The sequence below is a fragment of the Marmota monax genome, unplaced genomic scaffold, assembly GCF_021218885.2.
Source record: "Marmota monax isolate L192 unplaced genomic scaffold, Marmota_monax_Labrador192_F-V1.1 WCK01_AAM20220418_F8-fsc00008, whole genome shotgun sequence".
Taxonomy (NCBI): Eukaryota; Metazoa; Chordata; class Mammalia; order Rodentia; family Sciuridae; genus Marmota; species Marmota monax.
Genome location: NW_026694432.1, coordinates 3,715,989 through 3,846,073, shown reverse-complemented (window position 1 = coordinate 3,846,073; position 130,085 = coordinate 3,715,989). Strand labels below are relative to the sequence as shown.

General features: G+C 40.3%; 3 protein-coding genes and 2 pseudogenes across 6 annotated transcripts; 2 read left to right on the top strand and 3 right to left on the bottom strand.

The window, feature by feature from the left end:
* Positions 1-11,391: 11,391 nt before the first annotated feature.
* On the bottom strand, positions 11,392-25,442 carry LOC124109791 (cytochrome P450 4A11). The gene is made up of 13 exons (XM_046468574.1): positions 25,192-25,442; positions 20,503-20,644; positions 19,802-19,846; positions 19,149-19,276; positions 18,041-18,162; positions 17,547-17,701; positions 16,999-17,105; positions 16,724-16,914; positions 16,489-16,622; positions 14,668-14,732; positions 14,459-14,535; positions 12,024-12,197; positions 11,392-11,724 (listed from the first exon to the last, which is right to left on the bottom strand). The coding sequence occupies exons 1-12, from the start codon at positions 25,378-25,380 to the stop codon at positions 12,029-12,031; spliced, it is 1,524 nt and encodes a 507-aa protein (XP_046324530.1). The 5' UTR covers positions 25,381-25,442; the 3' UTR covers positions 11,392-11,724; positions 12,024-12,028.
* A 501-nt stretch (positions 25,443-25,943) lies between these two features.
* On the top strand, positions 25,944-38,703 carry LOC124075342 (CD2-associated protein-like). The gene is made up of 2 exons (XM_046418868.2): positions 25,944-26,014; positions 36,658-38,703. Exons 1-2 carry the CDS (start codon positions 25,944-25,946, stop codon positions 38,576-38,578), a joined length of 1,992 nt encoding a protein of 663 aa, XP_046274824.1. The 3' UTR covers positions 38,579-38,703.
* Positions 38,704-56,889: 18,186 nt separating this feature from the next.
* LOC124075330 (cytochrome P450 4A11-like) lies at positions 56,890-73,476 on the bottom strand (annotated as a pseudogene).
* Positions 73,477-83,693: 10,217 nt separating this feature from the next.
* Positions 83,694-84,343, top strand: LOC124109787 (mitotic spindle assembly checkpoint protein MAD2A-like; annotated as a pseudogene).
* Positions 84,344-102,535: 18,192 nt separating this feature from the next.
* LOC124109786 (cytochrome P450 4A11) lies at positions 102,536-127,007 on the bottom strand. Of its 4 annotated transcripts, XM_046468566.2 has the most exons (12): positions 126,769-127,007; positions 118,492-118,633; positions 111,234-111,278; positions 109,815-109,942; positions 108,807-108,928; positions 107,944-108,098; positions 107,428-107,534; positions 107,151-107,341; positions 106,916-107,049; positions 105,951-106,015; positions 105,726-105,802; positions 102,536-103,493 (listed from the first exon to the last, which is right to left on the bottom strand). In XM_046468566.2, the coding sequence occupies exons 1-12, from the start codon at positions 126,955-126,957 to the stop codon at positions 103,325-103,327; spliced, it is 1,524 nt and encodes a 507-aa protein (XP_046324522.1). In that variant the 5' UTR covers positions 126,958-127,007; the 3' UTR covers positions 102,536-103,324. The 4 variants fall into 4 exon arrangements, 3 of the variants coding, with proteins under 3 accessions (XP_046324522.1, XP_046324524.1, XP_046324523.1); XM_046468568.2 differs by lacking the exon at positions 118,492-118,633 and having other exon boundaries at positions 126,769-126,969; XR_009224286.1 differs by lacking the exon at positions 105,951-106,015 and having other exon boundaries at positions 103,422-103,493; positions 126,769-127,005.
* Positions 127,008-130,085: the final 3,078 nt, after the last annotated feature.

Sequence of the window (130,085 nt, the reverse complement as noted above, 5' to 3'; positions counted from 1 at the left end):
GGTTATCTACTGTCACTGCACTTATTCAATATAGTACTAGAAGTTTTAGCTAGAACAATTAGGCAAGAGAAAGAGAGAAAAGACATAATTGAAAGGGAAGAAGTTAAACTATCCCTGTTTGCAGATAATATGATTCTCTATATAAAAAAATCTAAAGACTCTACCCAAAGACTATTACAACTGTTAATAAAAATTCAGTAAGGTAGCAGCAAAACCAATGTATAAAAACCAGTAGTCTTTCTACATACCAATTTTTCTGAGAAAGAAATCACGAAAGCAATGCCATTCACAATAAAATAATTAAAATACTAGGAATAAACTTAACAAAGGACGTGAAAGGATTCTACAACCAAAAATTATTAAATACTGAATAAAGAAATCGAAGAAGACAAAAGATTCAAAGACCTTCCATGTTCACGGATGGGAAGAATGAATATTGTTAAAATGTTCATACTTTCCAAAGTGATATATAGATTCAATGAACCCCCATGAAAATACTAATATATTCTTCACATAACTAGAAAAAACAATCCTAAAATTCATATGGAGGAGGAAAATGGTGGATTAGAGGAATGAACAGTATCATAGTAGCTCCCAGAGACTAAATAAAAACAAGAGTTCTTCAGCAGCATGTTGAGGTAGGAAGGCTGTGAGAAAATGCTGGTAGGCAACCAGCCCGAAACTGTGAAAACCAAAAATACTGGTTTCTAGAAGAGGAAGATAATAAGAGGAATAGACTGTGGCAGTGCAGGGTGCCCATTTGCTCAGTGGCAGGAAGTCCCCCTCCAACAAGCTAAAAGACATTCTCCCCCCCAAATTTAAGAATAACAGGTGCAGCCATCCAATCAATCTGCAATCTGAGCAGAAAATAGGCTCAGATATGCTGAGCTATGGTGGTTCAGGAAAAATCCCATCCCTTTAGTGAAGTTAGTGAAAGTTAGTGAAGTTAGTTCTTTAGTGAAAGTGGGGAAGCAACAATAGCTTACCAAGACTCTTGGATTTCCTGAGTGGGAGACTAGAATTTCCTTTTATTTTTCATTTTTTTCCTATCAAAACAATTTTTTTCTTGTTCTTGGTAGGATTGCTTTTTGAATACCCAAGACCAAACAGCCACTTACATTTTACTTTTCAACTGGGTAGGTAGGTGACCAAGATGTGAGTCAGTCTGGGAACAGGGGTGAAACTGTAAAACAGACTTGTGGGGAGGTCTGAGTGATGGGGACCACGGTTGCCAGTCTAGGAGCCTGCAGAGTGGAGAAGAACAAAGGGCACTTTCATTTGAATTGACAGCCTGAGATGTGGGCTAAGGAATGGGGCTGACAGGGGTGGATCTGGGACAGATCAGGGTTTGGTGAAAGTCAGTGACCCTGAAATATCCTAATGCAGACCCAACACAACCATCCCCATGCCCAGAGAGGTCTGGAAGATAGACAGACAGTGTCCCACATACTCCTGCTGCACACGGATGGAGGTTCAGAACAAGGGTAGTCATGTAATCTGGATCAATTAACAGGTTGTGATGGTGAGAAGGGTGACTAATAATGCTGCCCAGATTGACACTCTACCCCAGGTCAAAATAACATAACAATTTTGAAGATAAAGTCTGCTCTGGAATGGATAATGCTCCACCAATAGATGCTGTGAGGCAAGGAGGTGGAAGAGCTCAGCATACAAACCCCGCTAACTAGTTTGTCTGATTTGGGTCTAAGATGAGAAAAAACAAAGAGCAAATCTGTGTCACACAAATTTCCTCATAGCTAGGAGATTCTAGAACTGAAATCCTGGAAAGAAATGTCAACATTTTAAAAAATCTCATCAAGAAAATGGAATCTCTTTATGACTGGCACTGTATTAGCAGCTTGATGTAAACTGATTTCCAGCAACATCCCATACTCTGAGTTTTTCCAGAATTCTACCTAGTTTTATCAATTAATTGGATTTTTTCTTCTTTCTCTTTCATTCTTCTTTTTTCTCTTTTTCTCTTCTCTCTTCCCTTCCCCAGCCTTTTCTTTTTCCTTTCTCCTTTCCTCATTTTAATCCTTTCTTCCAATTCAACTTAGTGTATTATCATTAGTGCTTAATATTCTCAACCTATTCTATCTTATTTCTCACACATTTTTCTCTTTTTGTTAATAGAGTCATAGAGATCATTGGTAATAATTTTTAAGCAAATACTGATATACAATTTGCTCTTTAATTACTATTTTTTTCTGGCTGTTATTCTTTCCTCTCAATGTGGTACTATTGGTTGAACTTAATAATTTTTATTACTCAGATGTGGTGAGGCTAGGCTATGTCTCTAGCCCAGAGATAACTATTTACTAAACAACCCTCACATAAAACAGATAGAAGAATCCATCTCAACAGATGTACAAATACAGGACCTCAGAAAACATGATGAAACATGCCAACTAGATGTCTCCAAAAATTTATAACCCTCCAATAACTGACTCCATAGACAATGAAGTAGATGAAATCCTGGAAAAAGAGTTTTAAAAATTTATTGCTAAAATGATTAATAACAACACGCATAAATCAAAGGCATTCCTGTTTATCAGCGACAAATCCTCTGAAATGGAAATGAGGACAACCACTCCATTCACAATATCTTCAAAAAAAAAATAAAATACTTGGGAATCAACCTAACAAAAGAGGTGAAAGACTTATACAATGAAAACTACAGAACCCTAAAGAGAGAAATAGAAGAAGATCTTAGAAGATGGAAAAATATACCCTGTTCATGGATAGGCAGAACTAACATCATCAAAATGGCGATATTACCAAAAGTTCTCTATAGGTTTAATGCAATGCCAATCAAAATCCCAACGGCATTTCTTGTAGAAATAGAGAAAGCAATCATGAAATTCATATGGAAAAATAAAAGACCCAGAATAGCAAAAACAATGCTAAGCAGGAAGTGTGAATCAGGCGGTATAGCGATACCAGACTTCAAACTATACTACAGAGCAATAGTAACAAAAACAGCATGGTACTGGTACCAAAACAGGCGGGTGGACCAATGGTACAGAATAGAGGACACAGAAACCAATCCACAAAACTACAACTATCTTATATTTGATAAAGGGGCTAAAAGCATGCAATGGAGGAAGGATAGCATCTTCAACAAATGGTGCTGGGAAAACTGGAAATCCATATGCAACATAATGAAACTGAATCCCTTTCTCTCGCCATGCACAAAAGTGAATTCAAAATGGATCAAGGAGCTTGATATCAAATCAGAGACACGCCGTCTGATAGAAGAAAAAGTTGGCTACGATCTACAGTCGGTGGGGTCGGGCTCCAAATTCCTCAATAGGACACCCATAGCACAAAAGTTAATAACTAGAATCAACAAATGGGACTTACTCATACTAAAAAGTTTTTTCTCAGCAAAAGAAACAATAAGAGAGGTAAATAGGGAGCCTACATCCTGGGAACAAATCTTTACTCCTCACACTTCAGATAGAGCCCTAATATCCAGAGTATACAAAGAACTCCAAAAATTAGACAATAAAATAACAAACAACCCAATCAACAAATGGGCCAAGGACCTGAACAGACACTTCTCAGAGGAGGACATACAATCAATCAACAAGTACATGAAAAAATGCTCACCATCTCTAGCTGTCAGAGAAATGCAAATCAAAACCACCCTAAGATACCATCTCACTCCAGTAAGATTGGCAGCCATTATGAAGTCAAACAACAACAAGTGCTGGCGAGGATGTGGGGAAAAGGGTACACTTGTACATTGCTGGTGGGACTGCAAATTGGTGCAGCCAATTTGGAAAGCAGTATGGAGATTTCTTGGAAAGCTGGGAATGGAGCCACCATTTGACCCAGCTATTCCCCTTCTCGGTCTATTCCCTAAAGACCTAAAAAGAGCATGCTACAGGGACACTGCTACATCGATGTTCATAGCAGCACAATTCACAATAGCAAGACTGTGGAACCAACCTAGATGCCCTTCAATAGACGAATGGATTAAAAAAATGTGGCATTTATACACAATGGAGTATTACTCTGCATTAAAAAATGACAAAATCATAGAATTTGCAGGGAAATGGATGGCATTAGAGCAGATTATGCTAAGTGAAGCTAGCCAATCCCTAAAAAACAAATGCCAAATGTCTTCTTTGATATAAGGAGAGTAACTAAGAACAGAGTAGGGTTGAAGAGCATGAGAAGAAGATTAACATTAAACAGGGATGAGAGGTGGGAGGGAAAGGGAGAGAGAAGGGAAATTGCATGGAAATGGAAGGAGACCCTCAGGGTTATACAAAAGTACATACAAGAGGAAATGAGGGGAAAGGGAAAAATAATACAAGGGGGACAAATGAATGACAGTAGAGGGGGCAGAGAGAGAAGAGGGGAGGGGAGGGGAGGGGAGGGGGGAGAGTAGAGGATAGGAAAGGCAGCAGAGCACAACAGACACTAGTATGGCAATATGTAAATCAATGGATGTGTAACTGATGTAATTCTGCAATCTGTATATGGGGTAAAAATGGGAGCTCATAACCCACTTGAATCAAAGGGTGAAATATGATATATCAAGAACTATGTAATGTTTTGAATAACCAACAATAAAAAATTAAAAAAAAATTAAAAAAATAAAATGATTAATAAATTAAAAGATATAAGAAATGAATAAAAGGAGAAAATACAAGATGAGGTAAAGCATTTCAATAAAGAGAGATTCTGAGAAAGAAACAAACAGAAGTCCTGGAAATAAAAGACTCTGTAAATCAAATAAAAATTCGAATTAAAGTCTCACCAATCGATTAAAGTAGAATTCAGAATCTCAGACCCTGAAGAAAAGGTGGCCAGTTTTGAATATTCAGGCAGTGTTATGGTTTAGATATTAGGCATCCCTCAAAAGGTCATGTGTGAGACAATGCAGGAAGTTTAAAGGTAAAATTATTGAGTCATTGGGGCATTAACTCAATTAGTGATTTAATCCCCTGATAGGGATCAACTCAATAGTGACTGTGGGTGGGTGGGGTGAGATTGGAGGAGGTGGGTCAGTGGGAGCATGTCCTTAGGGTTTATATTTTATCTGTGATTTTATCTGTGAGGGGATCTCTCTCTCTCTCTCTCTCTCTCTCTCTCTCTCTCTCTCCTTCCTGGTGCCATGTCCCAAGCTGCTTTCCTCTGCCACACACTTCTACCATGTTTGCCTGTTTTGGGCCCTGAAGAATGGAGTCAACCATCTATGTATGGACTGAGACGTCTGAAACCATGACCCTTAGAGAAACTTTTCGTCCTCTAAAATTGTTTTTGACAGGTCCTTTGGTCACAACAGTGGAAAAGCTGACTTAAAACAGACAGTATTGAAGAAAAAAAATGAGAAACTATTATCAGAATATGGAAGAACTCAGACAATGTTGAGAGGAAAAACCTTAAGAATCATTGATGAAATGGAAGGAACAGAAATACAGGCATTGCTAATCTTTTAGTAGTTTCCAAACCTTGGGAATGAGATGAACATCCTAATATAGGAAGCATTTGGAGAAAATACAAGATGAGGTAAAGCATTTCAATAAAGAGAGAGTCTGAGAAAGAAACAAACTGAAGTCCTGGAAATAAAAGACTCTGTAAATCAAATAAAAATTCAAATTAAAGTCTCACCAATCTTTTAAAGTAGAATTCAGAATCTCAGACCCTGAAGAAAAGGTGGCCAAAGAGACGACATCAAAAAAAGAATTACTCCATAACACATTGTAATTAAATTGCTAAATATAAAGAATGAGGATAGGATTTTAAAAGCTTCAAGAGATAAAGGTCAGGTCACATTTAAAAGGTAATCAGAGTAACATATTACTTCTTAACAGAAACCCTAAAGTCCAGAAGGACTTGGAATAATGAGTTTAATTAGCAGAGTAGTTAAGCAAATGATAATTAGGATCACATTTAACATTATAAATAAATAAAAGTGACAGTAAATAATAAACATCTATCTGAAATAACAGTGTAAACGGTCTCAACTCTGCAATTACATACAGAGAGGTGCAATCAGGCTGGAGAGCAACAGGTGATCAGGGGTTAGGTGGACAGTCAGAGATAAGAAGTAGGAGACAGGTAGTTAAAAAAGCAGGTAGGGAGCCTGGAGGAAGGTGAAAGACAGAAGAACAGATAGACAGGAGGAAGGAGGAAGGATAGCCTGAAGGGGGGAAGAAGGGCAGGTGAGCAGAGAGAAGGCAAGATGTGGGCAGACAGGTTGGTAATGGAAGCAGGTGACAAGATAGAGTTGCTGGCAGCAGGCCCAAAGAGCTGTCTTTGTACTCAAAAGGATTATTGGAGCTTCCTCAGATGCAGGTGGATCCCATTCTTGGACCTCAATGCAACTCAAAAGATGGGGAAGGTGACTCTGGTAGGATCTGGCAGCAACTCAAAAGTGGAGCAAGGTCAGGGCCACAACCATCTTAAGCTCATTAATGTCAAGTTGTTTCCCAATGCAGTTCCTAGGCCAGGAAGGGACAATGACATGGTAAGTGACCTCAGACCTTATTCTGAGATATTACCTTATTCAGACCTTATTCAGACAGGCACTGACTGGCTCCTGAGCCCCCCAGCCCAGAGCTGGACATTCAGGGCCCTCCTTGTTGGGGCCTGTCTTACTCTTCCTTATAGGTCACACATATATCTAACCCAAACCTTAGCTCACACTCTCCTGACCTTTGACAAAAACTATCATTGTTTCAGGACAAGCCCTGGCCCTAATTCTGCTCTTGGAGGAATGAAATTGTCAGGATAGTATCAGAATTCTAAAGGACAGAATCCAATGACATGAACCTTTAGAGTTAGTCCTTGGTTCATTCACTCCCTTCACTCACAGTTTCTGGTTCCTCGATGTGGAGGCCATTGATTAGAGCCCTGAAGAGGGTGGCCCACACTCCCAGATCACCATTAGAAGGACACAGAAGGACTCAGATTATCAGAAATAGGATAAGGTGGGTAAGAAAGGGACATTAGAAGGGCAGGGGGAAACTTTGTGGATGGAAGGGTAGTGTTATGTTTTGGATGTGAGGTGTCTCCCAAGAGCTCACATGTAAGACAATGTGAGAGGGTTCAGTGGGGGAATGATTCGGTTGTGAGAACCTTAGCCCAGTCAGTGAATTAATCACCTGAAGGGATTAACTGGGTGGTAACTGATGGCAGGTGGGACATTGGACCACATGACTTTGGGGTATATATTTGTATATGGCAAGTGAAGATATCTCTCTCTTTGCTTTCTGATCATCATGTGAGCTGCTTCCCTGTCACACTCCTCTTCTACCGTGATGTTCTGCCTCATCTTGAGGGCCAAGGAATGGAGCCAGCCTTCTATGGATTAAGACTCTGAAACTGGGAGGGATCCTAGAAGCCACCTTCTCTCACCTTTCAGTTGCTCCTTTGGCCTACTCAGTTCATTAGCATCTGTAATCTTCTAATTCTACTCCAGAAATGTCCATCCTTGCCAACTTCAGTCCCCTCGCCTGGACTTCTTTGGTATCCCTGACTCCCCACCTCCACACTAAACCTGCCCTGCCCTTCATCAGGTAGGACAGTGTCTAAATGCCTTAGCTCCCTGCATACCCTCTGTGGGCTGCTGCCTTGACTACCTCTTACCTGAAATCCACTTCCAAGCTCAGCTCAAGCTGTTGAGGTCACTGAGGATGTCTTCCCTTCACTTCTGCCTTTGTATTTTCAAGGATCAGGCCAATATCAGTGGCCTGCTGGCTCTATCTTCCAGGCCTCAAAGTCCCCATGGGTGTTTTATTCAAGACATACTGTAGTCCAGGGCCTTGAACAGTGCCAGAGACATAGAATATTCCACAAACTGGTTATCAAAACTATTGAGCCAGTGAAAGAATGAAGGAATGATGTCTGTCTAAAGGTAGGTATCTGATTCTGCACACCCTACTTTGTGATTCTAAGCTCTTGGAGGCAGGGACAGTATCTTTTATCTATTTACACACTTAGCATAGGATTTCATATGCAATAATGTTTTGTCTCACTAAAGGCCTAAAGTATGGGATCAAGTGATTATGGACTGAAATCTCTGAAACCATATGTCCAAATAAATATTTTCCCCTTTAAGCTGATTTTCTCAGTTATTTTGTCACAGCAACAAAAACCTGACTACTACAGATATTTAGAATTATAAAAGATTTGCTTGTTCTACTCTTGAAGCCACACATGTGAAAGCTGAGGGAGCTAGGGATGCTCAGCAAAACAGCAGACTCAGGAAAGACCAACCATAGTCTCCCAGCACAAGGCTGCCTGGGAAGGTAACAGTAATAAAGCTGAATAACAGCAGGATAGGATTCTTGTGAGGGAATGAGCTTCCTTTCACAGGGATGAGCCTAGCCTGAGAGGATATCTGGGTGTTTCTCAGAAGCTTTACGCTGTGTTCCACAGAGGCTTTGTCCTGTGGACTTGCTGGCCAGTCTCTGTGGGCTGAACCTGCCTGCCCTTCTACTCCACTTCCTCCTGCTTCCTACCTTGTGCCCAAAGAGGGCAGGAATGGGAACTGCTTGAGGGTTATGAGCAGCCACTGCCTGCAACATGTACTGCTGGGCTGCCTTGTACAGCAGAAGAAGTAGGCCCAGCATAAAGGCCACTTGGAGGAATCCAGAGATACATCTTGAGAGTTTGGTGAGGCTCAGTGCAGAGATGCTTGTGAAGCAACAGCTTTTAGACAACTGACGATCCCTCAGTATCACTGAACCCTCTAAGTAACCCCACCTAAGTCCTGGGAGGATTACCTTTACCACCAGTAGGAGAGAGAAGGGTCAGGACAGAGCTTGATCTGAATCCAGAGTTGATTCCTCTGAAAGATTTACCTTGGGAAAACAGTGAAGTCAAAGTCTTATCAGCTGACAGAAGCAATGACCGTGAACACTCACTTACCCGTCTCCATATTACTTACAAATATTTGTTAGGCACCGATTATGTGCTAGGCAATATCCTAGTGGTGGAGCAGGGATACTAAGAGAAGAAACATGAACCCAGACTTCAAGAAATTCATAGTGTAATTCATCAACTGTTCAGTCCATGATTGCTTGTACTACTGACATGATTTTAGTGATGAAAAAATTATTCTAAAGAGATACATTGAAGTGTTCAGAGGAAAATATCTGAACAGTGGGTGGTAAGATTAGAATTATTTCCTACTGGACTCCCAAACTGCCTGCCCCTGCTGGGGGTTGCCCTATCCACTACACACTGTGACCCAGGCTGACTGTGGAGCACTGGGCTTTGATTCAGGAGGCTCCAGGCCCACATCAACCTCATTTTATATGTAGCCAGCCACTTACCTTCTCTGAGTACTGTGATTTCTTTTGCAGAGTTGGATAATAATCCCTTTTGACTTACCCCATAGAACATCTCATTCTTTCTCTCAACAAATTCAACAAACATTTCCTGACCTCTCAGTCTAGTGGGCAAAGGCAGGGAATGACATTAGTACAGTAAAATATGATGAGGCTATGCTGGAGGAATGAGATGGCCACCAGGGAAGAAGAAAATGAAAATACAAAGGGATGGTAAAGGAGGAATAGTTTATCTGGGAGGAAGTGCGTTAGGGAAGGTCAGTCACCAGCAAAGCAAGAACAACAGATGGGGACATGCTCATCTTCAAGAATCTCACTCTCATAATTTCATGATTCTTTAAGGTCAAATCCATCAGGCAGAATTCAGAAAGTAAAACACAAAAGATATTTCAGGCAATAAACAGGGGCTGCAAGTTTTTTCCTGGACTGACCCCTTACCCACCCAAATGCTTTTTCCAACACCCTCCTTCATTGTCCTTTATTGTGACAGGTGATACATTAGTCAACCCCTGAGGCCAGAGCTCTTTTATTTCTTATCTGAATCCTGAACTCTGTCAGAAACCAAGGGCAGAGGAGCATGTAACTATTTATATTCCAATCCACTCAGTTTTGCCCTAATTTTGAGATTATTTTTTCATCCCACCGTTCTTAGAGTAGTGAGCATTCTATGTTTAGGGCAATGATCAGATCTTTATCAGATATCTTTCACAGCAATCATAAGAATAGAAAAACAAAACAAAACAACAACAACAAAACAAACAAACAAACAAACAAACCTCAAACCATCTCATATCATAGACAGGAAATCTAAGGAAGAAAGGGGTTAGCTGCTTGTCCAGAATCAACCATCTGGTCAGAGGTGCAGCCAGGATTCTAACCCAGGCAGTCTGAATCCAGAGATTTTGCTGTTGACCTTAATGTGAACGAGGCAATGATTAGCTACAGGATGCCCCAACTTTGCAGGGAGCATTTCTGGCCTATCCTGTTTCATCCAGTGTTTCCAAGTAGCGGGAAGACACAACAGATCATCTTCTCCACATATTGGCACAAAGGCAAGACTCTGTACCCAGGGAAGCTCCTGTGAGGGCCAGCCATGTGGCTAGATGAACATAGTCATTTAAAATAATCCTTATGGAGAACATAGCATTATATGACCAATGCTTACAAGATAGTGAAAAAAGCAGAAGATAGAATTACATGTGAAGTGTGAGCTGATGTCTTAGAAACATTCAGGGTCAAATCACCAGCAAAATCATGGAGAGCAAGGGATGGAGCCATTTTCATCTTAACATCCTCACTCTCATTTCTTTATGATGCCCAAAGGTCAAATCCAAAGTACAGAATTCAGAGTAAAACACCAAAAATATTTCAGAAAGAAAGGTATGGAGGAAAGACAGTGGAATGAATTTGACACAGCTTTCCTATGTTCATATATGAATACACCACAGTGAAACTCCACATCACCTACAACCACAAGAATGGGATCCTAATTAGAATAAGTTATACTCTATGTATAGATAATATGTCAAAATATACTCTACTCTCATATATATCAAAAAAGAACAAATAAAAAAAATAAAAATAAAGGTACAGAGTCAACAGTCCCATTCAGAAAAATAGGGGTATAGAAAGAAGGATGGGACCAAAGCAAGACTAAAATCCAGCTGGATAAACAAGTCCTGTAGTTTCACATCCGGCATCTGGAGCACATGGCATTGTGATGTTCTCTCTAAAAGGCTTGTGTAGCTCTGCCCCGGTGTCTTTGCTGGTTGCAACCCACATGGCTTCTCTGTTGGCTTGACTCTGCTGGATTCTTGCAACTTTGGTGGGACAATGTCTCACATTTCTGGCATTTCTTAATCCCTGGGGTCTCCACTGCAGCTTTACTTCCTTCTCACATTTCTACACTTCCCCGTTGCAGGGGCTGCCCTCAGGGATTCCAGCCCTGGGACAATTCTGACTTTTTATTATTGTACTTGGAGTGGGGAATGATAGTGTATTTTTAATACTATGCTGGGTAGTTGGCAGAAGTATGACTTTCTTATATCCCTGAGGGCTATAAACACTCTTAGAGGGATTTGGTTACATAGCAAATCTTTATTTTCCGATTAAATAAGTTTATGGGGATGTATTTCAATGACAACTTGCCAGAATAAAATGTGATGCCTATGATTCAACTTGACAAGGCTGAATTACTCACTTATTCAATTAAATGCTAGTCCAGATGTAACTGTGAAAAAATGTTTTAGTTAGGGTTAACATGTACAATTAGTCAATTTTAAGTACAGGAGATGATCTCTGGGAGATGGACCTATTCATCCATTAGGAGAACAGGAGTTGTCCCTGAGAAATCCTGCAACAGCTTGGTTTTTGTCCAGGGAAATCCATTTCAGACATTTGATTTCCAGAGCTGTAAGATTATAAACATGGGTTGTTTTAAGTCATTATAGTGGTGATAGTTCATTATAACAAAATAGGAAGATAGCACAGGTACAGACAGGCAGCACAAAGGGAAGAGATAAAAGAGGGCCAGCAGGTGGCCAGAGGTTAGGTGCACAGAGATGAGATAGGAGACAGGTAGACAAAGAAGCAGATAGAGAGACTGCAGGCAGGTGCGATACAGAAAGGTAGACATATGGGAGGGCAAAATCAGTTAACAAGAAGATAGAATGGCAGGCAGTAGGTGCAAAGATCGGGCCTTGTCCCTACCAGCATTAGTGGAGCTTCCTGAGATGCAGGTGGAACCCATTCTTGGACTTTAACACAATACGTTGCACGGGGAAGGGGACTTTGGTAGAATCCGGCAGCAGCTCAAAGCGAAGCAGAGTAAGAGCCACGGCCACCTTCATTTCATTCATGGCAAATTGCTTCCCGATGCAGTTCCTGGGCCAGGCAGGGACAAGGCATAAAAAGTGGCCTCAGGTTCCATCCTGAGCTGGCAAGGCATTGGCCCTTGAGCCCCAGCCCAAAGCAGGGCCTTCTCTCATGGGCCCATACCAGTGGTTTTCCTTATAGGCCCCTAATGCATCTTCCCCCAGCCTGGCTTACACTCTCTTGACCTTGACATAGCCTACCACTGTTTCGGAACCAGCCCTGACCCTACTTCTGCTCTCACTGACATGAAATCTGTTAGGTGCCAGAACTCTAAGGCAGAGTGTCATCACATATGATTCTTTAAAACAGTTAGTCATCGGTTAGTTCACTCCCTTCACTAAGAATTTCTGGTTCCCCAGTTGTGGATACCACTAGTCAGGGCTGCATGGGGAGCAGTGGGCCACACTCTCAGGGTTCACCATCTATGGGGAAAAGAGTACCTATTCCTGAAAGGGGAGACACATATCAATGGAGAAAATCCTGGAAGATTCATCAGGTTTAGGATCCTTAAGCTGCAGCCATATCCGTGTCCATCTCAGTGGTCAGGATCCTACCTCTCTCATACCCCTCATTCTACCAGTGTTGGTTGCCTTTTAATTCTATTCTGGAAATGTTGGGTTGTTGCTTCACTATAGAGGGAGAGGAGCCAGGGCACAACACAGGCCCAGGAAAGCAGATACAGATATGACTACTAGTCTTGTCTGCTTCTTGTCTGTCCAGCCCCATTCCAAGCTCAGCTCATGTTCTTCAGGATGTCCTCCCTCCAACTCTGCCTACACATCTTCTAGGCTTAGGCCAATGACTAGTTGGCCTTCACCCCTCTCTCTCTGCAAGTCACCCTAGTGTTTTATTCAAGGACACACCACACTCCAGGGCCTTTGACAGTTTCAAGGACATTCCACAGTTGTTCAATGAGTGGTGAGTGAGTGAAAAAATGGAAGGAGGGAAAGATGTCCATCTTGGGTATAGGTATCTGATTCTGTACCACTGGTTTCTGCTTTTGTCCTGAACCAGCAGTGGTATTCTATATCTCTGTTTCCATCTCTAAGCATAGGACTTGGTGCAGGGAAATATATCTTTTCAATCTTTATGTGTGAATTAAGTTAAAGAAATTGAAAAGCACTCAGTAGATGACACTGAAAATAAATGTTAGTTCTACCTAGAAAATGATATATCTAGACTTTCCTATCCCTTTGTGTCAGCAACATTATTTGTAGCCAACGTCTAGGAAGAAAGAAGTAGCCCCAAAAAATCAAAATTTGGAAAAACCAATGTGAATTATCAATTTGCTGAAAGCATGTTCTAAAGCTGATAAGCATTTGAAGAACTCACATAATCATGAATCAGAAAAAATCTTTGTTTCTAGTAATATTTACAAGGTGTATGGCAAAGTATATTGCAGAAGACAATTCCTGAGTGTTTGTGGATGGCCACAGCAGCCCTTTGGAGTTTGCTTACCCAGCTTCATGGTTCCTTCAAGGTTCTATATTGTACATATCAGGTGACTTTCAAGCAATATGCCATATACAAAATGGTGGATTTTTCCTCCAAGGCAATTTATTGTCCTCATTTTTATCCTTTTTGTCTGAAGTTGGACTATATGTGCTTTAAGTATAATTTTAAGGTAAGTTCTTACTTGGTTTTTCAGGTTTTTACAACTTGGAAAGCTACTAGAGGAACATGAACATTCACATGCAGTCAAAAATCACGTTGGGAGAGACTGCAAATGTGGAGAGAATGCCCATCGCTGTAAACTGTCTTCAAAGGGCAACAGTAACCTTTAAGGTATCTGCACAGTTGGCATATGCCAAGCTTACAGAAAACAAACCCAAATCCACTCATCATTTGCTTCAGTGATCCAAGGATTAGTGACTTGAACAAAAAGGGTGGTGGTCAGAGTTGAGACTGTGTGGGGAGAGAGGACTCTATATAATAAGGACCAAAACTAAGGGGCATAAAATTTAATTTAAATTTACATGAGCTTTCCTAATTCATAATCATACCCCTAATGTGTGGAAAACACCAAAACACACTGATGCTGAAATTTGTCTGGCCCTTAGGAAGGACAGTGGGCCAATGTCTCTGTGGCATAACTTGAAATGCAACCTGCTTTTGGGCACAGATATACCCACCCAAGTCTTCTTTGTTTCATCCACCATCTAAAAGGGCATATCTAGAGCTGCTACATGGCAGTGAAGGGATCACAAACATCAGGTTTGTGCCTAGAGACTTCTCTTTCCTTATCCCACCACCAAGACAGGACAGCTCACCTAGATCCTCCTGAAAAAGGCAGGAATGAATGGCTGTGTCGAGTAGAACCGGGTGCAAATCGGAAAGGATCAAACTCCTGTGGAGAGACCAGAATAGGTGAGGGTCAAGCCCTGCTTCCCACCCATGAGGGGACAGAGTGCCCAGAAATGGGAGCAGGAGGAGATATCTTCAGAGATTATACCCTTTCCTTCCCTCAGAACCTCCATACCTCTGGGTTTGGCCACACCTTCGGGTTGTGATGAAGGCCATAAATGGATAGTGAGACAAGGATACCTGTAGGCAGGTAGGAGATAAAGAGAAGACTTACTGTATCCATGAAGTAGGGCTATGGTCCCTTGGCCAGCAGGGGACCTGCAGACCCAAAAGGCCTGGTGCCATAAATCATGTCTTTGAGTAGTATGACTCAAGTACAAGGAGTTGGGGGAGGGCTTGGCAAAGTCCCTGAGCACAGGTGAGGAGCAGAAAACTACAATTCAGGAAAGAGAAGCAAGAAAACATTGGAGGCTCACAGTTTGTAGTAACTCAAGTGACCACTCACTTCATCAAATGCCTTCCATCAGTCTTTGGAGAATATAAACTAATTCATTTGATATTCACAAACACCTACCAGTTGGAGGCAATTTCACAGTCTCTGAGCAGCAGTGAAATGCAAATGACAGGGAGATTTTATCTTCATTTTTCAGATGAGGCACAAGAGGCTGAGAGAGGCTAAGTGACATTTCTATGATCACTCAGCTAAAGTGGGTCAGAGAAGAGGTCAGACCCAATGGTAGTTGAGATAATGGTGTCCTTCTGCCATGAGAGGGGACTCAGATGTAGCCATCAGCTGGTCTCTGCCATCTACCTAAGGGCTCCTCAAAGACGAAACTATATCTGACTCCTGACATGAGATTCCTGATTTTACTCATTTGCCTTGCCCCAAGGAAAGATCCATGTGTCCCTCTGTCCCTGTCATATTCTTCCGGCCCCCGCCCCCCCACTTCTCATGAAATGAGAATTTTAGGGCTGAAGTCCCGAAACCACACCCAGAGGCTGTGAATATCCACGTGGAGAAGGTTCAGAGGGTTGAGTTATCATTGTGTTAACTGATACGTGCGCCCTTTTGCATGTATCACAGTAGAGTTATCTATACATTCTATCAAATATAAAGGATATTTAAAAAAAAATGTGAAAGTGAAGAAAGAAATTGTACATGTGCACTGTAATTGTTGAATCAAGAATCAAAACCTGTATAGGCAGAGGAATGAAAAGTTGTGCTCCATTTGTGTGCAATGTGTCAAGATGCATTCTACTGTCATGTACAACTAATTAGAGCAAAAATTAAAAAAAAAAGAACCAAAACCTGGAGTGTTGGAATAAAAAATATTAGTGTAATCCAAATGGAGTTAACTATAGTCATGAGACCATAGACTCTAAAGGTGATTGAGTGATAGATAGCCCTGGAGAATAAAAGAAGCTCATGATTCTATTCCAGTGAAAATAAAAGGAAATTGAAAGGGATCTTAGGGATGGTTTAAGCCAATGTCCTAGATATAAAAAGTTCTTTTGGTGTTGAAGGGGAATTAATTTTTATTAAATTTTCTTGTGGCCCAGGTAGGTGCCACCACTTTATATGCATCATTCTAACTAAAAAATGAGAAATGATTACTATAAGGAAAGGAAGACACAAATAGGTTCAGAACTGCTGAAGCACACAGGGATTTAGATTCTCCCTTGTCCCTGGGGAGAGCTTAGGTAAATTTGTTAAGGTCTGTAAACAAGTCAGGATGGCGCCTGGCATTTTGCCAGAGGGAGTGGTTTGAGAAGTAAGCCAGCGAGCCATTAAGTGTGGAGATTCCTTATTGGTTGACTGCTGTATCTAGTTTATGTTAATTAAGATAAGCTGTGTGGAATGTATATATACCCCTCCTGTCCTACAATAAATGGCTCCCACTCCTGCTGTATCATTCTACGCAAGTTGCTTGTCACTCCCCGGTTAGTTTGCCCAGCTAGCCGGGCTGCGGCAGAATTGAGTCTGAGATGCTCATACCTTTGGGTAAGGAACGTCCATCAGGAAAGGTGATAGGTTTGCTGAGTTTTCTGCCCATAACTGGTACTGGTGGATAGATCCTCAGGGCCTCCTTGATGCACATGGTGGTGTAGGGCATCTGGTCCAGGTGGTCCCTGAGGTGAAGGCCATCCTGAGGGGAAGGCAGGGCCCAGGAAGACCAGCACCTTGTCCCTACCAGAGGCAGGGCTCTCCCACCTCTTGAGCTCTCACTCACCAGGTGATGGAGGCTCCGTCCCCCAGGAGGCTCTGGACCTCCTCCCTGCACTTCTTCTGATGCTCAGGGTGTGTGGCCAGAGCATAGAAGATCCAGCAGATACCACTGGCTGTGGTGTCATGGCCCTCAAACATGAAGGTGTCCACCTCGGCACGCAGGTCCTCATCAGACAGGCTGCTCCCATTCTCCATCTGGGGAGGCCATGGATGAGAAGGCAGGGTTTGTCCCTCCCTCTGCTCCTGGGCAAACCCTCAGCCTTCTTCCCACACATTTACTTTGGCAAACAGGAGGATGTCCAGGAAATCCAAGTGCCTCTTCTTCTTGATCTTCTCCAGCTCTCCCTCATCCTTCAATTGAGCTTTCCTCTGCCTGATCACTTGGTCTGTCTCAGGTTAATAATTGCCAGACAAAATCAAGGGCTATAGCAACTACCAGGAGCCATGTGTGCCACCTTCCCCAATCTGGGTGCCCTATAGAGCACAGGATGCATTTGGGAGCAGGTGTGTAGGCCAGTAGTGGGAGTTTAGCACCATTTGATGCAGGTCAGCACTGCTTTCAGGAGCACAGCACGTGGAGACTCTGCATGAGCTCCTGGAATGGGTCTCATTTCACATTACCAATGTGAGGGCATCGGCAACCACTTCCACGCTGCCTTACCCCCTAACATTTTGGCTCCCAACACTTGCACTAGGGAAGTACCCAACATGAATGTGTTCCAAGTCCTTCAGGGGCACCAGGAGACCTGGCTGTGCCTGAGGGGTTATTCCCAGCTCCTTTGGGCTAAGCCTGGTAAAGGAGGAGAAACAGTAGGAGAAAACAAAACCTGTGTGCTTATGGGCAATCTGGCAGGCATGGTTGGTCCAGCGACCAGCTGAGGTCAGTCTATAGATGATGTCATTCTGATGAAAGGCATTCCGCACACGAGAAGGTATCAAGTAGCTCAGGTCACTAATAGCCTTGATGTAGGACTGGGAATTCCTGAGGGAGAGCATGCACAACAGACTGATGATAGGGAGGTCTGACCTAGAGGTAGAAAGGACTCTGAGATGAGATTTACTATGTGGTGGAGACAGGCAACACCGAGACACGGGACTTTAGAAGGTGGCATGAGCAGTCAGACTTCCACCTGTGTTGGGATCAGGGTTCTGTGACTGGTTCAGGGTTGAGTTTGCTCAGGAATTAGAATTTGGCCTGGGGCTGGGGTCAGAATCTGTCTTTTTGTGAAGGTAAGCTTCCAAGTCTTTCTACCTGCCTCTCAGGTGAGTCCCCACCACTTGGTAAGAACAAGGACCCTATAGCTGAAAGCTTGTCACTGACCTGTCCAGCTGAACACTGTCTTGATAAGTGAAGGCGCACTTCATGATGGAGTCCAGAGTCATCAAAGAGATGTCTTGAGAGATCTCAAATGAGTCCTGGTTGGTAAGCTTCTCCCACTTGTTCTGAGGTGGCAAAGGTACACTGATCTCAGTCCTCTCAGAATGCATGTGCTGTAAGTCTCAGCCCTCTGGGTGTCTAAGTATTCTGATGGAATTTCTTCATGTCATGAAGCAGATGTATGAAAGCAAGTTCAGGCTCTAAAGCAAGTATTTGTATTTTATCACAAACTTTTATTATAAAGTTAAATATATATTCTCATAATGGTATTGCTTTGGTTTGAATTTAAGGAAGAAATTATTATGAAATTGTCTTTTGCTAAGTCAGAAAACATTTTTTTTTGGAGAATAAAGGGGAGGAGTACCCTGCTTTTCTGAGACTTGAGCTAGTCCAGAGGGCCAAGTAAGAAGATCCCATTTGAAGGTATAAAAGTTTGCAGCATTATGAATCCTAAAGAGCCAGGATGTGACTTCAGGAACTTTAATTCCTTTTCCTTTGAGAAACTTCTGCTGAGCATATATAGGTAATAAAAACATCAGCTTTGGTGAAAGGTGATGACATAATAGGGTGGTTGTGAGATGTGGGAGCTGGTGTCCATTTCAGTGCATGCATTATGCAAGTCCATGCAAAGGCCAAACAGAAGCCCTAGGCACTCAGGCCAGAGCATGACTGAATCGTATCCTGGGAAGTGCACCTGCCACTGAAGATGCCATTGCCCAGGCCAGCCAGGGATAGGTAGTCCTGCTGTCTGATACAACTGACTACTCCTCTAACCTACTGTGCTGAAGGCTTAGAAATGGGAGGTGGAGTCTATATCCGCCATGATGCTCTCTGCCTTGCACCATAAGCAAAGTGTGACTCTATACTGATACATGGGTCCTCTGTGAACTACTTTTGAGGAACTCTTCTCACAATAATGGTCTCAGAGAATTTCTCCATGTTACTGATGGCTGTGGAATTTGAATATGTACTGTGAGTGGATGAATGGAAATGAAAGAGAGAGAGAGAGAGAGAGAGAGAGAGAGAGAGAGAGAGAGAGAGAGAGACTCACCAGCATCACTCTGACAGAGTCAGCCATGAGTCCCAGGTAGGGCTTCAGGATGTCATAGTGGAAGGCTGGGGTCAACATCCGGCGGTGCTGGAACCATGTCTCCCCATTCAACAGGAGCAAGCCATACCCTGGGCCATACATGGTTGTGTGCATGAGTGAGTGGTCAATAGGATCAGAGGGATACTGGGACAATTTGAGAGAAACAGATGGTGGGAGAAGAAGATCCAGATTGCAGAACTTCTTTGAACAAAGACAGTAATGACTGGCACTTTTCAGAAATTTGAATTTCCCAATTGGGCTGGTGTATCTGATGTGATTATGACAGCTGTGAGGTAATTGTTAAAGGAGTTGAGAACAGGGTGAGGAGGGGCATAGATAAATATCAGACTGAAAACATTTGGAGATAATTAGAAGGCAATGTAAAAAGAGCTGAGCCTCAGGAGGGCTTTCAGCTGCATGAGGAAGTGGTGAGGTTCTAGTTGGAAGAAAAGAAATGAGGCTTGATTTAGGGAGGGGTCATCATATTATATCAACTCTTATTCTCTGTGAATCAGAGAGAGAGAGAGAGAGAGAGAGAGAGAGAGAGAGAGAGAGAGAGAGAGAGATATCTTGCTGAGAGTGACTGGGGAGGAACTAGATTTAGATATACATACCAATCCAGGGAGACAGGAATCTGTAAGTAGTTTTAGCTTTGGGGTCTGAAAGCAAAGGAAAGACTTTTCAGAAAAGTATCAGTGACCAAATAAGGTAGCCTATAGGCAAGTGTGATTGAGGCATGGTCTGCCATGAGTTCTTGGTGACTTTCAGTTAGCAGTGTGTTGATCACTTCCCACTGGGTCCAAAGCCTTCAGTCTCTGCCCTGATAGTCAGTTGGGCTCAGGAAGGTAGGCTCTGGAGACTAGTCACTGAACACGCCCTGCCCTGTAATGAAGATTTGAAGTGTAGAACATGACCTTAATGACAAGGAGGAAGACAGCAGAGCCTTGTGGTTTTTCTACAATGGGTAGTCAGTCTTTCTATGGCACAGGACAGGGAGGGATATAGTCAGTGTGGATATAAGGCTCATTTTTAACATCTGGGGCAATTTGTGTTATAGATCAGGTCAATTTGGTTTACAAAATTGAAAAGGAATAAAAGAAAAAACAATTTGGTGCTGCATAGCTGTTTTATTAAACATTCAGCAGTCAGAATAATATATAATTGCTGCCTTTGGTCTGGGTTGTGGCATGGGTAAAGGGCTGGAAGAGGGTTCACACATTTAAATTGCCACTTTTTTTTTCTGGAACTTTATAGACACAGTGTATGTACCCAGGAGAAAAGAGCTGCTGCTGCTGGGATGGGATTTCATTCTCACCTGATCTCCCCAGAATCATCTTCATGTAGTCAGGATCGTAAACCATGAAGAAGATCCTACTTCCCCATACCCAGCGAGGACAGGCACTTGGGAATTTCTCTACCCATTTCAGCAGCAGTTGCAGTTCCTGGTCCATTTGGATCTGTCATCAAGTGAAATAAAATCAATATGTTTTCCTTAAAATTCAGTTTTTGGAGTAGGAATGAAAGGTTTAACAGCTATGGGAAGGTTGGGCTGGATAGATCAGAGTCAGACTATTTGTGAGGACCTGTGTTCTAGTCCAGACCCTTGCTGTTTCCCTATCTATAGGCCCTCATTCAGGGGACTTCTCTTAGAACCTTACATACAGTAAATACTTGATAAATAATATTCAGGGATGGACTCCAAGGTGCACAAAACTCCTTCACACATTCTCATTATAGTTTGATTGTGTTCTTCACAATTTCATACATTAAAGTGCTAACCCTTAATACCTCAAAAAGTGATGCTAGTTGAATGTAGGATTTTTATAGAGGTAATCAAAGTGAAGTGAGTTTATTGGGGTGGGCCCTCATTCAGCATGTCTGTGGTCCTTATAAAAAGAGGAATTTGGGATACAGCAGTATGTGCAGAGAGAAGACAATGTGAAGGGAAATAGGGAGAAGATGGCCAAAGACTCAGGTCAGCAACAAGTACCTCCTTCAGAGCCCATGAAGGAAACAGCCTTGTCAACACCGTGAACTGGGGATAATACATTTCTGTTGTATGTGTTCTCAGTCTGTGGTTCTTTGTAATAGAGCCCTACCAATCTGGGACAATTATATAACATTTAAGGCATTCCTGAGGTCAGGGAAGGAATATTAGGTTTATTCTCAAGAATGAGGAAACCAAAATTAGATGATATGCCCACGTGATTGCATTAAAACCAAACCTGCTGACCCCAGAGTGTCCTTTCCCTCTGTTCCCACAGTTCTTGGGTGTCGATTTATTATCATATTTCAATTCAATCTTTTAATCCGAGGCCCTGTGCTGACAAATTTGGCTTCAATATCTGTCATCTCCATGTTTTCAGAGACCATCATACAGCATGGCTCGTGGTAATTATGTCTTATTTTTGAAGAAATGAATAAGTGCATGAAGGAATCAGTGAGTTCATATGGAAGAATGAATGGGTGAGTCTTCATTAGAATTCTTGTTACCAGGGACAGGTATAATCTTGGGCTAATGTAAGAAAAAGAAAAAGGAAAAAAAAAGAAGGTTGGCTGCTAGAGATGGTGAGCATTTTTTCATGTACTTGTTGATTGATTGTATGTCCTCCTCTGAGAAGTGTCTGTTCAGGTCCTTGGCCCATTTGTTGATTGGGTTATTTGTTATCTTATTGTCTAATTTTTTGAGTTCTTTGTATACTCTGGATATTAGGGCTCTATCTGAAGTGTGAGGAGTAAAAATTTGTTCCCAGGGTGTAGGCTCCCTATTTACCTCTCTTATTGTTTCTCTTGCTGAGAAAAAAACTTTTCAGTTTAAGTAAGTCCCATTTGTTGATTCTTGTTATTAACTCTTAGATACCATCTCATTCCAGTAAGATTGGCAGCCATTATGAAGTCAAACAACAACAAGTGCTGGTGAGGATGTGGGGAAAAGGGTACTCTTGCACATTGCTGGTGGGACTGCAAACTGGTGCGGCCAATTTGGAAAGCAGTATGGAGATTCCTGGGAAAGCTGGGAATGGAACCACCATTTGACCCAGTTATTGCCCTTCTCGGACTATTCCCTGAAGACCTTAAAAGAGCTACTACAGGGATACTGCCACATCGATGTTCATAGCAGCACAATTCACAATTGCTAGACTGTGGAACCAACTCAGATGCCCTTCAATAGATGAATGGATTAAAAAATGTGGCATTTATATACCATGGAGTATTACACAGCACTAAAAAATGACAAAATCATGGAATTTGCAGGGAAATGGATGGCACTAGAGCAGATTATGCTTAGTGAAGCTAGCCAATCCCTAAAAAACAAATACCAAATGTCTTCTTTGATATAATGAGAGCAACTAATAACAGAGCAGGGAGGAAGAGCAGGAAGAAAAGATTAACATTAAACAGAGACATGAGGTGGGAGGGAAAGGGAGAGAAAACGGAAATTGCATGGTAATGGAGGGAGACCCTCATTGTTATACAAAATTACATATAAGAGGTTGTGAGGGGAATGGGAAAATAATCAAGGAGAGAAATGAATTACAGTAGATGGGGTAGAGAGAGAAGATGGGAGGGGAGGGAGGGGGGATAGTAGAGGATAGGAAAGGTAGCAGAATACAACAGTTACTAATAGGGCATTATGTAAAAATGTGGATGTGTAACCGATGTGATTCTGCAATCTGTATTTGGGGTAAAATTGGGAGTTCATAACCAACTTGAATCTAATGCATGAAATATGATATGTCAAGAGCTTTGTAATGTTTTAAACAACCAATAAAAAAATGCTCACGTGAAAAAAAAAAGAAGGTTGGGCATTGAGGTACTGAGTGAAGTCCAAGTACCAGGACAACCAGCACGGAGAAGGGATGGAACTAGGGACTGTAGCTGCCAGTCCTCTGAGTCTCTTGCATTCATTCATCTGGCAAATATTTGTTGAGGCCCTGCTGTGTTCCATGACTTTTCTAGAAGCTCGTGATAAAGCCATGAACCAACAGAAATATTCCTTGCTTTTGTGCATCTGAGGTTCACATGGTTACCAGGGCTACCCTTCCTGTGCTGACAAATCTCCATGTTACCACAGGTCACGTCTGTGTGGTGTGCTGAGTCCTCTTCTGAAAATCTGATTGTGATGATATAGCCACAGGGTCCACCTAGTCCTCTCAAGTGTGGCTAGCATTGCAGAAAGCTCTTAGGATTCACCTACTGGGGGAATAGAAGGGGGAGATAGGTAGAAGATAGGTAGAGGTGTGCAAATGTTTTTTCTACAGTCAATAAGTGAGTATATGAACAAGTAGAAGGAAGAATGGATTCACTCATTTTTTTATTGGATAACTACTTGATGAGAACTTACTTTGCATGAATTGCCTTCTTGGAGCTAGGGATAATCAGTGAACAAATACAGTTTCTGCTATCATGTAGCTTATGTTCTAGTGGAGTAAGTCTGGGACAGTCAATCCTGACTTGAACTGAGAATTGTCCTGCTTAAATTCCTGAAGAAGGCTACTCTATATTCTCCTGTCATTTCCTTATAGAAGCTTCTTTTGTCCTTTAATCTAGTTCAGAGCCTGGTTAGTGAGAGCCCTTACCCTCCAGCTATATGGCTGTGTCCCCTGCAGGGACCTGGGGGACTCTGTTCAGCACTGTTATGCATTCATTTGGATTGCTTGGTACCCAAGGTAGTCTGTGCATGCTAATGCTGCTCTGGGTACTGTCATTGGTTAAACCTAACTACACATAGCATTCAAGTTCCTAACTTAGGTAGCAGAGCTAGTTAATAAATGACAATCTCTATAAGACTAGAAATATTTTTCTATAACTGTTATTAGCTAACGCAAGTTGAAAGGTAACTCAGTACTGTAATATTATTTATGTAAATGATGTTATCTATTTGTCAAGTCTACAAATAATCTAACGTATATCAGTGTAATGGAAATTTCCCTGGAGAAGTCGTTAATGGGTCATCATATCAGCAGCTAGTTCTGAAAAAAAAAAAAACATCATTCAGTTGATGACACCTACATCAAACTAAAGTTCACAATGTTTCAAAATTAACAAATAATCTAGAAGTTATTAGTATAGCAATTTGCATAATCAAACTGAGTATTTCTCTATGGCCAATTCTAATAGTTCCTATATTTGGTTCTCCATATGCTGATAATTATTTGGCATCCTCATAGAAAGTGGCTAGTTCTGTGTACCTCACCTCCAAGGTTGCCAGTAGTTGCTCCTTTCTCTCCTCCTAGTGACTCCATACCTATACTAGGCTATGAAGGGCTTTGTAGTACAGGGAGGGGATGATTGACTTGGTTCTAAGGATATCACAGTCAGGGTGTGTGGGAGGAGACTGGAGAGGTTAACAGGTCATGTTTAATGAATAAGTAAAAAATTAGTACCACTCAATTGCCGGTCATCCTGTCTCCCTCATTCATGCATACCACTGTTAGGGTTTCAGTTCTAAATCACCCATTCTGGAAAATTCCTTAGTTTTAGGCAAACCAAATCAGTTTGTCCCTCCTCTGGATATCACTCACCCATCACAGAAGAATGACTACTTTCTTGTGGACAGACACATTCTGAGATTCATGTCCATTGTCACCATACACCAAGAACTCCACAGGGCAGGGATTCCATAACGCTAATGTCTGTGATCCCGGGCAACCTCAGGCCAGGTACAGAGGACAGCATTGAGTGGCCGGGGCAGGGAAGCCTTATTCTTTGAGAATAGTTGAGAGAACTAAGGGTGCTCAATCTGAAGAGGAGACTCAGAAAGGAACCACAGAGTTTCTAGGATAGATGGCAGATCTGCATAGGGAAGGAGCATGTGACAGAGCTGAGTTAACAGCATTACAAGATTCTTGTGAGGGATGAGCTCACCTGAGAGGTGAGCTAGGTGTTCCCTGGAGGCCATGTCTGCTGGTCACACAAGAGGCTTTGCTCTGTGGACTTGTTGACTAGGCTCTGAGAGCTCTGGCCTCCCTGCCCTCCTACTCCCCTTCCTCCTTGTTCCTACCTTGTGCCCAAAGAGCCAGTGGGAGGGTGGGGATGGGAACTGCTGGATGGCTTTGAGCAGCCATTGCCTGCGCAGGTAGAACTGGGCTGCCTTGAACAGCAGCAGAAGCAGGCAGAGCAGGGAGGCCAGCTGGAGGAACCCAAAGATGCCGCCCTGGAGTCTGAGGAAGCTCAGTGCAGAGACGCTCATGGTGCAGCAGCTTCTAGATTATTTGCTGTTTCTTAGTGTCACTGAACACCCACCTGACCTACTTGCCTCTGCCTGGAAATATATCCCTCCTACCTGTGGGAGGGAGAAAATAGAGGGCAGAGCTTGACCTCAGAGTCCAGAGTTGGTTAATATGAAAGATCCACCGTGGAGGATAGGAATTTTGGTCAGCTGATAGTGATAAGGGTCATACGTATACTATTTTCCTCCTCTTCCTTTCACTCATAAATATTTATTTACTCATTTATCTGTTGACCACTTTCCCTGTTTTTTTCTTTTTTTTAATTTGAAAGCGAGTTTATTTTTTATTTGTACACAGTAACAGTACAGTGTGATATTTCAGCACACGGATACAGCGTGTACTGATTCTATAAGGGTATACTTATCATTCCCATCTCCTTTAACATTGATTTTTTCTTTCTCTTTTCCGTTGACTAAGTTTTATTTTTTAAATATCAAACAAGATTATCATTCAAAAATAGCTATTCTGCTAAAGCACTGTCTAAAGTGGGGGTCTCCGTGCCCTGGGCCTCTTCCCAAACGTCATGGCTTTGAATGCTGCTCTACTGCCCCGGCAGAGAGTTCCTGGAGTTCACTCAAGAAATTCGGCACCTGCGTATGTGCTTTAGAATCACCAATGACAAGTTCTCTTAGTAGATGGTGAGTGACCCTCAATGAGACTGCAGAGCACCTAAAGTATCTATCTCGTGGGTAGCTAGTGCTGCCTGGTGTCCAGGGCTGTGGTGAATGAGTGTCTTGCATTGCTCCGTGAAGCATTCGGCCACTTCCCGAGGGGGCTGAGCATGCCCATGTGGGCTTTGGGCACATTTGCCAGCTCCTACTGCCTCTGATGGGAGAAGTCTTAGCTTCAGCTCACAAGCCTTTTCCTGTAGCTTCTCCCTTCCTTGGCACATTATCAATGAATTCTTAGGTGCCCCTCCTTTGAACTGAGCGTGACTGTTCTCCATCCCATGCTATCTTTACTTTTCTGGAGCAGGTAGGGTTTCCTTCCGCTTTTACACACCTCCCACTGGTTTTTAACCCCTCTGTTGCAGGAGCCTTTTTGGTCATGTTCTTCATGTACTGTAAGCGAGGACGCTTGACCACTCTCTGACCTCACACTCCTTTCCTTTTGTCTTGGTGCCAAGGCGGGGTGTTGGAACAGATCACAGAAGCCTTCTCAGCTGTGACCTGGGGACATCCTCAGTTTCCCTCGTCCCCCTATCCTTCCTAGCCTGTAGTGACTACTGTTTTACACTCTACTTCTATGAAACCAACATCTTAGCTGTAATCAATAAATGGACTAAAGAACTGATCAGACACTGCACAGAAGAAGAAATTCTGTCGATCAACAAATATATGAAAAAATGTTCAACATCACTAGCAACTAGAGAAATGCAAATCAAAACTACACTGAGATTTCATCTCACTCTAGTCAGAAGGGCAACAATGTAACACAAGTAACACAATAACAATAAATGTTGGCAAGGGTGTGGGAGAAAAGGCACACTCATACATTGCTGGTGGGACTGCAAATAGGTGCAGCTACTCTGGAAATCAATATGGAGATCCCTCAAAAAACTTGGAATGAAACCACCATTTGGCCCAGTTATCCCACTCCTGGGTATATAACTAAAGGACTTAAAATCAGCATACTACAGTGATGTAGCCACATCAATATTTATAGTGGTTCAATTCACAATTGAGCTAAGCTTTGGAATCAACCTAGGTGCCCTTCAACAGGTGAATGGATAAAGAAAATGTGGTCTATATACACAATGGAATATCACTCAGTCATAAAAAGAATGACTTCATGACATTTTCAGGTAAATGGATGGATCTGGAAACTATTATGCTAAGTGAAATATTCCAATTCCCAAAAACCACAGGTCGAATGTTCTTTCTGATATGTAGATTCGAACACACAAAAAACGGGGGATGAAGAAGCATAGAATTTCAATAGATTAGACAAAGGGGAATGAAGAGAAAGGGGGGAACAGGATTAGGAAAGACAATGGAAAGTATCTGACTTAAATTTCCTATATACATATATAAATACACAACAGTGAATCTCAGGTATAATCACAAGACTGGGATCCTAATTAGAATAAGAGTGTACTCCATATTGGCCTAAATATGTTAAAATATACCCTATTGTCACGAATAACTAAAAAGAACAAAAATTTTAAAAAGAGAAAACATGGAATTCGTATTTCTGTGACTGATTGATTTCACTTAATTCAGTGCCCTCCAGTTCCATGCCAGTTGCTGCAAATGCCAGGATTTTATTCTTCTTGTGGCTGAATAACATTCCATTGTGTAGATATCATATTTCCTTTATCCATTCTTCTGTTGAGAGACACCTTGCTTGAGTCCATATCTTGGCTATTGTTCATAGCACAGCAATAAACTTGGGAGTGCAAGTATCTCTTTGTTATGCTGATTTCATTTCTTTTGGATAAATGTTTAGTAGTAGGAAAGAGGGATCACATGGTAGTTCAATTTTTATCTTTTTGAGAAATCTCCCACTGTTTTCTGTAATGGCTGCACTAATTTACACTCCCACGACCATGTATCAGAGTTCCATTTTTCCAGCTTCCTTGTCACCATTTGTCATTCTTTGTCTTTTTGATTATAGCCATTCTAATTGGGGTGAAATGATATCATTGTGATTTTGATTTGCATCTCTGTGGTGGCTAATGTTATTTGGCATACAAGTTCCCTCCTCTCCCCTCTCCTCCCAACACTTCCCTCTACCTAATCTAAGGTAATGCTATTCTTCCCTAGTACCCCCTGCCTTATTGTGAATTAGCATCCGCATATTAGAGAAAACATTCAGCTTTTGGTTTTGTGGGGATTGGCTTATTTCCCTTAGTATGATATTCTCCAACTCCAACCATTTACTGGCAAATGCCATAATTTCACTCTTAAAAGCTGAATAATATTCCACTGGGTAGATATACCACATTTTCTTTACCCATTCATCTATTGAGGAACACCTAGGTTAAAAAGCAATCATGAAATTTATTTGGAAAAATAAGAAATAGATAAAGCAATCCTTAGCAAGAAAAGTGAAGCAGGAGGCATCATCACAATATCAGACCTTAAACTATACAACAGAGCTATAGTAACAAAAATATCATGGTATTGGCACCAAAATACACTTGTAGACCAATCGTAGCTATTGTGAATTGATCTACTATGAACATTGATGTGGCTGTGTCACTATAATATGCTGATTTTAAATCCTTTGGGTGTAAACCACAGAGTGGGATAGCTGGGTCAAATGGTGGTTCCATTCCCAGTTTTCTGAGGAATCTACATACTTCTTTCTAGATTGGTTGCACCAATTTGCAGTCCCACCAGCAATGTATGAGTGTGCCTTTTTCACCACATCCTCGTCAACATTTATTGTTGCCTGTATTCTTGATGATTGCCATTCTCACAGGAGTGAGATGAAATCTTAAGAGTAGTTTTGATTTGAATTTCTCTAATTGCTAGAGATGTTGAACACTGTTTCATATATTTGTTGATCAACTGTATTTCTTCCCTGTGAAATGTTTGTTCAGTTCTTTAGCTCATTTATTGATTGGGTTATTATATTATTTTGGGGGGTGTTAAGTTTTTTGAGTTCTTAATATATCCTAGATATTAATGATTTATCGGAGGTGCATGTGGAAGGAATTTTCTCCCAATCTGTAGGCTCTCCCTTCAAGTTATTAATTGCTTTCTTTGCTGAGAAGGAGCTTTTTAATTTGAATACATCCCATTTATTGATACTTGATTTTACCTCTTGTGCTTTAGGAGTCTTGTTGAGGAAGTCAGATCCTAGGCTGATGTGGTGAAGACCTGGGCCTATTTTTTCTTCTATTAGGTGCAGGGTCTATGTTTTAGTGCCTAAGTCTTTGATCCACTTTGAGTTGATTTTTGTTCGGGATGAGAGATAGAGGTTTAATTTCATTTTGCTACATATGGACTTCCAGTTTTGCCAGCACCATTTGTTGAATAGGCTAACTTTTCTCCAGTGAATGTTTTTGGCACCCTTGTCAAGTATGAGATAACATTATTTATGTGGGTTTGTCTCTGTGTCTTCTATTCTATACCATTGGTCTATAAGTCTATTTTGGTGCCAATACCATGTTATTTTTGTTATTATAGCTCTGTTGTATAGTTTAAGGTCTGGTATTGTGATGCCTCCTGATTCACTTTTCTTGCTAAGGATTGCTTTATCTATTCTGGGTCTCTTATTTTTCCAAATAAATTTCATGATTGCTTTATCTTTATTTCATTTTTATGTGGTGCTGAGAATCAAACCCAGTGCCTCACACATGGTAGGCGAGCATGCTACCGCTTGAGCCACATCCCCAGCCCTCATGATTGCTTTTTTTAAAAAAAGTTTTATAGTTGTAGATGGACAGTTTGCCTTTATTTTATTTGTTTATTTTTATGTGTTGCTGAGGATCGAACCCAGTGCCTCATGCATGCTAGGCAAGTGCTCTGCCACTGAGCTACAGTCCCAGCCCTCAAGATTGCTTTTTCTATTTCTAAGAAGAATGTCATTGGTATTTTAATAGGAATTGCATTAAATCTGTATAATGCTTTTGGTAGTATGGCCATTTTGACAATATTAATTTCACCTATCCAAAAGCATAAGACATCTTTCCATCTTCTGAGATTTTCTTCAATTTCTTTCTTTAGTGTTCTGTAGTTTTCACTATAGAGGTCTTTCACCCCTTTTGTTAGATTGATTTCCAAGTTTTTTTTAAGGCTATTATGAATGGAGTAGTTTTCCTAATTTTTCTTTCAGTGGATTCATCACTGATGTATAGGCATACGTTTGATTTATGGGTGTTGATTTTCTATCTTGCTACTTTGCTGAATTCATTTATTAGTTATAGAAGTTTTCTGGTGGAATTTTTTGGATCTTCTAGATATAGAATCATATTATAAGCAAACGTTGCCGGTTTGAGTTCTCCTTTACCTATGTGTATCCCTTTAATTTCTTTTGTTTAATTACTCTGGGTAGAGTTTCAAGAATGATGTTGAATAAAAATGGTGAAAGAGAACATCCTTGTCTTGTTCCAGTTTTTAGCAGGAATGCTTTCAATTTTTCTCCATTTAGAATTATGCTGGTCTTGGGTTTAGCACATACAGCTTTTATAATGTTTAGGTATGTTCCTACCATCCCTAGTTTTTCTAGTGTTTTGAACATGAACGTGTGCTGTATTTTGTCAAATGCTTTTTCTGCATCTATTGAGATGATCAGATGATTCTTGTTTTTAAGTCTATTAATATGATGAATTACATTTATTGATTTCCATATGTTGAACCAACCCTGCATCCCTGGAACGAATCCCTCTTGATTGTGGTGCACTATCTTTTAAATATGTTTTTGTATTCAATTTGCCAGAATTTTATTGAGAATTTTTACATCTATGTTCATCGGGGATATTGGTCTGAAGTTTTCTTTCCTTGTTGTGTCTTTGTCTGGTTTTGGTATCAGGATGATATTAGCCTCACAGAATAAGTTTGGAAGTGTTCCCTCCTTTTCTATTTCATGGAATACTTTGAGGAGTATTGGTGTTAATTCTTCTTTAAAAGTCTTGTAGAACTTGGCTGGGAATCCATCTGGTCCTGGGCTTTTCTTGGTTGGTAGGCTTTTGATGGTGTTTTCTATTTCATTACTTGACACTGATCTGTTTAAATCATGTATGACCTCCTCATTCAGTTTGGGTAGGTCATATTCTCTAGAAATTTGTCGATGTCTTCAATATTTTCTTAGAGTATAAATTTTCAAAATAGTTTTCTAATTATCCTTCATATTTCAGATGTGTCCATTGTGATATTTTCTTCTTCATCTTGTATTTTAGTAATTTCTCCTTATTAGCATAGCCATGGGTTTATCTATTTTATTTATTTTTTTTCAAAGATCCAACTTTTTGTTTTGCCAATTTTTAAAATTGTTTCTTTTGACTTGGTTTCATTAATTTTAGCTCTGATTTTAATTTTTTCCAGTCTTCTATTGCTTTTGGTGTTGATTTGTTTTTATTTTTCTAGGGCTTTGAGATGTATTATTAGGTCATTTATTTGTTGACTTTTTATTCTTTTAATAAATGCACTCAATGCAATAAACTTTCCTCTTAGTACTGCCTTCATATTGTACCAGAGATTTTGATATGTTGTATCAGTGTTCTCATTTACCTCTAATAATTTTTTTATTTCACCCTTGATTTCTTCTACTATCCATTCGTCATTCAATAGTGTCTTCTATTTTTTATGTTATTGTTAATTTCTAATTTCATTTTGTCCCAGAAATTTCTAATTTCATTCCACTGTGCTCTTTCATTTCCTTCATTTTTTCTTTGATTTCACTCCTTATACTATCTTTTACTTCACATATCAATTTAACTATATACAAACTGAACTCATTCTTGGACATTTCTTCTACTGTGTTATCAGTGGCTTCTGTTGTTGAAGCATCTTGGTTTTTTTGGGGTGCCCTATTCCCTTGTTTTTTCATGTTGTTAGTGTGTTTTCCCATCTAAAAGTATGGATATAAGGCAGGATAAATTCTACCCTGTAGACCTATAGTGTCCTTGAAGGTTTCCAGTGCTTTGCCTTTACTGGTGAGACCAATATCAACAGCACCCAGTGTACACAATATATAGCCTTAAACCTTATTAGGCATCTACTAAGGTGTCTACTGCTTTTTCATATTAAACCAAAATGATGAGTTCAATAACTATCTATAGTACAAACAGAAGATTTGTTAAAATGGTTTACAATTTCAAATGGTGGGTGAGAGAACAGAGGTAGAGTAGTATGTGATATTCACGAGGGAGGAAGAGAGAAGCTAGAAATAAAATTTCACAGGAAAAGTGGAGGAGGAGCCAACAGAGATTGGCTGTTGGTTGGAGGAAAATTGGAAAGAAAATCCAAGAAAATAGACCAGAGAGAAGAAGAATACAAACAGAAAAAAAATTAAAGACATAAGAATACAACAAAAATGCAAACACCATTCATATATCATTGTCCTCCACACACTAATGCATAAAAAAATCCTGTTACAAATATGGTAGAGAGATTAGTGAATCAAAAAATAAAATAAAATAAATCTTGCTGGAAAGTTGAATTGTCTCTGTCAGTGTTCAACAGTTTCTCAGCCCTGTCTCTGACATCTCATCAAACCCAGATCAGCCCTCACAAACCCAGTCTCTATCCCACCAATCTGGGCTTCAGATACCTCAGGCTTGGCCACGCTATAGTCCCAAGATCTCATTGCTGCTCCTACTTGGAGAGAGACCACCAGGGATATACTTATGCAAAGGAGCAACCCCGAGATGCAGCAGCAAGACAAGGGCCACCAGCCCTCTCAGCAGGAAGACCCCAGGCTCCTCCAAACCCACAGGCACCCCCACATTGGACCTGCAGGCCCCAGCTGGAGTCCCCAGACAGAGGATCTTATGGTGGTAAACCTGCTGGCACCTGGGCCCCAGGCCCTGGCTGGTGTCCCAAAATAGGTGCAGCCACATGCAACCAAACCTGGAGTCTACTCTGAAGCAGTCCTCTGGGCTGTGGCAGCAGTAGTGGTGGTGGTTGTTGGCGGCAGGCAGCGGGTCAGCAGTAGCAGCAGCTGCAGTGGCAGCTACAACTGCAGCTGTGGGGGCAGCATCTCCAGGTGATCTCTGGGGTCAGCAGCAGCGTTGGCTTCAGTTGCATCTGGGGCAGCAATTTCTTCTGTTGCAGCAGCACCCAGAAAGAAGACCTCCAGGTGATCTCAGGCTGGCAGCAGTGGAATCAGAGGCAGCAGCAATCTCTGCAGTAGTTTTATTATAGTTCCAGGTCTTACACTTAGACCCTTGGTCCATTTTGAGTTGATTTTTTTTTGTAACTGGTAAGAGATAAGGATTTAATTTCATTCTTATGATTATGGATATCCAGTTTTCCTAAACTGATTTATTGAAGAGGCTTGTCCTTTCTCTAATGTATGTTTCTGGCACCTTGGCTGAAGATGAGTTGGAGGTTGTTATGATTTGGAAATGAGGTACTCCCTCAAACCTCCTATGTTAATGCAGGTGGTGAAATGATTAGATTATGAAAGCCACAAACTAATCTGGATTAATTCATTTGATGTTTTAGTAATTTGAGTGTATGACTGGGTGGTAACTATAGGTAGATGGGTGGAGTGTTGCTGGAGGAGGTGGGTCCCTGGGGACATGCCTTGAGGATTATATATTTTACCCATCTCCTTCTGTGCATACTCTCTCTGCTTCCCAGCTGTCATAAACTGAGTAGCTTTCTTCCACCATGCCTTTCTACCACGATGTTTTGCCTCAACCTCAGGCCCAGAGCAATGGGGTTGACCAACTGCTGAAACCATGAACCAAAAAAAACCTTTCTTCCTCTAAGTTGTTTTGGTCATAGAAAAAAAAAGCTGTCTAATGTCGCTGTCAATATGTGGATTCATTGTCATAAGTTTTTGGCTTTGATTTTCCCTATCATCTCATTTCCTTTTGTCTGACTGGATAGCTTCAAAGTACCTGTCTTCAAGGTTGAAAATTGTTTCTTCCTCTTAATCTAGCCTGTTATTAAACTCTTGACTATATTTTTATCTCATTTAATTGAGTTTTTCAACTACATGATTTGTGTTTGGTTTATTTTCATGATCTATATCTCTTTGCTGAATTTTTCATTAAGATCATAAATTGTTTTGCTAATTTTTAAAAATCAATAGGCTGTATTCTTTTGTATCTAGTTGATTTTCTTAAAAATCAATGTTTTGAATTTTTTTCAGGCTATTTATCAGTTTACTTTTCTTCAGGGCTCCTGCTGGAGAGATAGCATATTCCTTTGGAGGTGCAATATTACCTTGCTCTCCACCCCACCCCCCCCGTGGCTCTTTGTTGACATTTGTGTATATGGGTATATTAGTTTCCTCTACCACTTTTTCAGGGTAGTTCTGCGGTAAATGACTTTATTCTGGATATGTGTCCTAGGGTTTCAGTTGGACAGGTTACACTGGATTTGGTTCCAGGATGGAACAATAGTGAAATCTCCATGTAGCTTCTTCAGTGGTACCAACTTTTGTGATGCCTATGGTATGTCAATGGCCCAGGCTGCAGGGATTTGTGGGATTTCTCTGACAGTTGGATGCAGCTCTCTTAGGAGGACAGGTACACTTGCAGCTGTGGAAACAGTGCATGCTATTGCATATGTGCAGAGCATCTGTTAGTTTGTGTAGGTTGCCTCAGGCGGGGCTGATTGATGGGTCAAGGTAGGTAAGATATGGCTGGCACCAAAGTGGAGGGAGGGTGCTGGTCTGTTTCTGAGGGTTTCAAGGGGGCAGGCCTACCCTGGTGGGTCCCAGAAGGTACAATGTTGTGTGCCCAATAGTGAGTGTAGGGTGCCTGTCAGTGTCTGAGGGCTTTGTAGAAGCCATGTAGGGGCTGAGACGCACTGGTCAGCCTGGATGGGGTGCCTGCCAAAGTCCATTGGCGGCACATTAGTGAAAAGGTTAAGAATGTAAGAATTAAGTTCTGTTTTCCTGGAACCTGAAACTCATGTAGAAGTTGAAAACAACTCCCGGAAATGCCCACTGATCATCTGGTTGCTCTACGAAAACAACCTCTCCTAGAAACCGTGCAATGATTGGCTATGCTGTATGTGAAGTCCCTGCCCTCTCCAAGGAAAGTATATAAGCTCTGCTTAAGCTGTTCCCAGGGCTCTCTCTCTCTGCTCTATTCAAGTGAGCTCTGAGCCCCAGCATGCTGGACCCCCAATAAACCGTTTGCTGTTGCATGAGACAGTCTCTTGGTGGTCTCTTCCTCCGACGCTCGCCCGACCTTTACAGTTAGCTTTCATGGGAACTTAGCTCACTGAGTTTCTCAGAGTGGACTGCCAAGTTGCTTCCTAGGACTGTGAATGGATGACAGGAGCCACTCAGCTGGCACCTGTGGCCGCGGTGGGCTGAGTTGCTCAGGTCAGGCCCCGTAGCTGCTTCTTAGATGGGATTTTGGTTGGGCTGACTGACTGCATTAGGGAACTACAGAAGGGTGGGCCTCAAGATGAGGCTGTCCAGCAGAAGCTTGGGTGATGGAGGGCACAACATGGGCTGGGCTCTTTCTTTGAGTTAATGAAGCAGTTTGGATGCCCTGGTACCTTGGTAAACTGGCCTCAGGGCCAGTGAGGTTTTCAGCTTCTTCAGTAGCAAGTACTTCAGGTGTCTGTGGGTTTGTTTTTGCTGGGGCCTCCTACTTACTCATTCCCACTGCATGAAGCTTAGGTTTTATCTCCTTTGGGAAGATGTGATGGTGGATGCTTTGTGCTTAGTACCATTTTTGAGAAAGCCTTCCTGGGTGTCTGTGCTCTAGATTACTGCCCTACTGTTTTGGTACTCTCCCTCAAACACTCCAATATAATAATATTTTTTTCTTTGATTTGGTCCTTGTTCGTAGAGAGAATGCGTCAGGTCCCTCTAGTCGGGCATCTTGCTAATGACATTCCACTGGGCCCTTCCTGTGTACCAGGCAGGTTGGCAGGTGGTAGGCACAATAGCAGTGAAAACAGACATAAACCCAGACTCAGAAGAATGCACCGTCTAGTTTACCAAATGTTCAACAGATGTGGTTGGTTGTGCCGTTGCTCTTATTTCTGTGATATAAACAGATGACAGACAGGCAAAGTGGTGTTTTTAAGAGGCACACATTCATTGAGGATCCATGGTGGGACCGGACTCCTTCTCTGTTGGACTATAAACCTGCCTCCCTCAGCAGCTTACAAAATGCTCCCAACAGCCTTCACCTTTGTCTTTCCTAATAACAAGGGATTCCTTACACAATCCTTGGGGCCAGAGGTCTTTCTGGTTTTTCTCTCCTGAATCCTGGGCCCTGTCAAAAATCAAAGTAAAGGGGCTGGGGTTGTGGCTCAGCAGTAGAGTGTTTGCCTAGCACGTGAGAGGCCCTGGGTTCGATCTTCAGCACCACATAACAACAAATAAATAAATTAAATAAAGGTATTGTGTCCAACTACAACTAAAAATAAATAAATAAATAAATATTTTTAAAAAATCGAAGTAAAGACATGTGTAATAATTTACATCTGGGGATTAGTACTATTATAAGAAGAGGCCAGAAAGCTATGGCAGACCTCTCTGTCTACCATGCAAAGATACAGCAAGAAAGAATATGGCCCTCTGCAAACCAGGAAGAGAGTACTCCTGAAGAACATGACCAAAACAGCACCCTGATCTTGGACTTCTAGCCTGGAGAACTTTGACTATATTGTGGAGTATGATTATGATGCTGTGCATGATGATGAATTAACTATTCGAGTTGGGGAAATCATCAGAAATGTGAAAAAACTACAGGAGGAAGGATGGCTAGAAGGAGAACTAAATTGGAGAAGAGGAATGTTTCCTGATAATTTTGTTAAGGAAATTAAACGAGACACAGATTCCAAGGATGACAATTTGCCCATCAAACGGGAAAGGCATGGAAATGTAGCAAGTCTTGTGCAACGAATAAGTACCTATGGACTTCCAGCCGGAGGAATTCAGCCACATCCACAAACCAAAAACATCAAGAAGAAGACCAAGAAAAGGCAGTGTAAAGTTCTTTTTGAGTACATTCCACAAAATGAGGATGAACTGGAGCTGAAAGTGGGAGATATTATTGATATTAATGAAGAGGTAGAAGAAGGTTGGTGGAGTGGAACCCTGAACAACAAGTTGGGACTGTTTCCCTCAAACTTTGTGAAAGAATTTGAAGTGACAGATGATGGTGAAACTCATGAAACTCAAGAGGATTCAGAAACTGTTTTGCCTGGGCCTACCTCACCCTTACCCTCTCCAGGGAATGGGAATGAAACTGCATCTGGATCAATTGCTCAGCCAAAGAAAATTCGAGGAATTGGATTTGGAGATATTTTTAAAGAAGGCTCCATGAAACTTAGGACAAGAATATCCAGTAGTGAAACAGAAGAGAAAAAAACAGAAAAGCCCTTAACCATACAGTCGATAGGATCCAAAACAAGTGTGGAGATAACAAAAACAGAAACTGAAGGTAAAATTAAAGCTAAAGAATACTGTAGAACATTATTTGCCTATGAAGGTACCAATGAAGACGAACTTTCTTTTAAAGAAGGGGAAATAATCCATTTGATAAGTAAGGAGACTGGAGAAGCTGGGTGGTGGAAGGGTGAACTTAATGGTAAAGAAGGAGTATTTCCAGACAATTTTGCTGTTCAGATAAATGAACTGGATAAGGACTTTCCAAAACCAAAGAAACCACCACCTCCTGCTAAGGGTCCAGCTCCAAAGCCTGATCTCTTAGCTACAGAGAAGAAGTTTTTTCCTATGAAGCCCGAAGAAAAAGATGAAAAAACACTGGAACAGAAACCTTCTAAACCAGCTGCTCCACAGGTCCCACCCAAGAAGCCTACTCCACCCACCAAAGCCAATAATTTATTAAGATCTCCTGGAACAGTTTACCCAAAGCGACCTGAAAAACCAGTTCCCCCACCACCTCCTGTAGCCAAGATCAATGGAGAAGTTTCTACTGTTTCATCAAAATTTGAAACTGAGCCAGTATCCAAACCAAAGCCCAAATCCGAACAGTTACCACCTAGACCAAAATCAGTGGACCTTGATTCATTTATAGCAAGAAGTTCTAAAGAAACAGATGTTGTAAATTTTGATGACATAGCTTCCTCAGAAAACTTGTTACATCTCACTGCAAATAGACCGAAGATGCCTGGAAGAAGACTGCCTGGTCGCTTCAATGGTGGACATTCTCCAACTCAAAGCCCAGAAAAAACTTCGAAGTTATCAAAAGAAGAAGATAGTGCCAACCTAAAGCCATCTGAATTTAAAAAGGATACATGCTATGTTCCAAAGCCATCTGTCTACCTTTCAACACCTTCAAATACTTCTAAAGCAAATACATCTGCCTTCCTAACTCCATTAGAAATAAAATCTAAAGTAGAAACAGATGATGGCAAAAAAAATTCCCTAGATGAACTTCGCGCCCAGATTATTGAATTGCTGTGTAGTGTAGAAGCACTGAAAAAGGATCATGGGAAAGAACTGGAAAAACTGAGAAAAGATTTGGAAGAAGAGAAGGCCTTGAGAAGTAATCTAGAGATGGAAATAGAGAAACTGAAAAAAGCTGTCCTGTCTTTTTGAAGTGTTCCAGGGATTCAGATGCAACAATATGAACTTCCATCGACTTGTTACTTAAAAACAACAAACACTGATGTTGTGATAATGAAATATGAGTATATGAACTATATTATCTATTAAAAGTTAGGGGGTGGGTGCTTTTTAATATATATATATATATATATAGTTTTGCCAATATGAAAAAAAAAGAGGCCTTATTTCTTACTGTGCTGGGATTGCAAACATTATTTTTGTTTGTTTGCTTGAAAATACTACTGAATCTGTATAAAAAGGAAAGAAAGTTCATAATTTTTTTATTGAAACTTGTAGTATTATTTTTAAAGAGATCTATACTATAAATATGGTGATATCTTTACAAGTAATCTGTAAGATAAACTATTTGAGAGCGACAGATTAGCTTTATAGTAACTATAGTCACTACTTTTTCCATGATACATTAAGGGATAATAACTTTGTAAATATATACATATTTTTACTTTTAGCTTCTTACCCAAGATTACACTGTTGTGCCTGTTTGTCTGCAGTGCTGTTTTTAATTTGGGTGATGAAATAGGAGTTTCCTAGCTATAAATCAGATTACTCACCCATGCATACAGTAATAACTAATGAAATAATAAAAACAGTTTCAACTTTGAGTGTTTTATATTGCTTGCACTATAGGATTCATAAAAGGAATTTAGTTAAAATGTAATGGATTGTTAAACATGAGCTTTATTATAAGTTCATTAGTTCTAAGGAATCTAAAAACATCAATTTAATCCTTTACTTGTGCCTAGAAACTACAGCACATATGAAATAGTTAACACCAGCCTTATTGCTGTACTTTCCTGCTTGTTTTACAGTCTCAAATATTTCATTATCTTTAGTTCTTCATACTCTTCCCTCTGACTTTTAATAATGTAATATTAGGAAAACAAAATCCAAATCTTTTCAGAACCTCATGTAAGGCTTCATACTGGGACAAGTTGTCATTATGTAAATACTCAGGTTTTACAGTGTATAATTTACATAATAGGCCAAACTAACTCCTGGAGATATTTTGGAATGTTATTTAGATTAAACGTTTAGAAAGGGTGTTAGTATATCATAAAATATAATATTACAGCTTATTTAAACCAAATATAGTTGATCATATTGAAAACCAGATTTTCACAGAATAGGTGAATCAGCAATTTCTTCAGAGTCATTTATGAACAGTTGAACATTTCAGAATGTTATAGTCTATACATAATATGTCTAAAAACTTATAGGTTTATTTAAAATTTTGAAATTTTTCATTTAAAAAAAAAGGCACCCAGCTGTACTATAGGAAATGATTTTGAGTACCAAGTTATCATGCTTCCATTTTGTTTTTTGTTTTTGTTTTAAACCACCCAATGTTTTTTCTTTACATTTTTTTAATCTCAAAAGTATGGAAATCTTGTGTAAATGAAATTCTTACTGTTTAAAAAAGATATAAAAAGAACTGAAGTAGAAAATAATAGAAATGCCAATACACAATTACTTAATATTTAAGTCACAATGTTTGGGCTTTGGAGGAAATTTAATTTTGCTTTTTGAGTGTGTACATTTTAACTATTTAATGTCTTTGGGCTCTTCTAATGAGATCACTACTGAACAAAATTGTTCCTTTTTGTTTTTAAATGATTAGTCAAATGAATGATTGCCTTGTTAGATAAATTATATCATCAGTTAATGACAGTCCTTAGGTAAAAATAAAAATATTGCATCCTAGATACCATGTCTTCCAGCTTTCTCATTGGAAGATGTACTAAGTTATCCCTACCTACCATAACAATGAGGTGAGAGAAGGTTCCAGCAGATTTCAGGTTATTCATGAAGGTTTTTTGGTCATTTTTCTGTAGTATATTTGACTTTCCTACTTCTCAGAATATAAAACTCATTGAAGTTCTCTCTGCTTTTCTACCCTTGACAAAATGTAAGGAAAACCAAGCAAGCTTGAAATTAAGGGGAAAACGATTCCTTTATCATAGTTTACCAGTATTTGCTCTTGATATGAAGACTTTCCTAAATTTCATGTCACAAAATGGTATGTAATAGTAATAGCTTTTATTGGAGGTGAAACATTAGTTCCCACCCTCCACTCCCTATTTGTGAGTATAAATGACAGAAAAGATGAGTCTGTTGTTGCCAAATTATTAGTGAATGTATAGTTCAGGTTTGCTATGCTTTGAAACACATAATACTAATTTTCTAATTGTATCCAATGTTACTTTTTTGTGTTGTGACCACTAAGCTTCTGTCTTATAAGCTGTTACCTCTACAGAATTTTATAGAACTTTACTGAAGAGTCTAAAGATGCAGAGAGAGAATGGGTCTTGTGGAACCAGAGGATCCTTTTTTTTTTCTTTTTAAAATTAGCTCCTTACTGTGATTACAGGGGGAAAAAAAAATTCAAGTGCTCTGTAAGTTTTTTGGTAAATTTTTTATGCTTGCATTTAAACTTGAAATGTATGAGCAGAATGAGACAATCAGTTAAAATCCAAAACGAGAAGTGTTATAATTGAATGGCCTTGTTTTGCTGTAGCAATAAAATGACCAAGTGCAATGACTTAATAAAATCATCTTTTTAAAGTTAAAAAAAAAATTACATCCTATTCCACGGAACTTTCCCCCAGTATTTGGTTACTTTCTGTCCCTACTTTGTGTTCCTCTTTCCCCATCTGGGACTCTTGGACCAGAACTCTGCCCTACCTGGCTCAGCACCTGTTTTTCACTCACAGCCTGAGAGGCATTACTGGAAAGAGCTTTGTTCTCAGAACCAGGATTTGAATTGGGTTTTGACTATTTCTTTCCCTCCCTGAATCCTGAGTTGTTTGATAAAGTAGTTGTGTAATGTGGTAATAGCTAACATTTAGTGAGCATTAATTAGTATTTAGTATGCTTAGAGCACTGAAGAAAGAACTTTGCATGATTCCATGTAAAGTTAAAAAACACAGTTTAAAAAATTTATCCATAATATATAGGGGAAATCTGAGGTAGAAAGAGGTTAGTTGCTTGCTTTAGATCATCCAGCTGGTGTAGGTATTCTGGCCATGGAAATAGACAGGGAAGCATTCCCCATGAACAAACTCCTGGGGGGTAACTGGGGCCCTGATTCCCCCTGAGGCTATTAAGATAACTATGCGGGTGCAATACCTGATTTCCATAGTAATGTCCTTGGTGGAGAGAGGCTCTGGGTTTGTATTAACCTGAACCTTATCTCAGCTAGCACTTAGGGTTAAAGGAATACTAGCAAGAGTGTAGTCATGGTGATGGGTAATATGTAATTTTTGGGAGGTTTAATAAATGTGGCAGCAGAGAGGAGTAGCCACCCCTTTTGCCTGCCACCTTTGCCTGCCTGCTTGTACCTGTGTGTCTGTGTCTGTCCTTTTGTTCATCTCTTATCAGAGATGAACCTACCTGTGTAGGTTTTCTACACAGATATTCTTTACAAGCTGGTAAGAGGGATAGCCAGGATTCTACTCCAGTGAATCTTGCTCCAGAGTCTTCACTGTTAACAATTAATGCAAAGGAGGTGGTGAATAAGTTGATTATACTGTTTTTAAAAAATTTTACTGTTAAAATGACAGTTCCCAAAATTTCCAGGGAGCATTTCTTATTTGCTGTGTTTCATCCAGGGCTTCCAAGTAGCAGAAAAATGTGACAGGTTACCAACTCCACATCTCTGCATAAATGCAAGTCTCACTCTCCCAGGAAGCTCCTTTGAAAAGGTGTATAGCACGGCATGTGGCTAGATGTACATAGCCATTGAAAATGAGATTTATTTGTTGAGAATTTTTAAGGTTATGAGGAAGGCTTATAATACACAATAAAAACACAATATTAAACTTTATGTAGAGAAGTATCTTAAGTCTTAGAAAAAATGTGTTTGTCATCATCAAGGTTTATTCACCAGGGGATGTTTTCCCCACTCATTTGCTATTTAGACAACTCAATCAGTGATTCTGGCAGGTTGTAACTAGACAGTGTATGTCTTTATGTTTCCCATAAAGGGGAAGAGGCTGTGCCTACTGATAATGCCTCAGTAAAGTCTGACTAATTTGATAAATGATGGAGAGAGGGAATGAATAAGACTTTGAAGTGGTTGCATCTTCATCTTGAACAGACTAAGTTCCATACTGGGAACCATAGTTTAAAAAAATGAGATTAATGTATTTATACCTGGAAATTTCCTGGGTTGGTTCATAAGGATCTTGAAGTAGTTATTCCTCTGGGTAGATTGCTCCAGATTCTTGCTTTTTTTTTAAGCCAGTTTGATGATGATGTAATTTTACACATATTGTTTACTTCTAATCCTATACCAAGGCTGAATGTCTCAGGTGCAAGTCTTTTTATATAAATAGCTATTTCAGATATAATGCATATGTTAACATGTATTTATCATTGAATAATTTCTGGTATATATTAATTTTTAAAAAATAATGGAATATAGAACATAAAACTGGACAATTTGACCAATTTTTATTGTATATTCTGATGGCATTAATTACAATTACAATGTGTACAACCATCACCACTATGTATAAAACTTTTTCACTACCCAAACAGAAACTTTTTACCCATTAGGAAATAACCCTCCATTCTTTCCTCCTCCGGTCCATGGTAATCTCTGATCTGCTTTCTGTAATTTACTTTCTGGCTCTATAACTTTTCTATTCTACTGCCTATAAGCAGAATAATACAATATTTTCCTTTTATATCTGGCTTATTTCACTTAGCAAACTTTGTCAAGCTAGTTATGCTATATCAGACCTTCATTCATTTTTATAGCTGAATACTATTCCATTGTGTATATATATATATATATATATATATATATATATATATATACTACATTTTGTGTACCCATCTAGCTACAAAGGACATTAAGTTGTATTCTAACTTGTGCCTATTGTAAAAAGTACTGTGATGTTCAGTCAAACATTGGATGTCCAATTGGTCCCTCCCTTCCCCTGCCATAAAGAGTAGAGGAGTAAGGGCAGAGCTTGGGCAGTCCATAGGTGATTAACCTGTAGCACCTTCCTTGAGAAACAAAGGAAAAAGTTCTATCATCTGACCATTGTAATGGACACATGCACTTCTTTCCTTCTATTACTCACTAATATTTAATGAGTTATTACTATGCTCCAGTCAGTATACAAAGAATAAAGACATAATCCAGATTTAAGGGATTCATTGTGTGGTTTGTCAAATGTCCATTAGGTGTGGCTGGCTGCAATATTATTTCAATTTCAGCAGTAGGATAACTAATTGCAGCCTGGTAAAGGAAAAGAGACATTGAAGGTCCATGGAAGGATTAGAACCCTTTTCTATTGGACTACAAAACTGTCTACTCCAGCTGCCTCTGAAATGTTCTTTAGGTTACTTTTCATGCCCAAATATTTGTTGAAAAAATAATGAATGAATGAATGAAATAGCGAGAAGTCCATGAGATATTTAGGAAAGGGAATGTTGTTCTATCCATTCTCCTTCACCTGGGACTCTTAGACCTTGACTCTTGCCCTACCTGGATCAGCACTCACTTTTCCCCTCAGCACAAGGGACAATAGTGGGAAGATCTGTGGAGTCAGAGTTTAGCTTTGTATTGTGGCTGTGATTGTGTATTTCTCTCTGTGAATCCTAGTTCTTCATTAAGTTGGGCTCATGATGTGATGATAGCTAACTTTTACTGAACAGTTACTACGTTTAGGGCACTAAGAAAAGAATTTTACATGCTTCAGGATGTCATAGTGGAAGGCTGGGCTCAACATCTGCTGTTCTGAAACCATGTCTGCCCATGTCTGCTCCTGTTGAAGGAGCAAACTGTATCCTAGGCCCAAGATGGTTGTGTGTACCTGTCTGGGGTAGATGGACTCAGAGAAATCACTGGAATAATTTGGGATGAATTATGGATGAAACTAGGGAAGAAAATTCTAAAGAAGGTGGAATTTCTTGTACAAAGGCAGCAAGGACGAGGTACATATTTCAGGAATGTGAGCTGGGCTGATACATCTGCTGTGACTATTGGTGTGACTTGGGCTGATACATCTGCTGTGACTATTGGTGTTTGTGAGACAAAGATTGAAAAGTGTTGGGTGCAGGTCAAGCAGGGGCATAAATGAGTGTCAACCTGGGAACGTTTGGAGAAGTGATGTGACCCAAGCTGAGTTTCACGAGGGCCCATGCCATTATTGGGAAGGAATGAGGCTCTGACTAGAGAAAGAGAAATGAGACTTGATTTAGGAATGGTGTGATTGGCTAGTCACCTGTTCTTCTCTATAAATCAAAGAGATAGGGCTGGGGAAATATAACTGGGGGAGAGGTGCATCACAATCCTGATTTAGACATACGTACTTATCCAGGGAGCCAGGAAACTGTAAGTTCCAAGATCCTTTGCATCTGAAAGATATGTAAGGAGACCAAATCAGGCATTCTTGAGCAAGCTATTGTTCTGATCTGGGGCTGCCATTCATTCTTGATACTCTCAGTTGGCAATTTGTCCCTTGTCACCTCCCACTGTCTCCCATCCCCTTCTGTTTTGACAGTCAGTTGGACTCAGGGAGGTAGGCTCCATAGACCAGCAGCAGAGCACCCTCAGGACTATGATGAGGAGTTGGTGAGAAACAGACCATGTCCTCAAGGCCACAGAATAAGAAAAAGCACATATTTCTGGTTTTTCTACAATGGGCAATGGCGTAGTCATCCTAAAATCCAGGACAGTCAACAATTAGAGGTTTCAAACCCAAGTCAGTGTGGATCTGAAGTTTGTGTTTTGGATGTGAGGCAACTTGCATAATAGATCTTTTCAAGTTTGTTTCAGAAATTGAGAAAAGACAAAGAAATTCAGTTCCACACAGATGTTTTAAACGTCCACTATGAAGTAAGTCCTGTTGCCCAAGGAGAATGGCAGGTAGATTGTTTTGGCATTGATAGCTGAATTGCCACTTTTTTTTTCTGAAATTTTACAGATTCAGGGCACATAGCCAGGAAGGAAGATCTGCTGCTTTTGGAATGGAGTTTCACTCTCCCCTCATCTCCTCAGAATCACTTTCATGTAGTCAGAGCCATAGACAAGGAAGTGCACTTTACTCCCCAGAAGCAACCTTGGGCAGGTAGCTCGTCTACTCACAGCAGAATGTGTTCCAGCTCCTGGTACTTTTGGATCTAATATCAGGGGAAAGATGAATTTAAAAATCATCTTTTATTTCAAGGTTTTGCAGTGGAGAGCAAGGACATAGTTTTGGATCTTTCAGCAGAACTTAGGGATTTGGAGCTGTTTCTGCAGACCTAAATATGATGTTTTCCAGAACTTGTACCCTAGAACTTGCCCTAAGCTGGATCCTATGGCCCTGTAGGATGGAGCTGTGTGCCTCAGAGGAGCTGAGAAAGTCAGAGGCTCAGCTCTCTGCATGAACTTCACATCCACCATCTCCTCTTAAGTGTGTTTAGCACACCATCCCTTGCAGAGCTCTCTTCCCACTGCCCTTTACCTTGCTCTGTGCCCCATCTCAGGGATTCAGGGGTCAGTGATGATTCTCTGCTCTTTTCCTTTCTTCCTTTGTGATTCCACACAGTGTGCCAGGCTCTGCTCTGGGCTCTGAGGTGCGGGGGCGGGGGATGCTGTGCTTGACTCTAAGGACCTCATAGTCCAGGCTGTTTGGCAGGTAGGAGGGCTGGGAGCTAAACAGGTCTTGTTTATGGGGCAACTCTAACATCAGTCCCCCTCACGTAGAAGGCATCTTGCTTCCACTCATGTGTGCTTATTACCTTCAGGATCAGTCCCCCAGATCATCATTCTGGAGATTCTCTTGGGTCTTGGGTAAACCTAGCCTACTGGTCCTTCTACCTGACATTATCCATCCTTCTAACTGAAGTTAGATCTTTTTTTTTGTACTGGAAATTGAACTCAGGGGCACTCAACTACTGAGCCACAGCCCCAGGCCTGTTTTATATTTTATTTAGAGACAGGGACTCATTGAGTTGCTTAGCACTTCCTTTTTGCTGAGGCTGGCTTTGGACTCAAGATTCTCCTGTCTCAGCCTCTGAAGCTGCTGAGATTACATGCATGGGCCACTGTACCCAGCTGTGAAGTTAGATGTTTAAATGTTTATTGATACCTCCTGAGATTTGTGTCTATTGTCACAAAACACAATGAAGCTCATATGGCAGGAATTCCATCACACTGATGTCTGTGTTCACACAAAAACTCTGGGCTTGAGAAAGAATAGTATTCAGTGACTGATGCAGGAACCATGTGGAAAACAGGTCATTTAAAAACAGCTGAAAGAAATAGGAGAGCTTAGGCCAGAGAAAAGAAGACTCAGGAAGGATCTGCCAGGGTGCACTAAGTGCAGGATTACCAGGACAGATCTGCATAAGGAGGAAGTGTGTGACAGAGATAAGTAACATCAGGATGGGCTCCTTGTGAAGGCGTGAGCTCTCTGTTGCTGGGATGAGCCTAGCCTGAGAGATAAGCTGAGTGTTCCTCAGAAGCCATATACTTATCACACAGTGGCTTTTGTCCTGTGGATTTGCTTACCAGTCTAAGCTTGTCTCTCCTACCCTTCAACTACCCTTCTCTCTTCTTCCTACCTTGAAGTGGTGTCTAAAAGGTGAGAGGGAAGGTAAGGATGGGAATTGCTATGGGTTTTCATGAGTCACTGCCTGTGCAGGCAGAGCTGTTCTGCTGCAAAAAGCAGCAGAAGCAGGCAGAGCAGGAAGGCCACTTGGAGGAGCTGAGATACAGCTCAGGAATCTGGTCCGGCTGAATGCAGAAACACACATGGCGCAGTGGCTTGTAGATCCATAACTCCCTGTCACTGAACCCTCTGACTACCCCTGCCTAACTCCTGGTGGTATTGTCTCACCCACTTGTGGGAGAGAGAAGGGTCAAGAGAGAGCTTGGTCTCAGAGTCCAGAGTCGATTTACCTGAACTCTCCACCTTGGGAAACAGAACAGAGCTATATCAGCTGACAGTGGTAATGGCCACACACAACCACTGTGTTAGTTAACTTTCCATTGCTGGGATCAAAATACCTAATAAGAACAACTTGAGAAGTTTATTTTGGCTCAAGGTTTCAGAGTTCTAGTGCATAGCAAACTTTACTGCCCTGATCTGAAGTGATGCAGAACATCTTGGCAGAAGGACATGGAGGAGGAAAGCTGTTCGCTTCAGGGAAACTGGGAAGAGAACAAGCAAGGTGTTGGGGCAAATATAAACCCCAAAGGCATGCCTCCAGTGACCTCCTTCTTCCATCTACACCCTACCTGCTTACAGTTATCATCCAGTACAGTAGCACATTCAAATTATTAATCCATCAAATAGATTAATTGATTCATTAGGTTGTAGCTCTCATAATCTAATCATTTTACCTCTGAACATGGATACATCATTTTCTGAAACTTTGGGGGGACACCTCACACTCAAATCATAACACCTACTTTTCCTCTCCATATTGCTCAAAAATATTTACTGAGTACCTATTATGTGCTAGAGAATATCCTAGGTGGTAGGGACAGCTACAAAAAGAATAGACATTAAACTCAATATTCAGAGACTAATAGTCTAGTTTATCAGATATTCAATAGGTGTGGCTGGCGGTACTATTATGATTTCAGGGATGGAAGAAATGATTTACAAAGACACATTGATTGTCTTCTTCAAAGGCAATTGTAATGTGTAGCGTTAAACAGAATCCAACCTCAAAGATAAAATTCAGCAAAGAAGCAGGATACAAGATCAACATACAAAATTCAATAGTTTTACTGTTCCCCAATAATGAATCTCCTGAGAAAGATTCAAGAGACAATTTCATTCACAACAGACTAAAAATAATTGGGAATAAATCTAACTAATGAGGCACAAATCTACAGTGAAAACTACAGAACACTGAGGAAAGAAATTGAAGAAGATTTTAGAAGATGGAAAAACCTACCATGTTCTTGGAGAGGCAGAATTAATATTGTCAAAATGGTCATATTATCAAAACCTATTTATAGATTTAATGGAATTCCCATCAAAATACCAATAGCATTCTTCACAGAACAAGAAAAACAGTCCTAAAATTCATAATGGAAGAACAAAAGGCCCAGAATAGCCACAGTTATTCTAAGCAATACTAGCTGGAGACATAATATTACTGGATCTCACATAATACCACAGAGCTATGGTAAGGATGAAAGTATAGTCTTAGCATAAAAGCAGATAAGAAGACTAATGGAGTAGACTAAATGACACAGAGAAAAATCCACATAAATCCCATCATCTGGTATGCAACACAGGTGTCCAAAACATATGCTCCAGAAAAGACAGCCTTTTTAACAAATGATGCTAGGAAATCTGGATATATATATATATATATATATATATATATATATATATACACACAAGAAGGAAACTATATCTCTCTCTCTCATCCTGGACAAAAATCAACTCACAGGGAATTCAAAGACCTAGGACTTTGACAAGAAACACTAAAATTTGTAAAAGAAAACATATGGTCAACAATTTAATGTATTGGTGCAGACACTGATTTCCTTAATAAGATTCCTAAAGCTCAAGAAATAAAATCAAGAATCAATAAATGGAACAGCACCAAATTAAAACTCTTTTGCATGGCAAAGGAAACAATTAAGAGCATGAAGAGGGAGCCTACAGAATTGGAGAAAATCTTTTCCAGCTACTCTTTTTACAGGGATTGATATATAGAATATATAAAGAACTCAAAAAACTTAACATCAAAAAACTAATAATTCACTCAACAAGTGGATAAAAGATCTAAAGAAACATTTCCCCAATAAAGGAGTACAAACAGCAAACAAATATATGAAAAAAAAATAATGTTCAACATCCTTTGTGATTAAGGAGATGCAAATCAAGATTATACTAAGATTTTACCTCACCCCAGTCATAATGGTTACCATCAAGAATACAAATAATAATAGCTACTGGTAAGACTGTGGAGGGAATTGAACACTTATAAGTACAACCAGTTTGGAAGGCAGTATGGAGAGTCCTCAAGAGACTAGGAACAGAACTGCCATGTGACTCAGCTATCTCACTCTTTGTTATTTATCTAAAAAACTAAAATCAACATACTATAGTGATATAGGCACATCAATTTGATAGCACTGCCATTCATGATACCCAAGTTATGGAACCAGCCTAGGTGCCCATCAGAAGATGAATGGATAAAGAAAATGTGGTCTATGTGCGCAATAGTGTTCTAATTAGTCATCAAGAGGAATAATATTTTGGTATTTGCTGGTAAAATGGATGGATCTGAAGAACTTCATGCTAAGTGAAATAGCCAAACTCAGAAAGCTAAGGGTCAAATGTTTTCTCTCATATGCGGAAGTAGATAGAAAAAAGAAATTAAAAAATGGGATCTTGTGAAAATAGAAGGGAAAGCAGTAGCATAGAAGCAGAAGACCAAGAGGAAGGTAAGAAAAGGAGAAGAACTGGGGAATAATTTTGGTCAAATTATGCTGTGTGCATATGTAAATATATTATAATACATTTAAATTTTATGCATAACTATATTTCACCAATTTACAAACAAACAAACAAACAAATAAATGCCAGACCAAAAGAGTAAAGGAGGGGTATCAGGGAGAGAGAGGAGGGAAGAGAAAGGGATAGTACTGGGGATTGAAATGGAGAAAACTGTTATATGCATTTATAAATATGTCAAAATGAACCCCACTATTATGTTTAACCACAATGCACTAAAAATAAAAATGATGTATTTGAATTATCCAGATTAAATTCCCCAAGTAAATGATTCAGATTGACCGTATGAATTTAAAAAACACGACACATCAATATGCTTCCTATAAAAAACTCATTTACCAAGAAACAGGCTAAAAATCAAAAGAGGAGAGAAGATATCCCAGAAACCAGCAACAAACAAGATAAAATTATGTTAAGTTAACCTGTAAAAAGTGACCAAGAATTTCACTATGTAATGAAGAGGGGTAAATTGAACAAGAAGAAATAACAATTGCAATTATTTATCACTCAACAACCAGAGCACCTAACTGTGTAATACAAACATAGTTAGATTTAAAGAGAGAGACTACAATACAAAAATAGTTGGGAATGTCAACACCCCCAAGATCTTGCAGGGCTAGAATATCCAGATAAATGGATAATCTACAGAACTTCCAACAGCTCCAGAATACACATTCTTTTTATCAGAATTGCAACATTCCACATTCCACAGGATAAGCCATTATTTCTTAGGCAATAAAACTGAAATAGAACAACAGGGTCTGGAAGGATGAATGGAAGTTCACTGGGCAGAGAGGGTGAGGCAAAGGGGGCATCGACAAATTTATGGAGGACAAGGACAGGAACATGTTAATCTTCAAGATCCTCAGCTTCAGGATTTTCATGGTAAGTGTCGAGTTTTTGTATCTATGTTCCTCATTGATATTGTCTGTTTTCTTCTCTCTCTCTTTCTCTTTTGTAATGTCTTTGTCTGATCTTGGTATAGGTAAATCTGGCCTCTTAGAATGAAATTATAAGGGTTTCTTCCCTTTATTTTTTTTTTAAATTGTTGATGAACCTTAATTTTTTAAAATTTATTTTTATATGGTGCTGAGGTTTGAACCCAGTGCTTCACACATGCTAGGAAAACACTCTTCCACTGTGCTACAACCTCAGCCTGGTTCCCTTGCTTTCAATACTTTGGAATAATTTGAGAAGAACTGGCATTAGTTCTTCTTTAAAAGTTTGGTAAAATTCACCACTGAGAACAACCAGTCATTGTCTTTTCATTTGGGGAGACTTTTTAATTATTGACTCAATCTTGTTAATTTTTATTGACCTGTTCAAGTGTTCTGTGTTCTCAAAAATCAATTTTGTTCAGTTTTATATGTCCAGAAATTTATGCATTTATTCTAGATTTTCCATTGTTTCCTAGAGTTGTTTGTCATAGTCCCAAAAGATCCTTTGCATGTCTGTGGTTCTGATATGATATCTCCCTTTTTATCTCTGGTTTTAATTATTTGATTTCTCTCTTTTTCTTGGTTAAGATTAGCATTTTCATTGATACCCAATTTACTTACCCTAAAATGTACACTGTTATTATTCTCTCATTCCTGGCATTAATTATTTTTTTTAAAAAAGTAAAATATGATGGAGATGAAGATGGCAGATGTGAGCTAGGTATCAACTCCTGATATCCTCATAACATTGAAAGGAGGTAGCAAAGGAAAAGCACAATATGACCTGCCTAAGTTGAAACAGGAAGATATAGAAAACCTAAACAGACCAATATTAAGTAATAAAATTGAAACAGCAATTAAAAGCATTCCAAAAAAATAAAAAAAAAACTGGACCTTATGGATTCTCAGCTGAATTCTACCAGACCATTACAGAAGAACTAACAGAAGTCTTTCTCAAATTATTCCATGAAATTGATGCAGAGGAAACACTTCCAAATTCTTTTTATGAAGCTAGTATAATGAGACAAAAACACATCAAAAAAAGAAAACTACAGACCAATATCCCTGATGAACACAGATACAAAAATCCTAAATAAAATAATAGCAAACTGCATTCAAAAACACATAAAAGATAATACACAATGCTCGAGTTCCTTTTATTCCAGGAATGCAATGCTGGTTCAATAAATGTAAATAAATGCAAATCAATAAGTTTGATTCATCACTTAAACAGAATTAGGGACAAAAATCACATGATCATCCAAATAAATGCAAAAGAAAAAAAAGGCCTCTGATAAAATCTAACACTCATTCATGTTAAAAACACTGGAGAAGATAGGAATAGAAGGAACTTACCTCAGGATCATAAAGGCCATTCATGGCAAACATAAAGCCAACATCATACTAATTGAAGAAACACTAAAACCATCTCCACTAAATTCTGGAAAAGACTCTACTCTCACCACCCCTATTCAAATGTAGCCCAAAACATTAGCCAGAGCAATCAAGCAAGGAAAGGAAATCAAAGGGATACAAATAGGAAAAGATAAATTTAAACAGTTACTGTTTCCTGACAAAATAATCCTATATATAGAAGATCCAAAAATCCCACCAGAAGATTTCTAGAGCTTAAAAGTGAATTTAGCAAAGTAGCAGGATACAAGAGCAATACCCATAAATCAATAGCTTTTCTATATTGAAGCAGTGATTCAGACAAGGAAGAAATCAAGAATGAGAAACCATCTCATTCATAATAACCTCAAAAATATACTTGAGAATTAATCTAACCAAGGTGGTTAAAGGGCTCTAAATGAAAGTTCTAAAACAGTAAAGAAAGAAATTGAAGACTTTAAAATATGGAAAGACAGCCCATGTGCTTGTATAGGTAGAAATAATATTGTTAAAACAGCCATATTACCAAAAACAATATATAGATTCAATATATGAAATTCCAATCAAAATATTAATGACATTGTTCAACTGACTAGAAAAAATAGTCCTAAAATTAATTTGGAAGAATAAGAGACCCAGAATAGCCAAAGCAATATGAAGCAAGAAAATTGAAGCAGAAGGCATCATGATATCTGATGTGAACTTATTCTTTTTTTAAATTTTTTTTAACTTATTCTATTTAGCTGTAGTAACAAAAAACAGCAAGGTATTGGCATCGAAATAGGCATGATGGCCAATGGAATAGAATAAAAGGCATAGAAATAAATCCAGAAATCTGTAGCTGTCTGATATTTGACAAAGGTGACAAAAATATATGTTGGAGAAAAAACAGTCTTTTAAACTAATGATACTGGGAAAACTGAATAGCTATATATATATATAAATGAAACTAGATCCCTATCTTTCATCCTGTCCAAAACTCAAATCAAAATGGATCAACTAGAAACTAGGCCACTAACCACACAACTTCTAGAAGAAAATAGAATTAACATTCTATAATATAAGTGTTGACACTGATTTTATTAACAAAACCCCAAAATATGTTATTTTGTCAGGAAAGACAGCAGAATACAACAGACACTAGTATGGCAGTATGTAAAAATGTGGATGTGTAACCAGTGTGATTCTGCAATCTGTATACGGGGGAAAAATGGGAGTTCATAACCCACTTGAATCAAATGTATGAAATATGATATGCCAAGAGCTTTGTAATGTTTTGAACAACTAATAAGAAAACCCCAAAACTAGAGAAATAAAACCAAGAATCAATAAGTGGGATGCCATTAAACCAGAAAGCTTCTGCACAATTAAGAAATGATCAAGAATGTGAAAAGAAAGCCTACAGAATGGGAGAAAATATTGGCCAGTTACTCCTCTGATAGGGGATTAATATCCAGAATATACAAAGAACTCAAAAATCTTAGCACCAAAAAAACCTCAAATAACCCAAACAATAAGTGGGCAAAATAATTAAACAGAAACTTCTCAAAATAAGAAATACAAAAGACCAATAAATATATGAAAAAATGTTCAATATCTCTAGAAATCAGAGAAATACAAATCAAAACTACACTAAAATTTAATCTCACTTTAGTCAGAATGGCAATGATCAAGAACATGAACAACAATAAAAGCTGGCAAAGTTGTGTGGAGAAAGAAACACTTGTACATTGTTGGTGGGACTGCAGACTAGTACAATCACTCTGGAAAGCAGTCTGTATATTTCTCAGATCATTAGGAATGGTAACCATCATTCGACCCAGCTACTTCACTCCTGGGTATTTTCCCCAAAATATCTAAAATCAACATCCTACGGTGACACAGCCACATTAATATTTATGGCAGCTCAATAGCTAAATTATATATAAATTATATATAACAATATATAACATATATAACAATATATATAGTTATATATGTCATATATATTATATAACTTTATAAGATATATATATGTATATGTGTATATATTATATATATATATATATATATATATATATATATATATATAATGGTGTTTTACTCAGCTATTAAAAAGAATGCAGTCATGGCATTTGCTGGTAAATGGATAGAAATGGAGGATATCATATTAAGTGAAATTAGTCCAACTCAGAAACTCAAAGACCAAGTGTTTTGTCTCATACATGGAAACTAGTAAAATAAAGGAAAGGGGAAAGGAAGGCTAAGATTACATAAAGAACCAATCAAATACAAATTAATAGATGAGAGAAAGAAAGTTTGGTAGATTAGAGAAAGGACAATGGGAGAGGGGAAGGAGGATGGGGGAAAGGAATCATGAACTGAAATTGATTTCCATGAATGTATGAGTTTTTGAGATGAACTATGTACAACAATAATGCTTTAATAATAAATAAATAAATATTCATTTTATTTGATTTATTTTATATGAAAGCTCTGAAATACAAACTAAAGAAATGCACCATATATTGCATTAAAAATATTAGAAAAATTTTCAAATCTTAGGGAAAAAAATGAAAATTCAAATACAGGAGACATATAAGGTTCCAAATATAAAGTCATGACAAATCCACTCCAAGATACATTATTATGAAAATGCCTAACATACAGAATAAGAATAGAATAAGAAGAGAAAAATGACTTGTTCATATTTAGAGGTAAACAAATCTGGATTTTAACTGATTTCTCAACCATAAAAGCTATAAGGGCTTGGAATAATATATATTCCAAAAAACTTCTAGCTTTTACATATATTATTAATCCTTTATGTATATATTATATATACACATATATAATATGTATATGTATGTAAAGGATGACAACCAAGAATAATATACCCAGAAAAATTAAGCTTCAGAATTGAAGATGAAGTAAAAACTTTCCATCATAAACAAGATAAAAGTAAAGTATATAGAACATAAATTGGACAATTTGATCAATTCCAATTCTATAATTTACAGGCACTAATTACATCATGTTTTGTAGCCATCACCACTATTTCAAAACCTTTTCATCATCTCAAACAAAAATATTGTAACCATGAAACAATACCCCCATTACCCCTTTTCCAATTCTTCATAATCTCTAATCTACTTTTTCTAGTTCTGTTTCTATGCAAAAATATATACTGAATATAAAGAATATACATGTTACATATATATGTAGTCACTTAATTTGAAAACATTTTCTGCCATTCTGTGGCTCTCTTAACTTTCCAATCCATTTTGGTCATTTTATGTATAGAGAAGAGGTAGGAACCCAAGTTGCTTGTTACATGTGGACATTCAGATTTCTCCATTTTACTTTCCAGAGTAGTTGCACCAATTTACAATCCCAAATGGCAATTCCAAATTGCTTTCTATAATGGAATAATATTTGACTATATGTATAGCCCACATTTTTGGATATACACTCATTTGTTGATGGACAACTGGGTGTGCTCTAATATCTCTTACAAACGATGCTGAAATGAAAATAAACACATTTGTTCAGGTACCAGTTTTCAGATGTTTGGGATAAGCACATGGTAGTGGAATGGTTGGATCCTATACTAATACTATTTCTAGTTTTATGAGGAACCATCCCCTTATTATCCTAATTGACTATAACAACTTACCTTCACCTATAATGCATAAAAGTTCCACTTTGACCACATTATCTCCAACATTTCTTGTTTTCCTTCAAAAATAATTTAAGACACCCTAAGGAGTATCTCATCGTGGTTTTGATTGGATCATTAGTCTAACAACTAATAATGTTGAATATATGTTCATGTCCTTTAGGGAGGAGTCAGCTGAAGTTTTGTGCCTATTTTTGCATAAGATGGTTGTATTTTTGTTGTTGAATAATTGAATTCTTTATACATAAAGAATATATATCTATATATATATATATATATATATATATATATATATAGAATATAAAGAAAACATATATACATATACATTACATATATATGTGGTCACTTGTTTTGAAAACATTTTTTCCCTTTCTGGTGGGCTCTCTTAACTCTCCAATCCATTTTGGTTATTTTATGTGTATGGAAGAGGTAGGAACCCAAGTCACTCATTACATGTGGACATTCATATTTCTCCCTCTTGCCCAACTTCTCCTGCTTTTGAGTCAGGGTCAGGTCTCCACCTCTGGGACTCAGACATTGACACTTGCCCTCATATGCAGCTCCTCCTTTGCTTCCACAGGACTGAGTGTCATAATGGTAATTAGCTCCCCTTTGTCCCCTGCTCTCTGAGCATGGCCAGCATGAGCCCTCCTGTCCCACTTGATGCCAGAAGACTGCCATTCAGCCTGTCCAGGACACTCCCATCTCACTCTCCTTGCTTCATCCTTGGACCAGGCACTTCATGTTCAGCCTGACCTCTGTAGATTCTTCTTAGAGCAGGCAGGTGGGAAGGAGGGCAGGTGGAAAGATTGAAAGCAGTTTTGGGGTAATGGAAGGTATACTAGAACAGGTGACAGAAACACAAAATGTCAAGCAGCTGGCCCGCAGACATGTCCTCTCTTCCACCAGAATTATTGGAGCTTCCTGAGATGCAGGTGGATTCCATTCTTGGACTTCATCACAGCGAGTGCCATGGGTACAGGAATCCTGATGGGATTTGGCAGTAGCTCAAAATGAAGTAGAGTCAGGGCCACGGCCATTTTCAGCTCATTCATGACAAATTGTTTCCCAATGCAGTTCCTGAACCAGGCAGGGATGAAGAAAGTGGTCTCAGGCCCCACTCTGAGCTGGGGAGGCTTTGAGCCCTGAGCTCCTGATAAGAACGAAGTATTCAGAAACCTCCTTTAATTAGAGGTGGCATATAGCTCTGCTTCTAGCCTGGATTCACACTCTCCTGCCCTTTGACAAGGCCCCCACTCTTCCATGGGAAGCTATTATTCTGCTTCTACATTTGTAGACATGAAATCTCTGCTAAGATAAGGCTAGCACACTATACAATCAGGTCTAGTTACACTTTTCATTTTAAGAATAATCATGAAACTACAGAACCCTAAAGAGAGAAATAGAAGAAGAACTTAGAAGATGGAAAAATATACACTGTTCATAGATAGGCAGAACTAACATCATCAAAATGGCGATATTACCAAAAGTACTCTATAGGTTTAATACAATGCCAATCAAAATCCCAACGGCATTTCTTATAGAAATAGATAAAGCAATCATGAAATTCATCTGGAAAAATAAAAGACCCAGAATAGCAAAAGCAATTCTAAGCAGGAAGAGTGAAATAGGCTGTATAGCGATACCAGACTTCAAACTATACTACAGAGCAATAGTAACAAAAACAGCATGGTACTGGTACCAAAACAGGCGGGTGGACCAATGGTACAGAATAGAGGACACAGAGACCAATCCACAAAATTACAACTATCTTATATTTGACAAAGGTGCTAAAAGCATGCAATGGAGAAAGGATAGCATCTTCAACAAATGGTGCTGGGAAAACTAGAAATCCATATGCAACATAATGAATCTGAATCCCTTTCTCTCGCCATGCACAAAAGTTAACTCAAAATGGATCAAGGAGCTTGTATCAAACCAGAAACTCTGCGTCTGATAGAAGAAAAAGTTGGCTCTAATCTCCATCTTGTGGGTTCGGGCTCCAAATTCCTTAATAGGACACCCATAGCACAAGAGTTAAAATCAAGAATCAACAAATGGGACATACTCAAACTAAAAAGTTTTTTCTCAGCAAGAGAAACAATATGAGAGGTAAATAGGGAGCCTACATCCTGGGAACAAATTTTTACTCCTCACACTTCAGATAGAGCCCTAATATCCAGAGTATACAAAGAACTCAAAAAAATTAAACAATAAGAAAACAAATAACCCAATCAACAAATGGGCAAAGGACCTGAACAGACACTTCTCAGAGAAGGATATACAATTAATCAACAAATACACGAAAAAATGCTCACCATCTCTAGCAGTCAGAGAAATGCAAATTAAAACCATGCTAAGGTACCATCTCACTCCAGTAAGATTGGCAACCATTATGAAGTCAAACAACAACAAGTGCTGGCGAGGATGTGGGGAAAAGGGTGCACTTATACATTGCTGGTGGGACTGCAAATTGGTGTAGCCAATCTGGAAAGCAGTATGGAGATTCCTTGGAAAGCTGGGAATGGAACCACCATTCGACCCAGCTATTCCCCTTCTCGCACTATTCCCAAAAGACCTAAAAAGAGCATACTATAGGGATACAGCTACATCGATATTCATAGCAGCACAATTCACAATAGCTAGTCTGTGGAACCAACCTAGATGCCCTTCAACAGATGAACGGATAAAAAAAATGTGGCATTGATACACAATGGAATATTACTCAGCACTAAAAAATAACAAAATCACAGAATTTGCAGGGAAATGGATGGCATTAGAGCAGATTATGCTAAGTGAAGCTAGCCAATCCCTAAAAAACAAATGCCGAATGTCTTCTTTGATATAAGGAGAGCAACTCAAAACAGAACAGATAGGAAGAGCATGAGAAGAAGATTACCATTAAACAGGGACGAGAGGTGGGAGGGAAAGGGAGAGAGAAGGGGAATTGCATGGAAATGGAAGGAGGCCCTCATTGTTATACAAAATCACATATAAGAGGATGTGAGGGGAAAGGGAAAAAAACAAGAAAGAGAAATGAATTATAGTAGAGGGGTAGAGAGAGAAGATGGAGGGGAGGGGAGGGGAGGGGGTATAGGAAGGGGAGGAAAGGCAGCAAAATACAACAGACATTGGTATGGCAGTATGTATAAACGTGGATGTATAACTAATGTGAATCTGCAATCTGTATACGTGGTAAAAATGGGAGCTCATAACCCACTTGATTCAAATGTATGAAATATGATATGTCAAGAGCATTGTAATGTTTTGAACAACCAATAAAATAAAAGAATAATCATTGGCTAGTTTAGTCTCTCTACTAACGGTTTCTGACTCATTGATGTGGCCATAATTGGTTTGGGTCACATGGGAATGTGTGGACCACACTCCCTGGGATCACATCTACAGCAACAAAGTATTCTAATGGCAGAATCAGATGTCAGGGTCATCTCCTGATTAGGACATTGTGCTGGGGATCTGTAAGCTATGGCCCCATCTGCCTCCCACCCAGTGGTCAGGCTCCAGCCTCCCCTCACACCCTTGGTCCACCAGCATCTCTAGGTTTCTACTCCAGAAATATCCCTCTTGCCATCTTCAGTCTCTTCTTCCTGGCTTCACTGGTCTCCCTGACTCCCCTCCCTCCTTACTCCCATGCCCTCCACCAGTAAGGGCAGTATCCAAGGCCTCACCTCCCTGTACACCCTCTGTGGGCTACTGCCTCACCCACCTCTCACCTGTCCAGCCCCACTTCCTGCTTCAGCTCATATTCTTGAGGTTGCTGAGGATGTCCTCCCTCTACCTCTACCTAAACATTCTCAAGGCTCAGGACAATGGCCAGCTGACTCTCAACCCACTGATGGCTTTCCCTCTCTCTCCCAAACCCCCAAGCTACTATCAGTGTTTTATTCAAGTAGCCATCACAATGTAGGGCCAGGGACATAGAACATTGCATCAGTTGTTCAATGAGTGAGGAGAGAGTGAAAAAATGAAGAAAAGAAAGATGTCTGTCTTACTTGTACGTGTCTGATTCTGAAAAACACCTTTCAGTTCTCACTGAATCAAGATCAGCAACTTGCCTCAGAGCACAGGACTTGGCACAGAGAAACATATTTTTTAATACTTTTGTATTTGACTTAGATATGTTGAACTACAAAAATAAAATGAAATGCAATGGAACACAGAATGTAAGCTTTTCTACCTAAAGATTGAGCTACTTAATATTGTCCTGCCCTACAATGTCAGTGCCAAGATTTGTAGCTAGTATCTAATGGAAGATATCAATTCCAGGATAAATTTAATCTGAAAAATATGATTTCTCCATGGATAATTTTATTTAATGCCAGTGTGTTAAAGTTGACTTAGCATTGTAAAATTCACAGATTTTTTGACTCAGAAAAACCTTCCTACTAATCATTTAGTAGGTTTATGTCAATGTGTATTTCACAGGCCAATTCCTGTAGCCTTGCTGGGCTTTCACAGCAGCCCCTATGGTGTGGGGCTCTCCAGCTCCACAGCTACTTCAGGTGAGTTTGTGAGTGTATAAGACAGTGTGTGCTCTGTGTCAACTTAATAGTGAATTTTCTCTGAGGCATTTAGCTTCTTCATCCTATACCATGGAACTATGGGTAGAGATCTCTCTCCAAATACAGAATTTTGCAGACCGGGAATATGGACACCCATTGTGAATGTTAAAATGAGACCAAAAATCGGAGGGCAGAAGCCAAAATTGCATGAAATCACACTCACTGGTATCCACCCCTGTACAACAGGCTGCAAACTCTACACGGACAGCTTTACAGTAAGAACAACAAGGAGTAATTTTAAATATATGAAAACATTTCAAGATTCATCACAGTGGCCACTGAGGAATTAAGTAGAAAAGGTGATGAGTTCATTGAAAATGTGGAAGAAAGAGGAATGCACCTCTTAAAACACCTGAGAATTGAGAAAAACACCTGAAGGGTAGTTTGTGTACAAAAATCTAAAAATTCATACTCCAAAATGAATAAAGACCAAGAAATGATGATACTTGTGTTTCAAACTTCCATATATTTTGGTGTTTTATTCACCAAAGACTGGCTACTGAAAAGGTGTAGTGGGTCAAACACTCCACAGTGTGTCCTGTCTTTGGGGCACAGACACAGACGCACAACACCTTCTACCCACAAAAACCAACAAACAAGGGCCTCCATGACGAAGCCACATAGAAAACTAGGGGATCACAAATACTGAGTGTGTGACAGAGATTCCCTGTTCTCCACACCCTATTGCTACTCAGAGGACATCTCACCTTGATCCTCCTGAAAAGGGCAGGAAGGAGTGGCTGTGTCGAGAAGATCCAGGTGCAAATCGAGAAGGATCAAACACCTGCAGAGAGAGCAGCAGGGCCAGGAAAAGTCAGGCTTAAGCCCCCCCGTCTGCCAGCCATGGGGGAACAGGATCCGCAGAGGGGGAAACAGGAGGAGGTGTTGGTCCTGAGAGATGTTCCCCTTCCCTCCCCACAGGGACTCATACCTCTGGGTTTGGCCACACCTACGGGTTGTTGTGAAGACAATAAATGGAGAGTGTGACCATAATCACTGTGGGACAGTTAAGAGGAAAGAAATTATGACAGTGGGCTAGAGCTCGGGTCCCTCAAACACCAGGAAACATGCATGAACTAGTTTCCTGGGTCCCAGGAACCATCATTTTGAGCAGGATGATTTTAGTGCATGAAGGTAGTGTTGCCATGGTAAAGCACCTGAGCGAAGGTGAGAAACAGAAAACTGTGAGCCTAGGAATGAGAGCAAGAAAATATGGAAGACTCACTGCTTACACTAAATGAAGTGACAACACACAGCCATCCAATACCTTCCATGAAACAGTGGAGAGTAGACATGATCTCACCCAACCCTCATGAGCACCCTACAGAATACACTGGTCTACACCCATTTTCATAAGACATACTCGGGTTTCAGTGAGGTTGATTATCTTTTCCACATTCACACTGCTGGCATGTGGCAGAGCAAGGATCAGACTCAATGCTGGGTGAGCCAATGGGTGGCTTCCTCACAGGGTAGAATACAGCTTCTATCCTCTATTACCCTGAATGTTCTTTAGATTCTGAACAACTTCTGACCTGTAATGTGGGTCTTCAAGATCCCCTTCATTACTTTGACATTAAAAATATGCATATGCCAATACGCATACACAAACACACCTCTAAAACTCTGTATGATTCTCTCTCTCTACCCAGCTCTTCTCAAGTATTAATAATCACAAGGATAATATTTGGAGGCTGACATTTAATCTAGAAGTTGGCATTTTTTTAATTGAGATGTTTTTCTGATTTCAAGCCCCATGTCCAGCATTTCATAAGACTCATCTAAATTTCAGAGTAACTCTCCTTTCTATAGAGGAGGAAAGGGAGACTGAGAGAAGTTCATAAAAGCTAAAACAGGTGAATTTCTGAACTGCCATTTCCCTGGGAAGTGAATAGGTAAGTATAGAAAGGTCATACCTTTGGGTAAGGAGCGTCCATCAGGGAAAGTTATAGGTTTACTGAGATCTCTGCTCACATTTGGTACTGGTGGATAGATCCTCAGGGCCTCCTTGATGCACATGGTGGTGTAGGGCATCTGGTCCAGGTGGTCCCAGAAGTGAAGGCCATCCTGAGGGGCAGGCAGGGCCCAGGAAGACCAGCACCAGAGGCAGGGCTCTCCCACCTCTTGAGCTCTCACTCACCAGGTGATGGAGGCTCCATCCCCCAGGAGGCTCTGGACCTCCTCCCTGCACTTCTTCTGATGCTCAGTGTGTGCAGCCAGAGCATAGAAGATCCAGCAGAAACCATTAGTTGTGGTGTCGTGGCCCTCAAACATGAAGGTGTCCACCTCGGCACGAAGGTCCTTATCAGACAGGCTGCTCCCATTCTCCATCTGGGGAGGCCATGGATGAGAGAGCAGGGTTTGTCCCTCCATCTGCTCCTGGGCAAAGCCCCAAGTTTCTTTCCCACACATTTACTTTGGCAAACAGGAGAATGTCCAGGAAATCCAAGTGCCTCTTCTTCTTGATCTTCTCCAGCTCTCCCTCATCCCTCAGTTGAGCCTTCCTCTGCCTGATCACTTGATCTGTCCCAGGACAGGAGTTACCAGGCAGAACACACAGCTACAGCAACCCATAATAAGCCATTGTACCCCTGTGACAATCTGGGTGCCCTGTAGAGCTCAGGATGCACAGGTGAGAGGGTGTGTGGGAGTCTGGTCACTGGAGTCCCTGTTGAATGCTGGTGGGATGGGTCTCATTCAACACTGCTAATGTGATGATACTGGTGTTGTGCTGTACCTGACACACTAACATCTCAGCTCCTAACACTTGCAGTAAGATAGTGTCCAGCATGAGGGTGTTCTAGTTTCTTTCCATTGTTAGCAGGTGCCCTGCCTCTGTCTCAGGGGGCCATGGCCCTATCTTTTAGATTGAGCCTGGTATAGGAAGGGAAACAGGATTAGAGACAAAACCTGTATGGTCATAAGCAAGCTGGCAGGCATGGTGGAACAAGTGATCATCAGAGGTCAGTGTCATTCTGGTGGAAGACATTCCTCACACAAGAAAAAAAAAAACAATGTAGTTCAGATCTGCAATAGTCTGAATGTAGGAAGGGAATTTCTGATGGGGAGATTGCAGAACAGACTGAGCTATGAAAACACATAAGCTAGAAGTATAGTGGTTCTATGTAGAGACTCCCTTGGTGATGGGGATATCAACCCTGAGGTACATTTTATGTCTGTGTTACATTTCTTGTGAGCATTGGGCCTTAAGAAGATAGCATGAGCAACCAGGCTTCTACCCTGTGAGAGGCATCTGCATCTTGGCATGGTTGGGTCTGGTCAGGAATTAGAGTTTGGCCTGGGACCAGGGTTAGAATTTCTTTGTGTACTATTGAGCATCCAAGATGCTCCACCCACCTCTGATGTAAACTGATGTAAAATACATCAGTTATTAAAAATAATGACCTCATCATTGAATGTTTGGCACTGACCTCTCCAAGGCACACTTCATAATGGTTTCCAGGGCCATTAGGGAGACATGCTCAAAGATCTCCAGAGTGGAGTTCTGCCCAATAAGCTGCTCCCATTTGTCCTGAGGAGGGGAGAAACACTGCCCTTCTTGGTTCCTCCATGAGGCCTGTGGGTCACATGCATTTTGGCAAATTAAGAACAGGAAGCAAATGTTTGTATTCTGATGGCTATTACTCAGAAATTTTTATTATAAAATTATTATAAAATTAAATATTTTTACCTAATAACTTCTTAAATTTAGAATTTTAGGGAATCAGTTATGACAATTCAGTTTATGAAAAAGCTGCTGGGCCACCTTTCAGGTTTCTAACACATGAGCTAGACTTGAAAAACTGGTAGAGTACAAAATATGAGGACAAGATGCTGTCAAGCAAAATGAGCATACAGGGTACATTAGTCACAGAGTTAAAACACATCAATTCATTATCCCTCATGAAAAGTTGAGTGCTGTAAGGTCATCAATTTAAGTTCTGATGAGATGATGGCACTTTTACTGTGAGATTTGGATCTGGTGTCCATATCAATACATGGGTCACTCAAGTCCATGTAGAAGCCCTGGACTTCACCCTGAATGAATTATATATTGGGAGGTGCACTTCCTATGAAGATGCCATTGCCTAGGCCACTCAGGGTCAGATACTCCTGCTGCCTGGCCTATTCAACTATTCCCCAAGTCTACTGTGCTGACAACTTGGAAAATGGGAGGTGGGTCCTGTATTCATAATGATGCCTGGACCATAAGCAGTGTGTGACTCTATTCTGATGCCTTGGTAGACTCTGTCCCATCTACATTTGAGGAACGGATTCTTCCAGTAATGGCCTGAGATTGTTATTCCATGTGACTATTTCTGATAGCTGTTAGAGAGTGGGAACTGAATGTGAGCCTTGAGTGAGTATTATGGTTTGGATATAAGGTGTCCCCCAAAAGCTCACATGTAAGACAATGCAAGAAGGTTCAGAGGAGTAATGATTGGATGATGAAAGTCTTAACCAGTCAATGAATTAATCCCCTGAGGGTTTAACTGAGAGGAAACTGAAGGCAGGTAGGGTATGACTGAAGGAGATGAGTCATCGGGGTATGGCTTTGGGGCTTTGGGGTATGTATATTTTGTATGTAGAGAGTGAAGCCTCTACTTTCTGATCATCATGTGAGCTGCTTCCCTCTAGCACACTCTTCCCATGATGTCCTGTCTCACCTTCAGCTCCAAGGAATGGAGCCTGATGTCTACGTACTGAGACCTCTGAAATTGTGAGCCCCTAAATAAATTTTTCCATCTCTATAATTGTGCTGGTTGGGTCTGCTAGTTGCAGTAGAAAAAAGAAAAAAAAAACTGACTAACACAGTGAGTCAATGGAAGTGAAAGAGAGAGAGACTCTCCAGCATCACTCTGACAGAGTCAGCCATGATTCCCACGTAGGGCTTCAGGATGTCATAGTGGAAGGCTGGGGTCAACATCTGCCGGTGCTGGAACCATATCTGCCCATTCAACAGGAGCAAACTGTACCCTGGGTCATGCATGGTTGTGTACATAAGTGAGTGGGCAATGAGAGATGGAAAGTGGGCACAATTTAAGACAGACAAGTAGTGGAACTCTTGGGGGAGAGAACCTAGAGGGCAGAATGTCTTTGGACAAAGACAGCAATGACTGGCTCTTTTCAGGAATATGGATTTCCCAGTTGGGCTGGTATATCGGATATGATTGTGACAGCTGCAAAGGAGATGTAGAAAGGATTTGTGGGAAGGAGAAAGAGGTACCCAAGTCCATGTCAGGCTGAGACTGTTTGGAGGTACCTAGAAGGAGAGGTGGAAGGAGTGAGCCTCAGGAGGGCTCACAACAGCTTGCAGAAGGGGTGGGGTTCTAGATAGAAGGTAGGAAATGAGGCTTCATTTAGGGGCAGTCACGGTAGTGACCCATCAAATCTTGTTCTCTGTGAGTCAGAGAGAGATTTTTTTTAAAAAAATATTTTTTAATTGTCAATGGACCTTTATTTTATTTATTTATATGCGGTGCTGAGAATTGAACCTAGTGCCTCACACATGGTAGGCAAGCACTACCACTGAGCCACCACCCCAGCCCCCAGAGAGAGATTTTGCCAATCCTAATTTCAGAGTGCCTACTTTCAGATGTACATACCAATCCAGGGAGCCACAGTCTGTACATACTATGAGCTTTTGGACCTGAAAAGTAAGTAATGGGATTAGTTGCAAGAAGGAGACAAATAATGAAGACCCAGGGCCACTGTGGTTGAGGCCATGGAATGTCATGAGTGCCTGATGACTGTCAGTTGGCATTTTGTCCTATGTCATCTCCCACAGTCTCCCATCCCATTCTGTCTCTTCTGGGACAGTCAAAGGGCTCAGAAAGACAGGCTCCTGGAATAGCAAGACTGCAGTGAGGAGGTGGCAAGGAACATAGGCCACATTCTCAATGCCAAAGAATATGACTGAGCCTTGGCGTGTCTTCACAATGAGTGGTGGCTTAGTTAGCCCATTACCTAAACAGGGAGAAATTAGAGGTTTCAAATAAAAGTCACTGGATATGAAATTTGCTTTTCAGATACAGGCTAATATATCTAACGGATCACCTCCATGGATACAGGCCAGTGTACCTAACAGATCTCCTCCACTGAGTATAGATAAGAGAGAGGGGGAGAAAAGACCAAAAAGAAAAAAAAATCAGACCCACAAGCTGTTGTAAATGTCCTCTATGAAGTAAGTGCTGATGCCCATATGCGAAGGGAACAGCACACTAGTTTATTTAGACATTTATTAATGAATTGCCTTTTTTCCCTGAACTTTCACAGGCAGAGGGCATGTTCTTAGAAGAGAAGAACTAAAAGTTCTGAGATGGAGTTTCACTCTTCCCAGAATCACCTTCATGTAGTCAGGGTCATAGACAAGGAAGTGCCCTTTGCTGCACCATAGTCACAGAGAGCAGCAACTTGGGGACTCATTAACCCATGTCATAATGTGTTGCTCTTTCTGATCCTTTGGGATCTGATATCAGGGGAAAGACACATCTTTAAAAACCATCATTTATTTCTGGTTTAGGGACTTGCAGTGAAGGGCAGCATATCCACAGGGTCCATATTTCTGGACCTTTCAGCAGAACTGAGGGATTTGGACTGTTTCTAGAACCTGTCTGTGTTTTTCTAGAACCAAACTTTTGCTGTCTCCCAGAACTTTCCCTAAGCTGGATCCTGTGGCCCTGGAGAATAGAGCTGTGTGCCTCAGCAGAGCTGTGGGGTTCAGAGCCTCAGCTCTCTGCATGAGCTTCACATCCCCCACCTCCTTTTAAGTGTGTTCAAAACACAATCCTTTGCAGAGCTCCCTTCCCACTGCCCCTTAACCTGCTCTGTGCCCCACCTCTGGGCTGGAAGTGCAGGAAGTTGACCCCCTCCCTCCATGCCCTCAGGCTGTTCCTTTCCCTCCTTCCTCTGACTCTATACAAGGTGCCAGACTCTGCTATGGACACTGAGGTACAAGAAAGTATTGGTGTGCCCAACCTCAAAGACCTCATAGTGTAAGGTTTTTTGACAACGAGCCAAACATTTTGTTTATGGAGCGACTCTAAATCAGTCACCCTCAGTGGCAGAAAATGTGCTGCTATTTCCCTCTCTGATACCATGACACACATTCCGTAAACATCCTCAGTTTGGGACAAATCTAGACATTTGGTCCCTCCACCTGAGTAGAGGTAGCTATTTACTGTGTCCTGACACATCCTGATACTCATGTCTCTTGTTGCCACCCAGCATGGTCTCCTCAGGGTAGTGACTCCATCACACTGATATCTGTGTTTCAGAGCAAACTCAGGACCAGACAGAGTATCACATTCAGTGACTGGAGCAGGGAAGCATGTAGAAGGCTGGTTCTGAAGCGGAGGGGTCTAGGTGGGCTTAGCATTGAATGGAGAAGACTCAGGAAGAACAAACAATAGTCCTCTTAAATGCCTGGTTGTCAGGACAGATGTCAGATCTGCATGGTGATAGAGTGATAAACAGAGGTAACAGCAGGACAGGCTTCTTTTGAAGGAGTGAAAGGTAATGTGGGAGTCCTCAGATGGCTAGTGCATGCAATAGGCTTTGTCCTGTGGACTACCTGGCCACTCTTTGGGCTAGGGCCTCCCTCCCTCCTACTCCCCTTTCCATTACTGCCTACCTTGTGGCCAAAGAACCCATGAGAGGGTGGGGATGGAAACTGCTAGAGGGCTTTGAGCAGCCATTGCCTGCGTGGGAGGAACTGGGCTGCATTGAACAACAGCAGAAGGAAGCCAAACAGGTTGGACACTTGGAGGAGTCCATATTTGGTGCCAAGGAATTTACTGGCGCCCCGTGCAGAGATGCTTATGCTGCAGAAACTTCTGGGTTACTCATTCTCCCCTCACTGCCACTAAAGGCACCTAGCCAGCCCTGCCTAAGTCTGAGAGGACTGCCTGACCCACATGGAGGAGCGTGAGGTATGAGAGCAGGGCTTGATCTCAGAGTACAGAATTGATTAGCCTGAAAGTTTCACCTTGGGAAACAGTAAAGTCAAAACTTCATCAGCGGACAAAGGCAATGGCCATGAACACACCCATTTTCCCTTCTCCATATTGATTACATATATTTGTTGGGCACTAACTTGCAATAGGCAATACTCTAGTTAGTGGGGCAGAACTGCTTGAAGAACACACATGAACTCAGACTTCAAAAAATTCATAGCTAGTTCATTAAACATTCAGTAAGTGTGATTGTATGAACTACTACCATGATGTTAGTGATGAAATTTTTTAATCCAAAGAGGTAAATTGAGGTATTCAGAGGAAAATGTCCAGGGAAAGTGGGTGGTGGGATTGGAATCCTTTCCTATTGGCCTCCAAATCTGAGCCCAATTGTTGGACTCCAATGTCTGAGTCCCAGTGGCCCCAGAAATATTTCCTGGGCACACCCTGTCCATTGTGCTCTGATGATCCAGGGTGACCATGCTCTGTATGGAGCACTGGAGTGGGACTCAGGACACTGTAACCCTAGAGCCGCCTAATTACTTATGTAGCCAGCAACTTATCCTCTCTGAGTTCAGTGTCTTTTTTGTAAGGTGGCTATTAATCCTTTTCTCAATTATCCTTGAGTGCAGCTCATTCTTTCAATCTTTCAACAAATTCAAGAAAATTTCTCAGCTTTGCTGTCTTGTGAGTAAATGTAGAAAATGACATCAGTATAGGAAAATGGGATAAAGCTGCCGTGGAGCAATGAAATGTCCACCAGGTGAGGAAAACACTAAGAAGAATGGGATGTGGGGAAGGAATAGGAGACCACCTGAGGTGAGGGTGATCTGTGAAAGGTCAGTCTCCAACACACAATGGAGAATAAGAGAAGGGATTGTTCATCTTGAAGATCCTTGCTCTCACTTCACCTAATTCTCCAAGATCAAACCAAACATGCAGAATTCAGAGAGTAAAACACAAAAGATACTTCAGAAAGAATTCTGTGGAAGCTGGCTCTCCTGGGGCTGCAAGTTTCCTTCTGGCCTGACCCCTTCACTCATCCACATGGTTTTTTCCACCACCTCCTTCATTGCCAGACACCATGACGGGTGATTCATTAATCAAGAAGGGGCCAGAGTTCTTCTCATTCTCCTCTGATCCTGTGTCCTCTCAGAACCCAAGGGCACAGGAGCATGTAACTATTTATACCACATTTCTCTCAACTTTTTCTTCATTCTGAGGTTAATTTCCATTCCTGGATCTTCTTTAGAGTAGTGAGCACTCTATATTCAGGGCAATGCTCAAATCTTTACCTGCTTTCTTTTAGGGCAATGCTCAAATCTTTTACCTGCTTTTACCCTCAAAACAGTTTTTTTTTAAGCAAAACATCTTTAATATAGATGAGAAACCTAAGGAAGAAAGGGTTTAGCTGCTTGCTCAGGTTCAACCAGCTGGTCTGAAGCATAGCCAAGATTCTAACTCAGGCCATCTAGACCCAGAAACATTGCTGTTGACCACTAATGTGAATTAATGATTAGCTGGAGGTGCAGTTCTATGGCATGTCCCAACATCACAGGGAGCATTTCTTGTCCACCATGTTTTATCCACTGTTTCCAAGTAGCAGGAAGACATGACAGATGATCTACTCCACATATTGGCACAAATGAAACCCAGGGAAGCTCCTTTTGGTATACACAGGGCCAACCCTGTGGCTAGATCCTTATAGTCAATGGAAACGATTCTTTTGGAGAACTTAGCAGGATATGAGAAATGCTTACCAAAACAGTGACAAGAGCAGAATACAGAGCTGTGTGTGTGGTGTGAGCCGATGGTTTAGTTGAACTGTGTTTGGCATGTCAAGATTTCTTACCAGTAAATATTATTTCCAAGCTTTTGTATATGTACACCCCCAACCAAAGACTCCTGGAGGGTTGCTAGACATTGCGTTTCCTAATTTTCCCCATAGCATGAGGCAGAGAACTGTACCTACTGATGATGCCCAATTAATACTTACTGATTTGATGAGTGAAAGAGGGAGTGAGTAACTTGGTACTGGTTAGATCATGACCACATCAGGCTTGGATGCCACTTTTTAAATATTTCTTAACATTTAAAATATTTAAATATTTAAAATATTACTTAATATTTCTCGTTGCCTTCTGTTTCAGTTTATAAGTGCAGGGAAATTAGAGAAGAGGCCATGGATCCTGAGGTGGCAGCTTGGAACAGGTACTCCTGTGCAAAGTTTACCCCAGGTCCTTCTTACTTTCAGAATTTTCATAAAGTTGAGTTTGATACTGATACCATTTTACATTTTTCACTTACATTTTTTCATCTGCTAAGGCTGAATGTTCTAGACATTCTCCTTTGAAACCTAAATGGTTGCTGCTTTTCCTGACTGAAGGAAGGCACAGAACTCTGTGGTTTTGTTTTTCTTTTCTTTTTCTTTTTTTGCTGGGGACATCCTTTACCTCTGCTTCTCCTTGGCATGAGAGACAGAGGTGAGTCTGAGAAAGTGAGGTTCCTTTACCTCAGGACCCTGCACAGTGCTGGCACACAGAGAAGCTTCAAAAATATCTCCTTTATATTTGCATAGTGCTTAGACTTTGCAAAAACATATCCGTGCCTCAGTTTACCAGGTGTTGTTAATTTTGTTTTATAGACAAGGGAACTCATGCTCCAAAATGCTAATTGATTTTCTCCAAGTCACAAAAGAATTGAGTGTCAGAGTCAAGGGCATCATCTCAAATCTAACTCCTCATTTTCTACTACCTGAGTTTATTTATTTAGTTTAGCACCAGCAGCATGCAGAGCATGGAGACAAGAACTGTCATATATTTTCCTTCTTCATTCTGCTGATATCCTGTCATGGAGCACACCCACCCTGCCCTGACCTCACAACCTCATCTCAGGTGTCTGTCTCATCATGGAGCTGCTTTTTGAGATACCATGGTTTGTGCCACTTTAGAGCCTTTGAACTTGTTGTCCCTCTCCCCACAATGTATGTGCCATACTCTTCACACAGCCAGATACTTATCCTCCTTCCAGGCTCATGTCAAATGCCCTCTCCAACAAGAAGCCTTCCCCAGGTGGCCTCCCAAGCAGGTCTTCCCTATTGGCCTCTCTGGTAACACCTTCTTTATTTCCTTCCTGAACTTCCTATTTTCTGTGATAAATGCACTGTCATTTATTTGTGCAATACTATCTATGTTCTGGGCAGCAGATGACGGCTTTTCCGTCTCATCTCTTTTCACCTTAGTGATGCCCTGTCATGGAGACCCCCCTTTGGTCTTTCCAACCTGTTCTCAGATGAGAGTCTCCTCATGGGCAGCCCCTAAAAGACTTCAAGAGCCTTCCCACCCCAGAGCCTTTGTGCTTGCTTCCCTCTCTCAGAATGCCCTCTCCTTATTCTTCACCCAGTCAGACCTTATCATTTTCCAGGTTCACCTTAAACATCCTCTTCATCAAGAAGCCTTCCAGATTGCCCTGCTCAAGGAGGTCCTCTCTGGTGAAAGCATCTTTATTTTCTTCTTGAGCTTCCTGCTGTCTGTGACAATTACACTTAGTTATCTACCTGTCTATTTTCCCTTTTCACATAAAATGAAATGGAAGGACCTGGTCTTTCTCATCCTCCTCCCCCTCAAGATGGTTAAACTTGAGCTTTGCTTTTTTTAGGTTTTTATTAAACACGTACTGAACAACACAAATGGGAGGATCTAGATGGTTTCTGTTTCACAATAAGCAAATATTATTGTTGTTATGGAAAACCTTTCCATGATGAGAAGGAACTTCTCCCTGGGTGCAATGCAGAGAGGTGGTTGGTGTCAAGTGTCAGTTAGAAGCAGGCTGGCCATTTGGAGTTGTTGAGTGAACATAACGTTTATAATTCTACTCTGGTTTGTCCCTAGTTGCCAGCACTCAGCCTTCTCTCCTGGACTTCTCTTGTGTTCCTGCCTCCCCTCCTCCACATTGAAGTAACTATCATGCTCTTCAAGCAGTTAGGATAGTGTTCCAATGCCTCACCTCCCTGCAGACACTCTATATGCTAATGCTTTGCCCACCTCTTTTCTGTGCCACCCCACTTCCAAGCTAAGCTCGTGTTTCTAAGGTTAGTGATGAGGCCTCTCTCCATCTTTGCCTGCACATCCTCTAGGCTCATGTCAATTACCATCTGACCTTCACCACTCTGCTGGCTGTTCCTCTCCCTCCCATTTCCCCAAGTTGTCATTATTTTAGCACTCACCACAGTTCAGGGTCTCCTATGGTGCCAGGGATATGAAATATTCTACAAACTACTAGATGAGTGACAAGTAAGGGAAAAAATGAAGGAAAATATGATGTCCATTGCAGGTATAGGTAGCTGATTCTGTATTTCTGTGCTTCTCCCTGGACCAGGAGTGATTATTCTACATCTGAGTTTCCATGTCTTAGCATAGCACTTGGTACAGGGAAATATGCCTTTTCAATCTTCTTATTTGAATTGTCTTAATTAAATTGAAATCACTCATTAGAATACACTGAACGTGAACATGAGTCATTATGGATAAGCACAGTAGGCCTTTTTATAACATAAAACCCACCTATCCAGCTCTGCAGCTGATTCAGGTGGGTTTTATATTATACTCTCTGGGAACCTTGCAAGCAATGTGTCAGAGTACATAGTAGTAGATTTTTTCCCTTAAAGGCAGTTTATTGTCCTAATTTTCATTCTTTTTGTCTGAAATTAGACTATATAGTCTCTAAGTGTAATTTTAAGGTGAGTTCTTACTTGGTTTTTCAAGTTTTTACAACTTGGAAAGTGAAAAGAGGAACATGAACACTCACATGCAGTCAAAAATCACGTTGGGAGAGACTGCAAATGTGGAGAGAATGCCCATCGCTATAAACTGTCTTCAAAGGGCAACGGTAACCTTTAAGGTATCTGAACAGTTGGCACATGCCAAGCTTTTGAAAACAAATCCAAGTCAACTAATCCCTTGCTTCCCTGATCTGAGGATTAGCAACTTAACTTAAAGGGCAGTGGGTGGGGTTAAGAATATGTGGAGAGAAGAACTGTAAGAATCCTGGCAACCAAAGGGCCTGATACCTGAAGATAAATATATAAGAGAATTTCTTCTTCATGACGTTATGCACCTGAAGTGAGGAAAACACCAGGACACACTGAAGTATGGAACACCCACTGATCTGAAATTTGTCTGGCCCTTAGAAAGGGCAGTGGGCCAATGACTCCATGGCATAATTTGAAATGTCACCTTTTGGGTGGCACAAATACACCCACCCAAGGCTTCTTTTCCACAACCACCATCTAAAAGAAGCCTCAAGGAAACCTAGGGGGTGACAATCATCAAGTTTGTTCCCAGAGACTCCTTCTCTTTCTCCTACCCCATTACCAACGTGGGACGCCTCATATACAATTCTACTGAGAAGAACAGGAAGAAGGGGCTGTGTTGAGCAGAACTAGGTGCAAATCAGGAAGGGTCAAACACCTGCAGAGAAAGGAGCAGTGTCAGGACAAGTCTGGATCAATCCCTTGCTTCCAAAAGCCATGAAGGGACATGGCCCTGAGGTGGGAATGGAATGAGGGGTTATCCCAGAGACTATCCCATTCCCTTCTGAATGCCATACCTCTGGGTTTGGCCACATCTTCAGGTTCTGGTGAAGGGCATAAATGAAGAGGGTGAGCATGATTCCTGTGGCCCAGGTTGGAGACAGAAAGACTGATCATGCACATGGAGTAACTCTCTGGTCCCTCAGCCAGCAGGAGGGCAACATGCCCTAAAAGTCTGGGGCCATAAATCATGACTTTGAGCAGAACAATACTGTTTCAGGGAATTGGAGAGGGCTTGGCAAAGTAAATAAGGTTAGAGGCAGAAGACTACCATTCAGGAATGATAGACAAGAGAATATTGGAGACTCACAGTTTATAATAACTCAACTGACCACTCACATTCATCAAATACTTTCCATGAATCTTTGGAGAACATAAATTAATTCACTCAATACAAATGCCTACAAAGGAAAGCTGTTTTACATCTTCATCTTTAAGAGGAGGGACCATAGAGTTGGAGATCCTGAGTGACATTTCTATGATCACTCAGCTAGGGTGGGTCAGGGCAGAGGTCAGACCAAATGGTAGTTGAGGCAAAAGTGTCTTTCTACTATGAGAGGGGACTCAGATGTAGCCATCAGCTGGTCTCTACCAACCACCTGAAGGCTCCTCAGAGATGAGACTATATCTGACTTATGACATGAGATTCCTGATTTTACTCATTTTCTTTGCCCCAAGGAAAGAACCATGTCTCCCTCTGTCACTGTCTGATTCTTTCTCCAATCCTCCACTTCTCAAGGAATGAGAATTTTAGGGCTCAAGTCCTGAAACCATAGCCCAAGACTGGGAATATCCATGTGGAAAAGGTTCTGAGGATTGAGTCATGATGGTGTTAACTGATGTGTGTGTCCTCTTTCATGTATCACAATGGAATTACCTACACATTCTATCAAATATAAAGAATGTTTTAAAAAAAACATGAAAGTGAAGACAGAAGTCAATGTGTGTGCTTAATTTTTGAGTCACGAATCAAAATTTGGACAGAGGTGACACACCGCTCCTGGGAATTTCTCCTCAGGAAGCCACTGATTGAAAACTGCCCAGTTGAAGGTGACCCCTGTTAAGAGGGAGCATCCTGTGCTTGCAATAGAAGTCTTTAACTCATAGCTTTGAGTTCAAACACCAGCTCCTAGGAATAGAGGATTTTGAGCACAGCAAGATAACAACAATGTTTCACCAGTGCTGTAAACTTCAAGCCTGCCCTCTTGGTAGATACTTTGAACAATGGGCTTCCTGGGTGCCACAGGAATCCCCAAGCATTGCAACAGTGAAATAGATACAAGAATGTTTCTAGCCCTGTAACTTTCTAGTGCATAAAGAACAATGCCTCTATAGTCCTTAAATTCTTGGTTAGGAGACCCTATATAAATATAGGGTCTGGGCCAGCACTCCATACACTGTTTCTCCATCAGAAACAGTGTCTGAAGAGTACAGTGTTCCACCTGATCCTAGCTTTCCCTCAATTCTGTGTGTGTGTGTGTGTGTGTGTATTTCTTAATCCCCCATCACCCCTAACTGGTTTCTCAGGTTCAGCCATGCACATTGTTGTATTCTGGTCCAGACTCTAGCTAGCATTCTAGAACCTGACCTAAGGTCAGTTTCTTTCACCCTGCTGGACTTCTAGAGGCCTATACTCAGAACTACCCTGATCAATGTTCAGCGATGGCCTCCCTGTTTACAAGTCTTTTACACATTTACTTTAGAATTATGGGTTGGTTGTGTTCTTTCCAAATTTATATGTTGAAGTGCTAACCCTTAATACCCCAGAGTGTGACTTTACTTCAACAGAGGGTCTTTATAAAAGTAATCAAAGTAAAGTCAGATCATTATGGTGATAATCATGGAGAGAAGACAATGTGAAGAGACATAGAGAGAAGATGGCCATATAGAAACTAAAAAAAACAGGTGCCTCATTCAGAACCCATGGAAGGAAATAGCCTTGCCAACATCGTAATTTGGGATTTCTAGTCTTCACACTGTGAGACAATACATTTCTTACTTTATGCATCCTTTTTCATAGAAGTCCTAACAAACTGGTACAATTACATACTGCTCAAGGCAATTCTGTAGTCAAGAAGGGATTGTTAGTTTATCCTGTTTTACTAAAGAATGAGGAAACCAATGCTAGAAGATCTGCCCATGTGATTGAATTAAACCCGAGTATGCTGACCCAGAATGTTCTTTCCCTGGGGTCTCATTCCTCCCAATAACTCTGTACTATGATATCTCAATTTAATGTTTTAATCCTTGGCCCTGTGCTGGCAACTTGGCTTCATTATCTGTCATCTACATGTTCTTAGAGACCAGCTTACAGTGTGGCTCACAGTAATCATGCCTTATTTTTACAGAAATTAATAAGTACATGAAGGAATCAGTTCATGTGGAAGAATGAATCTTTGTTGAAATTCTTGTTGCTGGAATCAGATATAATCTTGGTCTAATGTTAAAAAAAAAAGAAAAAGGAATAAAAGAAGGTTGGGGGACAGGAGGGTTTCCAGTGAAGTCCAAGTACAGGGGTAGCTAATGCAAAGGGGACAGAACCAGGGACTATGAGTTGTCAGGTCTCAGAGTGAAGAGAATTAAAGGGTGCATTCGTTTGAAACTGATGTTCTGAACTTTCCAAGAACAGGACTGACAGAGTGTAGAAGTGTGTCAGGTGTGAGTTGGGTAGAAAGTTTTACCTGCAGCATACTACTGCGGGTCTTGTCACCTCTCCCATGGCCAGAAGTAACTGTAAACTCTGCTGACATTACCTGGGCTCCTTCAACACACTGTCCCTAGTATATAGTCTGAGGTTTTTGAAATGAGGATTGCAATGCAATCAAGATTGACCACAGACTCTCAGTGAGAGGATTGGCCAACAGCTCCTGTTAAAGTTACACTCCCAACTCTTGATGGAAAAGCCCAGTCATATTGAGGGTCAATTTTCCTGTAAAGGGACAACACTTTCCCAATAAATGCAGGCAGGCAAGCAACAGGTAGAGCCCAGCACACAGACTCCCCTACTAAGTTTGGCTAGTTTGGGTAAGAGCTGAGAACCAGCAAATAGTATGAAAATTATATCTCACAAACATTCTCATATCTGAAGATTCTAAAATTGCAAACCTAGAAAAAAGTTGCCCCACTGTAAAATCCACAGTGGAGAAATTGAATCTTTCTATGATTGCTGTTATATTAGTCATTTTGTGTAAAGTGTTTTGTAATGTCTTTCTCATTATTTGTTTTTTCATGATTTTTATCTAATTTTATGTTTTTTTTTCAATTAATTGGATTTTTTCCTCAATCTCTTTTTCTTCTTTCTCAACTCCATTCTCTTTTATCCTTCCCTCTCTCAGCTTTCCTTTGTAAGGGACCGGCGAAACGTCAGAGGAAGAGACCACCAAGAGACTGTCTCATGCAACAGCAAAAGGGTTTATTTCCAGCATGCTGGGGCTCAGAGCTCACTAGAGCCAAGAGAGATAGAGCCCTGGGAACAGCTTAAGCAGAGCTTATATACTTTTCTTGGAAAGGGCAGGGAGGGAAGTTCATTGACGGGTCAGGGCGAGTGGGCAATTTGCCTGCAACCGAGTGAGGGAGTGCATTCTGCAGTTTGGCAGTTGGGGACAGCACATTCTGGGAACAAGATTAGCAAACAGTTCTCAGGATTTCAACAGTGTTTTGTTAAGCATACAGAAAAACGGAGTGACAAGTACCTATTTTATTAACCTTTCACCTTCTGTTTCCCTTCCCTTCCTCACCCATTTTTCTGTTTTTCTTCACTTTCCCTCTTCTTCCAATACAAGTTAGTATTGAGTATGCTATCATTAATGCCTTCAGTTTTAGTCTATTCCCTATTACTTCTCACCCACTTTTCTCATTGGTTAAGAGAGTTTAGAGATCATGAATAATCATTTTTTAAAACATAGATGATTATAGTTTGTTGCTAAGTTACCACTGTAGCTGGCATTTACTCCCTCCCCTCAGAGTGCTACTGGTGGTTGAGCTTGGTTCTTGAATGACACTGATTGGATGGAGCAATTTTCAACCACCAGCTCACCAAGCCGACTTTGTATCAGCTAAGGTCACAAAGCTATTCTGGTCTACAGGGGTCCTGTGCCAAATTTTTCTGCGATGCTTCTCTCTTTCCCTTCATGTGACCTCTCATTTCTGTGGTGATTCAGCAACACTGATGCCACAGGCTTGACTCTCATGTATTCTTTCTTGTCCTCTGTTGGAAGCACCAGAAATTATAGGTCTGAGTCTCTGAGTGTTCACTATTGACTTTCAGGGTATTCCCTTAGTCGCCCACCTCACACAGAAACAGTTTTCTCACTGCTTCAATTCTCAGGAAAACATGAGAGTGCAGCCTTCCTCTAATCTGCCATTTTTGTTCAAAAATCTATATTGTGAAATTTTAACTACACTATTAACCTGCCAAATGAGGGGAAAAAAAGGACAAGGAAAAATTGAAAGGAGCAAGAATCTCACTGAGACATGGAGTCTTGTTTTGATATCAGTTTCTCATCCTGCAGTTTAAATGTCTCTGGCTATAGTATCAGGCAGTTTGATGAGTTTTCTTTGGGGCTCACTTATCAGACATGAGGCTTGTTCCTTGAAATTTATATCAAATTGTTCATCTTCAGCTTAAAGAGCTTTAAGAAAGAGGAGTTTCCATTCTTAGTTGGTAGCATGGAACTCATTCATTAAAGGAATAGAAAGCCACAAATAAATAACCTAAAATTACATCTCAAGGCCCTAGAAAAAGAAGAACAAATCAACACTAAAAGCAGTGGAAGACAGGAAATGATTGTAATCAGAGCTGAAATCAATGAAATTAAAACAATAACAAAAGATTCTTCAAAAAAATCAAGGGAACAAGTATTATGTTCTTTGAAAAAAATAAATCAGATTTATAAATACTTAGCCACACTAACCAAGGAAGAGGAAAAAACTCAAATTTTTTTTTACTAAAATTTGTGATGGAAAAGGAAATATCACCAGGGACACCACTGAAATACAAACAATAATCAGAAATTGTTCTGAAAATTTATACTACAATAAAATAGAAAATGTTGAAGCCATCAGCAAATTTCTAGAGGCACACTCACCACCCAAGCGGAACCAAAAATATGTAGAAGACTCAAACAGATCAATTTCAAGAAAGGAAATTGAAGATGCCATCAAAATCCTACCATCATAGAAGCCCAGGACTGGATGGATTCTCATTCAAGTTCTACCAGATCCTCAAAGAAGAACTAGTGTGAATCTTCCTCAAATTATTCCATGAAATAGAAAAGGAAGGAACCATCCAAACTCCTTCTATGAAGATAGTATCACCCTGATACCAAAACCAAAGACATGTTAAGGAAAGAAAACTTCAAAATTCAGACCAATATTCCTGATAAACATAAATGCAAAAATTCTAAATACTGGCAAATCACATACAAAAACAAAGTTAAAAATACTACACTGTGATCAGGTGAGTTTCACCCCAAGGATGCAAAGTTGGTTCAACATACAGAAATCAATAAACATCATTCACCACATCAACAGAATTAAAGAAAATTACATTATCTCAATAGGTACAGAAAAAGCATTGCCTCTTCATGTTCAAAACACTACAAAAACTAGGGATAGTAGGAACATACCTCAACATTTTAAAAGCTATATATATTTAGCCCAAGGCATTAATCTGAATGGAGAAAATCTGAACACCTTCCTTTTAAAAACTGGAACAAGACAGGGATGCTCTCTTTCATCACTTCTGTTCTACACAGTCCTTGAAACTCTGGCCAGAGCAATGAGACAGAAGAAATCATTTAAAGAAGAGGTAAAAAAGAGCTCAAACTATCCCTGTTTGCTGATGACATGATTCTATATTTAGAAGACAAAAAAAAATTCCACCAGAAAACTTCTAGAACTCATAAACAAATTCAGTAAAGTAACAGTATATAAAATTAACACCCACAAATCAATTACATTCCTGTACACCAATGATGGATCAGATGAAAGAGAAACTAGGAAGACTATCCTTATTCACAATAGCCTTAAAAAAATAAAATACTTGGGAATTTATTCAACAAAAGAGGTGAAAGACCGCTACAATGAAAAATACAAACCAGTAAAGAAAGAAATTGAAGAAGTCCTTAGAAGATGGAAAGACCTCGCATGTTTATGGATAGGCAGAATTAATATTATCTAATTCTAACATTATTCTAATATCTAACATTATTAATATAATTGCCATACTACCAAACATGCTATACAGAATTAATGCAATTCCCATTAAAAAACTCCAATGATGTTCCCATAGAAATAGAAAAATCTATCACACAATTCTTATTTGGAAAAATAAGAAGCCTAGAATAACCAAAGCAATCCTTAGTAAGAAAAACGAAGTAGAAGGCATCACTATCCCAGGCTTAAATTATACTACAGAGCTATAGAAACAAAAATAGCATGGTATAGGCACCAAAAGAGACATGAAGACCAATGGAACAGAATAGAAGATACAGAGACAAACCCACATGAATTCAGTTATCTCATACTAGACAAAAGGCACCATAAACATACATTTAGAGAAAAGAGGGCCTCTTCAAGAAGTGGGAAAACTGGAGATCCACATGTAGCCGAATGAAATTTAACCCCTATCTCTTACCCTGCACAAAATTCAATTCAAAGTGGATCAAGACTCAGGCCTCAGATCAGAAACCCTGTGCCTAGTAGAAGAAAATGTAGGCCCAACATTCCATCATGTTGGCTTAGGAATCGACTTTCTCAACAGGACTCCTAAAGCACAAGAAGTAAACTCAAGAATCAATAAGTGGGATTTTAACAAACTAAAAGTTTCTTCACAGCAAAGGAAACAATCAAGAAAGTTAAGAGAAAATGTACATAATGGGAGAAAATCCTTACCACCTGCACCTCAGAGAGAGCATTAATCTCCAGGATATACAAAGAACTCAAAAAATTAACACCAAAACAATGAACCCAATCAATAAATGGGCACAAAACTGAATAGACACTTCACAGAAGAAGAAATACAAACAGCAAATATGTGAAAAAATGTTCAATATCTCTAGAATTAGAGAAATGCACATTAAAACTACTCTGAGATTTGCTCTTACTCCAGTCAGAATGACAATTAGAAGAATAAAAGTAACATAAAATGTTGGCAAGGATGTGGGGAAAAGAGTACATTCATACATTGCTGGTGGGACTGCAAATTGATGAAATCATTCTGGAAGGAATTATGGAGATTCTTTAAAACTTGGAATGAAACCACCGTTTGATCCAGTTATCCCACTCCTCGGTATATATCCAAAGGAGTTAAAATCAGCATCAGTGATGCAGCCACATCAATGTTTATAGCGTCTTGATTCACAGTAGTTAAGCTATGGAACCAACCTAGGTGCCCTTCAACAGAAGAAGGAATAAAGAAAACGTGATATGTATACACCATGGAGTATTACTCAGCCATAAAATAATTCATACTAAGTGAAATAAGCCAATCTCCAAACACCAAAGGTCAAATATTCTCTCTGATATGTGAATGCTAACACACAACAAAGGTTGGAGGGAGAGGAGATAGAGGCTCATTGGATTAGACAAAGGGGAATGAAGGGAAGGGAGGGGGAAAGGAATAGGAAAAAGAGTAGAATAAATTGGACATAACTTTCCTAGGTACATATATGAAAATGCCACAGTGAATATCAAGACTGAAATCCTAATTAGAATAAGATATACTGCACGTTTGTATAAATGTATCAAAATATACTCTGTCATGTATAACTAAATATAACCAATAAAAAAGAAACTGTAAAAAACTGTGGAAGATGAAAACAAACAGTACAGTCACAGTTAGAATTTTGAGGAAAGTTTAGCAAATGGTAAGAAAATTTGGTTATTTTCATTGTACACAGCACTTTTAGATAACAATCATGACTGATAGTATTATTCCAGAACCATTAGACTTTCCTTATTATCTCTCCAGAAATATATCCAAATCTTCATTCTAGTCAAAAAATAACACAATCCTCCACATATAACCTATCAACAACAGGCCACTTTTACCCAATTACAAAACGTTAAGTGACATAAATACATTCCCATTTGAACTTGTTTTTCAAGGATAAATGAAACTTTTTAAAAATGAAGTAGAATGTTCTTATTAATAGATGATTCCCTAGATAAATATGTCCAATCTTTTAATTATCAGGGTGGCATTCCTTAGAATGCAAAATATTTAGGAAGTCTAATTAATCTTTGCTCAGATTATGGTCATAATATAATTAGGAATACACAAACATAAACCTGGAAAAAGACAATTTGTGTTTAGAGGACAAATTGTATTTAGAAGTATTCTTCTAAGCTTTGTATTTTAGAAGGCTTGTACACTTTGGGAATACATTTGGCATACAAAGAAGCCAGTATATTTAGCATCACAGCTACACAAAAGTCCTTTATATATATACTAACTTAGCTTTTACTTTGGAAGCAAAATTCATGGCTCAGAAAGATACCTGCAATTACGTGGTTCTGCCTCCAGCAGGTCTACACAGGGTTGCAGCACGAAAGAAAATCGAAGGATAGCTTTAGACCTCTTATAAGTTTAAGAAATAGTGCTCATGATCATAAATAGACTAATTAGGATATACAAGCGCCTCTCATATATACACAATAACAAAATGCTTATTCAATCTAAGCAAACAGATACAAACCAGGTTTTAAACAGCAGGGCTTTTCCCTTCCATCTGAGGGTCCTGAATACAAATGGTAGAAATGCCAAAAGTCTTGTTGACCATTTTATGTATTCAAGATACAGGTACAATCCACATTACATAAAAGAGCATCCATTAGTCATTTTTCATGCATTATACCTATATAGCTTTAACTCCACAAACTTTTGCATAATAATTATACAAAGTCCAAATATATAGCATATTTAGTCCTCAAATATGTAAACCTTTTAGTCAGAGATATAGTAAGGTATCAAATACATCATAGTAACCTAAATTAATAGTTGTCCATTTAACCATATTATAAACCAGATTTAGAACATGTCGTTTAAGAATTGATCAAACTGAGTGGGGTAGGGAGGGAGAGCATGGGAGATTAGATGAATTCTAGATAGGGAAGAGGGGTGGGAGGGAAACGGAGGGGGCAGGGGATTAGCAAGGATGGTGGAATGTAATGGACATCATTATCCAAAGTACATGTATGAAGACTTGAATTGGGTGTCAACACACTTTATATACAAACAGAGACATGAAAAATTGTGGTATATATGTATATTAAGAATTGTAATACAAAAAAACAAGGTAAATGTATAAAGGCATGAATTGGCATGAACCCACTTTTTATACAGAGATATGGAAAATTGTGCTCTAAATGTGTAATAAGAATTGTAATACATTCCACTGCTGACATGTATTTAAAAAAAACCAATAAAATATTTAAAAAAAAGAATTGATCAAACTGAGAGCTCATTGTGGTAGGAGCCTCACCATGGCATAGCAGCTGTCCCAGAAGCAAGGCATCACCCTGGCCAAGTTCTTTTTATTCTATATCAATGTGGCATGTATCCCTCTGAAACCTTCACTAGAGTGCAGAAGTATGGTCTAACCCTGCTGGTAACTACTGACCCAGAGCTCATAAAGTACCTCAACAGTGATTTAGAACAGCTGAAAGATTGGCTGTACAAGTGCTCAGTTCAGAAGCTGTTGGTGGTCATCTGGTTAATTCAAAATGGGGAGGTCCTCGAAAGGTGGCAATTTGACATGGAGTGTGACAAATCTGCAAAAGACAACAGTACTCCCAGAGAGAAGTCTCAGAAAGCTATCCAGGATGAAATTCGCTCAATGATCAGATACATCATAGTAATCTAAATTAATAGTTGTCCATTTAACCATATTATAAACCATATTTACAACATGTCATTTAAGAATTGATCACAGTGACAGTGATATTTCTACCATTGTGGGAAGTTTCTTGTTCATTTGATCTACAGATTTATACAAAGATCTGGTTGTACCTGAAAAATGGGAAGAGTCGGGACCACAGTTCATTACCAATTCTGAGGAAGTCCCTGCTCATTTACTACCACAATCCACAAAGTAAACAGCATGGTGGCCCACAAAACTCCTGTCAGTGACTGAGGGTGAGATGAAGAAGATAATGTCTGATAATTCTCAAATGTGCTTTTCCTAAAATCATGTCAACCGCAGTAGATGTGTTGTATTTCATTGGGTAGTTTTAGCTGGGGAGCCAGCAGCGTCCTGGATGAACTGTGCACAACTATTTCATGTTTGTACCTGTGTTACCTGCCATAGGGTTAATTAGTGAGTACACTGAATGTCTTTCCAGAGAAGCCAGCAGATTTTGTCAGTGTTGCAACAAGAATTCCTCTGAACATAATAGTGTAGATGGATGGAAAATCTTTTGCTACAAAGCTAATTATTCTAAATGTTTTGGTCAAGGTACTTGACTCAGAATATAGATAGAGAGATATTTGAATATAAAATAATACAGCAAAAGAGCTCTGGACATTCAGAATCTTTGTTTAGATCCTGAAAGTAATGAAAAACTGCTTTATTTGGTCCTTTGACATTTATTATATATTTCCCACATGGAAAAATGATCGTTGTTTGGTCTCAATATATATATAACTTGAACCCATGAAGCAATGGCTAATTGTACTATTTAATTCTTGTAATACAGAACTCTTTACACATTTTAAATAGTTTATAAATCAAGCTTTAAATAATAATGGTGAATAAAGTTACATGTATGTTTTAAATTTGTCTTAAAAAAAGAATTGACCAAACTATGCTATGTGCATGTATAAATATATCACAATGAATTTCACTTTTATGTATAACTTATAATGTAACAATTTAAAAATTAATAAAAGGAAGATCAACAGAGTAGAGGAAGGTGACCAGGGAAAGGAGTAGTGGAAGGAAGGAAATAGTCTTGGGGTTTGAAATGGAGTAAATTATCTTATATACATTTATGAATATGTCAAAATGAATCCCTCATTTATGTATAACTCTAATGTATTAATAAAATTAACTTAAAAAAAACCCAGGTATCTAAGTAAACAGTGACTTTGCTAACATTCTTTTCCCTAAGTAATTAAAGCCTAACAATAGCAGAAGACACAATATTTATTGATCTCAATAAAACATAATCTTTGTACTTCAAGCCAGGTCTTTGTAAATGCATCTAAGAATAGGTCAATATATTTTAAGAAAATCTTAATTATATTAAACATAGAAAATTCTCTTTTGTTTTTATATCTATGCATCAAAAATGATTTGTAGAAAACTCCTTACATAACCTTTAAAATGAGAGCCAACTTTATCATACATAAAAATATCCTTTCCTAAATGTCAGGCCCCATAAACATTCTTGATGTGCTCAGACCCCTGGTGACTTGCTTTAACCTCTGGGGTTTTGACCTTATCTTCATTTTTACATTTTGACATTCTGTTTTAGGATAAAATCTTTTCTTATCCTTTCTTATCCAAAGAATATTCTTTTCTCTTTAACCTTCCTTACCACAAATCTGTCCTCCTACCTACAACTTTCTTCATATTTCCTTCTCTCCTACTTATTGATTCCCTAAATTTACATTTTGAAACAATTCTCACAAAATTTCTGAATTCAGATAAATCATGCTTTTACTCAATAAGATAAAATACTTTATGCTATTTTATACTATATAAAAACACCGCTTAATTTCCTTTTGTATATAGGATTATGAATGCTAACTAAAATTTTAACTCTTGGTAACTTTACTTTTCAGTAAACATCTAGGAAGAAAGCAGTCTTGAATTGTTTTTACATATATCAACAATTTATGAAAACACATTGAATAGTCCCAAATATATCATCATTTTGGAGATTTTAACAAGATAAGAGTGCATTGATTTGTATTTAGTCATTGATGCTTTAGTATTTCAACTTACTTATAATAATTCAGATGTTTTATCTCTATCATATAACTTTAGACTTTATATTAAAAAGGATTCTTATAAACATTTACTTGATTTGTTTTTAACAGTTAAATTTAGATTACCTGTGAAAACAAAGATATCAGATAAGACAACATTATTTTTAGTTGTTCCTTTGTCAAAGAAACCCCAAAATTTACTGTACTTGAAATATATAGAAAGCAACAGGCATTACATATTAAACATCTAACAAAGACAACACAATCCTGGCCGACAAGCAACAGGCAAAAATGAATGTTGACAATTCTGAAGATATCTTCTTTTCTGTATTTTACCAACAAATTTAAATTAGCCCATTTGTCAAAAGTTGATTTATAGTGTGTGAACTAAAATTCTGCTGAATCAATTTTACAGTGTTAATGTATGTGAGCCCTCACTTATCTGTAAGCCAATCTGAATAGAACATCTTGGAAGGTTTTATTATGTAAACACATCATAGAACATGTACCCAAAACACATACATACACGAATGAAGTTTATCTAACTTTTATGCTAAAATTCTGGTCACAAGACAGGGTAGGATAGTAAAACAAATTCAGTTTATAAAAAAGAGAGTTGAATCCAAATAATATTCATGACAAAAATGGAATAATTTAAGGCCACCTGTTTAAGCATCTCTACAGCAGCTGGGATTTTAAAAAGGCACTTGACCTCCCCTCCCTTTGTCCTCAAGTGAATCTAAGAGTTAACTTGCAGATGTTATGTTTTAGTCAATGTTAGTTAAGATATAAGAGACACTCAAAATGATGCTGAATAACAAATTATCTTGGTAAAGACAATTTAAGAAAGAGAAAAATATAAAGTAGAGGGTCATAGAGCAAGTAAGCCTCTACAGTTAACCCTGAATTGAGGTATAAGAACCATCTCAAAGGCATTCACAAGAGACAACCAAAACATATTAAGCAGTTATCAATATAGCCCATTGGAATAAAAAGCTATAGTGTCAGATGGGAGCTCTCTTTCAGATGAGATCGGGTGTGTTCAGGGTAGTATGGCCATACACAAGGGAGCTCCCTTTCAATTAAAGCATTGATTGCACAGAGGGGCTTGTCCTTGATTAAACCAAACCCAAGAAATGTTTGCAAGTCTAATGCCTCTCAAAGCCTCTGATTTTATAGAGATTTTTTACGGGGCTCATCAAGGGATTGGGGGAAGAGTGGTGTGGTAACCATTGGGTGTTCACTAACCACCACCACCCCCAGTGACTTTTAAAGGACCAAGAGATAGGGGATATCACTCATTGAAGAAGGGAAAGTAGGATTAAACTATATAGGATAGCTATAGATTCCTAATGGGAAGAAGAAGGAATAGGTTCCCAGAATGCCTTAAAGGAGGTGAAGTTCTGATAGTAGCATTAACATCTTGATTGGGGCAAGAGCAATAGAAGGGGAGGTAAAAGAGGTCTCCAAATGCTCCCAGAAGAGGGGATTTGAAATCTATTTGGGCTCACCATACTGTACAGAAAGGGCATGTGGAAGAGACTTGGGAAGTCATGTGATGAGGTATCTATAAGCTCTTAGGACCTCAAAGGAAGGGAAGGCTTTCTCAGAAAAAGGTAGAGCTTTATGCTAAAATTCTGATCACAAGACAGGGTAGGATAGTAAAACAAATCCAGTTTATAAAACGACAGTTAATGTATCATGTTGTACCCAAGACTTACCCTTTATCATGTCAGATGTTGTCTCTGCCCATAGGGGTGGTGGCCTCACTTCAGTGTCCCAGGGATGGGTACAAGCCTTATACTCAGTGAGAAAAATTCCAACCCATCATTTGAAACAAATCTCTCAAAATCCTTTAAATACTAGGTAGAGAATAGCTAGAAGAGAATACTAGAAGAGAATAGCTCACAAACCCAGAGAAGATGTTGAGCTCAAGCTTATGAAGGTTTCAAGACTATGAACTCCCTGGGGATGAGACAGGTCATAGGAAGATACAGAATAAGACAAGGAGAAACATTAGGAAGAAAGAACATGATTAGAAAGAAATAGATACTGAATCAAAAGGACATCTGGCTGTCCAGAAAGAGATGGGGACCTCCAACCCTTCACCTGCAAATTAAGACCTCACCTCTGGGGTTTCCAACACTGATAACCTCAGACTGTAGTTATAACTGAAGACTCAGAGCATGCAAGATGTTCATTTGATAATTCCAGTAGGGGCTTCAATCCCAGGGAGGTTTAAAGACTTCAACCCCATAAATTCTTTGAGGACTTTGATTCTGTGAAATTACTGGAAAAGTAAGGCTCATCCAGGCAAGAGACTCAAAGCTGGACTAGTTCATTCCCCTGCTACCTGTAACACCCAAGTCACAGGATGGGTGGCGAGAATAACCCGTCAGATGCTCTGTTTCCCTTTCCAGAAAGAAAAGAGAGAAAAAAGGGAAGAGACAGCAAAAATTAAGTGAAAGGAAAGACCAAATGGGCTCCTGCATATCACTGGGGATCTGGGTCTCCATCAAATCCTGGGTAGGATTTGCCCACTGGTCTCTTAGATGCACGTGGTTCTGGAGTCTCCCAGTCACCCTCCAAAGAGGTGAGCTATAGCTCAAATGGGTGGGTGAAAATTATCCCCCGTTGCTGAAAAGAGATCAATAGAAAGGAGGAGAGAAAAAAGGACAAAGGCAGGGGAGGGAGTGTTTTCTTGTGGGATGACCTCACTGACAGAATAGCTGGGGGTCTACACCCACCAAAGCTAGGACGCAGAAACAAGTTTGGGTGTTTGTTCAAACAGTTGAAGGTAGATCCAGGTCAACTATATCTGCCATTGGGACTCACCTTTGGGGTCTCTGAAGCAGGAGTGGGTGTTGGACACCAAAGTATTCCAGGCATGATGGGTTCTTGTGCTTTCTTCTAGAATAATCAGGCACATGCACAGTGTAACAGGACCAAGGCTCTTCACTGGGGGCTTCTGCAGAAGCAAGAAGGGAGATGTAGTGTTGACCAAGAGCATCAGACTGGCTCAAAGGACAAAGGTGTTCAGATTGGATGGCATCTGGAGGGTAGGCAGGAACCCAGTCCCTTGATTTCATCACATGGAAGTGGGGGTGGTTAGTTGCACCCTTGTTCTTCTTCATCAAGCCTCTTCAAGCAATGCCTGCCTCTTTACCATCTTAGTCTCCACTTAGGGTGTGGAATTTTAATATGCTAATAAAATAAAGTCTATCATTTTCAGAAGAGGGCAGACTATCATTCTGAGTTTGATGTTTTATGCCTTGACCTTCCGCCTCTGGCTTCTTGGTATTTCTGTTGACTTTAGGAGGCTGAGCTGACTTCCCAGCCCCACCTCTCCTAGAGTGTTGCTTCATCCCATAGCCCTAAAGACTGGTCCTCTTTTTAACTCTGTTCATATCAGCAGACTGAGAGCTAGCATGTCCATCATAAAATCAGGTTAGCCACTGAGCAGCATTGTGGGGTGGAGAAGTCTGCTCGGAGTAGGGTAACTGGAGAATGGGAACATTTCAGCTAAGCCTTGAGACAGTGTGTGCAGAGAGGCAATTTTTAAGTTCTTAGAAAAGGCTTGAGGTGTTGGAATGATCACTAAAATGGTCTTAAATTATCTTTAGTATAATTTTCTCACTAAAAATGTACACAAGAATGGACCATAACAGCTGACTGGACTCTCAAAGAGAGGTTGTTCTGGCGTATAGAAACTGTATCAATACATCTAAGACACCAAAATAAAGGTGCTAACGGAATTTAAAATTAGGCATGAAGATTGTTATGGTTTGGATGTGAGGTGTCCTCCAAAAGCTCATATATGAAACAATGAAAGAAAGTTTGGAGGAAAAATGATTGAGTTATAGCCTTAGCCTTCTTAGTGAGTCAATCCCGATGGGATTAACTGAAGTGAAAGGGTATGGCTGGAGGGGTGGGAATTGGGGCATGGCTTTGGGTATATATTTGTATCTGGAGAGTGGAGTTGCTCTCTTTCTTCCTGATGTGAGCTGCTTTCCCTCGGCCACACTCTCCCACCATGATGTTCAGCCTCACCTTGAGCCCCAAGGAATGGAGCTGGCCTTCTATGGACTAAGACCTCTGAAACTGTGAGCCCTCAAATAAACTTTTCCTCCTTGCATTTGTTCTGGTCAGATCCTGTACTCACAGCAGCGAGAAAGCTGACTACAAAAATCAAAACAACTATGAACTATGCTCCTAGAAACCTGTGAGATTGTCAAAGAATACCAGGCAGTTCTGTGAAATCTAAGTAGTCAACCCAGGAGTGTGTCCTTATATACCACAAAGGGTTTGCTGAAAAAGACAAAATTCTTTTATAATCCCACAAACTGATGCCAGGTCCTTTGTGCAGTGCAGCCTTATCTAAACCAGATCCCATATAATCTCACTCTACCAGCAGGGACTCAACCTGAGAGAAGGCTCACCAAAGCAAAAAAGGTAGGTTCAAAATAAGTACTATGCTGGGTCTTAGAGTTGCTGATTCCCTCCAAGAGTGCTCTTGCTTCTGGTCCCATTTCTGGACATCATATATGTCAACTTAAAATATATACAGAGAGAAATTCTCCAAATAATAATGATATTTATTTGGGAACAGTGCATTATTGCAAAGGGAATATGCACATAGTTTACTACTGCTTGCAAATTCTCATCACAATGGTCTGCTATCATCAGTACATGTCATTGTTTCCAGAATCTCTTTCTGTATCTTAGCTTGATAGTCTGAATGTCTATGTCACTCCAAAATTCATCATTGAAATGTAATCACTAATCTGATAATAGTGGGAATTAGAATCTATGAGAGGCAAATAGAAACTGAGGACATGAAAGGGAGTCGTGTCCTCACAAAAGAGACACCAGTTCCCTTGTTCTTACATAAGGACACAACAAGAAGACACTAATAATGAGCCAAGAAGCTGGTGACTTGATCTTGAATTTTCCAGCCTCCACAACTGTGAGAAATAAAATTTCTGTTTGTAAGTAGCCAGTCTATGGCATTTGGTTATAGAATCCCAAGCAGACTAATACACTTTACTTGGTTCAGCTTCCTCTTTTCACAGGACTAGGGGTTCATAATGGGAATGAGTTCACCTTGTCCTGTGCCCTCTGAGCATGGACAACGCAGGGAGCAGGGAGCAGGGCCAGGAGAATCATCGCCAGGCAAGATCCAACATGGCAGCGGGCGCTGAGAAATCAATTCTGTGACCTCTTCAGCTGCATGGGCAAAGTGAGTCTTAAACCGACTGAATGCTGTTTGCTCAGGATCACTTGGTAATGCTGGGCTGAGGTGGACCTAAGGCGAGCAGTTTGTGCCCCTCAGAGCCCACACCGAGCCCAGAGCAGGTGAATTCAGGCTCCCCGTATGCAGTTTCTGGCTGATTGCGTCTTGCCACCAAACTGCCATGACTCAGCGCTACAGACACTCCTGCGGAATAGAGAAACAACTCTTAGGTTGCTCCGTGAACCTTTTGAGGTGATACCAACTGAGCCTTCATAGGCAGCGGGCCCAGAATTGAGATGGGACCTGGAAGAGTCAGACCAGACCCACCCTTCGCATTGGACACCCGGCAAAGAGAACGAACGCTGCCCTTCGCATTAGACACCATCATGGCAGAGAACTGACGTCACCAGAATTCGGTGGAGGGGATAGCTTCATCGAAACCAGCGACTGCAGGTGTGTGACCCCCGGGCCCCTCCTCTCCACACAGCGGGGAAATCTCAAGGGACCCCCACGCCTTCCCGTGAGTGATTGCAGAGCCGCCCAGTGGGGGAGGAGGAGCCGCCTCACAGGGTTTGGTTCCTGCCTATCAAGGGGAGAAGCTTGGCCCGGTGGGCACAGCTCCACCTACTGGAAGAGAAGTTAATCGAACTCTAAGACTGCATTTTTAAAATTTTTTCTTATTTTTATTTTATTTTATTTTGTCTTTTCATTTCTTTTCAATTTCCTTATTCCCCTTTTCTTGAATTCTACCTATTTACTCTCATTCTCTTTAGCGACTTCTTCCCTCCCCTTCTAATACCTTTCCTCCCAAGCATTACGAAGCTGTTTATGTGTAATTTACTAAATGTGTATAGGTAAATGTTCCAAGGCGTTATATAGTGCTACCAATTCCCTAGCTACCTCCAAATACTCTGGACCATTCTCCTGTTAATATCCCTCGTCAGTAGAGCAATCTTCCAAGGTTGCCAAGAAATACCAACCTCTACACCATCACATCACTCGACATAAACATAAGTCCCAAGACCAAACCGGAGATCGCTATATGCCATCAGAATCCGTACACATTTTATGAAATGAATGAATCTGCTTTAAAGTGCAATAAAATTCATCATCTCTAGTCCATAGTCTCCCATCACAAAGGAGAGACCCCGGAGATACACAAAACCAAAATAAATTTATAGGAGTAAACAGTAACTCAGCAGTCAAACAGAACTGGAAGTAACATGAGCAGCATGAAAAAGCAAGGAAGAAAAGGAGCACAAACAATGCAGGACAGCGTAAATCTACAGGAGAACCTAGAGGCATCAGAAAAATAGTCAAATAAAGAACTCAAGGAATACCTTATACAGATGGAATGGAATCTTAAAGAGGACATGAGACAGCAAATTCAAACAATGAAAGAACACATTGAAAATGAATTACATAAACAGATTCAAGAAGCAAATAAGCAACTTTACCAGGAGATAAAGACTATTAAAAAATCAAACAATAATCCTAGAAATGAAGGAAATTATAAACCAAATTAAAAACTCAAACGAGAGTATCACTAGCAGAGTGGAGCAAGTAGAAGTCAGAAAGTCAGACAATGAAGATAAAATATATCATCTTGAAAAGAGTCTAGCCAACTCAGAAAGGCTGGTAAGAAACCATGAGAAAAACATCCAAGAGATATGGGATAACATTAAAAAAAAACAAACTTAAGAGTCATCGGGATAGAGGAAGGTATAGAGGTCCAATCCAAAGTAATGAGCAATCTGTTGAATGAAATAATTTTAGAAAACTTTCCAGATATAAAAAAGGAAATGGATGTACAAATTCTAGATGCATACAGGACACCGAGCGTACAAAATCACAGTAGACCAACATCAAGACACATTGTTATGAAGATATCCAATATACAGAACAAAGAGAAAATATTAAAAGCTACCAGAGAAAGGAGGCAGATTACATTCAGGGGTAAACCAATAAGGTTAATGGCTGATTTTTTATCACAGATGCTGAAAGCAAGAAGATCCTGGAACAACGTATTTCAAACACTGAAAGACAATGGATGCCAACCAAGAATTTTGTATCCAGCAAAATTAAGCTTCAGGTATGTCAACGAAATAAAAATCTTTCACGATAAACAAAAGTTAAAAGAATTCGCAGCCAGAAAACCCGCATTGCAAAGCATCTTGAGCAAAACACTACACGAGGAAGAAATGAAAAACAACAACCAAAGCCAACAGTGGGAAGTGCCTCAGTAAAGCAAGAGTGAGGGAGGGGAAAAAGCTAATCATGGAGAAACAAACCAAATTTTAAAAACAAAGATAAATAATCAAACATGACTGGAAGTACAAACCATGTATCAATAGTAACCCTAAACGTTAATAGCTGAAACTCACCAATAAAGCGACATAGGCTAGTAACCTGGATTTAAAAAACAGATCCAACAATATGCTGCCTTCAGGAGACACATCTGATTGGAAAAGACATACACAGGCTGAAAGTGAAAGGTTGGGAAAAATCATACCCCACACACGGTCCTCGGAAGCAAGCAGGGGTGGCCATCCTCATATCAAATAAAATCGACTTAAAGACTAAGTTAATCAAAAGGGATAAGGAAGGACATTATATACTGTTAAAAGGAACTATTCACCAACAAGACATAACAATTTTCAATATTTATGCACCAAATAATGGTGCTGCAATGTTAATAAAACAAACTCTCCTCAAGTTCAAGAATCAAATAGACCACAACACAATAATTATGGGTGACTTCAACACACCTCTCTCACCATTGGACAGATCCTCCAAACAAAAGTTGAATAAAGAAACTATAAAACTCAATAACACAATCAATAACCTAGACTTAACCGACATATATAGAATATATCAACCATCATCAAGCGGATATACTTTTTTATCAGCAGCACATGGATCCTTCTCAAAAATAGACCATATATTATGCCATAGGGCAACCCTTAGTAAATATAAAGGTGTGGAGATAATACCATGCATCTTATCTGATCATAATGGAATGAAACTGGAAATCAACGATAAAAGAAGGAAGGAAAAATCCTACATCACTTGGAAAATGAACAATATGTTACTAAATAATCAATGGGTTACAGAAGACATAAAGGAGGAAATCAAAAAATTCTAGAGATAAATGAAAATACAGACACAAAATATCGGAATCTATGGGACACAATGAAAGCAGTTTTAAGAGGGAAATTCATTGCTTGGAGTTCATTCCTCAAAAAAATAAAAAAACAACAAATAAATGAGTTCACACTACATCTCAAAACCCTAGAAAAGGAAGAGCAAAACAACAGAAAATGTAGCAGAAGGCAAGAAATAATTAAAATCAGAGCAGAAATCAACAAAATTGAAACAAAAGAAATTATGGAAAAAAAATGACAAAACCAAAAGTTGGTTCTTCAAAAAAATAAATAAGATCATAGACCCTTAGCCATGCTAATGAAGAGAATAAGAGAGAGAATTCAAATTACTAACATACGGGATGAAAAAGGCAATATCACAACAGACACTACAGAAATACAGAAGATAATTAGAAATTATTTTGAAACCCTATATTCCAATAAAATAGAAGACAGTGAAGACATCGATAAATTTCTTAAGTCATATGATTTGCCCAGATTGAGTCAGGAGGATACACACAATCTAAACAGACCAATATCAATGGAGGAAATAGAAGAAGCCATCAAAAGACTACCAACCAAGAAAAGCCCAGGACCGGATGGGTATACAGCAGAGTTTACAAAACCTTTAAAGAAGAATTAATGCCAATACTTTTCAAGTTATTTCAGGAAATAGAAAAAGAGGGAGCTCTTCCAAATTCATTCTATGAGGCCAACATCACCCTGATTCCAAAACAAGACAAAGACACTTCAAAGAAAGAAAACTACAGACCAATATCTTTAATGAACCTAGATGCAAAAATCCTCAATAAAATTCTGGCAAATCAAATACAAAAACATATCAAAAAAAATTGTGCACCATTATCAAGTAGAATTCATTCCTGGGATGCAAGACTGGTTCAATATATGGAAATCAATAAATGTTATTCACCACATCAATAGACTTAAAGATAAGAACCATATGATCATCTCAATAGATGCAGAAAAAGCATTCGATGAAGTACAGCATCCCTTTATGTTCAAAACACTAGAAAAACTAGGGATAACAGGAACTTACCTCAACATTGTAAAAGCTATCTATGATAAGCCTCAGGCTAGCATCATTCTAAATGGAGAAAAATGGAAGGCATTCCCTCTAAAATCTGGAACAAGACAGGGATGCCCTCTCTCACCCTCTCTCACTATTCAATATAGTTCTCGAAATACTGGCCAGAGCAATTAGACAGATGAGAGAAATTAAAGGCATAAAGATAGGAAAAGAAGAATTTAAATTATCACTATTTGCAGGTGACATGATTCTATACCTAGCAGACCCAAAAGGTTCTACAAAGAAACTATTAGAGCTAATAAATGAATTCAGCAAAGTGGCAGGATATAAAATCAACAAGCATAAATCAAAGGCATTCCTGTATATCAGTGACAAATCTTCTGAAATGGAAATGAAGACAACCACCCCATTCACAATATCCTCAAAAAAAAATAAAATACTTGGGAATCAACCTAACAAAAGAGGTGAAAGATTTATACAATGAAAACTACAGAACCCTAAAGAGAGAAATAGAAAAATATCTTAGAAGATGAAAAAATATAACCTGTTCATGGATAGGCAGAACTAACATCATCAAAATGGCGATATTACCAAAAGTTCTCTATAGGTTTCATGCAATGCCAATCAAAATCCCAAAGGCATTTCTTGTAGAAATAGATAAAGCAATCATGAAATTCATCTGGAAAAATAAAAGACCTAGAATAGCAAAAGCAATTCTAAGCAGGAAGAGTGAAACAGGTGGTATAGCGATACCAGACTTCAAACTATACTACAGAGCAATAGTAACAAAAACAGCAAGGTACTGGTACCAAAACAGGCGGGTGGACCAATGGTACAGAATAGAGGACACAGAGACCAATCCACAAAATTACAACTATCTTATATTTGACAAAGGTGCTAAAAGCATGCAATGGAGAAAGGATAGCATCTTCAACAAATGGTGCTGGGAAAACTGGAAATCCATATGCAACAAAATGAATCTGAATCCCTTTCTCTTGCCATGCACAAAAGTTAACTCAAAATGGATCAAGGAGCTTGATATCAAAACAGAGACAATGTGTCTGACAGAAGAAAAAGTTGGCTCTAATCTACATATTGTGGGGTCGGGCTCCAAATTCCTTAATAGAATACCCATAGCACAAGAGTTAAAAACAAGAATCAACAAATGGGACATATTCAAACTAAAAAGTTTTTTTTTCTCAGCAAGAGAAACAATATGAGAGGTAAATAGGGAGCCTACATCCTGGGAACAAATTTTTACTCCTCACACTTCAGATAGAGCCCTAATATCCAGAGTATACAAAGAACTCAAAAAATTAAACAATAAGAAAAACAAATAACCCAATCAGCAAATGGTCCAAGGACCTGAACAGACACTTCTCAGAGGAAGATATACAAGCAATCAACAAGTACACGAAAAAATGCTCACCATCTCTAGCAGTCAGAGAAATGTAAATTAAAACCACCCTAAGATACCATCTCACTCCAGTAAGAATTGCAGCCATTATGAAGTCAAACAAAAACAAGTGCTGGCGAGGATGTGGGGAAAAGTGTACACTTGTACATTGCTGGTGGGACTGCAAATTGGTGTGGCCAATTTGGAAAGCAGTATGGAGATTCCTTGGAAAGCTGGGAACGGAACCACCATTTGACCCGGCTATTCCCCTTCTCAGACTATTCCCCAAAGACTTTAAAAGAGCGTACTATAGGGATACAGCTACATCTATGTTCATAGCAGCACAATTCACAATAGCTAGACTGTGGAACCAACCTAGATGCCCTTCAATAGATGAATGGATAAAAAAAATGTGGCATTGATACACAGTGGAATATTACTCAGCATTAAAAAATAACAAAATCATGGCATTTGCAGGGAAATGGATGGCATTAGAGCAGATTATGCTAAGTGAAGCTAGCCAATCCCTAAAAAACAAATGCCAAATGTCTTCTTTGATATAAGGAGGGCAACTCAAAACAGAACAGGGAGGAAGAGCATGAGAAGATGATTATCATTAAGCAGGGACAAGAGGTGGGAGGGAAAGGGAGAGAGAAGGGAAATTGCATGGAAATGGAAGGAGACCCTCATTGTTATACAAATTTACATATAAGAGGAAGTGAGGGGAAAGGGGGAAAAACAAGGGGGAGATATGAATTACAGTAGATGGGGTAGAGAGAGAAGATGGGAGGGGAGGGGAGGGGAGGGGGGATAGTAGAGGATAGGAAAGATAGCAGAATACAACAGACACTAGTATGGCAATATGTAAAAACGTGGATGTGTAACCGATGTGATTCTGCAATCAGTATACGTGGTTGTGCTACGTGGCTTGAGAGCCGTGTGTGAACTAGAACTGTGGGCTTTGGGTCTGGGAGTCAGAAGTCTTACTGGAACACAGAGGCTCTGATTTCTGTGCAGGTGGTCGGAGCTCTGATGGTTCCTGTGAAAATCCACTGTATAGGGGTCCTATCACACGCTCTGAGATGTTGTATTCCATCTAGGTGAGACCTTGTGCAGACGCCACCCAACTGCTTTCTTGGTTTAATTCCACAGAGCAGCCAGAAACAGTACTTCCTCTATTCCGCCATCTTGGATCCCCTCTCTTTCAATTTCTTTAAACAATGACTTGCATTTTTCACTATAGAAATCACTTCATTGATTAAATTTCCTTCTTGTATTTATTAGTATTAATATTAGTATCTATGGGTGTCCTATTGAGGAATTTGGAGCCTGACCCCACAGTATGTAGATCGTAGCCAACTTTTTCTTCTATCAGACGGCGTGTCTCTGATTTGATATCAAGCTCCTTGATCCATTTTGAATTAACTTTTGTGCATGGCGAGAGAAAGGGATTCAGTTTCATTTTGTTGCATATGGATTTCCAGTTTTCCAATAGACGAATGGATTAAAAAAATGTGGCATTTATACACAATGGAGTATTACTCTGCATTAAAAAATGACAAAATCATAGAATTTGCAGGGAAATGGATGGCACTAGAGCAGATTATGCTAAGTGAAGCTAGCCAATCCCTAAAAAACAAATGCCAAATGTCTTCTTTGATATAAGGAGAGTAACTAAGAACAGAGTAGGGACGAAGAGCATGAGAAGAAGATTAACATTAAACAGAGATGAGAGGTGGGAGGGAAAGGGAGAGAAAAGGGAAATTGCATGGAAATGGAAGGAGACCCTCAGGGTTATACAAAAGAACATACAAGAGGAAATGAGGGGAAAGGGAAAAATAATACAAAGGGGAGAAATGAAGGTCAGTAGAGGGGGTAGAGAGAGAAGAGGGGTGGGGAGGGGAGGGGAGGGGGGATAGTAGAGGATAGGAAAGGTAGCAGAACATGACAGTCACTAGTATGGCAATATGTAAATCAATGGATGTGTAATTGATGTGATTCTGCAATCTGTATATGGGCTAAAAATGGGAGTTCATAACCCACTTGAAGCAAAGTGTGAAAGATGATATTTCAAGAACTATGTAATGTTTTGAACAACCAACAATAAAAAAAATATATATTTTTATACATTCAAAAAAAATAAAAAATAAAAATAAAAAAAAAATATTAGTATCTAATGTGAATCTGATTTCTTCCTAGATTTCTCTATCAGGAAGATTATAATTGGTGTGTTAAAAAAGGTACTGATTTTTTCTATTTTGATTTTGTATCCTATAACCTTCCCAAATCCATTTGTTGGTTCTGACAGTGTAGGGGTAGAGACTTTATATTTTTTTACATATAAAGTTGTATCATCTGCAAGCAGGGATAATTTGACTACAATGCTCTTTATTTCTTTTTCTTGTCTTTTGCTCTTGCCAAGACTTCCAGTAGCACATTGAATAACAGTGGTGAAAGTGAACATCTGTGTCTCGTTTCTAATCTGAGAGGAAATAATTGTAGCTTTTCCCCCACTCAGTTTGATCTAGGCTATTGGTTTATAATATATAGTCCTTATTGTACTGAGACACATTCCTTCCCTATTTACTTGATGTTTTTGTCATGAAGGGAAGTTGAACTTTTTTGAATGTTTTTTCTCCATTTATTTACACAATTATATGAATCATATTTATTTTGTCGATGCATTACATACATTGATTTGAAACATTCTTGTACCCATGGAATAAAGCCCATTTCCTCACAATATATAATATTTTTACGTGCTGTTGAATTTGGTTTTCTAGTATTTTGTAGAAAATATTTTTGGATCTATATACATCAGTGATATTGGTGTGTATTTTTCTTTCTTTTTTTTTGGTCAAGTATGTATCTGATTTTGGTATCAGTAATTCTTCCTCTTAGAATGAAATTAGAAGGGAGGATTCCTCTTTTTAAATACTTTGGAATAAATTTGAGAAGAACTGCATTAGTTATTCTTAAAAGTTTGATGAAATTCATCAGTGAGAACATCCAAAGTCTTTTCCTTTTAGAGAAACATTTTATTATTGATTCCATCTTTTGAATTTTTATTGATCTGTTCAGGATTTCTGTGTCCTCAACAATCAATTTGGTCTGTGTGTTCAGAAATGTAATCATTTATTCTAGATTTTCCATTTTTTCCCAAGAACAGTTTGTGATAGACCTTAAATATCCTTTATATGTCTGTGGCTCTGTTGTTGAGAGCCACAGCCGAAGGGGCCCCAGCAAACTTCCAGCTGCCAGCAAACTTCCAGCTGCCGGCTGATGATTGGCTCACAGCGGCCCCAGCAACATCTAGCTGATTGGCTCCTCTGCGGTGATGCTCATTGGGCTGTTTCCCTGCCCTTTCAGACCACGGAGCTGCTCATTGGGGGACTTTTTTGGCTCCGCCCACGTGACCCAGCCAATCGGCCTCAAGAGCAGGAGGATTGTGGGAGGTGGAGAGAAGCTTGTTGGGGAGAGAGAGGTTTGTGGAAAGCCCGTGGTGGCAGTAGAGGCTCTGAGGGTTTTTCCTGAGAGGCTGTTTTGTTTGGCGTGTGTGGTTCTAAAAATAAAGCTAGTTTCTTTTGACAAGTGGCTCCTGATTGTGCCCAGCCAGACTGCGGCACTCTGTTGTGATGTCTCCTTTTTCATCATTAATTTTAAATATTTGTTTTTTTCTCTTTTTATAGGTTAACCATAATTTCTGGCATTAATTTTTTAATAGTAAAATATACAGAATGAAATTTTGATAATTTGGTCAATTTGTATTCTAAAATTCACTGACATTAATTGCATTCATTATGTTTTGCAGCCATAACCTCTATTTCAAAAGCTTTTTCATCACCTCAAACAGAAATATTGTAATCATTAAGCATTAACAACCCATTCTCCCTTTCCCCAATCCTTCATAATCTCTAATCTACATTTTCTAACTTTGTTTGGGGCTTCATGAAATCACCTATTCTACTAGAGATGACTGGAAGCCTAGAAGATTTGTCTTTTTGTGTACTGCTTATTTCACTGAGCATAGTCTTGTCAAGACCCTTCATGCTATACCAGGTATCAGACTATATAGATTTCCAAAACTGAATAATATTTAACTGCATAGGCAATATTTTATTGGTATCCATTTATTTTTTAATGGACATTGGGTGTGCATAAGGTTCTTGTGAACAATACTGCAATAAACTTACCAGTATCTATTTTAGTAGCCACTTTTATTGAGGTAAACACCTGGTAGTGAAACTCCTGAATCCTATACTAATTCTATTTCAAGCTTTCTTTTTTTCCTGATTTTTTTCTATCTTGTTTCCTAGTTGACTGTACCAACTCACCTCTACTTGTGATGCATAAGACTTCCAAAGTTGTGCACATTCTATTCAACATTTCTTGTTCTCCTTATATAATAATTTAATTTAAAGCACACCTCAAGGAGTGTCTAATTCTGGTGTTAATTTACATAACTATTTTAACAACAAATGATGTTGATCATATCTTTATGTCCTTCTCTTGGCCACATACCCATATTCTTCAGAGGAAAGAAGTGTCTATTGAAATTCTGTGCCTATTTTTTTGCATGTGATGGTTGTATTTTTGTTGTTGAATACAGGAGTTCTTCTGATATCTTCATTTAACTTGAAACATTTTCTGCCTTTCTGTGGGCTCTTTCAACTCTCCAAGCGATTTTGGCTATTTTATGTGTATGGAAGTGATAAGTACCCAAGTCACTCATTACATGTGGACATTCAGATTTCTCCCTCTTCTAACCTTCTCCTGCTCTTGGGTCAGGGTCAGGTCTCGACTTCTTGGACTCAGACATTGACACTTGCTCTCATGTACAGCTTCTCCCTTGCTTCCACAGGACTGAGTGTCATGATGGTAGTTAGCTCCCCTTGACCTCTGATCTCTGAGCATGGCTAGCATGAACCCTCCTGTCCCACCTGATGCCAGAAGACTGCCATTCAGCCTCTCCAGGACATTCCCACCTCACTCTTCCTCCTTCATATTGAACCAGGCACTTCATGTCCAGCCTGCTTTCTCTGGTTCCTTCTTAGTTCAGGGCTGAATTTGTCCAGGGACCTGGGCAGCCAGGAACCTGGGAGGAAGACCCTGGCTGCTGGCACCACTGGGGGAGAAGCCCATGTAGAGAATAGAAGGTGATGTCACACTACAAACAGACCTCAGTCTATGGTTTGAGTCCATAGGCTAGGAATGGCTGGGGGATGGCCATTCAGGGTGCAAGGCACCACCATGTGGCACTGCTGCTCATTTCAGGCTCTGTCTTGATATTTAGAAGGTTCAATTAAGAGGAGTATTAACCCTTGGATAGAATGTAGGCCTATTCTTTTACCCCAAAGATGTGAATTTCTCTTAATGAACTACCAGGGAGTTCTAAGATCAGTTACATGGAACCAATGGGCAATTGTGTGACATGAGGAGGTCCCATGAATAAAGCCACTTGGAGTGGGTGGGCTGCATCTGGCCAGGCAGATATCATCTTCTACCTCAGAAGGGACCTTTTTCTTTTCTTTTCCCATCCCTCCATCACCTTTTAAGGAAAGACAGACACTATATCCAACTTTGTGAACTTTATGCAGAAGGGAGAAAAGACAAAGAGGCTTAGATAATAGATATTAGGAGAGATATACATGGATAGATTGGGTGACAGGAAGGAAGTATGCTAGGCTGAATAATGGCTCAACCAATGTACACATCCTTGACCTGGGAGAACTATGATGATATTCTCTATTATCACATGGGCACATTGTTATCACAAAGGTCCTTATGATAGAGATTGGATATAAAGACAGAAGTAGAGAGAGTCAAAGGTGTTGCAGGATTTGAATATTGACCATAGATCATGAAGTCCAGCAATGCAGCTCTAGATAATGGAAATGACAAAAGGGTGAGGCACACCAATGGCCGTGGATGTGCAGTGACAGCACCATTATCTTGGTTGCAACTCAAGGCAACCCATGTTAGAACTCTGTTATTCAGGATCATAAGTAACTATATTTCTGTCATGCAAAGCCATTGAGGTTGTTCTCACTTTTTATAGCAGCAGTAAGAAACTCATAGATGGACAGACAAGCAGCACAAGTAAGGTAAAGGAACAGACAAGGAAATGGACATGCAGGTTATCAGGGGACAAAGATATAGGCAGGTGGGAGACACATAGAAAAAAAGCAGGTAGGGAGCCTAGAGTTAGATGAGACAAAGAGGCAGGAGAGCAGGCAGGTGGGAAGAAGGGCAGGTGGAAAGATGGAAAGCATTTTTGGGACAATGGAAGGTGCACAGGAACAGGTGACAGAAACTCAAAATTTCAAGCAGCTGGCCCAAAGACTTCTTCTCTTCCACCAGAATTATTGGAGCTTCCTGAGATGCAGGTGGATTCCATTCTTGGACTTCAATACAATTAGTGCCATGGGTACAGGAATCCTGGTGGGATCTGGCAGTAGCTCAAAACGAAGTAGAGTCAGGGCCACGGCCACTTTCAGCTCATTCATGGCAAATTGTTTCCCAATGCAGTTCCTGAACCAGGCAGAGACAAAGAAAGTGGTCTCAGGCCCCACTCTGAGCTGGGGAGGCCTTGAGCCCTGAGCTCCTGATAAGAACAAAGATTCAGAAACCTCCTTTAATTAGAGGTGGCATACACCTCTGTTTCTAGCCTGGATTCACACTCTCCTGCCCTTTGATAAGGCCCTATTCATCTATGGAAAGCTCTGGCCCCACTTCTATATTCATGGACATGAAATCTCTGCTAAGGTAAGGTAAGGCTAGCACACTGAACAATCAAGTCTAATAACACTTTCCATTTTAAGAATAAGTCATTGGCTAGTTGAGTCTCTCTACTGATGGTTTCGGATTCATCAGTGTGGTTATCACTGGTCTGGACTGCATGGGAAAGTGTGGACCACACTCCCCGGGATCATATCTCTGGTGTCAAAGGATTCTGATGGCAGAATCAGATGTCATAGTTATCTTATTAGGACATTGTGCTGGGGATCTATAAGCTTTGATCCCCATCTGCCTCCCACCCAGTGGTCAGGCTCCAGCCTCCCCTCACATCCTTGGTCCACCAGCATCTCTAGGTTTCTACTCCAGAAATATCCCTCTTGCCATCTTCAGTCTCTTCTTCCAGGCTTCACTGATCTCCCTGATTCCCCTCCCTCCTTACTCCCATGCCCTCCACCAGTAAGGGCAGTATCCAAGGCCTCACCTCCCTGTACACCCTCTGTGGGCTACTGCCTCACCCACCTCTCACCTGTCCAGCCCCACTTCCTGCTTCAGCTCATATTCTTGAGGTTGCTGAGGATGTCCTCCTTCCACTCTGCCTGAACATCCTCAAGGCTCAGGACAATGGCCAGCTGACCCTTAACCCTCTGCTGGCTGTCCTTCTCTCTTCCAAGCCCCCAAGCTACCATTAGAGTTTTTATTCAAGTAGCCACCACAACCTATGGCCTCCAACAGTACCAGGGACAAAGAAACTTGCATCAATGTTCAATGAGTGATGAGAAAGTGAAAAAATTATGGAAAGAGTGATGTCTATCTCAATTGTAGGTGTCTGAACCAAGAGCAGCAACCTGCCTCAGAGCACAGCACTTGACACAGAGAAACATATTTTTCAATACATTTGTATTTGACTCAGATATGTTGAACTACAAAAATAAAATGAAATGCAATGGAACACAGAATGTAAACATTTCTACCTAAAAATTGAGCTACTTATGCTGTTCTGCCCTACAATGTCAGTGTCATGATTTGAAGCTAGTTTTCAATTCCAGGATAAATTTTATCTGAGAAATATGATTTCTCCATGGACAATCTTAATGCCGGTTCTTCAAAACTTGACTACACTTGTAACATTCACAGAATTTTTGACCCAGAAAAACCTTTCTACTAATTATTTAGTAGGTTTATGTCAAAGGCTGATTCCCATAACATTGCTGGGTTTTCACCGCAGCCCCTGTGGTGTGGGACTATCCAGCTCAACAGCTACTTCAGGTGAGTTTGTGAGTGTACATGACAGTATGTGCTTTGTGTCAAGTTAGTAGTGAGTTTTCTCTCAGAGGCATTTAGCTTCCTCATCCTATACCATGAACTATGAGTAGAGATCATCCTCCACATGTAGAATTTTGATGACTGGCCAGATAGAAACTGAATGTGACAATTAATATGAGACCAAAAATTGGAGGTCAGACCCAAAGCTGCATGAAATCACAATCACTGTTATCCACCCTTCTCCAACAGGCTGCAAACTTTACACAGATGGTTTTACAGTAAGAACAACGAGGTTTTTATAATTCTAAATATTTGGAAATATTTCAAAATTCTTCAGTGGCCACTGAAGAATTAAGCAGAAAATGGGATGATCTCATTCAAATGTGAGAAGAAAAAGAAATCCACCTCTTAAAACCTTACAATTGAGGAAAACAAACACCCAAAGGATAGTTTGCCTATGAAAATCTGATTCTAAAAATTCATTCTCCAAAATGAATAAAACACCAAGATAAAATGACACTTGGGAAAACTTCTGTGTATTTTGGTGGTGGGCCATTGGAAAGAGCAGTGGGTCAAACTCTCCACAGTGTGTCCTGTCTTTGGGGCACAGACACAAACGCACAACACCGTCTACCCACAAAAACCAACCAACAAGGGCCTCCATGAAGAAGCCACATAGAAAATGAGGGGATCACAAACATTGGGTATGTGTCAGAGAATTCCTGATCTCCCCACCCCATTGCCACTTAGAGGACATCTCACCTTGATCCTCCTGAGAAGGGCAGGAAGGAGTGGCTGTGTCGAGAAGATCCAGGTGCAAATCGAGAAGGATCAAACACCTGCAGAGAGAGCAGCAGGGCCAAGACAAATTGGGATCAAGTCCCTGCTTTCCAGCCATGGAGGGGACAGGATCCACAGAGGTGGAAGAAGGAGGATGTGTTGGTCTTAACAGATCATCCCCTTCTCCACCCCCACAAGGCCTCATACCTCTGGGTTTGGCCACACCTTTGGGTTATGGTGAAGGCCATAAAAGGAGAGTGTGACCATGAAACCTGTGGGACAGTTAGGAGACAGAAAAAAGATTATTTATGCCAGTGGCCTGGAACTCTGTCTCTGAAACAGCAGGACACCTGCACACACGAGTTGTATGCGTCCCAGATATCATCACTTTGAGCAGGATGATTTTACCACAGGAAGGTAGCGTTGTCATGGCAAAGCATCTGAGTGAAGGTGAGGAACGGAAAACTGTGAGCCTAGGAATAAGACCAAGAAAATATTGGAGACTCACTGCTTACACGAAATGAATACTATCCATCTAGTACCTTCCATGAAACAGCGGAAAGGATACATGAACTCACCCGACCCTCACAAGCACCCTTCAGAATACACAGGTTTACACCCATTTTCTTATGAGATACTGGATTTTCAGTGAGGTTGCTTATCTTTTTTATATTCACATAGCTGGCATGTAGCAGAGCAAGGATCAGACTCAATGCTGGGTGAGCCAATGGGTGGCTTCGTAACAGGGTAGAAATATCAGCTTCTCCTTTCTATCAACCTGAAAATCCTTAGATTCTGGGCCACATTGACTTGTAACATGGGTTTTCATGATCTCCTTCATTTGCCTTGAGGCATTAAAAAAAATAAAAACCACAACTCATTGACCCTGTATGATTATCTCTCTACCCTGCTCTTCTCTAGTACTGATAATCACAAGGATAATATCTGTAGGTTAATATTGAATCCATAAGTTGGCATTTTTTAGTTGAGATTTTTCTGATTTCAAGCTCTCTGTCCAGCATTTCATAAGAGTCATACAAATTTCAGAGTAACTATCTTTTCTACAAAGGAAGAAAGGGAGGCTGAGAGAGGCTCATAAGATCTAAAGAACATGTGGATCTTTGGTCCACCTTTCCCTAGGGAGAGATTAGGTAAGTATAGAAAGGTCATACCTTTGGGTAAGGAGCGTCCATCAGGGAAAGTGATAGGTTTGCTGAGATCTCTGCTCACACCTGATACTGGTGGATAGAGCCTCAGGGCCTCCTTGATGCACATGGTGGTGTAGGGCATCTGGTCCATGTGGTCCCTGAGGTGAAGGCCATCCTGAGGGGAAGGCAGGGCCCAGGAAGACCAGCACCTTGTCCCTACCAGAGGCAGGGCTCTCCCACCTCTTGAGCTCTCACTCACCAGGTGATGGAGGCTCCATCCCCCAGGAGGCTCTGGACCTCCTCCCTGCACTTCTTCTGATGCTCAGGGTGTGCAGCCAGAGCATAGAAGATCCAGGAGATACCACTGGCTGTGGTGTCATGGCCCTCAAACATGAAGGTGTCCACCTCGGCACGCAGGTCCTCATCAGACAGGCTGCTCCCATTCTCCATCTGGGGAGGCCATGGATGAGAGAGCAGGGTTTGTCCCTCCCTCTCCTAGGCAAAGCCCCTGGTTTTTCCACCCACCACATACTCACTTTGGCACACAGAAGGATGTCCAAGAAATCCAAGTGCCTCTTCTGCCTGATCTTCTCCAGCTCTCCCTCATTCTGCAGCTGAGCCTTCCTTTGCCCGATCACTTGATCTGTCCCAGGATAGGAGTTACCAGGTAGAAAACACAGCTACAGCAACCCCTAATAAGCCATTTTACCCCATGACAATCTGGGTGTCCTGTGGAGCTCAGGATGCACAGGTGAGTGGGTGTGTGGGAGTCTAGCACCATCTGATGCAGGCCGACCTTCCATGGGAGTCCCTGTTGAATGCTGATGGGATAGGCCTCATTCAACACTGCTTAAGTGATGATACTGGCATTGTGCTGTACCTGACACACTAACATCTCAGCTCCTAACACTTTCAGAAAGATAGTGTCCAGCATGAGGGTGTCCTAGTTTCTTTCCATTGTTAGCAGATGTCCTGCCTCTGTCTCAGGGGCCATGGCCCTACCTCTTAGACTGAACCTGGTAAAGGAAAGTAGACAGGATTAGAGACAGAACCTGTGTGCTCATGGGCAAGCTGGCAGGCATGGTGGAACAAGCGGCCATCAGAGGTCTGTCTGTAGATGGTGTCGTTCTGGTGAAAGACATTCCTCGCACGAGATAAAAATAGGTAGTTCATATCCCCAACAGCCTGAATGTAGGACTTGGAATTCCTGATGGAGAGATTGCAGAACACATTATACTATGGGGCCACATGACCTGGAAGCAGTGTGGGTTCTATATGGAGATTACTGAATGATTGGGACAGACAACACTGACACCTTATATCTGTGTTACATCCCTTGTGAGCATTTGTTGAGAGCCACAGCCAAGTCAGAATGGCCCCTGGCATTTTGCCAGAAGTAATGATTGAGAGGCAAGCCATTAAGATGATGCTGGATTGAAACAGGTTATATATTCAATTGTATATAGACCCCTGCTGTCCGCCTCGAGTGCCCGCTACTTTGGACTTCTCGCAGGGATGCCTGGGGAGTTCAGTGTTGGTTGGTGAAGTTCTGGTGGAGGGAGTTCCGGTTGATGTGTGGTGCCTAGGAGGGCCGTGTGGGTGGCGTTCGCGGGAGTTCGGAAAATAAAGTTTTTTCCTGCTTGAGTGGCTCGGGATTTGTGCCCAGCCAGACTGCGGCAAGCATTGGGACTTTAGAAGATGACACGAGCAATCAGACTTCTACCCCATTCAGGAATCAGGGATCTGTGGATGGGCATGTTTGGGTCTGCTCAGGAATCAGGACTTGGTCTGGGACCAGAATAAGAATCTCTCATTTTAATGTGGTAAATGTCCAAGATGCATCACTCAAATCTTGGGTAAACTTACACCAGTTGATTAGAACAAGTATCCCTTACCTCATGGGTTTGGCACTGACCTCTCCTGCTGGACACTGCCCTGGTGGCTGAAGGCACACTTCATGATGGTGTCCAGGGTCATCAGAGAGACATGCTGAAAAATCTCCAGGGAGTTCTGTCCAATAAGCTGCTCCCATTTGTCCTGGGGAGGGAGAAGGTCATTATCCTATTCAGTTCCCCAAAAGACGTATGCTTGTAGGGCTAACCTCTTTCTCTGCATCTCCAGGTATTCTTTCCTGAATCTCAGAGTCACATGCATTTTTGCAAATTAAGAGTATGAAGCAAATATTTGTACTCCAATGTTTTCTCAGAAATTTTTATTATAAAATGAAACAAATATTTACATAATATATTATTAATTTAGAATTTTGGGCAATCATTTATGACCATTAAATTGCTAAAAAAGCTCACAGGCCACCATTTAAGTTTTAAATTCATGAGCTAGACTTAAAAAACTGGCAGAATACCAAATATGAGGACAAGAAAATTTCAAGCAAATAGACTCATGAGCCACATATTGAAAATAAGTCTTTTCATTATCCTTCAAAAAAAAGTTGCTGAACACTGTTAGATCATTCATCTGAGTTCTAATGGGTATGGTGGATGTGCAGGTTCACTGTGAGATGTGGATCTGGTGTCCATATCACTTCATGGGTCACTCAGGTCCACATGAAAGCCCTCAACTCCACCCTGAGAGAATCCTACCCAGGATCTGCAGTGCTACTGAAGATGCCATTGCACAGGCCTGCTGTGCAATGGATCAACTTCCCCTATAGTCCACTGTGCTAAAGACTTGGAAGTAGGAAGGGGAGTCTATATCCACCATGATGCTGTCTACCTTAGACCATAAGGAAGTGACCATATCCTGCTGCCTGGGTCCACTCTGCCCCTTCAACTTTTGAAGAACTGACTCTCACAGTAATGGCCTGAGATTGTTGTTCTATGTGACTGTCTTTGGTGGCTGTTAGGCTGTGGAATCTGAGTGTTGGCTTTGAGTGAGTGAATGGGAATGAAAGAGAGAGACTCACCAGCATCGCTCTGACAGAGTCAGCCATGATTCCCACGTAGGGCTTCAGGATGTCATAGTGGAAGGCTGGGGTCAACATCCGGCGATGCTGGAACCATGTCTCCCCATTCAACAGGAGCAAACCGTACCCTGGGCCATACATGGTTGTGTACATGAGTGAGTGGACAATGGGAGGAGAGGAAGTCTGGGGACAATGTGGGAGAGACTGATGGTGGGACTCGGGTAAGAGACCCAGAGGGCAGAACATCTTTGGACAAAGACAGTAATGACTGGCACTTTTCAGGAATATGAGTTTCCCAGTTGGGCTGGTGTATCTGTTGTGATTATGACAGCTGCAAAGGAGATGTAGAAAGGGTTTGTGGGCCAGAGAAAGAGGTACCCAAGTCCATGTCAGGCTGAGGCTGTTTGGAGTTACCTAGAAGGAGAGGTGGAAGCAGTGAGCCTCAGGAGGGCTCACAACAGCTTGCAGGAGGGGTGGGGGTTCTGTTTAGATTGAAAGACACTTCTCAGCCATTAGAGAAATGCAAATCAAAACTACTCTAAGATTTCATGTCACTCCAGTCAGAATGGCAGCTATTATGAAGACAAACAACAGTAAGTGTTGGTGAGGATGTGGGAAAAAAAGGCACATTCATACATTGCTGGTGGGACTTCAAATTGCTACAGCCAATATGAAAAGCAGTATGAAGATTTCTTGGAAAATTGGGAATGGAACCACCATTTGACCCAGCTATCATATTCCTCAGTTTATATCCAAAGGACTTAAAAACAGCATACTACAGGGACACAGCCACATCAATGTTTATAGCAGCACAACAATAGCTGAACTGTGGAACCAGACTAGATGTCCTTCAGTAGATGAGTAGATAAAAAAATGTGGCATTTATACACAGTGGAAAGTAATCAGCAATAAAATAGAATAAAATCATGGCATTTGCAGGTAAATGGATGGTGTTGGAGAAGATAATGCTAAGTAAAGTTAGCCAATCCCAAAAAAACAAATGCCAAATATTTTCTCTAATATAAGGAGGCTGACTCATAGTGGGGTAGGGAGGGGGAGCATGTAGGAATAGATGAACTCTAGATAGGGCAGAGGGATGGGAGGGAAAGGAAGGGGGCATAGGGTTAGAATTGATGGTGGAATGTGATTATCATTATCCAAAGATACATGTATGAAGACAGGAATTGGTGTGAAAGTACTTTATATACAACCAGAGATATGAAAAAATGTGTTCTATATGTGCAATATGAATTGTAATGCATTTTGCTGTCATATAGATTTTAAAACACTAATTTAAAAAGAAATGAGACTTCATTTAGTGGCAATCATGGTAGTGACCCATCAAATCTTGTTCTGTGTGAGTCAGAGAGAGATTTTGCCAACCCTAATTTCAGAGTGCCCACTTTCAGATGTACATACCAATCCAGGGAGCCACAATTCTGTATGTATTATGAGCCTTTGGATCTGAAAAGTAAGTAATGGGATTAATTACAAGAAGGAGACAAATAATGAAGACCCAGGGCCACTGTGATTGAGGCCATGCACTGTCATGAGTGTCTGATGACTGTCAGTTGGCATTTGATTCCATATCACCTCCCACTTCCTCTTATCCCATTCTGTCTCTGCTACAACAGCTAAAGGGCTCAGGAAGACATGGACCAGAAGGACTGCAATGAGAAGCTGGCAAGGAACATAGGACATGTTCTCAATGACAAAGAATATGACTGAGCCTTGGAGTGTTCTCACAATGAGTGATGGCTTAGTTAGCCCATTATTAAATAGGAGGAGATTAGAGGTTTCAAACCAAAGTTAATGTGGAGATGAAGAAAGCTTTTTGGAGATAGACCAATACACCTAACAGATCAGGCCAATATACCTAAGAAATCACCTCAAAAGATACAAGCTGATATACCTAAGTGATCACCTCAATAGTTTTAAAAGAGACAGAAAAAAATGACATAAAAATCATCCCCCACCCTCCCTCCCTCTCTCTCCCTCCCTCTCTCTCCCTCCCTCTCCCTCCCCAATAGGTGCCACTCACTTGCTGCCTCCCTTCCTACTTCCTCCCTCTGCCACCCGAGCACCAGCCCTGCTCCGAGCTGCCCCTGGGGTCCCTTCCCCGCCAACAGAGGAGCAGCTAATGTGGCCGCCAGCAGCACATTATCTCTTCCTCCTTCTATTCTCCCGCCCTCACGTCCCCAACATATGTGAAACCATGTACTTTGCATGAATTAGGATACTGAGAACTGGGATGTCTGAATAGTATATTACAGTTGTGTTGTGTATTCTTTTTTTCTTCTATTTTTACATTTTTTATTTTTCTTAATATTTATGTCTGTTTGTTTTATGTACTCTACTGTCTTCCCACTTACTTCTCCACCCAAAATTACTTCCTCTCTCTTCTCCTGCTACTAACCTTCTTTAGATTCCTCTCTCACACTTTCTAAGATACAATAATTCCATATCCTCACCTCCTGCCTCCTCAGCATATCATCCTAAATTTCACCCCCAGTTCTTTGTCCACCATCAAAAACTGTAAATACTTTTGCAAACCTAGTGTTCATATTGCAGAAAATAACTGAACTTCTGTATATTGTATATCAGTTACAATATACAATACTTTGTATGTTGTAACCAAACTGTAAACCTCTTAATAGCAACTATTTGGTTTAAGGTTGTGTATTGTTTGTATTGAGATCTTTAACATTGTCCTTCCCCTGGAAGGAGAGGTATTGGAACCCTGTAGGGGCACTATAAGCCTATAGGGTAAAATGGCAATTCCTCACATCTGCATTGTTAGAAGGGAAGACACCCAAACAATACGAAAAAATAAGGGAAGGAAGTGCCCCCAAACAAATCAAGATACTACATTATAAGAATCCATGGACAGCACAGCAGAAGAAATTACAGAGAAGGAGTTCAGAATGTATATAATTAAAATGTTCTGTGAATTAAAGGATGATATAAGAAAGCAAATGCAGACAGCAAAAAATCATTTCAATAAAGAGTTACATAAACAAATATGGGAAGCAAAAGATTACTTCAATAGGGAGATAGAGGTTCTAAAAGAACAATCAGAAATAATTAAAATGAAAGAAATAATAAATTAAAAGATCAGTTGAAAGCATCACCAAGAGATTAGACCACTTGGAAGATAGGACCTCAGATAATGAAGACAAAATATATAATATTGAAAAGAATGTAGACCACACAATGAAGATGGTAAGAAACCATGAACAGAACATTCAAGAAATATGGGATAGCATGTAAACACCAAATTTAAGAGTTATTGGGATAGAGAAAGAAATAGAGCTCCAAACCAAAGAAATGAACAATCTATTCAATGAAATAATATCAGAAGATTTTCCAAACATGAAGAATGAATTGTAAAATCAAATACAAGAGGCTTACAGGACACCAAATGTACAAAATCACAACAGATCCACACCAAGGAACATTATAATGAAAATGCTTAGCATACAGAATAAGGAGAGAATTTTAAAAGCCATGAGGGAAATGAATCAGAATACATATAGGAGGAAACAAATTAGATTTTGAGAAGATTTTTCAACCCAGACCCTGAAAGCTAGAAGATCCTGGAACAACACATACCAAGCTCTGAAAGAAAATGGATGCCAACCAAGAATCTTATATCCAGCAAAATTATGCTTAAAATTTAATGATGAAATAAAAAAAACTTGCATAATAAACAAAAGTTAAAAGAATTTACAACTAGAAAGCCTGCACTATGAAACATTCTAGGCAAAATATTACATGAAAATAAAATGAAAAACAACAATGAAAATCAGCAGAGGGAGGTCTTACACTAAAGGAAAAACTAATCAAATGAGAAACCAAGTCAAGTTAAATACTAAAAACAAACAAAAAAGGCTGGGAATATAAATCATGTCTCAGTAATAACCCTGAATGTTAATGGCCTAAACTCACCAATAAAAAAACATAGACTATCATCTTCCACCATCCTTGCTATTCCCCTTCCCCTCCCTTTCCCTCCCACCCCTTTTCCCTATCTAGAGGTAGTCTTTCTCCCATGCTCTCCCTCCCTACACCACTTTGAGTCATGGTAAGAAAAAAAATAGACTAGCATATTAGATTTTTTTAAAAAAAAGACCCAACAATATTCTGCCTTCAAGAGACTCATCTCATAGGAAAAGACATCCACAGACTGAAAAGTTGGGAAAAATCAGACCACTCACATGGACTGCAGAAACAAACAGGGGTTTCCAACCTCCCATCAAATAAAGTAGACTTCAAGCCAAAGTTAATAAAAAGGGATAAAGAAAGACATTTTAAACTGCTCAAGGAAACCATACACCAACAAGACATAACAGTTATAAATATATATGCTCCCCAAATTGGAGCATCTACATTCATCAAACAAACTCTTCTTAAGTTCAAGAGTCAAATAGACCACAACACAGTAATTCTGGGTAACTTTAACGCTCCTCGTTCACCTCTGGATGCATCTTCCAAACAAAAGCTAAACAAAGAAACTATAGAACTCAATAATACAATCAATAACTTAGACTTAACTGACAAACAGAATATTTTATCCTTCAATGAGCAAATACACTTTCTTCTCAACAGCACATGGATCCTTCTCTAAAATAGACCATATATTATGCCACAAAGCAACACTTAGCAAATACAAAGAAATAGAGATAATACCCTGCATTCTATCAGATTACAAAGGAATAAAATTAAAAATCAATGATAAAATAAAAAATAGAAGCTACTCCAATACCTGGAGACTAAATAATATGCTATTGAATGAAAAGTCAGTTGCAAAAGACATCAAAGAAGAGATTAAAAATTCTTAGAGGTAAATGAGAACATTGATACAACATATCAAAATCTCTGGGACACTATGAAAGCAGTAAAGAGGAAAGTTCATTGCATGGAGCTCATTCCTTAAAAGAAGAAAAAGTCAACAAATAAATGACATAACATTACATCTCAAAGCCCTAGAAAAAGAAGAACAAATCAACACCAAAAGCAGTAGAAGACAGAAAATAATTAAAATCAGAACTGAAATCAATGACATTGAAACAAAAGAAGCAATTCAAAAAATTGACAAAACAAAAAGTTTTGTTCTTTGAAAAAATAAATAAAATTGATAAACCCTTAGCCATGCAGATGAAGAGAGGGAGAGAGAAAACTCAAATTACTAACATCTGTGATGAAAAAGGAAATATCATGCTGGACACTACAGAAATACAGAAGATAATTAGAAATTATTTTGAAAATTTGTACTCCAATAAAATAGAGAATATTGAAGGCACTGACAAATTTCTTGAGTCATATTATTTGCCCAAACTCAATCAGGATGATATACACAATTTAAACAGATCAATTTCAAGCAATGAAATAGAAGATGCCATCAGAAGCCTACCAACCAAGAAAAGCCCAGAACAAGATGGATACACAGTTGATTTCTATAAGACCTCCAAAGAAGAATCAATATCAATACTCCCAAAATTATTTAATGAGATAGAAAAAGAGGGAGCACTTCCAAACTCATTCTATGAGGCCAATGTCACCCTGATTCCAAAACCAGGCAAAGATACATCAAAGAAAGAAAACTTCAGATCAATATCTCTAATGAACATAGATGCAAAAGTTCTCAATAAAATTCTTGCAAATCAAATACAAAAACATATCAAAAAGATAGTTTACCATGATCAAGTGGGGTTCATCCCAGAGATGCAAGGTTGGTTCAACATACGAAAATCAATAAATGTAATTCATCACATCAATAGGCTTAAAGATAAGAACCATATGATTATCTCAATAGATGCAGGAAAAAGCATTTGAAAAAATACAGCACCTCTTAATGTTTGAAACAATAGAAAAACTAGGGATAACGGAAACATATCTCAACATCATAAAAGCTATCTATGCTAAGCCCCAGGTCAATATCATTCTATATGGAGAAAAATTAAAAGCATTCCTTCTAAAAAAACAGGAACAAGACAGGGATATCCTCTTTCACCATTTCTATTTAACATAATTCTTGAAACACTAGCCAGAGCAATTAGACAGATGAAAGAAATTAGAGGGATATGAATAGGAAAATAACTCAAATTAGCACTATTTACCTACAATATGATTTGATACTTAGAAGACCCCCCAAAATTCCACCAGAACACTTCTAGAACTAATAAATGAATTTGGCAAAGTAGCAGGATATAAAAACAACACTCATAAATCAAAGGCATTTCTGTACATCAGTGACAAATCTTCAGAAAGAGAAACTAGGAAAACTATCCCATTTACAATAGCCTCAAAAAATTGAAAATATTTGGGAATCAACTTAATGAAAGAGGTGAAAGACCTCTGCAATGAAAACTACAGAATACTCAAGAAAGAAATTAAAGAAGATCTTAGAAGATGGAAAGATCTCCCTTGTTCTTGGATAGGCAGAATTAATATTGTCAAAATGACTATACTACCAAAGCACTATACAGATTCAATGAAGTCCCAATCAAAATCCCAATGATATTCCTCATAGAAATAGAAAAAACAGTCATGAAATTCATCTGGAAAAATAAGAGACCCAGAATAGCTAAAGCAATCCTTAGCAAGAAGAGTGAAGCAGGTAACATCACTATACCAGACTTTAAACTATACTACTGAGCAATAGTAACAAAGACAGCATGGTACTGGCACCAAAATAGACTGGTAGACCAATGGTACAGAGTAGAGGACACAGAGACTAACCCACGTAATTACAATTATCTTATATTAGACAAAGGTGCCAAAAACATATATTGGAGAAAGGATAGTCTCTTCTACAAACAGTGCTGGGAAAACTGGACATCCATATGCAACAAAATGAAATTAAGCCCCTATCACTCACCATGCACAAAACTCAACTCAAGTTGGATCAAGGACCTAGGAATTAAATGAGAGACCCTGTGCCTAATAAAAGAAAAAGTAGGCCCAAATCTTCATCATGTTGGAATAGGCCCTGACGTTCTTAATAAGACTCTTATAGAGCAAAAGTTAAAATCAAGAATCAAAAAATACATCGGAGAAAAAATAGTCTCTTCAACAAATGGTGCTGGAAAAACTGGAAATCCATATGCAACAAAATAAAATTAAGCCCCTATCTCTCACCACACACAAAACTCAACTCAGAGTGGATCAAGAACCTTGGAATTAAACAGAGACCCTGCACCTAATAGAAGAAAAAGTAGGCCCAAATCTCCATCAGGTGAGATTAGGCCCTGAATTCCTTAATAAGACTCTTATAGAGCAAAAGTTAAAATCAAGAATCAATAAATGGAATGAATTCAACTGAAAAGCTTCTTCTCAGCAAAAGAAACAATCAGTGAGGTGAATAGAGAGCCTACAGAATGGGAGCAAATTTTACTACACATTCTACGTACATCAGATAGAGCACTAATCTCTAGGACATATAAAGAACTCAAAAATCTTAACACCAAAAAAAAAAAAAAAAAAAAAAACAAATAACTCAATGAATAAATGGGTCAAGGGACCAAACAGACACTTCTCAGAAGATGATATGTATATCAATCAACAAATATATGAATAAATGTTCAACATCTCTAGCAATTAGAGAAATGCAAATCAAAACTACACTGAGATTTCACCTCACTCCAGTCAAAATGGCAGCTATTAAGAATATAAACAACAATAAGTGTTGACGAGGATGTGGGGGAAAAGGCACACTCATACATTGCTGGTGGAACTGAAAATTGCTGCAGCCAATATGGAAAATAGATCACTCTCACCCCTAATCTCCCCAGAATCACCTTCATGTATTCAGGGTCATATGGAGATTCTTTTTGGAAAACTGGGAATGGAAACACCATTTGACCCAGCTATCCCACTCCTTGGTCTATACCCAAAGGACATAAAAACAGCATGCTACAGGGACACAGTCACATCAATGTGAATAGCTGCACAATTCACAATAGCCAAACTGTGAAACCAACCTAGATGCCCTTCATTAGATGAATGGATAAGAAACTGTGGTGTGTGTGTGTGTGTGTGTGTGTGTGTGTATGCAATGGAATATTACTCAGCAATAAAAGAGAATAAAATCATGGCATTTTCAGGTAAATGGATGGAGTTGGAGAATATAACACCAAATGAAGTTAGCGAATTCCAAAAAAACAAATGCCGAATGTTTTCTCTGACATAAGGATGCAGATTCATAATGGGGTTGGCAGGGAACATGGGAGGATTAGATGAACTCTAGATAGGGCAAAGAATTGGGAGAGAATGGGAGGGACATGGGGGTAGGAAAGACACTGAAATAAGATGGACATCATTATCATAAGCCCATGTATGAAAACAGGCATGGTGACTTCCTTGTGAACAACTAGAGATATGAAAAATTGGCCTCTACATGTATAATATGAATTGTAATGCATTCTGCTGTCATATATAACAAATCAGAATAAATTAAAGATAATAAAATAAATAAATAGAAATCATTACCCCAAACTGTTCTAAATGTCCACTATAAAGTATTATTGCCCATATGCTAGGTGTATCCAGGGACAATAGTAAGTAGATAATTCAGACATTTATTTATAAATGGCCACTTTTTTTATGGACTTCCACAGACACAGGTATGATCTCAAAAGAGAAAAACTGAACCTGCTGAGAGGGAGTTCACTCTCACCTGATCTCCCCAGAATCGCCTTCATGTATTCAGGATCATAGACGAGGATGCGCACTTTGCTGCCCCACAGCCATTGTGGGAAGGCACTTGGGAACTCATTAACCCACTTCAGAATGTATTGTAGCTCCTGGTCCTTTGGGATCTGATATCAGGGGAAAGACAATGCTTTAAAAATCATCTTTTAGGACAGAAAAGGCCCAGGGGCCCGAGGCGGGACAGAGCTTCCAATCACTCCTACAAGGTAGGCAGGCCTGCGACCCACCGGCAGAAGAGGAGCAGCGGCCTGCTGAGAGGCTGAGCCGCCCCCTCTCCCTGCGCCGGCAAAGTAGAGGGAACTGTGACCACGCACAGAGCAGGCCCAGCGGCCTGCTGAGGGGCAGAGCCACCCCCCACCCCCGGCGCCTGCCAGGTAGGTGGAACTGTGACCACGGACAGAAAAGGCCCAGGGGCCCGCGGCGGGACAAAGCTTCCAATCACTCCTGCAAGGTAGGCGGGCCTGCGACCCACCGGCAGAAGAGGAGCAGCGACCTGCTGAGAGGCAGAGCCGCCACCTCCCCCTGCACCGGCAAGGTAGAGGGAACTGTGACCACGCACAGAGCAGGCCCAGCGGCCTGCTGAGGGACAGAGCCACCCCCCACCCCCCGCGCCTGCCAGGTGACCACGGACAGAAAAGGCCCAGTGGCCCGCGGTGGGACAGAGCTTCCAATCACTCCTGCAAGGTAGGCGGGCCTGCGACCCACCGGCAGAAGAGGAGCAGCGACCTGCTGAGAGGCAGAGCCGCCCCCTCCCCCAGCGCCTGCAAGGTAGACGGAACTGTGACCACCCACAGAACAGGCCCAGCGGCCTGCTGAGGGGCAGAGCCGCCCCCCACCCCCCGCGCCTGTCAGGTAGGCGGAACTGTGACCACTGACAGAAAAGGCCCAGTGGCCCGGGGAGTGGCAGAGCTTCCAATCACTCCTGCAAGGTAGGCGGGCCTGCGACCCACCGGCAGAAGAGGAGCAGCGGCCTGCTGAGAGGCAGAGCCGCTCCTCCCCCAGCGCCTGCAAGGTAGACGGAACTGTGACCACCATCAGAACAGGCCAGACCTGCAACCGAGAGACAGAACAGGCCCAGTGGCCTGAGGAAGGGTAGAGCCGCCCCCCCCCCCGCGCCTGCAAGGTAGGCGCATCTGCGACCCACTGGCAGTACAGCCCCAGAGGCCTGCAGAGGGGCAGTGCCGCTGCCTGCGCCTGCAAAGTAGACAGAACTGTGACCACCGACAGAACAAGCCTATCGGCCCGCAGAGGTACAGAGCCGCCGCCCGCGCCTGAGAGGGAGACTTTGCAACTATACAAGACCAATATAAATATATAGGGGGAAAATTCAATAGCACAACAGTTTCACCAAGTAGAAAGGAACGCGAACAGTATGAAGAGACAAGGAAAGAAAGGACCACAAGCATTGCAGGTCAACTCAACATTAGAAGAGGTAATAGCTGCAGCAGATGGAATGTCAGATAAAGAATTCAGGATATACATGCTTCAGATGATCTGGAGTCTCAAGGAAGACATCAGACAGCAAAATCAGACAATGAAAGATCACTTCAACAATGAATTACATAAACAAATCCAAGAAGCAAAAGATCAACTATACAGGGAAATAGAGGTTATAAAAAACAAACAAACAGAAATCCTAGAAATGCAGGAAGCAATAAGCCAACTTAAAAACTCAATTGAGAATACTACCAGCAGAGTAGAACACTTAGAAGACAGAACATCAGACAATGAAGATAAAGTATTTCAACTTGAATAGAACATAGACAGCTCAGCAAGACTGTTAAGAAACCATGAGCAGAACATCCAAGAAATATGGGATAACATCAAGAGACCAAATTTAAGAGTCATTGGGATACAGGAAGGGACAGAGTTTCAAACCAAAGGAATGAGCAATCTATTCAATGAAATAATACGAGAAAACTTCCCAGACTTGAAGAATGAGACAGAACCCCAAATCCTAGAAGCCTACAGGACGCCGAATGTGCAAAATCATAAGAGACCCACACCTAGACACATTATAATGAAGATGCCCAACATACAGAATAAGGAGAGAATTTTAAAAGCTACAAGAGAAAGGAAGCAGATCACATTTAGGGGTAAGCCAATCAGGATAACAGCTGATCTTTCAACACAGACTCTGAAAGCTAGAAGATCCTGGAATAACATATTTCAAACACTGAAAGAAAATGGGTTCCAACCAAGAATTGTGTTTCCAGCGAAATTAAGCTTCAGGATGGAAGATGAAATTAAAACCTTCCACGATAAACAAAAGTTAAAAGAATTTGCAGCTAGAAAACCATCTCTTCAAAACATCCTTGGCAAAACATTACAGGAAGAGGAAATGGAAAATAACAATGAAAACCAACAGTGGGAGGTAGGACACTAAAGGGGGAAAAATAATCAAAGAGGAAAACAAACCACGTTTAGTAACATAAATAAACAAATATGGCTGGAAGAACAACCCATATCTCAATAATAACCCTAAATGTTAATGGCTTAAACTCACCAATCAAGAGACACAGGCTAGTAGAATGGATCACAAAACAAGACCCAACAATATGCTGCCTACAGGAGACGCATTTGATAGGAAAAGACATACATAGGCTGAAGGTGAAAGGTTGGGAAAAATCATATCACTCATATGGACTTCGGAAACAAGCAGGAATATCCATACTCATATCAAATAAAATAGATTTCAAGCCAAAGTTAATCAAAAGGGATAAAGAGGGACACTACATACTGCTCAAGGGAACCATACACCAACAAGACATAACAATCATAAATATATATGCCCCAAACAATGGTGCAGCTATGTTCATCAAACAAACTCTTCTCAAGTTCAAGAGTCTAATAGACCACCATACAATAATCATGGGAGACTTCAACACACCTCTATCACCACTGGACAGATCTTCCAAACAAAAGTTGAATAAGGAAACTATAGAACTCAATAACACAATTAATAACCTAGACTTAATTGACATATATAGAATATACCACCCAGCATCAAGCAGTTACACTTTTTTCTCAGCAGCACATGGATCCTTCTCAAAAATAGATCATATATTATGTCACAGGGAAACTCTTAGACAATATAAAGGAGTAGAGATAATACCATGCATCCTATCTGATCATAATGGAATGAAACTGAAAATCAATGATAAAAGAAGGAAGGGAAAAGAATACATCACTTGGAGAATGAACAATAGGTTACTGAACGATCAATGGGTTATAGAAGACATCAAGGAAGAAATTAAAAAATTCTTAGAGATTAATGAAAACACAGACACAACATATCGGAATCTATGGGACACATTGAAAGCAGTTCTAAGAGGAAAATTCATTGCTTGGAGTTCATTCCTTAAAAAAAGAAAAAACCAACAAATAAATGATCTCATACTTCATCTCAAAATCCTAGAAAAAGAAGAGCAAAACAACAGCAAAAGAAGTAGAAGGCAAGAAATAATTAAAATCAGAGCTGAAATTAATGAAATCGAAACAAAAGAAACAATTGAAAAAATTGACAAAACTAAAAGTTGGTTCTTTGAAAAAATAAACAAAATCGACAGACCCTTAGCCATGCTAGCGAAGAGAAGAAGAGAGAGAACTCAAATTACTAACATACGGGATGAAAGAGGCAATATCACAACAGACACTTCAGAAATACAGAAGATAATCAAAAATTATTTTGAATCCTTATAGTCCAATAAATTAGAAGATAGTGAAGGCATAGATAAATTTCTTAAGTCATATGATCTGCCCAGATTGAGTCAGGAGGATATAGACAACCTAAACAGACCAATATCAATTGAGGAAATAGAAGAAACCATCAAAAGACTACCAACTAAGAAAAGCCCAGGACCGGATGGGTATACAGCAGAGTTTTACAAAACCTTTAAAGAGGAACTAATACCAATACTTTTCAAGCTACTTTGGGAAATAGAAAAAGAGGGAGAACTTCCAAATTCATTCTACGAGGCCAACATCACCCTGATACCTAAACCAGACAAAGACACTTCAAAGAAAGAAAACTACAGACCAATATCTCTAATGAACCTAGATGCAAAAATCCTCAATAAAATTCTGGCCACTCGGATACAAAAACTTATCAAAAAAATTGTGCACCATGATCAAGTAGGATTCATCCCTGGGATGCAAGGCTGGTTCAATATACGGAAATCAATAAATGTTATTCACCACATCAATAGACTTAAAAATAAGAACCATATGATCATCTCGATAGATGCGGAAAAAGCATTCGACAAAGTACAGCATCCCTTTATGTTCAAAACTCTAGAAAAACTAGGGATAACAGGAACATACCTCAATATTGTAAAAGCAATCTATGCTAAGCCTCAGGCTAGCATCATTCTGAATGGAGAAAAATTGAAGGCATTCCCTCTAAAATCTGGAACAAGACAGGGATGCCCTCTCTCACCACTTCTGTTCAACATAGTTCTCGAAACACTGGCCAGAGCAATTAGACAGACGAAAGAAATTAAAGGCATCAAAATAGGAAAAGAAGAACTTAAATTATCAATATTTGCAGATGACATGATTCTATACCTAGCAGACCCAAAAGGCTCTACAAAGAAACTATTAGAGCTAATAAATGAATTCAGCAAAGTGGCAGGATATAAAATCAACACGCATAAATCAAAGGCATTCCTGTATATCAACGACAAAGCCTCTGAAATGGAAATGAGGACAACCACTCCATTCACAATATCTTCAAAAAAAATAAAATACTTGGGAATCAACCTAACAAAAGAGGTGAAAGACTTATACAATGAAAACTACAGAACCCTACAGAGAGAAATAGAAGAAGATCTTAGAAGATGGAAAAATATACCCTGTTCATGGATAGGCAGAACTAACATCATCAAAATGGCGATATTACCAAAAGTTCTCTATAGGTTTAATGCAATGCCAATCAAAATCCCAACGGCATTTCTTGTAGAAATAGAGAAAGCAATCATGAAATTCATATGGAAAAACAAAAGACCCAGAATAGCAAAAACAATGCTAAGCAGGAAGTGTGAATCAGGCGGTATAGCGATACCAGACTTCAAACTATACTACAGAGCAATAGTAACAAAAACAGCATGGTACTGGTACCAAAATAGGCGGGTGGACCAATGGTACAGAATAGAGGACACAGAAACCAATCCACAAAACTACAACTACCTTATATTTGATAAAGGGGCTAAAAGCATGCAATGGAGGAAGGATAGCATCTTCAACAAATGGTGCTGGGAAAACTGGAAATCCATATGCAACAAAATGAAACTGAATCCCTTTCTCTCGCCATGCACAAAAGTGAATTCAAAATGGATCAAGGAGCTTGATATCAAATCAGAGACACGCCGTCTGATAGAAGAAAAAGTTGGCTACGATCTACATACTGTGGGGTCGGGCTCCAAATTCCTCAATAGGACACCCATAGCACAAAAGTTAATAACTAGAATCAACAAATGGGACTTACTCAAACTAAAAAGTTTTTTCTCAGCAAAAGATACAATAAGAGAGGTAAATAGAGAGCCTACATCCTGGGAACAAATCTTTACTCCTCACACTTCAGATAGAGCCCTAATATCCAGAGTATACAAAGAACTCAAAAAATTAGACAATAAGAGAACAAACAACCCAATCAACAAATGGGCCAAGGACCTGAACAGACACTTCTCAGAGGAGGACATACAATCAATCAACAAGTACATGAAAAAATGCTCACCATCTCTAGCAGTCAGAGAAATGCAAATCAAAACCACCCTAAGATACCATCTCACTCCAGTTAGATTGGCAGCCATTATGAAGTCAAACAACAACAAGTGCTGGCGAGGATGTGGGGAAAAGGGTACACTTGTACATTGCTGGTGGGACTGCAAATTGGTGCAGCCAATTTGGAAAGCAGTATGGAGATTTCTTGGAAAGCTGGGAATGGAGCCACCATTTGACCCAGCTATTCCCCTTCTCGGTCTATTCCCTAAAGACCTAAAAAGAGCATGCTACAGGGACACTGCTACATCGATGTTCATAGCAGCACAATTCACAATAGCTAGACTGTGGAACCAACCTAGATGCCCTTCAATGGATGAATGGATAAAAAAAATGTGGCATTTATACACAATGGAGTATTACTCTGCATTAAAAAATGACAAAATCATAGAATTTACAGGGAAATGGATGGCATTAGAGCAGATTATGCTAAGTGAAGCTAGCCAATCCCTAAAAAACAAATGCCAAATGTCTTCTTTGATATAAGGAGAGTAACTAAGAACAGAGTAGGGTCGAAGAGCATGAGAAGAAGATTAACATTAAACAGGGATGAGAGGTGGGAGGGAAAGGGAGAGAGAAGGGAAAATGCATGGAAATGGAAGGAGACCCTCAGAGTTATACAAAAGTACATACAAGAGGAAGTGAGGGGAAGGGGAAAAATAATATAAGGGGGACAAACGAATGTCAGTAGAGGGAGCAGAGAGAGAAGAGGGGAGGGGAGGGGAGGGGAGGGGAGGGGGGATAGTAGAGGATAGGAAAGGCAGCAGAATACAACAGACACTAGTATGGCAATATGTAAATCAATGGATGTGTAACTGATGTGATTCTGCAATCTGTATATGGGGTAAAAATGGGAGCTCATAACCCACTTGAATCAAATTGTGAAATATGATATATCAAGAACTATGTAATGTTTTGAACAGCCAACAATAAAAAATTAAAAAAAAAAAAGAAATGAATGAGTGGTGAGAAAAAGGGTATAGAAGTTATAGCTGTGAGATTTTTCTTTGAAAAGGGAAAGATAATAGTTTCAGATAACCTGGTTTTAAGAATTGGTGTCTTATTAAATATGGGTGAAACCTGAGCATATTTATATGCCAAAACGAAATGTACTAAGATAGGGAGAAGTTGCAAGGTCAGAATAAATACATGATTGAAGAGAGTAAGGTTAATGAGAATGGTAGGAAAAAACATGATCCAAAGCAATATTGAAAGAATTGTTCTTCACCCTTTTCACTTAAACAGGAAATAAAATATGAATGCAAAAAAAAATCATCTTTTATTTCTGGCTTAGGGACTGTAGTGAAGGGCAGCATAACCATCAGGACATATTTCTGGATCTTTCAGCAGAACTCAGGATTTTGGAGCTGTTTCTGCTGACCTACGTGTGCTGCCCTAAGCTGGATCCTGTGGCCCTGGAGAGTAGAGCTGTGTGCCTCAGCAGAGCTGTGGGGGTCAGAGCCTCAGCTGTCTGTGTGGACATCCTCCACCTCCTCTTGAGTGTGTTCAGAGCACAATCCCTAGCAGAGCTTCTCTCCCTGCTGCCCTTTTTCATGCTCTGTGTGCTCCCTCAGGGCTGGAAGTGCAGGAAGTTGACCCCCTCCCTCCACTGCCCTCAGGCTCTTCCTTTCTCTCCTTCCTCTGACTCTACACAAGGTGCAAGGCTTTGCTCTGGGCACTGGGGTACAAGACCGTGTTGGTGTGCCCAATCCAAAGACCTCACATGCAAGGTGCTTTGAAGGAGAGATAAACAAATCTTGTTTGGAGGTTAACACTAAAACCAGTCACCCTCACCAGAAAAAAAAAAAAAAAATGTGCTGCCATTCCTGTTTCCTATACCCATGACACATATTTGCCCCTCAAAACACACATTCTAGAAACATCCTCAGTTGGGGGCAAACCTATCCATTTGGTCCCCCCACCTGAGCAGAGGTAGCTGATTCCCTGTGTCCTGACACATCCTGATATTCTTGCCCTTTGTTATCCCACAATGATCTCCTCAGGATAGTGACACCATCACACTGATATCTGTGTTTCAGAGCAAACTCAGGACCAGACAAAGAGTATCCTAGTCTGTGAGTGGGGCAGGAAAGATTGTAGAAGGCTGGTTCTGAGATGGAGGATCTTTGAGGAGTCTAGGTGTTCTTGGCCTTGAGAAGAAAAGACTCAGGAAGAACAAACAACAGTCCTCTAAGGTGCCAGGCTGCAAGGACAAATGTCAGATCTGCATGGTGATAGAGTTAGTGACAGTGGTGAGTAACAGCAAGACAGGCTTCTTTTAAAGGAGTGAGCTCCTGGTGCTGGAAGGGGCCAAGCCTGAGAGGTAATCTGGGTGTTCCTCAGATGCCTAGAGCTTGCAACAGGCTTTGTCCTGCCTGCAACAGGCTTTGTCCTGTGCACTTCCTGGCCAGTCTTTGGGCTGCAGTCTCCCTTCCCTCCTACTCCTCTTCCCATTTCTTCCTACCTTGTGGCCAAAGAACCAGTGGGATGGTGGAGATGGAAACTGCTGAAGGGCTTTGAGCAGCCATTGCCTGCGCAGGAGGAACTGGGCTGCCTTGAACAGCAGCAGAAGCAAGCTGAGCAGCGAGGCCACTTGGAGGAGCCCAGAGATGCTGCCCGGGAATCTGGTGAGGCTCAGTGAAGACATGCTCATGGTGCAGAAGCTTCTGTATTACTCACTGTCCCTTTGTCACTGATTAAGTCTGGAAGGAACGTCCCACCCACTTGTGGTAGAGTGAACTGTGTGGGCAGGGCTTGGTCTCAGTGTACAGAATTGATTAACCTGAAAGTTTCACCTTGGGAAACAGTGAGGTCAAAACCTTATCGGTGGACAGAGGCAATAGCCATGCACACACCTGTTGGGTGCAGAGCAGGCTGAACTGTGTTGTCTGCAGAGCAGGCTGAACAGATGTTGGCTGCAAGATAGCCCACGCACTCAAACCCCCCTCTATCTGGTCCTTTATCACCTGTTTGCCTCAAGTCTGAACATTCAACCCTGCTCAAGGCTGAACACTCAACCCTCCTTGGGCCAACAAGGCAGCTTGCAGACCCAGAGGCCCCATTAGATTTGGGCTATAAAAACTCCCTCCTGCCAGGCCCCCCTCTCTCTTGCTCTCTCTCTCTTGCTCTTTATCTTTCTTACGCACGCTCTCTGTCTCTCTCTTGCTCTTGCTCTCTCCCTGTTCATCTCTTCTCTTTTCTCTCTCTCTCTTTCCTTCTTTCCTTTCTCTTTGTTGCACTGCTGCAATAAAGATCTTTTGGTTGCTCTGAGTGTTGTGGTCACTTTCCTTTCAACACCCATTTCCCCTTCTCCATACTGAGTACATATTCTTGTTGGGCACCAACTATGTGCTAGGCTACATTCTAGTTGGTGTAGCAGAACGGACCTGAACCCAGAATTGCAGAGGTAATTAATCAAACATTCTGTAGGTGTGGCTGTGTTGTGAGAACCTATTGCCATTATTTAATAATGAAAAGTTCATTGTTACAAAGAGGTAAATTGAAGGCTTAGCGCTGACCTCATCACCTGCTTTGAAGACTTATGGTGCAGAAATTTCCAGATCACTTGCTCTCCCTCATAGTCACTAAGATACCCTGACCAGCCCTGCCTAAGTCTGGGATGATTGCTCCACCCACAGGTGGGAGGGAGCAGGGTGAGACAGAAATTGACCTGAATTTAGAATTGATTAACCTGAAAGATCCACCTTGGGAAACAGTGAGGTCTAACTCTTATAAACTGACAAAGGCAAAGGCCATGCACAGACTCACTTTCCCTACTCCTTATTGCACACAAATATGTTTTGAGTACCAACTATGAGCTAGGAAGTAGTTGGTGGGTCAAGCTATGTAAAGAACACACACGAACTCACACTTGAAGAAATTCCTAGCCTAATCCATCAAACATTCAGTTTGATGAAAAAATTATTATTCCAAAGTCATAATGTGAGGTGCTCAGAGGAAAATGGTCAAAGAAAGTGGGTGGTGGGATTAGAATCCTTTCTTATTGGCAACCAAATCTGAGCCCAACTGTTCAACTCCAGTGTGTGAGTCCCAGCTGCTTCAGAAATATTCCTTGAGACTCTCCATATGCTCCGTACTGTTATATGATCCAGGTGACCATGCTCTGAGTGGAGCACTGGAGTGGGACTCAGTAGAGTATCCTAGTCTGTGAGCGGGGCAGGAAAGACTGTAGAAGGCTGGTTCTGAGATGGAGGATCTGGCAACTTATCCTCTCTGAGTTCAGTGTCTTCCTTGTAAGAAGGCTATTAATCCTTTTCCCAATTACTCTTGAGTGCAACTCATTCTTTCAGTCTTTCAATAATTTCAAGAAAATTTCTCAGCCTCACTGTCTTGTGAGTAAATGTAGAAAATGACATCAGTATAGGAAAATGGGATAAAGCTATAATGTCCACCAGGTGAGAAGGAAGGAATAGGAGAATACCTGAGGGTGGGTGACCTCTGGAAGACCAGTCTCCAACACACCATGGAGAATTAGGGAAGGTTCACATCTTGAAGACCCTTACTCTCACTTCTCATAATTCTCCAAGATCAAACCAAACATGCAGGATTCAGAGAGTAAAGCACAAGATACTTCAGGAAGAATCCGGGGGAAGCTGGCTCTCCCAGCAGCTGCAAGGTTCCTTCTGGCCTGACCCCTTCACTCATCCACATGTTTTTTTTCCACCACCTCCTTCATTGCCTGACATCATGACGGGTGATTCATTAATCAAGAAGGGGCAGAGTTCTTCTCTTTGTCCTCTGATCCTGTGTCCTCTCAACACCCAAGGGCAGAGGAGCATGTAACTATTCACATCACATTTCTCTCAACTTTTTCCTCATTCCTTTCCATTCTTCTGTCTTCTTTAGAGTAGGGAGCACTCGGTGTTTAGGGTAATGATCAAATCTGTACTTGAGCATGGCCAGCATGAGCCCTCCTGTCCCACCTGATGCCAGAAGACTGCCATTCAGCCTGTTCAGGACACTCCCATCTCTCTCCTTCCTTCATCCTTGGAGCAGGCATTTCATGTCCAGCCTGCCTTCTCTGGTTCCTCTTAGTGCAGGGCTGAATTTGTCCAGGGCAACCAGGAACCTGAGAGGAGGACCCTGGCTGCTGGCCACCCCACCCCACCCCACCCGGGGAGAAGCCTATTTAGAGAACAGAAGGTGGTGTCACACTACAAACAGACCTCAGTCTATGGTTTCCAGTCTATAGGCTAGGATTGGTTTGGGGATGGCCATTCAGGGTGCAGGGCACCACCATGTGGCATTGCTGCTCAGTTCAGGGTCTATCTTGGTGATATTTAGAAGACCTGAGGAGTAGTAACACTTGGATAAAATGTAGGCCTGTTTTCTTACCCCAACAGATGTGAGCTTCTGTATACTACAAGGGAGTTCTAAGATCAGCTGCACAGAACCCATGGGCAGTTAAGGGACATCAGGGGGTCCCAGGAACAAGGCCACCTGGAGTACGTGGGCATGCATCTGGCCAGGCAGATGTCATCTTCTCCTTCCTCAGTGTTGTAGGGACAAATGAGGCAGGGCACCAAAGATAACAGGAAACAGTTTTATTTGGCTGCAGCCAGGTTTCAGAGAGCACAGCTTTTGCTGTAATCAATCAATCCCCTGAACCCCGAGTTCAGGGAGTTTCAGAGTTTTATACCCAGCATGTAAGGGGAGGGGCTCAGAAGTTCACAGTCTGCAGAAGTTCACGTAAAAGCAGCTTTTTCTTTCACTGTTCTGGGCAAGTTAACCCTTCAACACCTGAGAAGGGGAGAGCTTCTC

Coding starts and splice junctions, on each gene's coding strand:
- LOC124109791 (XM_046468574.1), bottom strand. CDS start 25,380: ATGAGCGTCTCTGCACTGAGCTTCCTCAGACTCCAGGGCGGCATCTTT. Junction 14,733..16,488: donor TGGACGTTCCTTACCCAAAG/GTATGAGCATCT, acceptor ACCTGCCTACAG/GTATCCTTGTCTCACTATCC. Junction 12,198..14,458: donor CCTTTTTCAGGAGGATCTAG/GTGAGCTGTCCT, acceptor TGCCTGGCCCAG/GAACTGCATCGGGAAGCAAT.
- LOC124075342 (XM_046418868.2), top strand. CDS start 25,944: ATGGCTTTGAATGCTGCTCTACTGCCCCGGCAGAGAGTTCCTGGAGTT. Junction 26,015..36,657: donor TCAAGAAATTCGGCACCTGC/GTATGTGCTTTA, acceptor TTGGACTTCTAG/CCTGGAGAACTTTGACTATA.
- LOC124109786 (XM_046468566.2), bottom strand. CDS start 126,957: ATGAGCATGTCTTCACTGAGCCTCACCAGATTCCCGGGCAGCATCTCT. Junction 109,943..111,233: donor AATTGTGGCTCCCTGGATTG/GTATGTACATCT, acceptor TGTATGGCCCAG/GGTACGGTTTGCTCCTGTTG. Junction 108,099..108,806: donor GGCAGTGTCCAGCAGGAGAG/GTCAGTGCCAAA, acceptor TCTCTCCATCAG/GAATTCCAAGTCCTACATTC.